General features: G+C 40.6%; 2 protein-coding genes across 3 annotated transcripts in view; one reads left to right on the top strand and one right to left on the bottom strand.

The window, feature by feature from the left end:
• C7 (complement C7) overlaps positions 1–48,372 on the top strand; it is a 56,930-nt gene extending 8,558 nt beyond the window's left edge. Inside the window, exons 4-18 of the mRNA XM_019982965.2 lie at positions 1,911–2,052; positions 6,098–6,245; positions 7,236–7,374; positions 15,347–15,517; positions 16,787–17,030; positions 19,140–19,250; positions 22,833–22,999; positions 24,185–24,413; positions 27,264–27,435; positions 30,317–30,404; positions 32,438–32,570; positions 36,602–36,793; positions 41,682–41,772; positions 45,005–45,189; positions 47,192–48,372. Coding sequence (XP_019838524.2) covers positions 1,911–2,052; positions 6,098–6,245; positions 7,236–7,374; positions 15,347–15,517; positions 16,787–17,030; positions 19,140–19,250; positions 22,833–22,999; positions 24,185–24,413; positions 27,264–27,435; positions 30,317–30,404; positions 32,438–32,570; positions 36,602–36,793; positions 41,682–41,772; positions 45,005–45,189; positions 47,192–47,373 — 2,394 coding nt within the window. The 3' untranslated portion in view covers positions 47,374–48,372. The remainder of the gene's footprint in view (positions 1–1,910; positions 2,053–6,097; positions 6,246–7,235; positions 7,375–15,346; positions 15,518–16,786; positions 17,031–19,139; positions 19,251–22,832; positions 23,000–24,184; positions 24,414–27,263; positions 27,436–30,316; positions 30,405–32,437; positions 32,571–36,601; positions 36,794–41,681; positions 41,773–45,004; positions 45,190–47,191) is intronic.
• Positions 48,373–69,058: 20,686 nt separating this feature from the next.
• Positions 69,059–143,404, bottom strand: MROH2B (maestro heat like repeat family member 2B). Of its 2 annotated transcripts, XM_070774720.1 has the most exons (43): positions 143,228–143,404; positions 142,741–143,057; positions 141,492–141,553; positions 139,312–139,422; positions 137,913–138,072; positions 136,719–136,817; positions 133,181–133,335; positions 128,960–129,100; positions 128,503–128,595; positions 128,345–128,414; positions 126,609–126,722; positions 125,637–125,710; positions 122,414–122,536; positions 121,590–121,703; positions 119,338–119,494; positions 119,153–119,193; positions 118,390–118,531; positions 117,789–117,832; positions 114,033–114,140; positions 110,642–110,758; positions 107,318–107,425; positions 106,614–106,766; positions 102,957–102,983; positions 101,364–101,483; positions 101,061–101,140; positions 95,893–96,028; positions 95,696–95,791; positions 92,446–92,535; positions 91,914–92,034; positions 87,417–87,514; positions 84,791–84,943; positions 82,217–82,374; positions 81,530–81,656; positions 80,979–81,166; positions 78,995–79,135; positions 78,360–78,474; positions 77,364–77,510; positions 76,676–76,858; positions 73,121–73,276; positions 72,655–72,789; positions 71,916–72,018; positions 69,959–70,024; positions 69,059–69,512 (listed from the first exon to the last, which is right to left on the bottom strand). In XM_070774720.1, the coding sequence occupies exons 2-43, from the start codon at positions 142,766–142,768 to the stop codon at positions 69,406–69,408; spliced, it is 4,761 nt and encodes a 1,586-aa protein (XP_070630821.1). In that variant the 5' UTR covers positions 142,769–143,057; positions 143,228–143,404; the 3' UTR covers positions 69,059–69,405. The 2 variants fall into 2 exon arrangements, with proteins under 2 accessions (XP_070630821.1, XP_019838244.1); XM_019982685.2 differs by having other exon boundaries at positions 142,741–143,404.
• Positions 143,405–144,179: the final 775 nt, after the last annotated feature.

Genomic DNA, 144,179 nt, shown 5'->3' with positions numbered 1-144,179 from the left:
GAATGAAACTTTAATGAACATTTTTGTATATAGATATGTCTTTTTTCTGATAATCATCTTAGGATAATTTAAAAAATATAATGCTGTTTCAAAGGTTCTGAACATTTGAATGACTAAATTTTTTTTACTGAGATACAGTGACATGTAACATTAATTTCAGGTATACAACATGATTTGATATTTGTAAAGCATTTTAAAAGTGGTTCAGTTTAGATAAAAATGTGTGTTTAAAAATCATTTAGAAGTACTAAAAGAACCATATTACGGAAGATAATTTATGTTTGGAAGCATCATCATTATCACAATTTTCAAGCATTTATTTAGTATCTACATGATAGGTATTTACAAAATAAATTACACAAGTGTAGAATTTGGCTTCTGGCAAATATAATAGATGACAACTCTGATTACAGGCAAATAGGTACATGAATAACAAGACAAAATTCAAACAAACACCAACCTCAGGAAACACTTTTAGAATTTAAAAACAAGTTAAGAAAGAACATTAAATAGAGGTAGATAGAAGGTACTTTTCATATGAGTAATTGTTTTGAGGGAAGGTCATCATGCTCAGATTATAAAAACAGAATTTTCACCCAGGAGACAAGTGAAAATGAAAATGAGGTCATGAGATCAGAATTTGACAGGTGAGAATGAGACGCTGAGAGCAGGCAGCCATCAAGGTCATGCTGCTGTGTGTGGAGCAGGAAAACATTACTTGCACACCAACACAATCTGTGCTCTGGAACTTCAGAAAAGCACACATTTCTAAGCCACGTATAAGAGATGTCTTCTACTAAATACAGAAACTAAAAACTTAGCTGAGAAACTGTACTGAGCTCCATTCCTCACTCATTCCTCCATGACTTCTCTGCTTAGGTGCAATGAAATGGGCCAGAACCAGGTCCAGGCTGACGCAGACCTGCTCAAAGTTCAAATTACATGTCGTCTCAATTTAGGATGAATGAATAGGTGCAACCTTGGTTTATATACATATAGTCTTCCCTATTGGTCTTTGCTCAAGGTTTAAACTTTCTGGAATCTCAGATTTTGCCCATTTTTATTAATGGGTAAGATTAATAAATGGATAAGAGGCTTAAAAGATGTACCTTTGATTACCTTTGGAGAGGAAAAGGATTTTGTAGATCTATCTTTTTGTTTAAACACTAGATAAATGTCTTCATATTGAGTAAATGAAGTTTAGGATGAATTAGTTTTCACATTTGGCTTAGTGATTTCCCCTAATTTTTTTTTACCCCCACCCCCAGCATGTGCATTTGATATATTTCTAATTTCACAGATCAGTGATTTTGGATTTCCAGTGAAGTTTCATTGTAGATGTACCTTCATCTGTGGACCACTTAGGCTCCTGTTTTGTAAACTTGACTTTCATGGTAGCCTATATCTATCTTTCTCTGGACTGTTTTGCCTTCCTGAAGAAGGCTTAAGGTTCAGCTCAAATCAATTTCCACCACTTTTCTAAAGGTTTCCCTAACGCCACTTCATCTTAGCCCCCCTTTCCAGTACCCTTACTTTTCCTCTAGCCAAACTCACTTCACCTTTTCTAGCTCACCCTTGGTACATTGCTTTGGTGAAAAATGAATCATTCTGTATTGTGATCTATTTGCTTATAGTTCTATCCAGAATTTTTTCTTAAAGATTCACTTTTTTTTTTCCCACTCAACCCTAAGCATAAATATAAACTGGGAGTGCTCTAGAAATAATAACCCATGTCACCAGACTCAAAGACAAGTGGGTTTCTGGATTCATTGATTTTGGACATTTTACTTCTGTAGTACACCAGAAAAATTTTATAAATGTCATTTCTCCAAATTATTAATTTATCTCAGATTTTATTTCTCAGATAAAGGAACCTGGAGATACTGGAAATGTGTTTGTTTTGTATTTAGACTCGCAGGCGGTCAATTGCTGTTTATGGACAATACGGCGGCCATTCCTGTGTGGGAAGTGCTTTTGAAACACAACCATGTCAACCTACTCGAGGATGTCCAACAGAAGACGGATGTGGAGAACGTTTCAGGTGTTTCTCAGGTATTTGCTTCTCATAGGCTGAGCACGCAGAGGGTAAATTCAAATGTTATTTGTTTAACTTGCTCAGTATATACTTGTTGAGTTGTACTGCATTTATATTAGCCTATACCAGTTTTCCCCCGAATCAGTTGGATTTTTATTGGCATATTATTTGCATACTCAACGATCATTCTTTCAAATGCATGGGTGGCATCCAGTAATAAAGATGGGGATACTCTTTGAAAAGAAACATGGCTGTTGACAGACCCAAACAGTTCCTGACATTGCATTTTTGGTTAAGATGTAGAAGGAGACTGGAATAAAGACAAGTCAGGCAAAACACTATTACTGCCCGAATTATTTTTATGTTTACAAGAAAAGCAACTCTAATTAGTTAATTAAGGAGTGATACAGGTCATGTCTATGCATAGGGGACTGAACACAGCTTTGGATTAGATATTATTTGGCCTCTTGTCTTGGGCTTCCTAGGTGACACTAGTGGTAAAGAACCGTCCTGCATCTCCTGCAGGAGATGGAGGAGACATGGGTTCCATCCCTGATTTGGAAAGATTCCCTGGAGGAGGGGGCATGGCAACCCACTCCAGTAGTCTTGCCTGGAGAATCCTGTTGACAGAGGAGCCTGGTGGACTGCGGTCCATAGAGTCACAGAGAGCTGGACACAACTGAAGCAGCTTAGCAGGCATGCATTGTGTTGCACTTGTGCAGACAGGTTAATTCAATAACTTTTAGCAAGCATTTATTATTCTTGTTATGTTCAGATACAGAAATGAGGGTTACGGATGTAGAATGAAACAGCCTCTTCCCTCAAAAGTCTTAGTTTTATGGGCAGAATAGTACATAAAAACTTCCTGTGTTAGAAGTGTTTCTCAACAATACCTCTCTAACTCCTATTTTAATTTCAAAACCCGAGTCAGATGATGCCTCCTTAGGGAAACCTTCCCTAAACACCCAACTAATAAAGCTACTTAACAAACTACTTTCCATGTTTTCCATGTGTGTTGTATCATCTGTAATCTGAAGTATATGTTGCCCTGGGTGTCTCTTGGTAGACTGTGAATTCCTTGAAGATGTGGATTTTATTTCTTTTATTTTTTTTCATCTGGAGTGTGTAGTACATAGTAGACTCTCAACATACGTTTGTTGCATTGGATCAAAAGCATAGTGGGATGGGCTGGCAGGACAGTTTTGTGCCATGCTTGCTATTAGGACACAAATGAAGGCCATACATCATAGTTTGTAGGGGAGGGGTGGTTTTTGAAAGAAGATAATATATGATCTGATTTTTGAAGGACAAGTAGGCGAGAAGTAGAGAAACCCCTTTGAGGTTGAGAAAACTATCTGCAAAGTCAGTGGAGATGGCAAAAAGATTGACCTTTGATTTAGGTAAGTGATCCAGTATGACTAGGGCATAAGCAGCTGGTAAGAGAATGGCTGGAGATGACACTGGGCAGGGAGGCAGGGGCTAGATCATCTGGTACCTCTAGTGCTTCCTCTCTTCTGGTACTCTGGTACTCTCAGCTTGTATCTATCATGACAGTTATACTGCTGAATTGCAATGATCTGTCTTCACACTCTTTCCTATTAGATTGTAAAGTGTATGAAAAGCCTGGTGAATTCCTTTTTAATTGCATCCCAACACCCAGGAGTGTCTAGAACAAAGAAGGTGTTAAATAAATGTTGAATTTTATTTTTTATTATTATTTTTTTAATTTTTAAATTATTATTATTGTTATTTTTACTTTACAATATTTATTGGTTTGGCCATACATCAACATGCATCCGCCACGGGTGTACACGTGTTCCCCATCCTGAACCCTCCTCCCACCTCCCTCCCCATACCATCCCTCTGGGTCATCCCAGTGCACCAGCCCCAAGCTTCCTGTATCCTGCATCGAACCTGGACTGGCGATTCGTTTCTTATATGATATTATACATGTTTTAATGCCATTCTCCCAAATCATCCCCCTCCTCCCTCTCCCACAGAGTCCAAAAGACTGTTTTATACATCTGCGTCTCTTTTGCTGTCTTGCATACAGGGTTGTTGTTACCATCTTTCTAAATTCCATATATATGCATTAGTATACTGTATTGGTGTTTTTCTTTCTGGCTTACTTCACTCTGTATAATAGGCTCCAGGTTCATCCACCTCGTTAAAACTGATTCAAATGTATTCTTTTTAATGGCTGAGTAATACTCCATTGTGTATATGTACCACTGCTTTCTTATCCATTCATCTGCTGATGGACATCTAGGTTGCTTCCATATCCTGGCCATTATAAACAGTGCTGCGATGAACATTGGGGTACACGTGTCTCTTTCCCTTCTGGTTTCCTCAGTGTGTATGCCCAGCAGTGGGATTGCTGCGTCATATGGCAGTTCTATTTCCAGTTTTTAAAGGACTCTCCACACTGTTCTCCATAGTGGCTGTACTAGTTTGCATTCCCACTAACAGTGTAAGAGGGTTCCCTTTTCTCCACACCCTCTCCAGCATTTATTGCTTGTAGACTTTTGGATTGCAGCCATTCTGACTGGCGTGAAATGGTACCTCATTGTGGTTTTGATTTGCATTTCTCTGATAATGAGTGATGTTGAGCATCTTTTCATGTGTTTGTTAGCCATCTGTATGTCTTCTTTGGAGAAATGTCTATTTAGTTCTTCGGCCCATTTTTTGATTGGGTCGTTTATTTTTCTGGAATTGAGCTGTAGGAGTTGCTTATATATTTTTGAGATTAGTTGTTTGTCAGTTGCTTCATTTGCTATTATTTTCTCCCATTCTGAAGGCTGTCTTTTCACCTTGCTTATAACTGGAGGAATCAACCTGCCTGACTTCAGGCTCTACTACAAAGCCACAGTCATCAAGACAGTATGGTACTGGCACAAAGACAGAAATATAGATCAATGGAACAAAATAGAAAGCCCAGAGATAAACCCACGCACCTATGGATACTTTATCTTTGACAAAGGAGGCAAGAATATAGAATGAAGAAAAGACAATCTCTTTAACAAGTGGTGTTGGGAAAACTGATCAACCACTTGTAAAAGAATGAAACTAGAACACTTTCTAACACCATACACAAAAATAAACTCAAAATGGATTAAAGATCTAAACATAAGACCAGAAACTATAAAACTCTTAGAGGAGAACATAGGCAAAACACTCTCCGACATACATCACAGCAGGATCCTCTATGACCCACCTCCCAGAATATTGGAAATAAAAGCAAAAATAAACAAATGGGATCTAATTAAAATTTAAAAGCTTCTGCACAACAAAAGAAAGTATAAGCAAGGTGAAAAGACAGCCTTCAGAATGAATTTTATTTTTTTAATCCAGTCCCCATGCTCTCAAAGCATATATATTTAAAATACCAAGAAAGGCAGGACTTCGGCATCTTCATCAGTGATTTCAGAAAAGAAATCAAAAGTTGAAGAGCAGGATGTCAATCTGTCTTCCCAATGGTTGACCTTGTATGATTTTGGAGACCAAAATGCTTGATGGTTATGGATAAGAGCCTGGAATTTGAATTTGGGTTCTGTTTTCAATTTTATTGTTCATGCAAGGTCACAGGCAATGGCACCCGACTCCAGTACTCTTGCCTGGAAAATCCCATGGGCGGAGGAGCCTGGTAGGCTGCAGTCCATGGGGTTGCTAAGAGTCGGACATGACTGAGTGACTTCACTTTCTCTTTTCACCTTCATGCATTGGAGAAGGAAATGGCAACCCACTCCAGTGTTCTTGTCTGGAGAATCCCAGGGACCGGGGAGCCTGGTGGGCTGCCATCTCTGGGGTCGCACAGAGTCGGACACGACTGAAGCGACTTAGCAGCAGCAGCAGCAGCAGCAGCAAGGTCAGAATCAATTTTGCATGTTGCAAAATGAGGACCAAAATAATCAGCGTTCATTCCTTGGGCAGTGAGGGTTTATCTTAAATTCACACTAGAGTATCAGTACTGTGTTGGGAGCCCAGGCTGAAACCTTTTGAGCCCAGGTAGTGTTTTCCTTTTTTCCTCTAATATTTTTGTGTGGTGGATGGTCTTGTGTTCAGGTCAGTGCATCAGCAAATCTTTAGTTTGCAATGGGGATTCTGACTGTGAAGAGGACGGTGCTGATGAAGACAGATGCGAGGATGCAGAAAGCAGACCTGCCTGTGACAAGGATAAACCTCCTCCAAACATAGAGCTTACCGGACGTGGGTAAGGTGCTGAGTGGCTTCCTGTATACATCTACGAGCTGTAGTTTTCATTTTGTTGTGTTTTAGTCTGTGGTTTGGTAAATCTAAGAGCAAATCAACTAATAGTCAACCTTTACTTAGATCTCTTTGCCACATCCTGAAACATTAAAAAAATGCCTACATATACACCTGTAAGCATATGCGGTAAAGCTTGGAAGGACCAGTTGTCCCTGCAGCGTCCTGGGTTTAGCGCTGAGAATCCTGCATCCAAGGAAACCCTCAGACCTGGGAAAACCTGGCCAGTCAGTCACCCTATGGGAGAGGGAGACGGCAAGGAGAACTAATTCAGTGATGTGGGGCTATTTAAGGGAATTGAGAGACCACAGAACGAGAGCAGTGGAAGAAAAGAGAAATTGTGTTGGGACCTTCGGGATGAAAAGTAATTGTCTCAGCTAGCTGGGAACTTTCAAGTGAAGTTAGAGTGATCCTCTTTGCCTTTTCAAAAAGAATTCTGAAAAACTTTTAAAGGTCAGGCTCAAGTTAAGTTTTCAAGGTTTTAAGATAATCTCTGAGACTGATAGATGTGAAATGTGTTAACAGAAAAGTGGTAAAATTACTCCAAAGAGTATACCAGTTAGCATGCTAAGGGGCCAATTAGTTGAAATTCATTTGTAGAGAGTTCTATCTCCTCAAGAGTAATCTTAATTGTATTGGTTTTATCTAAAGATGCAATTCAAAACCAGCTGTTGCCATAGATACAAAAGAGCTGTTCTTAGGGCTAAAAAGATCTTGGGTTTCCCCATTCATTAGTGTTAGCCATTATACCAATGAGGGGGAGTTGGTAATGTATGGTGTGCTTTAGGAGGATTTTATTTGAGATCGCCCAGAGATGCTTAACTGTAATGTGTTTCAAGAACATCCAGAGTTCACTAATGATGCCTGTTTCAGCAACTGCTATTTCTGGTTTTTAACAGCCTTTTCTTCTTTCATTTTTTTTTTTTTTTTTTAACAGTTACAATGCACTAACGGGCCAGTTTAGAAACCAAGTCCTCAATACCAAAAGTTTTGGTGGTCAATGCAGAAAGGTGTATAGTGGGGATGGGAGAGGTTTCTACAGACTGAGTGGAAATATCCTCTCCTACACATTCCAGGTACTTAATTATGGATTTAATGTCTTTCTAGTCTGTAAACTGTTGCCAGAGATCATTATTTATGATATTGAGCTTTTTGATATTTTGTTGAGTTTACTTGTAGCCTCATGTGCGATCAGTTCTTATAAATGTCTTATATGAGCTTAAAAAGAATACATTTTCTTTTTAAAAATGTTTTATTTATTTGTAAACATTTAAAAATTTTTATTCAGTTTTTAAAGGTTACTTTCCATTTACAGTTGTTAAAAAAATCCTGGCTATATTCCCGGTGTTTTACAATTCATCCTTGAGCCTGTCTTACACCTCCTGCTAGTTAGTGCCTCCTCCTCTCCCCTCCGGTGTTGCCCCCTCTCCCCACCCCCTCCACTGGTAACCCTTTAGTTTGTTTCCCTTATCTGTGAGTCTACTTCTTTTATGTTATATTCTCTAGTTTGTTAAGAACACATATTCTTTAACTCTGGGGTACAGGGCAATAATACTTTTAATTTGTGTCATTCATGCTGAAATATCTATTGTCTCATTTTCAATTCCACGCTCCCAGAACCTAATGGTCTGTCCCTGTGTGGGTGTTAAAACTCAAGACTCTGGTCATAACTGATTGTGATAATTTCCTAACCACTGCCATGGTTAAAAATGCATTTATTTTTAATTTTTTTTTTACACAGATGTTCATAGCAGCTTTATTTGTGATAGCTAAAATCTGACAACAATCCAATTATAGATCAAAAGTGAGTAGATATTACATCCATACAATACAATACTACCCAGCGATGCAAAGGAATGAGCTACTTATACACACTACAACATGGATGAATTACAAGTTATGCTGAATTAAAGTAGCCCACAAGTATATCCTGTATGATACCACTTATATAACATTACTTAAAAATGAAAAATAAGGAATTCTCTGATGGTCCAGTGGTTGGGACTCCATGCTTTCACTGTGGAGGTTGGGGGGAGATCAATCCTTGGTGGGGGAATTATCTTTAGCTGCAGGGAACTATCTTTAGCTCTGATATGGCAGATTCCAAATTACTTCTGTATCTGCAGCCTCCATTTGGCCACCAGGGTAATGATGTCACCCAGTGGATTCTCTTCCACTGTTCAGAGTGCCAGGAGCACGTTCCCTGTAATATTCAGGATATTCCCTCCAAAACAGAGCACACGCTCCAGGATGTCACTAATGTAATAACTCCGGAAGACCAGCGGGTCAGGAAGCAGCACTGCCAAGGGGGCCTCTGCTGGCCACAGAGTCTCCCCCTGGTGGCAGCAATTATGAAATATTTCATATGTACAGAAGCATGTGAATAACATATACTTGCAGTTTGGAGAAAACTAATAAGATCAAACCAGTCAATACTAAAGGAAATCAATCTTGAATATTCATTGGAAGGACTGATACTGAGGCTCCAATACTTTGGCCACCTAATGCGAGGAGCTGACTCATTGGAAAAGAACCTGATACTGGGAAAGATTGAAGGCAGGAGGAGAAGGGGAAAACAGAGGATTAGATGGTTGGATCACCAATTCAACGGACATGAGTTTGAGCAAACTCCAGGAGATAGTGAAGGACAGGGAAGCTTGGCGTGCTGCAGTCCATGGGGTTCCAAAGAGTTGGATAAGATTTAGCAACTGGACAACAAAACAATTACACAAATAGGACTCATGTATGCCTAGCACCCACCTTAAGAAATAGAGTATTGCTGGTGACTTAAAAACTCCCGTCTGCCCCTCTCTGTTGCATCCTCTCCACCTGTACAGCCCGTGTAAACGCTATCTTACATTTTGTGTTGATATTAATCACTTCCTTGTTTTCCTGTATATGTTTATCCCGTATGCTTATTCTTTGCCACTTACACAGATAAATCATCTAGTATGTTTTCTTCTGTGAATCGTTCTTTCACTCAAGGTTAGTTTTGAAATTTATTCATGCTGATATAGATGGCATTTTTACTACTATTTCCTTTTTTTTTTTTCTTATGAAAATGCCTTGAATGTTCTTGTGCATGAGTTGTTCCATGCCAATGAGCTAGAGTTTCTCTAGGGCAAACACCTGGAACTCGAATGGCTGCCTTGTAGGTTATGTATAGGTTATATTTGTCTAAAGTTTCCAAAATGATATATATATATATATGGTTCGTCTATACCCCACCAGCAGTGTGGAAGAGTGACCTGTGCTCCACATCATTGCCAGCATCTGTATTCCAGGCTTTTAAACTTCATTTATGGTCTTGAGGTCTCCTCTGCTTCTTGCGGGCTGTTTCTGTTATACACACTACCTAATCTCATCCTGTTCCTTGATTTCCACACAAAATCTACTCAGACAAAAGCGTAATGGCTTTAGGGTAAATTCCTGAAGATTTAAAGGGAACATAGAGATTGTCTGCTGTAGCAATGCCAACTCATTCAACAAAAACAGTTGAGATCTTCCATCTTAAATTGTCTGTCCTTTCGCAACCTCAACAAAAAGAAGTTTCTGGTCTCATCCTGTTTTAACCTGTTTCTTGCTCTTCTTTTCCAAGGTTTCCTCTCTCATGCCTTTCCTTTCATCTTCCAAGAACTCAAAATTTTCCAGTTCAACCCTCCTTACTGATTACTCCCAAATTTGTAAAGCAAAACTATTAGAATGTTCAGAGGGAAGGGCCTTTAGTTTACCAAAATTAGCCATCTTCAGAAAGCAGTTCTGATTATAAGGAGCAAACCCACAAACCTCCAACTTATAATGGAATTAAGTTACATTTAAAAATTATTGAATCATGAAAATGAAAAGTGAAACATATCTGAAAAATGATCATGGCTACCAAGTTTTGAATATCTCTGGTGGCATCCGCACTATTTTAAGAAATTTGTATAATTTTAATCACAATATCTTCACAATATCTATGGAAGGTAAGTAATATTTTACTGTTTTGTATAAGTAGAAATCAAGGCTCAGAGGACTTCAACTGACTTGCTCTAAGTCACTAAATTAATAAGTAGTAAGGCTTAGGGCTCAGTTCCAGCACGCCCCAGGTGGTGCTAGTGGTAAAGAATCGGCCTGCTAATACAGGAGATCTAAGGGACATGGGTTTGCTCTCTGGGTTGGGAAGATCCCATGGGGGAGGGTATGGCAACCTACTCCAGTATTCTTGCCTGGAGAATCCCTTGGACAGAGGAGACTGTCGGGCTCCAGCCCATAGGGTCGCACAGAGTTGGACATGGCTGAAGTGATTTAGTACACACGCCAGTATGTCAGACTTCACAGCCCTTCATTTTTCTAGTATATTTTACTCTCCCTGTGCTGTGCTTAGTTGCTCTTTGTGACCTCATGCACTGTAGCCCACGAGGCTCCTCTGTCCATGGGGATTCTCCAGGCAAGAATACTGGAGTGGGGTGCCATGCCCTCCTCCAGGGGATCTTTCCAACCAGGGATCGAACACAGGTCTCCCACACTGCAGATTCGTTACCATCTGAGCCACCAGGGAAGCCCAAGAATACTGGAGTGGGTAGCCTATCCATTCTCCAGAGGATCTTCCCAACCCAGGAATTGAACTGGGGTCTCCTGCATTGCAGGTATATTCTTTACCAGCTGATCTACCAGGGAAGCCCAGTTTACTCTCCCAATGTATTGTATTAAATGCTTTTTCAACTCTAGATTCTAACATGGTGAAAAACATGTATTGTAATTTATCCTTTGGCCTAAAGGGAGAATGTGAGTAGGTATATGCAGAGAGATTTTTCTCCTCTTATTCCTAGGGTAATGTGTTGATAATTCTTTCATTATTATAAGGGGGAGAAGTGTGTGTGTGTGTGTGTGTGCGTGTGTGTATACATACACATATAGAACAGAAGAAATAATAAGGGAGAGGACTTTTGACATGGTTGGAAGGAAGACATGTTGGAAGCCTGCCACTTCTGAAGAAGAAAAATAATTTAATAACAGTGTAATCCTGCCATTCATTTTTCACAGTGTGGCTTGGTTTTTGGATTGACATCTGAAATGCCTTTCCAGTCACTGAATTTGAAGGAATGTTTGTCAGAGGTAGAGGGAAATTACAGCCTGTTACTGAGTGAAGAGTAGAGATGTTTTGAGAATCCAGCCCGAGGGAAGTGAGGTGGAAGTAGCAGGCAGTGAGTCAGTCAGGCAAGCGCGAAACCCAGGTGCCAATACAGAGGTGGTCGATGTTCTCCTCAGTTCAGACAGACTGGGGGCCACTGCAGATTCAGCCCTCTTCAGGTAGAACATGACTTTTGGCTTGTTGGAGCATAAACATTAGTAAATAAACAGAAAACAGAATTGGTCAATCTCTCTTCTACTCTCTGTTTTGGAAATCAGCTTGATAGCGTACCCAGGACAAACCCCGTTTCTTACCGAGGAGTCCACTTACTTTGAAGCTATGCTTGTTCTCTGTTTGCTCATGTTTTTCATACTGCAAGGAAGCCTTTGAAATTCAAGCACATTCCTGCTCCATGGTCACTTTGGGAAGGTGCCACCCTGCTTAGTTCAGCTTGGGAGATGCTGAAAGACAGTCTTGTTTATTCTCAGCATGTAATGAGTTGCAGATGGCAGTGAGCAAAGATCAGGGTGGAAAAAACAACTTTCTGGATCCTCCTGCTTTGGTCTTGGATGTACTTCATAATATTAAAATTTTTATTGAAATATAACTGATTTGAAACGTGTTTTTGGTGTATAGCAAAGTGAGTCTTTAAATATATATATATGTATATATATTCTTTTCAGATTCTTTTCCATTATAGTTTATTACAAAGTATTGAATATAGTTCTCTCTGCTATACAGTTGGACTTTGATGTTTATCTATCTTAATATTTAGTAGCTGATATCTGCCAATCCCCAATTAATTTGTCGTTCCTCTCCTTTCCTTTGGTAGCCATAAGTTTTGTTTTCTATGTCTGTGAGTCTGTTTCTGTCTTGTAAACAAGTTCATTTGCGTCATTTTTTTAGATTTCACATAAAGTGATATGTGATATTTGTCTTTGATTTACCTCACTTTGTTATTTAGAGATCAGATATGTCTGTCAAATTAATAGCGAAAACATATTCTAAAGGAAATTTTAATTAATGCTTAATTATCTGATCCTCTGCATCCTCTGAAGGTATGTCTAGTTGTCCAAGATTTCTAAATCTACTTTGTTAACAAAAAAATAATTTGAATAATGATAAAAATAGCTCACATATATTAAGAGCCCTCTGTATACTAAGCACTGTTTCAAGTGCTTTAAATGTACCTTATTTTTTCTTTATAATAACCTAAGTAGGTAGGTTGTATCATCTACTATTTTAGCAGATGACAACTATAGGGTGTGAAGGCCAGGAGTGTGACTTTGGAGTCATTGTAGTGCCTTTTACTTTGGCAGGATTAGAGTGTGTGTGTGTGTGTGCGCACGCTAAGTCACTTCAGTTGTGTCCAATTCTTTGCAACCCCATGGACTGTTGTCTGCCAGGCTCCTCTGTACATGGGATTCTCCAGGCAAGAATACCACAGCGGGTTGCCATGCCTTCCTCCAGGGGCTCTTCCCAACCCAGGGATCTAACTCATGCCTCTTACATCTCCTGTACTGGCAGGCAAGATTTTTACCACTAGCACCACCTGGGAAGCCCCAGAATATGTGTAAGTGTTAATAGAAATGAACCAGTAGAGAAAGAAAACTTGAAGCTGTAAGACAGGGAGTAATCGATTTAATTGGTCCTTTGGAGAGGTGGGAAGAAATGCAGTATAGAAAGAGGTCAGAGAAATTAGCCTTAGATAGGAAGAGGAACACGTGTGCAGAAAGGAAGTGAAGGTGTTCATAAGTTTGTAGATTTGTTAGCCAGAAGTATGAGTAGTCTCTTGTCTGACAGAGGGAATATTTGTAAAGAATGAGATTAAGGTTATCTTCCAAGAGTGAAAGAAATGGCTGTAAGAGTGAGGGGTTGAGATGGATGCAGAACTTTTGAAACTGATACTGTAGGGAATGGGAGAAAGAATTGGCTAGAGATTTAGGATTGCTGGCATGTATTGAGGGTTCCCCTGAAATTAGAAATCATGAATGAACTTATCATATCACCAATGGATAGTTGTGTGATTTTTCTGTAGTAGTGCTAAGCTGCTTGGCTGTGAGGATTGAACTAGAGTTGAGTTTCTGCCTGGCAAATATGGTGGCAGGACATACCTAGACAAGGCTCATTGGCAAGAGTTAGGTTCATTGGCATGAGAATGGTTGAAGTCATGAACCATGAAGCTTACCCACAACAGGAAGGAAGTGAAAAAATGAAGGTGCTGATAGGGAAAGAGAAGGGAAAGTAACTTGCAGAGCTTCTTTCTATGAAGTTGAATAATAAGCTATGGCAAGAGTAGAATGAGAGTTGAAAGAGTAAAAAAGTCGGAGTATAGGATGTTTGCATTGTGATTTCAGAGGAAGACTCAGTCTGGGGGAATTCAAGATCTTAGCCAGAGTGAAGAGGGTATTAATTGAAGCATATTTAAGATCACACTACAGGGAGGGAGGAGGGAGGAGGGTTCAGGATGGGGCACACGTGTATACCTGTGGCGGATTCATGTTGATACATGGCAAAACCAATACAATATTGTAAAGTTAAAAAATAAAATAAAATAAATAAAAAGTTAAAAAAAAGGAAGAGATTGAAGGCTGCATCAATTAATATTAAGAATTGATATAATTGATATTATATAATTCTTATTATATAATTGATATAATTCTTAATATAATCAGATATAAGGTCTGATTTATCCTTGTTTACAAAAAAGGTGTTTTCTATAAAATAAAATTATGTGTAAATTTTAACATATACACAAAATAAAGACAATGAACTAACTTGTAGTAACATACAAGACTGCCTGATGGGTTTGAATGTTTAGACCCTCTTAGATGGGATGTATGCTCACTTCTTCATTACCTTACCTTCCACTGGATGCTTCCAACATTTATATTACTTGACAGGCCTCATTTGACACTTGATCTAGGGCAAAATAAAGGATAAAGAAGTGATAGTCTTCTCCATGAATGCTGGAGCTGTCCCTTCTCAGCCACATGTGACTATCCTGTTGTCTGTTTTAAAATTCTTCTGGGATGGCTTTTTCTTCTACCATCTAGCAAAGGAAAAACAATTCCAACCCTAGCATTTATTTAAGTCTAACAGAATTAGAAATTTAAATCCACTACGGATCATATAGAGTATTTCAAAAACAAAGCCCCAGAGATCTAACTAGTTCATATCACCTGTTTGCATCTCTGTGTCCCTCTATTGGATGAAAAGTCAAGAGCCAGCTGCTTTGTAGGTCTCTGTTAGTGTAACTCTGGTGATTTGCTCACTTCTGGGCTAAATGCTGGCATTAAAGGAAAATGCAAGATGTTTGTACACAAACATATTTTGTGAATCACATGGGATTGCTGTTATTAGTACTATGTCTCCTGGTTGACAAGGAGTAATTCTAATAATGCACTAATTGTTATAATAAGGGACTAAGTAATTATTATAATGAACTCTATTCTTTACAGTCATATAGGCCTGGTCTTAGTGAGAATCACTGTTGTTTTACATTAATGAAGAGCTTTGTCTTTTGGAGAAGATCATGTGAAGAAAGTATCCATGTGAAGGGATCCATGATGAAAGACTCTTGGTTCCATCTAAGGCCTTAATTTGATCATAGCAAAATTTTTCATTTTCTTTATGGTACATATTTAAGGTGTGGTGGTTGTAGTTTAGTCACTAAGTCATGTCTGACTTTTACAACCCCAGGAGTGTAGCCTGCCAAGTTCCTCTGTCCATGAAATTTCCTAGGCCAGAGTACTAGAGTGGATTGTCATTTCCTTCTCCAGGGGATCTTCCCAATCCAGGAATCACACCCAGGTCTCCTGCATTGCAAGAAAATTCTTTACCCTCTGTGCCACCAGGGAAGCCATGACAAATTATTCTTGGTTACATCTAAGACCTTAATTTGCTCACAGCAAAAATTTTCATTTTCTTTATAGGTGAAAATAAATAATGATTTTAATAATGAATTTTATAATAGTACCTGGGCTTATGTAAAAGAGACATCAACAGAACATTCATCATCTAGTAAAGGACGTTTCCTCTTTTTTAGTTCTTCATCTTCTTCACACGGTTACTCTTCAAATACGAATATACTCACTAAGAAAAAGGTTAGTGTGAAATATTCATTAACTTTTCCATATTTTGCTGGTTTAAGTATTTCTAACATTAACAAAAGTGTATTTACCAAAATAATCAGCCATCATTTTTTAATTAGGGCATAGTATCTTCTTCAAAGAGATAATCCAATATACTTCTTTAAAAGGTATAGCTTTTGTCTTGTTAATTCTCTTTCATATTGTATTTATTTACACTTTTTATTTTCTCATTATTTGTTCTTATTTAAAAATCCAAAAAATACTTATAACTTTAAAATCTTCTAGTTAAAACTAGCCTAAATTTCTAATTCATGATTACTGATGGTACTATAGGTGTTATATACTATTTCAAAAATCCAATGAAGATGTGCTTCTGAAACACTAATACTAGAGTTTTTCAAATAAGCTGTATTACAATAAAAGATGTTAAAATACCTTATTACTTTGGAGAGACCAACATTTTCATCTGAGGAGTTAAAAGACTTAACTTTAGATATTCTGTTGTTTTGAGATACTAAGACTTTCATCATGGGCAACCTGAAGAGTTGGGATGAATTATACTAATTGATACATACTTAGTGGTGAAGTATTTTTCAGGCTGATTATCATTCATTATATGCATAATTCATCTCATTCTTAAAGTCAGTAACTTGATAAATAAATCACATAAGTAAGGTATAAAGGAATATAGATATTATTTGTTTTATGACTAACTGGAAATATGAGTGTAAAAACATTTATCATATTCATATTATATTATTCATATAAGTGAGAATTTAGTGTAAGTTAACTCTGTCTTGGATATCATGAAAAGATGCCTAGGAAGGGTTTAAAAGATCTCATTATTAAGTGGCTTACCCTGTAAATACCCCAGTATGAAAGATAAATTAGATCACCCTACTGATAAGTCATTGTCAAGATGTGGACTCTAAGGACATTATATCCCTATTTGTGAGATTATTTAGTAGTTAATGATGCTGATTCCTTTTTGCTAGTTGAGGAGGGCATAACAATTTTGTCTTGGGGTTTTAAAAGTTAGCTATAAAACAAGTTATGAAGTCATCACTCAGATGTTATTCCTGTTTGAGATTCCAAAAATTCCTTAGATTGCTTCAAGTGGGTGGGCTCAGAAGAGACCTCGTTATGCATCAAAAAAAAAAAAAATTCATAAAGTCTGCATTAATGTAGGTGACTGTTGATGGAGACATTGGACCAGAAACTATTTCTGTTGTCTTTTAATCTTCAACCTAAAATGCCTTTTACTCTTTCTTATTCCTATAGAGTTATCAATTGTTGGTTCTTCAGAACACTGTTGAAGTGGCTCAGTTTATCAATAACAATCCGGAATTTTTACAACTGGCTGAGTCATTCTGGAAGGAACTCTCTTACCTTCCCTCTCTGTATGACTACAGTGCCTACCGAAGATTGATTGACCAGTATGGGACGCATTATCTTCAGTCTGGGTCCTTAGGAGGAGAATACAAAGTTATCTTTCATATGGACTCAGAAAAAGTCAAAAAATTTGGTAATTAAAAACATTGCTATATATAAGCATTGCAAGGATTTTAATGGGGGAATAACCTGTAGTTAAACTTTAGAGCTTTAAAATATGACAAATAGAGGTTAATTGCAAAGGAATCCAAAATTGTATGAATCCATTATACTCTACACAAAATCTTCCAGGCCTTAAGAAAAAGCTTGCCTACTCTTTTGGATAGTATCCTGAAATGAAAGTTAAGTCATTAGAGATAACTAGAGGGTGTTGATTAGATTTTTATAATACTTTTTGATCTCCCCATTTCTCAGATTAAGTAATATTCCTTGAGGAAAATGGATGAGGATTTTACTAATATTGCAGAAATCAAAATGTTTCAATGAAGTATTTTTTTTTATTTGCCTCTGTTCTTTACCACTCCCATGCCTTTAAAAACAAATTTGCTCTGAATATCACGTTTGCTCACTACCTAAGACTTGTAACAGTAGCTTAAATTTATTGATTCCTTCTCAACAGGTGAGTTGTCTATGTCAGCAATGATCCTCACTGTTACCCAGTGATATGCCCATTATGGCTCCTGCCCCACAGACTGAGAAATGCAGACTCAGTGCTGTGAAGAGACCCATCTCAAGGCATACAGATTGTAAGGAGGTCTAGCTGGCTCCAGCATCAGCTTAGCTTTATCCTTATGTTATGTTGCTGCTGGAATTGCCTGATTCTTGTTAGAAACTGGGCACGCTACTGAGTTCATGTTGGTTGATTCCACGGTGAGAGGATGTTCCCCACCAGCTACTGCCATGTTGGAGGAGCATGTGAGTCTTAGGATCCACTCTTCCTCTCCAAAGACCTTTCGGCCCTGGCTTATTTATGGGCCAAGTCCAAACTTCTTCCCAGTTTTGTCCTGAAGCTCACGGCCACCCTTGCTTCTCTATCCCAGTTCACCTCTTCAGTCAAGACTTTCTTACCACTTTGGAGGAGAGTAAGACTTTTCAGATGAGATTCAGAGGAGGAATATAGCCTTCTCTTGCGGGTAAACCACAATATTTTCTGTTTCCATTGACTATTTTCCCCCCTTGGGCTTAATATTTTTTTTTTTTTTTTTACCAATTATGGTTCAATTAGAATGTGAACATTTCCAACCTCAATAGGTTGGAAATGAATGCACAAGTATAGGTTTTTGTAGCAACAACAGAGGCAATATTTCTTTGGGAAATTAATCCAGAAAATGGCTTGATCTAAACTCAGTTTCATGATCATGTTTTTTTTCTTTAAATCTTAAAAGAAATGAAGAGGATTTTTAAAAAAGACTTCTGAGTTCGTAAAAATTTTGAGTAAAAATTTTACTTGAGCAGTTTCTGTTCTTCCCCAAAGTTTTAATTGAAATTAATCAAGGCTCCTGGGATATGATACATACAAGTGTTCTTTAAGAAATATTGAGTTTATTATAATATTGTTAGTAAAATTATATTAAAATGTATTTCTACTCTTTATTATTTTCTATCCTCTTTTTTAAAATTACATTGGCAAAATTCCAATTGATAATGAGTAGAAATTATAACCAACTAAGATGTCATTGGAAGAAAATGTAGAAACCAGAGCTGTTAAAGATGGAGACACTGAGGCACTAGAACTAGGGTTTTAGGAATTAATTACTATAGAACCAGAACCCAGTTTTTGGTGTCTCCAGTAGGTGGGCTGGAGGCCATTGCATATTAACTTTTACTTATTTGCCTTGTGCCTGAGAAGCTGACTGTTGTTGGGTGAAAGATATCAAACTTTGGGGTGTTCAATTTTAGTTCCCTCCACTGTTTCATATAGAAATCATCCATGTAACTCCACCCTCTGGTTAAAGATATTAGAAGCCAATATCAGCTGAATCATTTGAAAGTGAGACAGACACTTGATGCTTTATCCCTAAATATATGCATGTATCTTATTTTGTTTATAACAAAGATCAAATATTGCTTTTTCTGACCTTTGATCCTTCTAGAGCACTTGAAAATATACACATCATAACATTTTTGATTATATGGCCACAGTGGTAGGAAACAATCTCTTCTCCCACTCTCACACCTGGCATCTCAAAGAAGATTTTCAGCAAATGTGGAAACTAAGCACGTTTAAAATTTTTCCCTCCAGATTTCCATTCAGAGGACAAGAGGAAATGTGCTTCCTCACATTTCCAGTTTTTGTTTACATCATCAAAACAAAAATGCACAACGATGGAAGAGGTCTTAAAATCGGTTTCAGGTAAATGAGAAGGGGGTAATTTTCATTACAAGTTTATCCCCTTATGGTTAATTCGTGGTCTCCAAGGGACTTTGACATTTCAGCAGGCGTTCTGTTTTGCGTTTTTCAAATACTTGGCTATTTTACCTGTGATCTCTCCGTCGGATGTCATGGACATCCATCTGCATCCATGCATCCATCCATCGTGCAGAGCAGAAGGTTCACTGGGTATGTCCTGTGCTCTGTAACTATGTCCTCCATGTACACCACCACTGTCTCCTGTGAGGATGGTTGGCAAACCAGTCTAGAAAAAGGACACCAAGAGGGGAAGCTTCAGTTTCACTCTCTAACATGGATGCTCAGTGCAGGCAAAGATTTTGGTGCATGGTGGTGGTGGTGATGGTGATGGTAGAGTAGGGGAGGTGGTGTGTTAGTCTTTGAGTGATTGAGAAAGGAACTGGAAGGGTAAGCTGATTTAGACTGTCTAGACACTGTGTCAGGGAGTTTGGGTTTCATCCTGATGGTGAGGGATGCTGTTAAAGGATTCAGTACAGGGAGCGAATAAATGAAAGATGACAAATATAAAGTTGTAGTGAAACAAGAAGGATTGAAAGGGAATAATCTGATAGGATAAAAACCAGAAGAGACGAGTAAAATGGAAGGTAGAGGAGAAGAAGCTGATAGCGAGAAGTGCTAGAGTGAAGTTAAGTAAGAACGTCTGAAGATTCTTTATTGGATTTGGTGATTAAGACTTAATTGCCTAAGATGAAGAGATTTTTAGTGTGTAGGGATGTAAATGAGACTGTGCCGTGAAATGTGTAAGGCCATGGAGTGATACTGGGGCTCAAGTTCTCTTGGGATGATGGCAGAAATTGGGATGAAGGAGAAGACTGATGCAGGTGCTAAGGTCCTCATCAGGGAAGTGAGGATTCTTTAGCGGATAAATGCAAGGAGGAGGGAGACACTGTTAAGCCAGGCTTTAATTCTTCATTTACTTACTGTATTCATCAACTATTTATGGAACCTATAGTGTCTGAAGAAATTGTTCTAGGCACTAGTGAGGTAGCAGTGAACACGCTAGAAAAGAGGCTGTCTTCTTAGAGCTGACGGGACAAAGGAGAAGGACAAGTAGTTGAATAATGTGGAAATCCAATGATCTGGAAATAGAAATGGAAGTGGAGCTTTGAAAAGGTGTTGACATCAGCTATCAGCTGGGTTGGTGATTAGAAGTGGCTCATCAATGTTATTTTGTGTTATTTTTTCTTTCGGGCTTAACAAACAGGTAGCACTTACAATGTGCCCAGCACCATTTTAAGTGATTTACAAGAATTAGCCAATATACTCCCACCTAAGAGCTGGTTATTATTCCATATTTCCATTTTACCGACAAGGCACTGAGCCACAGAGAGCCACAGCCTAAGACTGCAGTTGGTGTCAGGCTTGAGATTCCAATGTCTGGCTTCATAGTCTGGATCCTTCGCTGTTGTCCTGGGCTGTTGTCTAGGGGAAGAGGGCCAGCTGAGCAGAAAGCTTACTGAGGCGTAGAGAGAGAGGCTACAGGCTTAAAAATAAATATGAAAGCTGATTTCTCAGACTCTGTATTTTGTAAACAAGCTTATCAGTTAAGGTGGTAATTCGCAGACTTTGGTGTGCATGAGGATTACCTGGTTAGCCTGTTCAGCTGCTCAGTCCACGGCTTTTCTCCCAGCTATTTCCTTCTAGAAATCCATCTGATATCAGAAATCTGCAGTCGTTCAGGTGATTCTGGGAGTTCAGGGACTGAATTTAGCAATACACTGCTTTAAAAGTGGTTCTATTTGCATATTAAAGATGTAACAAGATGAGGACACACGGGTATTTTTATTAAAATTATGAGACTTAATATTTCTTAATATTCTGATTATAAAAATGTAATTTTTAAATTTGTAAAATTGGATGAAATTATAAAATTTGATTAAAAAAAGGAAATGAAAATCAAGCTCTGATTAGCAAGTTAGGAATTTCCAGTCATGATCAGTGTAGAATCAGCTACACATGGAGATGAAAATATTTCTGAAATTATAAGGCACAGATATGAAAAAAAAGGGATTTGATTAGTATTTGAGTTTTTAAAAACACTTTTTATGTGTTAATGTATGCCTGTTAATTAAAAGCATTTTGTTTACTATAGTAGTCCAGATGCAATGAACTTTCCCTCCTGACATTTTCTTGTGAAAAATTTCTAACATACAGAAATGTTGAAAGAAAATAGTAATAAATACCCATGTACCCATCCCTTATATGTAATAATTATTATTTTGATATATTTACATATATATCTACATATAGTATTTATAATGTTGACTGTTTAGCAATACAAAAATATGTATTTAAAATATTTGTAATATTTGCTGAATCACTTGGAAGTTTCAAACAGCATAATGTTTCATCCCTAAGTATATACATGTATTTTCTAAGAAGCAAGACAGTCGCCTGTATAACAAATATTCTTTTTTAAAAAAATATGCTAATTTATTTATTATTTTTTAGAATTTATTTATTTTAATTAGAGGCTAATTACTTTATAATATTGTATTGGTTTTGCCATACATCAACATGAATCCGCCACGGGTGTACACGTGTTCCCAGTCCTGAACCCCGCTCCCACCTCCCTCTCCATACCATCCCTCTGGGTCATCCCAGTGCACCAGCCCCAAACATCCTGTATCCTGCATCAAACCTGGACTGGCGATTCGTTTCTTATATGATATTATACATGTTTCAATGCCATTCTCCCAAATCATCCCCCACCTCCCTCTCCCAAATATTCTTATTACACTAAGAACATTAAGAATATGAGTAATAATCTCTTAATAATCATCTACTGTTAGGTAATGATTGTGTCTGTTTTATTTTCTCTCTTAATAGATACTGTTTTTAGAGTAGTTTTAGGTTCACTAAGTGATTGAGCAAAAAGTACAGAGAATCCCTATATCCCCAACCACGGGCACAGCCTCCTCCACTATCAAGATCCAGGCCACAGTGGTCCATTTGTTACAATTGATGAACCCATACTGACACAGAATAATCACTCAGAGTCCATAGTTTACATGAGGGTTCTGTGTATTCAGTGGGTTCGGACAAATACATAATGACATGTAAACATTATAGTGGGCTTCCCTGATGACTCAGTGGTAAACAATCTGCCGGCCAATGCAGGAGATATAGGTTCCAACCCTGGATTGGGAAGATCCCCTGGAGTAGGAAATGGCAACCCACTTCAGTATATTTGCCTGGGAAATCCCATGAACAGAGGAGACTGACGGGCTGCAGTCCATGGGATCGAAAGAGTCAGACATGACTTAGCAACTCAACAACAATCCATTATAGTTTCATATACAGCAATTTCACTGCTCTAGAAGTCCCTTAAAGATCTTAAAAATCCACTAAAAATCCCTCCTACTTGGCAACCACAGGTATTTTTACTGTCTCCATAGTTTTTCCTTTCCTAGAACGTCATACAATTAAATGGATTGTGTTAAAATACTTGATAGACTTTCAATTTCATTTTCTCATTCTCATTTCATTTGTACATCTGAACTTATTTGATTTTTCCTTGAGTAGAAAATGAGGGCAATTTGTTGCGAGGGGTCCCATTTGTCAGAGGAGGACATTCTGGCTTCTTGGCTGGCCTTAGTTACCTGGATCTGAACAATCCTGCTGGAAACAAACGGCGATATTCTCAGTGGGCAGGATCTGTACCTGATCTTCCTGAAGTCATAAAACAAAAGGTATGTGATGTTCAGCGCTAGGTGGCGGCCTGGATTGGAGGGGAGTTTGGGGGAGAATGGAAACATGTTTATATATGGCTGAGTCCCTTTGCTGTGCATCTGAAACTGTTACAACATTGTTAATCAGCTGTACTCCAATAAAAAACATTAAAAAAAAAAAAAAAAGGAAGAAGAAAGCACCAGAAAGCAGTCATGTTTATTTGCACTGGGAAAGTGAGATTAAATCAAGGTGCTTAAACAGAGAAGGCTGTAATTAGCGTTTTCTGTATCCCAATTATGGTTTGTATAGTGAAATGAATGCATACATAATAGGAAACAGAAGGTTCATTATCTTGTATGTCCATATTTCAGTTGTAAAGGTTAAATGTCCTGTAAATCCCAAGAGAAATTAATGCTAACATTTGCATTTCTAGCATTTGACCTAAATTGGGTTATGCCTTCCTGGTCCCTGATTCAGAGGAGTTATAGATTCTTTCAATAGGAAGGTACTTAGGCTTGTCCAGTATTACATTTGTCAGATCATTTGTCTTCCTGTGCCCATGGTTTATCGGTTCCTGGAGTCATGCAGGTTAATTCTAAAAAGATAGAATCAATTTGGCTGGCAGAATTTTAGGATGTTTTATTGGTACAGTCAGTTCTTGTATAACACAACATATGTGTTCCTAAAAATCAGAGAGTTAGGCAAAACTGTGCAATAAAGACCACAGGGCTTATGGGGAAAATGGTGTTAGGAACACAACACACAAAAACTTGATCTGTGACACTCATTAAAAAAAAAAAAGACAGGCACCAGTAAAAACAGCTTCAGATTTATACATGTTAACTTGTTAAGAAATGCATAGTCTACAACATATGTGGCACATCGCCTTGAAGAGAACCTGAATCTTGCAAGGGTGGAAATGTGTGGTCTTCAAAATTATCTTTTAATAACTAGAAAATGAAGGTCTTATTGGTTTTAAAAAATTTTATGCATTCACACAAAATGCAAATAATATTCCTAGTTTTCCCTAGATTTGTCTTATAAAGAAAGTGGGTTGCTTTCTTTTTTTATTTGAAAAAGAAATAGTTGGAATGAAGATGAGTGGCTTTTGATTTTATTTTAATGGGGTTGAGCCAAAATGCTGAAAGGAAAATATTCTTACTAGAACTCTGATTACTGACCATGTGATGTCTTTATCTGTGTAGCTAACGCCTTTGTATGAACTGGTCAAGGAAGTACCCTGTGCCTCTGTGAAAAAGCTCTACCTGAAACGGGCCATCGAGGAGTACCTGGATGAATTTGACCCCTGCCATTGCCGGCCTTGTCACAATGGTGGCATGGCCACTGTTCAGGGAAGCCAGTGTCAGTGCTACTGCAAACCGAAAACGTCTGGTGTGGCGTGTGAGCAAGGCGTCCTCTTAGGGGACCAAGCAGGTCAGTGTGCTGCATTTATGGTGGCCCCTTTCCCTCTGGCCTCTGAGACTGTGCTTCTTCATGTATGGATATAGGGCAAAGTCTCATCAGGCTTTGAATCTGACTCTCCCTCTCTACTCCACCTCCAGACTGTAGCTGCGGGGGTCAGGGCCCTTCGCTGTCTCCCTGATTTCCCCATCTGAACTAACAGAAAGTGTCAGTTGCTTCAGTTGTGTCTGATTCTTTGTGATCCCGTGGACTGTAGCCTGCCGGGCTCCTCTGTCCATGGGATTCTCCAGGCAAGAATACTGGAGTGGCTTGCCAATTCCCTTCTCCAGGGGATCTTCCTGACCCAGGGAATGAACCCGGGTCTTCTGCATTGCAGGCAGATTCTTTACCATCTGAGCCACCAGGGAAGCCGCTGAAATAACAGACCTGCCTCCAGTCCTCCACTCTCCATTAGAATAGATTTATTGCCTGAAACATGTTCCATCCTTCCATGGTCATCTCAGTAAAGTTTTGTCTTAACTTAGGTCTACAGAGCTTTCGTCTGCACTGACCAACCTTTCTGGTGGCAAGCCTTTGGAAACACTACTGTTTTTATTTTCCATTATGTCCCATCAATTAATCATTCATTCACAAATATTTGTTGAACAACAGCTGTGTACTCAACAGAGCTTTTGGTGCTTTAAGTATTTAGCACATGAAGTTGACTTTATGAGTAGGCAAAGTATGAGACGATTTGTGTATATTTGTTTTTATATTTATTTATGTGGCTCTTTCATCTCGAAACTCATTTCTTAAGGTCAGAACTGTTTGCTTCCTTTATTCCTGGAGCCTGACATAGGGCTTGATTCATTAAGTGACTTAATAAATAAATGTTTGATAAATGAATGAATAGATGACTAAACCATGGTTGCTTATAGACAAACATCAAGAAAGCATCTTTGCCTCCTAATATCTTCCCAAGTGACCAGTCCTGATAAATTAAAATACCACCTCTGTCATTCATTCCTTTGAAGGGTTGATTTACAGCTGTTTGCTAAACTGGACCACTCCAGTACTCTTGCCTGGAAAATCCCGTGGATGGAGGAGCCTAGAAGGCTGCAGTCCATGGGGTCGCTGAGGGTCGGACACGACTGAGCGACTTCACTTTGACTTTTCACTTTCATGCATTGGAGAAGGAAATGGCAACCCACTCCAGTGTTATTGCCTGGAGAATACCAGGGACGGGGGAGCCTGGTGGGCTGCTGTCCATGGGGTTGCATAGAGTCGGACACGACTGAAGTGACTTAGCAGCAGCAGCAGCTAAACTGGAAGCTCCGCCTGCTGGTGAGGAATGGAGTAGCAATCATAAAACATCAAGCTCTTATTACCTACTATTAATACCGATGGCTCAGATGGTAAACAATCTGCCTGGAATGCGGAAGACTGGGCTCGATCTCTGGGTTGAGAAGATCCCCTGGATGAGGGCATGGCAACCGACTCCAGTATTCTTGCCTGCAGAATCCCCATGGACTGAGGAGACTGGTGGGCTACAGCCCATGGGGTCACAAAGAGTCGGACATGACTGAGTGACTAAGCACACACATACACACAACTCAATTTCTAATTGTGGAAGAAAGAGTAAGGAAGATTGGGTAAAATTATTATACAAATTATTTTAGTTTCGGTGTGCACAATACTGAGGAGTGAGTGTTGGGGAAGAGAGGGGAAGAAGAGGGATGTAGGTCACGCAGCAGAAATAGCTGCTCCTGCTGCTGCTGCACAGTCCAATTCTGTGTGACCCCATAGACGGCAGCCCACCAGGCTCCCCCGTCCCTGGGACTCTCCAGGCAAGAACACTGGAGTGGGTTTCCATCTCCTTCTCCAATGCATGAAAGTGAAAAGTGAAAGTGAAGTCGCTCAGTCGTGTCCGACTCCCAGCGACCCCATGGACTGCAGCCCACCAGGCTCCTCCATCCATGGGATCCTCCAGGCAAAAGAGTTCTGGAGTGGGGTGTCATTGCCTTCTCCAGTAGAAATAGCTAAGGAGCAGTAAACACCCTCTTCTATTAGCAGAAAATAATGCTTTGAGGGAGTGGTTCCTGAGATTAGTTTCTAACTTGGAAAGCAAATTTCTTAGTATATGTTTCAAATTCTCTCTTACCTGCCCCAAGGAACATGATGGGAAAAATACTAAAAACTATGAGACAGGAACCAGCCCTGAGGTGGAAGGTGGCCAGGGTGAGTGAGGAGGTACCTGCAGTTTAAGAAGGATGCTGACAGGAGGTAGACACATTTCTCCTACTTGCATATTTCCTCATGTTATACAGCTCCAACCCTGGATACCCAATAGACTATGTTCTTCTGAGGCCCAATCACTGTTTTAACAATAGGACCTTGTGTGCCTTTATTGAGAGACTGTGAGGTGATAAAAAAAAAAAGAGCCTGGATTCAGCTGTAAGACCGAGTTACAGTCAGGATGTGGCACTCGGCTGACAGTACAGCACTGGACATAGCATTTAACCATTTGGTTTTGGGTTCCATGCCTATCAAATGAAAATTTTAACAGACCTCTTGGCCACCTCCATTAATTCTTGTGAGAAGTAAATGAATGAAAAAATGCATGTGGAAGTGCTTTGAAAATGTAAAATAATACACAAATTTAAGATATTTTTGCAAGAAAGTTGTTAATGCAGTCTTAATATGGACAGTCCTAGTCAGTGTGCAGGGACAGTCTGGCCATTGCGCAAGACCTCAGTGAACAGAGTGAAGGGAGTGCACTCCAGATTGTCCCCTCCCTCAATCACCACTTAGCAGAAAGCTTAGTATTAAGCACAGAAATCTTTCTCTCCAAGTGCTCTCCAAAAAATCTCTCTTTATTTGCAGGAGGGGTGGATGGAGGGTGGAACTGCTGGTCCTCTTGGGGTCCCTGTGTTCAAGGGAAGAAAACAAGAAGCCGACAATGCAATAACCCGCCTCCCAGTGGGGGTGGGAAATCCTGCGTTGGAGAAACCTCAGAAACCAGGCAATGCGAAGACGAGGAGCTGGAGCATTTGCGGTAATGGAGTCCAGACCTCCTGGCAATTACATAAAACTCAATGCCCTCTGCAGACGCATGGAATACATTATGGCTGCTATTGAAACATTTAAACCCTATGTGATGATTTTATCAGGGAGTGCTTGGTTTTTAGCACTGGGGTCAGCTGAATGGGAGAGGCATGTGGCAAGTAAGAATCACTGAGAGTGCCTTGACTCTAGATGACATTCCTCTGTTCTTTGATCTAGACGTGCTAAAGTCGTTCAGTTGTGTCTGACTCTTTGCAACCTTATGGACTGTAGCCCTCTGTCCATGGGGATTCTCCAGGCAAGAATACTGGAGTGGGTTGTGTTTCCTACTCCAGGGGATCATCCAGACCCAGGGACTGAACCTGTATCTCTTGCTTCTCCTGCATTGGTAGTTGGGCTCTTTACCACTAACATCACCTGGGAAGCCCTCGTGTGTGCTTCAGGTTTTCCTGAAGCAGCTGTTACAAAAGGCTGCGGAACTGGGAGGTGGTCTGGCTCAGTGGATGTGAGCAGCAGCTTTGGCATCAAGCAGATCTGCCACCTGCCTGCTCTGAGACCTTGAGCAAGTTAACTGCACACCCCTAAAATTAGGATAAAAATAGTAGATACAGTGGTAACAGAAAGTTGTCAGAATTAAATGAGGTTAAGAACACAAAGTAATGAGTACAGTGCCAGGCACAAAGTAGGCTGTCAATAACAGCTGATTTATTTTCAGATTTACCACCCTCTTCTTTATTTTCTTTGGACAAAGCATCAGGCACGTATTTGAGATGGTTAACATCTTCACTGATTAACCCAGTTGTCTGATACCGACTTCCTATTGGTCAGGATCTCGCAAAAGCTATCTTTAAAAATACTTCATTGCTGAATTGTTCCCCTGGGTTGGAATTCTTTATGGCACACCCCATTCTTTAACACCATCCTTATTAACCTTTTCTGATCAGGGATTAGCAAACATTCTACAAAGATAATTTGAAGGTCACGTGAGTTGACGAAATGTAAGATGCTTGGGTGTGTGGTATTAGCATAGGGAGATGGGATGCCTTATTCCTAGGTCTTGGGTGCCTCCAGCAAGAATACTGGAGTGTGTGGCCATGTCCTCCTCCAGGGGATCTTCCCGACCCAGGGATTGAACCTGCACCTCTTACATCTCCTGCATTGGCAGGCGGGTTCTTTACCACTAGTGCCACCTGGGAAGTCAGCTGGCAAACATGAAATCTGGAAGGAGGAGAAAGCTGCATTCAGGGCACAGATTTCTGGGAAGACGAGGGTCTCTGAGGGAGCCTTGGCCCCAGCGGGTGTATTTCCTCGCCCGCAGACAGAAAGCTGGATGGACAGGAGCCTCCTAAGGAAGCTCTGAGAGAATTCTCTCTTCTTGGTGCTCAGAAGAGAGAAAATATCCTCTTCCTCCTTAGTACAAAAAGGAAAACTATGCTTACTGAGTCACATTTCTGAGTTTCCTCAGTTGTTGCAAGAATATAAGGAACTCAGCTCAGAAGGAGGTGACATTCAGAGGCTATTTGTAAGGCTTCCCTTCAGATTTCATGTTCCTGGAGTGGAGTTAATATTGGTGAAAGAGTGACCTCAGAGGCACCACTGATAATCATTGCCTAATGATGGATGTCACCGTTACCATGATCATGATGCCGAAAGCTTGGCCTCTCTGTGCCAGTGCTGAATTAAATCTTGCAGACAGTGTTTTGGGTGAAGTAGAAAAGGATAGCTTTATTACTGTGCCAGGCAAAGGAGGACATAGCAGGCTCCTGTCTCAAGAAACTATGCGTCCCAAGCCCAGAGGATCTGCTGAGGGGGTTTTATAACAAACCTCCAAGGGTGGGGTCTCTGACAAGATCAGGGTGTGTACTTGGCTTGCACTCTCTTCATCTCAGGTGATGGGTCTCCTTAGTCTTACCTCAGCTGTTTTCTTGGTTGCTTCTCCCTTGATGAGCAACTATTTAAATCTGCCCTTAGGGAAGGTCATGGAGGCTGGAGTCTTGCCTATAAGAATCAGGGGACAAAAATAGGCCTCCCTGCCTGGGATCCCCACAGGGACCAGCTTGAATTCAATTATTTTGAGCCCCGCTAGAGATTGCCTCGTGAGAGGTAGAAAGAGCATAAGTTTAAGGAGCCTACAGAGGCTGAGGGGGGGTGCATGGCATCAATGGGCATGAGTTTGAGCAAACCTCGGGAGATGGTGCAGGACAGGGAAGCCTGGCATGCTACAGTCCGTGGGGTTGCAGAGAGTCTGACATGACTGAGCGATTGAACAACAGCAACTGACTAGATTTGAATCTAGTCCTGGTATTTTTTCCTCTATAACCTTGGACAAGTTACTCAGACTTTCTGAGACTTTTCCCACATATCTCAGGGGGTTACTGTGCATGTGAATTGAGCTGAGGCACATTTGTAGAGCATCTGCCATGGTGCTTAGCATATAGAGAGCCCTCCGTCAAAAGTGGTTATTTTGTGTTATCTCTCTTCCAGGATTACGAACTTGAATTACCTTATTTTCAATAGAGAATTAATTCTGTGTTTAACGTATTTAAGAGACAGACAGTAGGAGAAAAAGTAGTGTTAGATGGTTGTCCTCTAGAAGTCATATAAGGATGTGTGTTGTCCAAACACTTTTACTTCTTTTTCTTTTCTTTATGCTTATTTTCTGCACTACTGACCTGGTTGTTATCTTTTGGAAGCTCAAGTTTGTGTTTGTGTCATGGATGTGATCAGATGTTTGGTTCTGAGAATGGCAAAAACATCACATCACATGATGGAGTCCCTTCAGATGCAAATGAAAAATTCACTGTAGTGTAAAATTTTTATTAACAGTAGCAAATCCATCACATTAATTATGTTTTATTTCCTTTTCTTTTCAGATTGCTCGAACCACATTGTTTTCCCTTGTCTTTGGTTCCAACAAAATTCTGTTCATCACCTCCTGCCTTGAAAGACGGATTTGTTCAAGTTGGTTATGAAAGAGATTTTTTTCTTTACATATCCTCTTTGCTCTGAGTTCTAGCTCTCTACTGATGTTCATAATCTACTTCCTCCTCCTGTGATGAAGCAGTGCTAAAAAGCATTTTATGTGTGCCTTTCAGTTTTTAATCAGGTTTTAGTTTGTGATTTTTCTTCTTTGGCCCAAAGTGATTAGAATTCTGCAGAAGGCAGTGTATCTCCTATGGTAAGGGAAATCAATATCACCACCCAATGAATTAGAAATGTAATCATGCCAGAGGGCTGCTAAACATTTCCATTCTGAACATGAAAGTAGGAATCTATAAGCAAGGTTTTCAATATAGAGAACGTTCCGTATTTTTTCCATTGAAAGGAGTCGCTTAAAGTTTTTCATGACTACCAGGGCTGGGGTGAAGCATTCTATTTATTCTAGGAGCCAGTGAGACATTTAGCCAGTGTGACATTTAGCCAGTGTCTGGCGAGATATGGGTCATGGTACTTTGAGCAATTTTCTTGTTCAGGAAGGAACACGAGTCATCTGCCACTGTCATTCGGGAGAACTTTCTTGCCTTTGGGACCATATTAATTCATGCTCTTCTCACTCCTTGTTATGATGAAACTTTGGCTCCAAACCCCAGTAAGTGTCTCTGTGCTCACAAAGGAGTTGCTGTTCATCAGGATTTTCTCAACGCCACCAGCCATGCTTGGTCCATGGCAGTTTCTGTCTCTCAAATGCCAGGCCCTTGAACATATACTCACTGAGTGTCTGCTGAAATGTCCCCAGACGTAGGTACTATTCAGAGGTGTGTGCTGTCTTCAGCTGCAGTGCATGGGTGACCTGTAAAGAACTGGAGGTTCTAAACACTGTCCTGTGGACTGGCTACCTCACAGGCACCCAGGGAACTGAACAATAGATTATTACTTGACCTTTCTTCTCCCCCCAACACCCCTCATTTTGTAAGTTTGGGGTAGAGCCTGAGAATCTTTTTTCTTTGTTTTAAAATTGCTGCTAGTGATTCTGACAGAGACGGCCAGGTTTAGACACTGTTGAGTTAGACTTTCTCATACAGAGGTCCCTTCTGCAAGAAAGAGGAAGGGGCTAGAACCAAAGCAGATTAAATATCTTTCCGCATTTTCTGCAAATCTCGATGCCAATCTGGGTGCTGTGTTTCCTATCAACTCCCGTAATGGAGCCAGAATGGATCAGGATGAGCAGGACTTTGAGAAGCAGGCTCCATAGAATTTTGTTCTAATGCCCACAGCAGAGCTGTTCCAGCTGCAAGTCCTCTTCCAGGCCGATTTTCTTCACCACCCCCTTGAGTAGCAGAGAACTAAAAGGATAAAGAAAGGCACCAATAGAGAAACCAAACAAGCATGATGACTCCCTCAAGGCTCAGACTTCAGATTCTTCCTTGCTTCACCATGAAATCTTACCTCTTGGCATTATGGGCTAATGACATGTCCTCAAATCTGACCCAGCTCCAGCAACGTGACGGGGCACGGGAGGGTGGTGGGCGAAGAGCAACCTTATGCTTCTCTTAAAAGTCGTCAGTGGGAAATGCAGACTTCCATGAACATGTTGATACGATGTAAACATTTCTCCGTGTTCATAATGGCTTTTGTTGGGTGTGATTGCCAGTGGACAGCCCATAACACCTCACTAGGAAGAGTTGACTGACAAAGACATTTCTGAAAACTGATAACAGACTTTCCTGAAAGTATAAGAGAAGTTACTTGGGCAGTATCCACTCAAATAATTTTGATAAAATGCTTAGTACAGTGCTTCATTTGAGAAGCAGTCAATAAATTATAGTACAGTGGCATTAATATCTTTATTTCAATTAATGATGGTATCAGTGTTGTTAATTAGGACTGTACAGGAAAAAATGATTTTATGGACAGTTTTCAAAGTGAGCTATTTGAATGTAGGTTGCCTAATGATTACAGAAGTCATGGTTTTTAGGCTGAATATATCTAAAGAAACAATTTATTAATGCAAAAGAGATGTATTCTTCCTCTCTCCATCTTTTATTTCTATTTAGGATGAAGGTGCCACATTTCCTGTTGGGAAAAACATAATGTATACTTGCAAAGAAGGATACTCTCTGGTTGGAGACCCTGTTGCCAGATGTGGAGAAGATTTGCAGTGGCTTGTTGGGAATATGCATTGTCAGAGTGAGTGGCCTTGGTCGTGGTATTTCATTTAAGATGAGTGGGAAGGAATAAATCAGAATAAAGAGCTACTCATCATATACTCCTGTCTTGATCTCTTTTTTTTCCTGAAAGGCTCATATGATTCCAATCAGGTTTCAGGAGTACCTTGAAAAAATCCTCAGCTTTCTGTAGTTGATAGTGGTCCTGTTAGACGAGGCACATTTTACTACGTTTTTATTCCTTTTTTTTTTTTAAACTCTTTTTTGGCTGCACCACATGGCCCGTGGGATCTAATCCAGTATCCCTTGCATTGGCAGCATGTGACTAATGGAATTTTAATTACTGGACCACCAGGGAAATCCTAATTGCAATTTTAAAGTTTCTGGGGTAAATCAGAATAGGTCAGGAAGCTCAGTTCTAGCCAAGTTCTAGCCAGTTCTCAGTTCTAGTGAAGACATTCTTCAGAGTTCAGTTAGCAGGGATGTACTACAGTCTACTTCCTCAAGTGCTTTGGAGCCTAGTCTGTTTAGATCCAGGCCTCTGAGTAAGTGCTCCTGTATGTCATATCACCCTATCACTGTTCTCGGGTTTCCCTCTCAGCTGTTCTACAATGTAAGATTCTGTAGCAGATGGATAGACAGCACTACTGGGATGTATTTTTCCTATATTGATTGTTCTGTGCTGTGTGAGGAAAGTCTGCATGCACATACATTTTACTCTCTTGGGTACATACCTATTAGTGAAATATCTGAGTTATCAGGCACACACACGTTTAGATTTGGTATGCTACCGATTTTGGTGAAGAATCCACTTGCAGGGCAGGAGACCACTTGCAATGCAGGCAATGTGGGTTCAATCCCTGGGTCAGAAAGATCCCCTGGAGAAGGAAACAGCAACCCACTCCAGTATTCTTGCCTGGGAAATCCCGTGGATACAGGATCCTGGCGCACTACAGTCCATGGGGTTGCAAGAGTCGGACATTACTTAGGGACTAAACCACCACACCAGTTTTCCAAGTGGTTGTATCAATTTACATCTTGGACAGAATCCAAGAAGTCAAGATTGCTCTGTATCCTCACCTACACTTGATAACATCTATCTTTAAAATATTTTTTTAGCCATAGTGGTGAGTGTGTAGCAGTATCTTGTTTTTTTATTTGTATTTTAAAATTTGTATTTCTTCTGATGACTAATGTTGTTAAGCCTGTTTTCATATAGTTATTGCCATTTGGATACTTTTTTATGATGAAATGGCTGTCTAGTCTTTTGGACATTTTTTTTCTGGTGGTTTTTTAGTCTTTTTATTAATGACTTGGAAATTCTCCTGTTTCCTTTGTCTCTGTCTCTCTGTCTCTCCACCCTTGAGTCTTTCAGAAGAAATACGATATCAATACTACTGAATAGAATGTATTAATAAATATTCCCTAGCTAGGAGTAATGAAGCTAAAAGTCAGTTCTTTGAAAAGATTACTTTGCTTTAAGAGCTTCTTTTTCTTTATTGTGTATCTACTGGTGAGGAATTGTCCCACTCTTTGTTCATCTGCAACATTCTTGTTTTATCTTTACTTTTGAAGGATATTTTTACTGGGTAAGGAATTATTGTCTTTCAGCCCTTTAAAGATTTTTTTACATTGCCTTCTGACTTCATTATTTTCTAGTGAGAAGTCAACTTTTAGGTTTATTGTTTCTCCTTTGGAAATCATATACTGTTTTGATCTAGATGTTTCTAAGATTTTTTTTTTTTTTTTAGAAGCAACTCTACTCTGATGTGCCTAAGCGTGATTTTCTTTGTCCTAGTTGATCTTCAAAGCATTTTTTAACCTATCCTTTAATGTCTTTTGTCAATTTTAAAAAATTATTCACCTTTTTCCTTAAATATTGCTGTCTAATTCTTGCCCACCTCTGCTCATGAGACATCGATGAGACATTTTTTACAAAGTATACACATATACATACGTGTATATATATGTGTGTGTGTGTGTGCTACATTTCTTTCTTTTTATGTTTGTTTTGGGATCTTAGTTACTTGAAAGTGAAAATGTTAGTCACTCAGTTGTGTCTGACTCTTTGCGACCCTATAGACTGTAGCCTGCCAGGCTCCTATGTCCATGGGATTTTCCAGGCAAGAATATTGGAGTGGGTTGCCATTCCCTTCTCCAGGGGATCTTCCTGACCCGTGGATCAAACCTGGATCTCCCGCATTGCAGGCAGATTCTTTACCATCTGAAACATCAGGGAAGCCGAAGCCTCTTAGTTCCTTGACCTGGGATCAAATCCAGGCCCGCGGCAATGAAAGCACTGAGTCTCAACCACTGGACCACGAGGGAATGCCCTATATTTCTTTGCTTTACATCAATTTTTCTCTTTCTGTTTCATTCTAAGTATGTTCTGTTGATCTATATTCTAGTTTTTTAATTCTCGGTACTCTTGTTATAATCTGCTTTCAAGAACTCTACTGAATTCTTAATTTCATTTTCCAATTCCAGATAAACCATTTGTCCACTTTTCTATACTTTCTAATTCTCTGTGGAAACTCTCCCTCTTCTAATTTAATTTTTTCCAACATACTAATCATAGTTATTTCATGGCTTGTGTCTGTTAGCCCCATCGTCTGGATCTGCTGTAGATCTGTTTCTGTTGTATTTTTGAATATTAGATTAGTTTTGATTGAATGCCAGACTTTATTTGTAAAAAAATAAATAATTTGAGACTTTGGATGATGTTATCCTTCTCTAGAAAAAAGATTAGGTTTGTTTCTGGCAAGAACAAAGTTGATTTATGTCCAGTTTACCTTTATCCTAGGTCATAACCATTAAAGGATCATAAGGGAAAGTATTGGATTTCTACTGAGGCTGCTTTTTTGTAACAGGACTGGACTTTAATTTTTGATCTCCTAGCCCTGCGAGACTGCTAAAAACTCTCTGTAGCTATTCAGCTTCAGAGCTGCAGCTTTCTCCTTAGTTTAGCAGCCCTTCAGCACATTAAAAAAAATTTTTTTTTGTTTTAAATTTACAAATAGCCTCAAGGACAAAAACATTATCAAATGTTGTAATCACTGCTTTAGACTTTCCTTTTTCTAGAGTCTTATACCTTGGGATTTCCACTGCTCTGATTGTTCTCTGATGCTCTCTGATTGTTCTCTGATGCTCTCAGAAATAGTTTTTCTTATAACTTGTACAGCTTTCCTATATGTCTTAGTGGGAGCATTAGTGTGAAACCAGCAAATATATCATGGCCAGAAATAAACAGTCCTGATGCTAGATTATTAGCTATTTGAAGGTGGAGTATGTGAGCAATATTTTGTGTCCATAGCAGCATTCAACACACTTGGCCAAGTGTAGGCCCTCAGTAAATGCTGGTTTTGAATGAATGAATGGATTTTCTGATAAAAATGGTGCCAAAATAGAGCAGGACTTTGTAGAATATTGTCCAAAATCCCACTAGAAAGATTTTTTTTAAAGTCATTAATTCTGACTTGCTTTCTACCATTATGCATGTTTTTCTTTTTTTTTTTTTAAGTAGAAGATATGAACTAATGACTGTAATGGAATAGGAAAGATAGAAATGGGAAACCAAGAAAGATTTAGCACTTTTATGGTTGCAAGGTTAAAGGTGGTTCTTTAAAAATTTCAGATAGCAAAATATCTAATTGGACATATGCAATGATATGCAAATGAACACAGCTCTTGGGAAAATTTTGGTGAGACTTCACCAGATGAGAGAGAGAAGTGGCAGCTGTGAAAAGTCCAGTTTTGACAGCAGGCTGGACTTGGGGACCTTATAGTGCTTATTCATTTTAAATTGTCATATGACTGTGAGGGCAGGGGTGAGAGGGTGGGAACTGTCTTGGTTTTCAGTCGTTTACATCACTACATGACAAGCACGGTGGGACATGTCTTTCAGGGCCTTCTAAGAGTGAACTCACCTTTTCTACCTTGTCCTCTAATTTGAAAAAGTAGAACAAGTGTATCAGCACCATTCAGGGCTGTCATTTTTAAAAAGATGGTCTAGGAAAGCAAGGAACCTTGTATTCTGCTCTCTTTTCTCTTTAGAAATTGCCTGCGTTCTGCCTGCACTGATGGATGGCATACAGAGTCATCCCCACAAACCTTTCTACACCATTGGCGAGAAGGTGACCATTTCCTGTTCAGGCGGCAGATCCTTAGAAGGTCCCTCGACATTTCTCTGTAGTTCCAGCCTTAAGTGGAGCCCTGAGGTAAAGGATGTCCAGTGTGTGCAGAGAGGTGAGTGGCTCCTGGGTCTGTCCACGGACACATGGACTCTGGGAGTGAGAGTCCCTGTGGCCGTCCTGAACTGCTGTAACGGAATCATTCCCTCCATCCAGACCCCACTATGAGAAGGAGGTCTAGACTGGGTAACTAGATTTTTTTGCACATAACACATAGACTCGCAGAATTCAAGGAAAGGCAAGAATAGCCCAGGTGATTCTCAGATTTTAACTTAAATCCTTCATATCCAAGATTAGTTTTATATTTGTAGGATACCAAAAAAAACAAAGAATTTCTAAAAGCTGATTTCTGGCTTCCTCCTGATTTTTTAAAAAGGTACTTTTATGAAATACAGAGTTGAGATCACAATTTATGTAAAATCCTGCCTATTTCATTTTTGGGTTTATTAGTACTTATTAGTTTATTAGTATTTATTACTTTATTAGTGTTATTGAAATTGAATATTTAAAAGCATTTACATTTAAGCCTACAAAGCAGAAGTTATGAAAGGAAAAGTATTGTGGTTTGTGAAATTATTCTTAATAGTAAAAATCCAAATATCCAGTATTTTGAACACATGGCAAATTTAAATGGCCTTTAAAATAAAATTTAAATAAAAAAAAATAAAAAATAAATAAATAAATAAAATGTTTTCAATTTTTATTGGAGTATAGTTGATTTACAGTGTTGTGTTAGTTTTAGGTGTACAACGAAGTGAATCAGTTATACGTATACATGTATCCACTCTTTTTTAGATTCTTTGCTCATGTTGGCCTTTATAGAGTATTGAGTGGAGTTTCTGTACTATACAGGAAGTCCTTATTAGTACCTATTTTATATATTGTAATGTGTTTATGTCCATCCCAACCTCCCAATTTAACTCTTCCCCTCTTCCCTTCTGCTCACCATAAGTTTGTTTTCTACAACTGTGATTCCATTTCTGTTTTGTGAATAAGTCCACTTGTATAACATGGTCCAAACTATTTCTGTTCAGAGATACTTAAGATTTGTTTTCAAAATAAACTCTTTCTTTTTTGTTTACATTTTTTAATAAATGGACTTCCCTGGTAGCTCAGCTGGTAAAGAATCCGCTTGTAATGCGGGTGACCTGGATTTGATCTCTAGGTTAGGAAAACCCCCTGGAGAAGGAAACGGCTACCCACTTCAATATTCTGGCCTGGAGAATTCCATGGACTGTATTGTCCATGGGGTTGCAAAGAGTCGGATGTGACTGAGTGACTTTCACTTTAATAAATGGAAAATATTATGCTTGCAACAGTTAAAAACAAGGAAGAAGTCATACTTGCATTCTATTTGATATTCTTATTTCTTGAGTATATGATTTAAAAAAATTTTTAATTGGAGGATAATTGCTTTACAATGTTGTATTGGTTTTTGCCGTACATGAGTATATGATTTTTAATTCAATGTTGAAGTGTGTCTTCTATGGCAAAGATGAAATAGCTGATTCTATAAGTAACAATAATATTCCCTGGTGACTCAAATGATAAAGAATCCACCTGGCAATGCAGGAGTCTCTGTTCAATCCCTGGATTGGGAAAATCCCCTGAAGAAGGGAATGGCAATTCACTCCAGTCTTCTTGCTTGGAGAATCCCATGGACAGAAGAGCCTGGTGGGCTACAGTCCATGGGGTTGCAAACAGTCCGACACGACTGAGCAACTTTCACTTTGAAGTTTGTCATCTACGGTGAAGATGAAGTAGTTGATTCCATGAGTGATAATATTGGGTAGATTAGATGTGCACCACTGAAAAGAGAGTAGGTTGCCTGGAGGGTTCTGTGATGGGAGACCTGGGCTGTGGTATTAAATAGACCATAGAGGACAATGAGAGGGCAGCCTGTTCAATGGAATGGCCTCCGTGCCCACCCCACGTGCTCTGTGGCTGTCAGAGGACCACAGCAGAGATGACAGCTTTGTTTTCCACACGCACCGAAGCATCACTGTGAATTTATTTGGGATAAAGTAAAGGACCTGTACCAATATTGCTAAAATTAAAGAGAACAATGTACAGTTGATGAGGTTTCTCTTTTCCTCTAAATGAAATTATATACTTTTTTTTTTCTGAAATGTTTTTTCAGTCACTTTATAGCACAATTTGGTATGAATTTTCTCCCCCTCAGCAAATTCTATTAAGGCTCTAATTAAGGATATTTTCCAAACCTGTGTATTTTTTGAAAGACATGGATAACAATAATAACTACCCTTAAAATAAGCCTATAACAAACAAAAAAAGGCCAGGTTTGTTAGCCTCCAGAGTTTTACAATACCTGCTGTTTAAGTAGTCTTTTTGTTTTTTAATTGTAGTAAAATACACACAACATTTATCATTTTAACCATTTAAATATGTGCAATTCAATAGCATTAAATACATTCCCATTATTGTTCAACCCTCACTGTCATCCAACATTCCATCTTCCCAAACTGAAACTCTACCCATTAAACACTTGTCTCTCGTTTATCTCCACCCCCAGTGGTATTTAGCCTTGATGTGAAGATATTTGATTTTAAAATAGTGAAGGTACATTCTGTAGGTGGGCTCTAAGAGTGGGTTTACTTGGTTAATTAAGGTATGAAGATGACAAAGCCATGTTCTTTCTACATGCAAGTCTCTTGTCTAGGTAATTCCACAAGTGATTTTTCACAAAGCAATTACGAGAACTTTTAGAAAATATGTAAAATCTAAAGTTCTATCCTTAAGAATCATTAGCAAAAAACTGCTAATAATAATGCAGAATTCATTTATACAGCTTAATCATTGAACTTCAGCTTGGGTGCATTTAGATCAGACTTTCTCAACCCCGACACTATTGGAATTTTGGAACCTGATAATTCTTTGTTGTGGGAGCCTGTCCTATGTATTGTAACATGTTTGGCAGAATCCTTGGCCCCTGCTATCTCACAGGGGTGACAACTGAAAATGTCCTTTGGCATTGCCTAATGTCCCCTGTGGAGCAAAACTGTCCCTGGTTGAGAAGCATTGATCTAAATAATCCCATTAAAGTATTTTATTTTGGAATCATTTAAGATTTCAGAAAAGTTGTCAAGTATAGTTTCCATATACCCTTTACCTATCTTCCAATACTATTAACACCTCACATACCTTGACATAATTTAGTTGGTCAAAACCAAGGCATTAATATTAATTAGTACAACACTGTCAACTAAACTACAGACTCTTCATTCATCACGTTTTTCCACGGATGTCGTGTTCATGGTCTAGGATCCAATTCAGGATACTACATCGCATTTAAGATAATACCATCTTAAAGACAAATGCTTGAAGAATAAATACTTGCTACAGACAATGCTGGACACGACAGACACACTTCACCTTGCCACCATTTTTACAAGTTTATGCCTTCCTTGTTCATGAGATTTTCCTGTCATGTCTAAAGCTCTTAAGTTTTCCAAAAGTAAGGAAGCATTCTACAGTTTGTGCATCCATAAAAACATGACCTTCAGACAAATGACCTTTATAGGTATATCTAACAGGTAACTCAGAGAAGGCAATGGCACCCCACTCCACTACTCTTGCCTGGAATATCTCATGGACGGAGGAGCCTGGTGGGCTGCAGTCCATGGGGTCGCTAAGAGTCGGACACGACTGAGCGACTTCACTTTCACTTTTCACTTTCATGCATTGGAGAAGGAAATGGCAACCCACTCCAGTGTTCTTGCCTGGAGAATCCCAGGGACAGCGGAGCCTGGTGGGCTGCCGTCTATGGGGTCTCACAGAGTTGGACACGACTGAAGCGTCTTAGCAGCAGCAGCAACAGGTAACTAGTTTGATGATGAAAAAGTATATGCCACGGAATTCCATTGTAATGAAGCTGCCAGGAAGTGGAAATGGCAAGGCAAGTAGAAATGGCAAAATGAACACTGTTCACTTTGTAGTCAGGCCCAGCTGTGGCCATGGCAAATTAAGCTCTTTGCAAGTCAGACCAAGGTGTTTCCCTGACAAAACTGGAATGATAATTGGCTTTCTATCAGTTTGTAGAAAACATGAAGGAAAGGATTTTATCTATGTAAATACCTCCAGACATTTACTCACTGTTGAGGGGAGACCACTTGGACATTTACATGTAAGAGATTATTATAGTCATCCTTGAGATACTAAGAGTTCTTCTTCTATAGGTCAGCTTATGGTATGCTTTCTGTCTCGTGATAGGTGTAGTGAGCAAAATGTACCCAAATAACACATGGTTTTTAAACCCCACCTTCTCTTTAAAAATTTTTAATTGGAGGATAATTGCTTTACAATGTGTTGGTTTCTGCCATACAAAAATGTGAATCAGCCATAAGTATGTATGTGTCCCTTCCTCTTGAACCTCCCTCCAACTCCCCACACCATCCCATACCTCTGGGTTGTCGCAGCACACTGGGTTGAGCTCCCTGCATCAATCGTCAGATTCCCACTAGCTATCTCTTTTACATGTGTAATGTTTATGTTTCAGTGCTACTCTCTTAATATGATATTTTAAACTCCACCTTTTTGAAGAAAGGGAGCCTACACCATGGGGCTTCGATTCAGACAAACATAGACTTAAATCCTGGCTTGGACAATTTGTTAACTAGCATGAATTTCTTGACTTTTCTGACTCTTAGTTTCCTCATCTCTTAAATGGCTATTTATTAAGAAGAATTCAATATCATATAAAAAGGGCAGGATCAAGAGTCCATGCTCAAGAAATGGTGGCTATTATGACCAAAGACGTTATTTGTTGGGTCTGTGACGCTGTACCTCTTATAAAATGCTTTATAGCTTTATTAATTTATTGATTATAAGAATTTATTGCCTGGTTCAACAATTGAAATAATCCTTGTTTACTACAAAGAAGCTCTTCTCCTAATGGTCACATCTCCATTATTCTTTTCTTTTAGAAGCACCTTTGACACCGAAAGTGCCTAAATGTCAGCCCTGGGAGAAACTGCAGAATTCAAGATGTGTTTGTAAAATGCCCTATGAATGTGGGTAAGCTCTGTTTTATTCTCTGTTTTATTTTATTCAAAACAGATTGAATGATTTCTTAGATGCTAGTCTCTGTTGGATCAAAGGTGTTACTGACCAAGGATCAAGGTCCTTCACATTTCAATCCAGTCCATCTGCTGCCTGTTTTTGCCTGGATCACCAGGGCTGACCATTGGTGGTGTCGGGCAGTGTTCTAATCTGGCTGGTGAGAAAGGCTGAAGGATTACTTAAGGCTGCTTGTTTTCTGTATAAAATGGGACAAAATAACAAAACCTGAGGATTTAGAGTTTGAGGAGATTAGGGCTGAAATTCCCTTGAGACATAAACTTTTTTTTTTAATTATTTATTTTGGGCTGTGCTGGGTCTTCGTTGCTGCAAGCAGAAGCTACTCTCTAGTCGTGGTGTACGCATTTCTCTTTGCCATGGCTTCTCTTGTCACAGAGCACGACCTTTAGGGCGCGCAGGCTCAGTAGTGTCGGCTCCCAGGCTCTAGAGCACAAGCTCAGTAGTTGTGGCGCATGGGCTTAGTTATGCGTAGCATGTGGGATCTTCCTGGATTGGAGACTGAACCAGTCTCTCTTGCATAGGCAGGCTGATTCTTTACCATTGAGCTACCAGGGAAGCCCCAGAGACATAAACTCTTAAAGCAATACCGACAGAGAAAAAAGCAGCTGCTTTTCTAATTCTTGAAATATGTTTCTAGATTTGCATTCCAAGAACACCATCCCACTTGAAATCACTCCTTTGTAGAAATATAGCTGAAGTAATTACTAAGTGTTGGGTACAGATGGCATGATTAAATTAGGACCAGAGGAGCTTTATTGGTGGGACTATTTACAGAAATGTGGGTCGAGTAAAGAAAACTGCACACGACAGGGCAGTATTCCTGAATTGGTAGAAGCTGAACTGAACTGGTTTACATTTTTTTCCACGCCTAAGTCAGAAGTTGTGAGAGAGGAGCATTTATGAAAACCTGTTGACAGAAGGTTAGTTGAGGAGGAGTTGAGTCTCATTCTAGGGGCTTCAGAGATGCCTAGGAGTGAGCCAGGGGAATAAACACCCCAACTGTACTCTCTTTCCTCCCTCCTTTTCTGCCAGAACCCCACAATGATCAAACACTCCTGAAGCTAGAGGACAAGAAAGTCTATTGATGTGGTCCGTACACTTCAGCTTCCCAGGCAGGGTGAAGAAGAGAGGAGGGTGAATCTGGAGAGGCAAATAGGAAACATCCAGTCCCTAGGACTTACTGACCACCTCTAAGGTTAACAATCAAAACACAAATTTATTGGCCAATTACTTGACTTTCAGTTAGTATGGTCATCAAAACACATATCCAACTCCTTGAATACCTACATTGGGTAGTGATGACTAAGGGGTATCCTATAAGAAGTAAATTTTTGTGTGAAGGAGAATATATAGCTGAATAACATAAATGGAAATTGTAAAAAAAAAAGGGGGGGGGGAAGAAAAGATAAAGGAGAAAAGGAAACAAACACACAAAAAAGTTCAGCCCAGAATCTTCTGACTGTGCTGTTATTCTCTGTTAATCATTGTTTACTTTGATTCACCTTCATCTTTCTTTCAACTTCTTTGCTTCATTGAGCTGATCTGCAGCCTGTTGTTTATACACATGGGAAGAGTTTTAATGTCTGATATGGGCTTCCCAGATGGCCCAAGTGGTAATGAATCCACCTGCCAATGCAGGAGACGCAAGAGACATGGGTTTGATCCCTGGGTGGGGAAGATCGCCTGCAGTAGGAAATGACAATCTGCTCAAGTATTCTTGCCTGGAAAATTCCATGGACAGACGAGCCTGTCCTCTGGGCTCCTCCATGGAGCCACAGTCCATGGGGTTGCAAAGAGTCAGACACAATTGAACGACTGAATGTGCACTGATAACAAGGGAGGTGGCTTGTAAGTTCTTTGCCGTTTAAGCTGTTCTAAGTACTTCTATTTAAAGTTTAAATAAACAGATTAAGAAAAAGATACAAGGATTTGTTTCCATTATGTATTTCTGTATTTCTTTGTCCAAACAAATTTAGCTCTTGGTTAAGAGAAGAAAACATTAGAGCTAAATATATGTCAGTAAATATAGATTCTGTCTGTTATTCAAAAATGCCTTTTGTTGTCTAAGGTTTCACTACGGTAATGGCATCCTTACCCATCAGTATTCAGATAAGTGGTTGTTTTTATTAGTGACATTTCAAATACTGGCATTTTTTTAGCACCAATGCATAAGGAAAAAAATTAACACATTTCATGGAAATATTTCTAAACTATTTTGTAAACATAGATACTCTAAAAATAGCATTGAAAGATAGAGTTCATCTTCCCTTGAGAATTCAGTCATCAGCTGTGGATAATGCTATCATGTGGACATGAACTCTCAGGGCTGCTGGGCTGGGAACAGCTGCTTTCTTCTACAGTTAGTGGTCCCATTTTTTCAAAGTTTATCTATTTTTTAATTGAAGGATAATTGCTTTACAGAATTTAGTTGTTTTCTGTCAAACCTCAACGTGAATCAGCCATAGGTATCAGTTTAGTTCAGTTCAGTCGCTTAGTTGTGTCCGACTCTTTGTGACCCCATGAACCACAGCACGCCAGGCCTACCTGTCCATCACCAACTCCTGGAGTCCACCCAGACCCATGTCCATTGAGTCGGTGATGCCATCCAGCCATCTCATCCTCTGTCGTCCTCTTCTCCTGCCCTCAATCACATGGTCGCATTTGACTTTGGTCCCTCCGAGTGCGTGTGTGTGTGCTAAGTCACTTCAGTTGTGTCTGACTCTTTGCAACCCTATGGACTGCAGCCCGCCAGGTTCCTCTGCCTATGGAATTCTCCAGGCAAGAATACTGGAGTGGGTTGCCATGCCCTTCTCCGGTGATCTTTGCTAATTTTCTGTCTCCTCCTTTGTTATCAATCTACCTGTTGCTAACAGACCATTGCCTTCTCTTTTAATTTGCTGTATCTGATCTGTTCTAAATGAAACTAGATCGACACCAGATATCTAAGATTATAAAACTTGTGAGCAAATAAAGAGCAAAATATGTTCATTTTGAAGACTGGAGGGGATTGGGCCCTAGAAATGTGGGGGATTTGAGTTTCTGTCCCCTCATTTGGCTGTGGGAGACAACATCTGAGGCACTGAGCCCAGAGCTTCACCTTTCACTTTTCATTCTCAGCTTTGAGGAAAGAAAATTTTGTAAAGGAAGTAATTTAAAAATGTTGTTTCAGGTCCTCATTGGGTGTATGTGCTCGAGATGAGAGAAGCAAAAGGATACTGCCTCTGACCGTTTGCAAGATGCACGTTCTCCAGTGCCAGGGTAGAAATTACACCGTGGCTGGTAGGGAGAGCTGCACTCTGCCTGCCTCGGCTGAAAAAGCTTGCGGTGTGTGTCCACTATGGGAAAAATGTGATGGTAAGGGACATTTCATATTTGTGACTATAAAAATACTTCAGTAGTAGGAGTGAAGTTTTCAAACATGTAGTGTGCTATTTTAGCAACAGATGAAAGCACATCCCTAAGTATGTCAAAGACTCAGACTGGTCTGAGTTTGAAGCCTGGCATCAGGCTCAGAACCTGCTTACTCTGGAGTGAAATGCCTCCCTTGCCTGGTCCTGTATACTGGAGCAGGTAGACATTCCTTTCTCCAGCGGATCTTCCTGACCCAGGGATTGAATCCCAGTCTCCTGCTATCCCCACTATCCTCCCCCGCTGCCTTCCCTGGGGAGGCGAAGTGGTGGATGAAGAATCCTCCCTGGTGGTCTGAACTTGTTGGGTCACTCAGTCGTGTCTGACTCTTTGAGACCCAGTCGATAGTAGCCTGCCATGTTTCTCTGTCCATGGAATTCTCCAGGCAAGAATGCTGGAGTGGGTTGCCATTTCCTTCTCCAGGGGATCTTCCTGACCCAGAGATTGGACCCAGGTTGACTGCATTGCAGGTGGATTTGTTACTGTCTGAGCCAGCAGGGAAGATCTGATGGCCTGAATGTCCTCCCAAATATCACATTCCACCTTCACGATTTTTGCTCTGTTCTTGTATTATCCATATTATGTATTCATTAAAAAAGAAACAGCCTCACATAAAAATAACAAATTTTAAAAGAGGAAACTTTATAGCACATCTTTAATAGGAAATATCCCTTACCATAAATATTAGGTAACCATAAAAATGTCTTTCCAGGTGGCTCAGTGGTAAAGAATCTGCCTGCCAAGCAGGAGACAAGGGTTTGATCCCTGGGTTGGGGAGATCCCCCGGAAGAGGGCATGGCAACTCACTCCAGTATTCTTGCCTGGAGAATCCCATGGACAGAGGACCCTGGTGGGTTACGGTCCATGGGGTCACAAAGAGTCAGACACGACCTAGCGACTTAGCAACAACAAAGGGGGCATGTTGGAAGCACACCAGTGCCAGGCTGACACTTTCTCCTAGAAGCAATCAGAAGGATGTGATGGAAAAGGAGGTACTACTTGCTGGTCTCCTGTCCTGGCGTCCTGGTGGCACTTAATAGTGATCTTGACAACCACACCAGGGGCCCCACCTCTGAGGGGGAAGAGCTGAGTTGTCCAAGCCAGGCCTTGGTCCTCAGTTTCCCCATCTATAAATCTGGGAGCCTGATGGTGCTTTCTGGATCTGTAAGGTCTCTACCAGCTCCTCAGGGCCTCCCGCTCCTGGCTGGTACCCCCTGGGCATCTTTCCCCTCACCCCTGTCCCATTTGCAGCAGAGGCAGTGACACATAAAACTCTATGGCCATCCGTGTCTGCGACACTTTCGGTTTGGCAGTCATCACAGTCTGCTGGCTGATCTGGTTACCCTCCTTCAGGGGATGCCTGGCCGGTGTATTCCAGCATCACCCCTTCAGCGCCCACACAGCTTTCCTTCCCACTCGTTTCTGTTTGGTCTTTATGCAGTATGAGGCCTTTTGGGTTTCACGTCCTCTCTCTCAAAGCAAGTTAATTCTCCTTTACTTTGTCTCCCTCTGAGGCTTGCCGCCCGGCTCTTTGCTGAGGTCTCCGCCTTCGGTCTGGGTGTTGAGGGATCACATCATGTTTGGGGCGCCCCTGGGCAGCACCTGAAGGAGAGAACCGCCCCATGGGCGTCCAGTCGACAGGAAGCCTGGCACCAGCCTCAGAACTTGCTTACTCTGAAGCAAAATGCCTCCCTTTACTGGAGCAGGTTGCCATTCCCTGCGCCAGGGGATCTTCCTGACCCAGGGACTGAACCCGGGTCTCCTGCATTACAGGCAGATTATTTACCGTCTGAGCCACCAGGGAAGCCCACACTTGGGGTGGGGCAGGTAATGGTGACAGGAACACCGGTAGCTCTCCAGTCACCACTTGCATAACTTTGGATGGGATGCGCCTGGCCTCCCTCATCTCCACCAGGTGCCGTTAAGCCTCTCTCGTTTCTTTTTCCAGCCGAGGGCAGCGAATGTGTCTGCAGAGCCGCCTCGGAGTGCGAGGAAGCAGGATTTAGCGTCTGCGTAGAGGTGAACGGCAGGGAGCAGACGATGACCGAGTGCGAGGCCGGCGTCCTGAGATGCAGAGGACTGAGCATCTCCGTCACAGGCATCCGGCCCTGCGCCGCCGAGGCCGCGTAGTTGCCGGCGCCTGAGGTCCGGCTCGCCGTCCCGCAGGCGCTGTGGCTGAACTAAAGCTCTGCACAGCCAGCCCTGTAGACGGCTTCCCAGCACGCAGGCCCATTCTTTCTCCTTCCCCTCCGTGTCCCCTTCCCCCAACTCGAACCCCTGCATAATCCCACAGCTCTTTGTCCTCCCAAACCCCAATTCAGATCTTTCTCTTCTCTTTCTAAAAAATGTCAGTCTGAAGGATATTGATGAACCTTTGCAGATGTTTTGTACTTCTCTGGACCTTGCCTTTTTTTTTTTAATCTGCAAATTAGAGGGTTAGACTAGAGAAATTTCAATGCTCTATGATTGTTTTAAGTATGATTGACTCCACTCATGAGCCAGAATACATTCTACAAATTGATTAGGAAAACAGAAAGATTAGAGAGGCTGGCTTCACTCAGTGAAACCGAATACAAGGGGACCTGGAATGGAGGAAGACAGATAAAATTATTCCATTCCAAATGGTAATCCTTCACCCTGTTGACCCAGGCAGGACACCTGGAGATCCCTAATCTTATCAGGAGGTTGAATCACCCGTCATCAAAGTGGAATCCGTTATGTGATGGCTACCTTCTTGTCTGAGAACAAATACAATTCAGGCTTCTCTCTGGAGCTTTTCTTTAGTGTGTGCCAAATTCAAGACCTGTAATTTGCCTTCCTCTTCTCTCTCTCTCTTTTTTTTTTTGGTAGGAAGCATCATTTATGCTTGAGCTATTGAGTGATTGCATATTTGGGTGAAGAGTGTTCTTTAATACGGATACACACCTAGATTTTTCCGGGGACTCTACAGGTAGATCCGTTTGAAGCATTAGCTTTCTATTTATCCCCTATTCATCTTTCATCAAAACAAAATAGCAGCTGTAGGAGGTTAAATGAGTGGGCTTCAATGGGATTTAAAATGTGTGTTTATATATGAATAATATCTGTATTTTCTGATTCATTTTAATAAAACTTTAGTTTAAATCACAATGATTTTAAAACTCATTAAAGATACCATTCTTTGACATTAAAAAAAAATCTGTGTTATGTTTAATTTTAAAGAATCTTGCCATGAAGGATGGCTAATGTGCTTTTTTTTACATTTAATGCATTTTAAATTACTTTGTTGAGATATGATTGACATGTAAAGAGCTGTACATGAGTCTGGGGATAAGTATACATCTGTGAGAAACTTCCCAGGTGGTGCTAGTGGTAAAGAACCAACCTGCCAATGCAGGAGACATAAGAGACGTGGGTTTGATCCCTGGGTAGGGAAGATCCCTGGGAGGAGGGCATGGCAACCCACTCCAGTATTCTTACCTGGAGAATCCCATGGACAGAGGAGCCTGGTGGGCTACAGTCCAAAGAGTCAGACATGACTGAAGTGACCTAGCATGCACACATGCATACATGTGTGAAAATATCACCACCATCAAGACCATAAATGTATCTATCACCTCCCAAAGTTCCCTCCTACCCCCATTGTAATTATTATTATTATCATAAGAACAGAAAGAACACTTAACATAAGATCTTTCCTCTTAGAAAAATTTAAATATACATTACAGCATTGTTAGCTATACACACCGTGTTGTATAGGAGATCTCTAGAACTCCTTTATCTTGTATAACTGAAACTTGATATCCTTTGACCATCACCTCCCCATTTTCCCTGCCCCTAGCCCTAGGCAACCACCATTCTACTCTCTGCTTCCATGAGTTTGACTGTTTTAGATACCTTGTATAAGTGAGATCATGCTGTATTTATATTTTTGTGTCTGGCTTATTTCATTTAGCATAATATCCTCCAGGTTCTATCCTGGATGAGTGAATAATTGGTGGCTAAACAGGGACCAGTGAATGAGATTGGACAGAGATGCTGTCTTGAAATACTAAATTTCATGCCTTTTTTTTTTTTTTCTTTTCTGAACATCCTTATCCTTGGCTTTTTCTCAGCCCACCAGGCTCCCCCGTCCCTGGGATTCTCCAGGCAAGAACACTGGAGTGGGTTGCCATTTCCTTCTCCAGTGCATGAAAGTGAAAAGTGAAAGTGAAGTCGCTCAGTTGTGTCCGACTCTTAGTGACCCCATGTTCGGAATGCAGCCGAACAGGCTCCTCCGTCCACGGGATTTTCCAAGCAAGAGTACTGGAGTGGGGTGCCATTGCCTTCTCTGCTAGTTGGACAGAGACATTCACAATTCTCTATGAGAGAATTAGGATCATGGCAGCAGGGCTACAGGAAGAAAGTAACTTACAACATTAAAAATCTTTTGAGATTTCTAAAATGAGTTCCTGAACATCTAAGGAGAAGGTTTTAGGAAAGCTGGAAGGACTGTTTATGTCATGAAAACTGACACAATGAGAACAGAGGCAATGGGAGAATGCCCTCGTCTGCCCCTCCCTCTGCCTCAGACCAGGTGAAGGGCACCTGGCTGGGATCTAGCCTTGGAGGAGAAGGCAGAAAATGCTGAAGTGAAAGTTGTCTGGACCTACTGGGGGACAGAGGGAAAGGAGGGAATTGGCGCAGGCATTAACTAGCTGCAGGGAGCTCCAGGGGAGCCCAGTCACGTCCTACCAGCCATCACTCACAATTTCAGTGGACCCTGTGAGTCACCTGGGCAGAGAAGCTGCTTTGGAAGTTTTCCTAATTGCACTGGACTGTGTCTTCTTGCGACACTCCACACATTTCCTAACAATTGACCAACAGAAGTGCTGTTTATCAATGCCCTGAGATTTAATGAGCCCCATCCTAACTGCTCTGTTCGGAACTTCCCTCCCAGCAGCAACAGTCCAGGATGGTTGTAATCCCCCTGAAACAGAGGGAAGGTTCTTGGTATTCAGGTGGGGTATGGTGGGGATGTAGAATGGCAAGGGGGATGTCTGACAAATGTCCCCTGGAACTCTGAGTTTCCTAACAACAAGCCAGGTGACTGGCTCATTTGATTGAGGGCACCCCCTCTCAGCTGAGCAGGTCATGGCTAATCTCAGCTTCACATGGGGCTTGCAAGACCACCTGTTGGTGAGTAGCTGTTCAGAGCTGCAGGTGCTAAGCAGCTGGTTTTCTCAGTGTTCCCTGAAACAGCTGCACCATAGGCTGTTAATTACTTTTGCTTTTGCTTAAGGTATGTATATTTATCAATATTTTTGGACCAACCCCACAGTTTATCATTTGCTGTATATTTTTTTCTGTACTACCAATATTTCTTACACCCTCATACCTGCACACATACTGACCTACCACAGGCATCTGGATTATTTGTAAGATGGGTGTAATAGCTAGTGAAGGTGGTCATCATAAACTTGAAGATAAATGAAGGTCCTATATACTTAGGGTGTTCAAGTTATCTATGACTCTTTCTTTGTCTTAGATAGGATAGGAGGAGGAGATACAAGAGGAGAGAAGAGAAATGAAAAGAAGAGAGAGGGAGAGAAAGAGGGAGGGAGAGATGGGGGAGAGAGAGAGAGAAGAAAAAAAAAAGATTGGAGCATCCTTAGCACAGAGTAGCAGAACTGAGCCACAACATTAACCCTGCTACCTACCAGTGTACCAGGACTTTTCTTCCTTGATGGACTAAAGTGGATTCAATACTTTAGCTAGAAACGGAATGACCTGTTCTCTTTCAGAACACTGAGCCAGAAAGCAACTGCAGTAGGAGGCAATTTCCTCCTAATATCTGAGAAACCCGAGGTATATGCATGCTTTTCAATTACCTTGGTCTTTCAGGCAGTTCACACATTTGGGGACAAGAAAGCTGATGGCATGATAGGAATCCCTGCTGTGACAACCAAAGCACTTGCAATTTGTCTTTTTATTTATTCCTGTCATGCAAAGCTCCAGATTGATTCTCAAAACATCAATCACGTAAAAAAAAAATTTGCTTTTTTAGCCAAGGGTTAACAAGACTAGATGAGAAGACTGTTGTTTCAGAGAGGGAGGGCCGAAGGTGAAAGAGTGGGCAGAAGAAAGAACAATAAAGTGCTTTTTGATTTACAGGCTGAGGACAATTTCCTGAGAAAGGACAAACATTAAGTACTTTTCTGTTATCACTATTATTTCTGTGCACCCCTACAAGAGGGGGCTGGTACTGAATCCCAGGGGAGGGGCCTCAGGTACACAACAGATCAATGATGCTCACAACAGAGAAGCACTGACCAAATAAATCAGATGTGCTGTTGAATAACTGTGTGTTATGCAAGAATCTGCTGACCAAGTGGGCTGGGAATACAGACAGGTCAAAGGACTTTTCTATAATGGTGGAGTGGAATTTTCTTATCAAGGGAAAGTTTTACCAGACATTCTCAGGAGAAAGTGATTAAGGTGGAGGTCCCAGGATTGGTGTATTACTAGACCACATGCAACCCAAGTGTGAACCATGATGGTGGTTCATAAAGGGCTCCCATTGAACTCCAGAAACTTCTCTGTACAGACGCTGAGCACCATGGGGCGGGGGGAGGGGGGAGGTGGCGTGAATCTTGAAGTCAGGTGTGGTGTAAACATGGACACGCTCACCAGTGGGATCACTGTGGCCCATAGGATTAAATACTTTGGTAGGAAGATGAGAAGCTTTCCAGAGTATCTCGAGCCTCTTACAAATGCAATGATTGGCTGTTTACCAGGGACATGGTGCACAGATTCATTAGATGTGAGGGGAAGTCACATTTGGAGAGATCTTGTCTCCAAGTCTCCTCTGGACTGGTGAGAGTAGGAACTTGACGATATGGTTCTGTGCCCCCTGTGGCTCAGGACCCTGGCTGTATATGCTCAATAACACTGCCATTTTACAGTTACTTTCCATTGTCACATAGCTAGTCAGCAGACCTAGTCTGGAAGTGGCTCTTATGCTTCCCAGAGTGGTACTCATCCATTTCTATATAGTGCTGGTGCCTTGACTGTCCTGTGAACCCATGTTTGAGTTGGGTCTTGCCAGGCAGGGGAGGTTCATGTGCTATGTGAGAGTGTTCTCTTATGATACCCACAGGGCAGGCATTCTGAATACTTGGATTTAAATAGATACGCTTTGTCTTTTTGTGCTGTGAAAGTGTGGGCCTCCTAATTCTCTCCCTTCTTTTTTTGGAATATTGTTAGGAAATTTTGAATTATGTCCCCTGTTGGAGGACTGACTGAGGGTGAGGATGTTTGCACTTGAGAACGGCGGTACAGAATGAGGCAGAGAATTTAAGGAGGAAGCAGAAATTCCTGAGATCTAAATGATATTGACAGGACCTCTCTGGTGGTCAGTGGTTAAGAGTCCACCTTGCAATGCGAGGGACACGGATTTGATCTCTGGTCGGGGAACTAAAGATGCCACGTGCCCCTTGCACCATGACTGAGCCAGTGTGTGGCAAGGAAAGATCCTGCATGACAAAATGAAGATCCTGCATGCTGTAAGAAAGACCTGACACAGTCAAATAAATGCATATTAAAAAAAAGTTATTGACAAAAAGCCTAAGTTCTGGAAAAGTTGATCTTGGGATGCTGGCTTAGTAGGAGACTGTTGATCCTGCTTCTGAGAGTGGAAGTGGCTGCAGCTGATAGTCCCCTGGGATGCAGACTGGGACTTCTAATCTGTGATGAACAGTCCTTTTTTCCCATTTTAGTGGGTAAAAGAGCTAGATGTCTTAGTTCTGGCTGCTGTAACATACTACCATAGACTGGAAGGCTTAAACAGTCCTGGAGGCTGGACAGTCCAAGATCAAGTTCCCAGCAGATTGGGCCTCCGGTGAGGGCCCTCCTCCTGGTTTGCAGACAACTGCTTTCTTATTGTGTCCTCACATGGTGGACCGGGAGCTCTGGTCTCCTCCTCTTCTTATAAAGTCACCAAGCTCCCATGGGGGTCTGCCCTTATGACTTCTGACCTCATTTAAACCTAATTACTCCCAAAGGTTCCATCTCCAAATACCATCACCTTGGGGATTAAGGCTTCAACATATGGATTTTGATGAGACACATTTAGTCCGTAGAAGAGACCATAAACTGCTGTGATTTATTGGTCAAACCGGTTGCTTCTTCCAGTGGGTTGGTGAGGAATCTTATCTTACGAGCTTGCCCTTTGGCAATCTTGGCAAACAATGTAAATAGCGCAGAGCAAATTTATGGAAACTGACACATCCTCTCTGCATATTCTTGGAGACATTTTTCTCTCACATTATAAAGCCAGTGTTTTGAAAGTCTAATACAGGTCCCAAGGAACTCAGGCTGGGATATACCATCTCTTCTGAAAAGCAACACTGGAACTCAGTCTTGGGCTGTGGAATATAAAAACCTGAATGCAGGAAAGGAGCAACATTAATATTAAAACCTAAACCTGCTGGGAGCACTTTATATATATTAGCTCATTTAATCAGTTTAATGACACTGTGAATAACTACTATTATTATTCTCATTTTACAAATGAGGAAATGGAGGCATAGAGAAACTAAGTGATTTATCCAACTTACACAGATAACAATTAGAGGAAACAGAATTCAAATTCAAGCCCTTTTGTTTGGTAGATTACACTCTTAACCACTATTTTGATATATTGTAGGTAGGCAGTAGTTATCGCAATAGGTAGCAATAGCATGACAATAGCATTTCTTGTTGATTCAAGGGCTTCCCTGTTGGCTCAGTGGTAAAGAATCCACCTGCCAATGCAGAAGACATGGGTTCAATCCCTGTGTTGGGAAGATCCCCTGGAGAAGGAAACGGCAACCCTCTCCTGTATTCTTGCCTGGGAAATTCTATGAACAGAGGAGCCTGGCAGGCTACAGTCTATGGGGTTGCAAAGAGTCAGACATGACTTGGCAACTAAACAACAACAACTGGTTCTAAAATTTTTGTTATACTTGGTCTTATTAAAAAAATAAACCAACATTCAAGATAAGATTTGGTCACTGGAATGAAAACACAGGAATTTCCATAGCGCTTTTAAAAAGATTCAGCTGTGTAAATATGATGACTTCCTCAAACTGATCTTTTAAAATGGATTGAAATAAATGTTTTTCTAATGCTCCATGAATCTGCTGTGTGTGTTTGAATGCGTCTATGGTTATACCTGGCTTCCCAAGTGGTACAGTGGTAAGTAATATGCCTCCCAAATGCAGGAGATGCACGAGACAGGTTCTATGCCTGGGTTGGGAAGATCTCCTGAAATAGGGAATAGGAACCCACTCCAGTATTCTTTCCTGGAAAATTCCATAGACAGAGGAGCCTGGTTGAGTCCATGGGGTTGTTCCAGGAAGGGGGGACCCTTTCCAGGGCCCAAAACTAGGCTCTTATCTAACACTCGGAAATGAATTGTCTGAGGAGACGTGTGCTGTCAAAGCAAGAGATTTTATGGGGAAAGGTCACCCAGGCAGAGAGCAGTAGGGTAAGGAAACCCAGGAGAACTGCTGTGCCACATGGCCACAGTCTTGGGTCTTATGGTGATGGGATTAGTTTCTGGGTTGTCTTTAGCCAATCATTCTGACTCAGAGTCCTTCCTGGTGGTGCACACCTTGTTCAGTCAAGATGCATGCCAGCGAGGATTCTGGGAGGTGGTCAGACATGTGGTGTCTCCTTTTGACCTTTCCCAAACTCTTCCAGTTGGTGGTGGCTTATTAGCTCCGTGTTCCTTACCAGGACCTCCTGTCCCTGCCCCACCCCAAATGAAGCTGTGACTTCAAACCAATACACAGTTCCATTTGATTTCATTTTGAATACGTGTATGCATACATGAAATATTTAAGAGGCAAGTTTTGATTAATGAAAATTTGATATTTCTGAAGGTTTTAGATAAACAGCAATAAAAAATATTGTGCATAGAATGCCAAAAAAAAGGATAAGAACATTCATTCAGTCTCCTGACCTTCCCTGAGTCCCAAAGACCAGATTCAAATGATTTCTATTCAGGGAAGGGAGGGGATACAGAAACAGAGGAGGAACAATCAAATGGTGGTACAGCCTTGAGACAGGGTCCTGGTTCCTACTCAAGAAATATGCATAACAAAGTCTTTGAGTTCTTCTGCAGAACTGGGGTCCCCACCGAGGTGGAGGATGGTAACTTCAGGCTGAACACAAGAGTCTTGGAGCACCACTCTGTTGCCTCACCACCAACCATTCAGAAAAAAGTCACACACCCTGCAGCCCTCTCCCCAGATGTTGCCTTCTGTTTCTGGGGACCAGTAACGACCATCCTGTTAGGTCTCCTGTTTGGCCCCTGTCTATTTCATCTCTGAGAGGAGCCAACAGTTTCAAGCTAAATTGCTGTTATTACAAGGGTGAATGCTATTTTCAGGCAAAGAATACCTTGACTTAGATCAGGTAGAGAGAGACATCTGCTCTGCTAGGCAGGTCTATGCCCATGCACAGCAGGAAGAAGTTAACAGAAGCAAGAGACCTCCGCCTCAATTCCCAAGAAGTATCTGGAGTATGAAGTCTCTCAGAGGGGAGCTGTTAGGGGAAGCACACTGACTGAAACCACCACCCTGGCCAGGCACTATAGTAACCATTTATGTGAGTTGTTTTAAGACAGGAGGTCCCAGTAAGGAACATGGAACTAATATGCCACCACCAACTGGAAGAGTTCGGGAAAGGTCAAAAGGAGACACCACATGTCCGACCACCTCCCAGAATCCTTGCTGGCATCCATCTTGGCTGAACAAGGAAGGACTTGTTCACCAGGAAGGACTCTGAGTCAGAATGATTGGCTAAGGACAACCCGGAAACTAATCCCATCACCATGAAACCTGGGACTGCAAGCCATGTGGCAGAGCAGTTCTCCTGGGTTTCCTTACCCTACTGCTCTCCACCCGGGTGCCCTTTCCCCATAAATTCTCTTGCTTTGTCAGCACATGTGTCTCCTTGGACAATTCACTTCCGAGTGTTAGACAAGAGCCCAGTTTTGGGCCCTGGAAGGGGTCCCCCTTCCTGCAACAGGATCACAAAGAATGGAACACAATTGAGCAACTGAGTACATTTGCACATGTGGGCATATCTACCTAGAAATATGTCTATTGTGATTTTATCCTAAGGATATGAAACTTTAATAAACATTGACTTTTTAATTAAATAACATTAATTTTCTAAATATTTTGGAGATTTCAAAATATCTTTCTGTTATTGATTTCTAGTTCAATTCCACTGTGGTTATAGAACATACTTTGAATGATTTCAATCCTTTTAAATTTATGGAGATTTGTCTTATTTGTCATATTTTGGTTCAAAATATGATCTAGTTTGGTGAATGCTTCATTTGCACTTGAAAGGAAGTTGCCTTCTACTGTGATTCAGTCGAGTGTTCCACAATGTCAATAAGGTCAAGTTGGTAGTGTTGTTCAAGTCTTCTGCATCCTTATTGATCTTCAGCCTGCTTGTTCTATCAGATATTGAGAGTGTTTTGTAGATTTATCTATTTCTTCTTTCAATTACATCAGTTTTGCTTCATGTATTTTGAATTCCCATTATTAGGTGCATAAACTTTTAGGATTATTCTGTCCTCTTGATAAACTGACCCATTTGTTGCCATCAAACGTCTCTTTGTATCTGATATATTCTTTGTTTTGAAGTCTACTTTGTTTGGTATTAACATAGCTACTCCAGTTTCCCTTTGGTTATTGAAGTAGTATGTATAAACTCTGCATATAAGTAGACTTTATTTGTTAGGGTTCTCCAAATAAACATGTATAAATATATACATGTACATATAAAATAAGTTTTATTATTAGGAATTGGCTCATGTGATTATGAAAGCTAAGAAGTCCAATGATCTGCCATTGCATGCTATAGACCCCAAAGCCTCTGGTGTAAATTTCAGTTTGACTCTGAAGGCCTGAGACCCAGGAGTGCCAGTGGTGTAATTCTCATTCCAACGCCAGGAGGACACCAATGTCAGCTCAAGCATTCAAGTAGAGAGAGAAAATTCAACATTTCTCTTTCTATTTGGACCATCGATGGGTTGGGTGATCCTCATCTATATTGAGGAGGCCAATTTGCTTCATTCTATCCACTTTCAAATGGAAATCTCTTCTGGAGAAGCCCTCACAGACACACCCAGAAAAAAATGTTTAACTAGATATTTTGCATCTTGTGGCCCAGTCAAGTTGACACAGAAAATTAACCATCACAAGTCCATCCCTTATTAACTTGGCATCCATGCACATCTCTAAGCTCTACTTAATCTCCAAATGAAGATAATAATAAGGTCATAATTCCACCTAATTATCTTAAATACAATTGAAAACATACTCATCCTTTCCCCAGAAGAGAAGATAGAGAACTTGAGAGATATTTACTTTTCTCCTTGATATCCTGTACTTAAGTACTATGATGCAAAATGAACATAACATAATGTAAAATATGTTGCATGATAGGGAAATAAGGGAGAAAAGAAAAAAATTATATTTGCTTAATATACATGCAGAAATTCGTGACAAAGCAAAGAGGAAATATTCATGACAAGTATAGCTTTCGTCTCTACTATACAGCTGGTCATGTGGTTGTAGCTGGTATTTTAGTTCTCTTCTTGAACTACCAAATCTGTATTCCCTTTGCCTTGAGCAAGCACCTCAGCTAGTTGTGGTTCTTTACCTAATGGAGTGACCCATACCTTTGTTCCTAAATTGGGCCGTTAGTAGCCCTGCCTGGATTAGGTTGTTGACCTTAATCACTGGGCATGGTAGCACCAAGAGAAGACCTAAAGGATCTCCTGTATTCCACACATGCTCTTCTTTCCTTCCATTGTGGAGTAGTAGTCCAGTTTCTCCTTGGTGAACAGGACCAATCACACCAGTCAGACAATTCCTTCCTTCCTTGTCTGTTGATTCAGTGGCATGAACAGCCCAAAGTGTCCAGGTATTCGTCTTAACTTCTTGTTCAATAGAATCATTGTTATGTTCCCTGGTGGAAACATTTACCCTCTGGAACAAAGACTTCTAGGCCTGCAGGTCATAAGATCATGGGAGCAGAAAACAGAATTTACCAATGGATTACTTGGGATAATAATAGTGAGTGACACCAGTGAGTGAGTGATGCCACTCCTGTTTCCATCCCTTGGTTCTTGGATCTCTGAATAGTGGATGGGAGAAATCTTACCATATCCTGGATTTGGATTCAGAGCATATACAACCTTCTGCACATTTTTGACTAGGAGCATGTGCCTGTTGCAGCACTTCTTCTGCTGTGAAGAGAGTTCCTAGATTAGAAGCAATCCTGTGTGGAATACCATGACTGTGGATAAGACATTCTGTTAGTCAACAGATGTTAGTTTTACTAGAAGTATTGGATGAAGAAAAGGCAAATCCATATCCATACTTAGTGTCAATTTCAGTAAGAGCAAAGCACTGCCTCTTCTGTAATAGAAACAGTTCAATGTATTAATGCACCATCAGGCTGACCACCCTGGGGAATGCTGCTATATTGAGGACTCAGGGTTAGTCTCTTCTGCTAGAAGATTAGTCACTCAGTGGTGGCTGTGGCCAGGTCAGCCATGTTGCTGAGTCTATGCATGACCTTACCCTTGTCCCCAGGGCCACTTTGTTCATGAACCCACTGAGTGATGATGGGACTGACTGGGGAAAGAGGCTGACTGGTACTGTGTGCACATGCTAAATCACTTCAGTTATGTCCAGCTCTTTGTGACCCCAGGGACTGTAGTCCACCAGATTCCTCTGTCCCTGGGATTCTCCAGGCAAGAATGCTGGAGTGGGTTGCCATGCCCTCCTCCAGGGGATCTTCCCAACCCAGGGATCGAACTCTTATATCTCCTTCATTGGCAGGCAGATTCTTTACCACTGTGCCACCCGGGAAGCCCAACTTGTACCATAGAACAAGTCATTCTCTCTGCTTGATTATTAAAGCCCTCCACTGCTGAGATATACATTTTGGTGAGCATTTACATGGGACACAAACTTCTTCATATTTTTTTGAAAATTCAGAGAGGTTTATCCATGTTCCTGTTCCCTAAATTTCCTTGGCACCAACTTTCCAGTCATGTCTTTCCATGTTCCTGACCATCTAGAAAATCATGGGACACAGCCTAAGAATCTGAGTATAATGCACACCTGGCCATTGCTCCTTCCAAGCAAAGTGAAAAACCAGATGCCCTGCTCAAAGTTCTGTCCACCAGGAGGGTTTCCCTTCCTGCTGCTTTCAGAGGAAGGGCTGTGGTATTGCAGCCATCGCAGACCCATCTGTAGACCAGATCTGAGTTGTCCCTTCCTCTGTCAGCTGATCACAGCACTCATCATGCACCAAGGGGTCATGGGTGCACACGAGAGAAAGAGGGCAGGATAGCAGGAGGAGGGATTATGGGCATTTGGGTCACATCGTCACATAACTTACTTATGTTCTTTAGCCTGCTCAGTCCCAGTCACATACACATCACTGCTATTTGATGATGGGGTGCTGCGGTGCTCATCAACTTTCTGGCTTGGTGGTCAGATAACACCCACTTCACAAGGTGCAGCTCAGCTCACACAGTAACTTGGTGACCCATAACTAAGCGTTCCATCTCTATTAAGGCCTAGTAACAGGCAAAGAAGAGTAGTTTGTTTCTTGAAAGAAGAGGAATTTGCAGAGGATGGCAGGGCTTTGCTCCAAAATACAAAAGCCTGTTGTAGCACTTCTTTTGCTGTGAAGTGAGAGGCCCACGAGGCGTTGTGCCTTTCTTGGTTGTAGGAGCAGCAGGATGCAATAATTTACTCTTCACCATAGATAGGATATCTCCACATGGTCCCATACCACTGGATCCCTAGAATGTCGCTGAAGGAGATGATCTCAGTTTAGGTAGATTTATTTTCCAACCTTGAACAAATTAAGGTCTTACCAATAAATCTAGAGTAGTTGCTATTTCTTGCTCACTAGATCCAATCAGCAATGCAATTGTGTGATGTGATATTTTGTAAAAGAGAAAGGTGATCTATATTCCTATGAATTGTTATGCCATAAATCCCACTTGAGCATATTGTGGTGTATGATCCTTTTAACACTCTGTTGAACTTAACTTGCTAACATTTTACTGAGGACTTTTGCATCTATATTAATCAGGGATATTGGTGTGTAATTTTCTTGTCTTATGGTACGCTTGTCTGGTTTTGGTATCGGAGTAATGTAGGCCTTGTAAAATGAATTTGGGAGTGTTCCTTCCTCTTCTATTTTTTGGATAAGATTTTTTTTTGAGAAAGATTGATATTGATTTTCCTTTTAATGTTTGGTAGCATTCACTGGTGAAGCTGCCTAGTCCTAGACTTTTGTCTGTTGGAAGAATTTTGATTACTGATTCAATCTCTTTACTAGTAATTGACCCTGTCATTTCTTTCTTCTTTATTTTTTAAAGTTTTTTTTTTTTTTATGTGGACCATTTTTAAAGTCTTTATTGAGTTTGTTACAATATTGTTTTGGTCTTTTGGCTGCACGGCATATAGGACCCTAGCTTCCTGAGTAGGGATTGAACTTGCACCCCCTGCATTAGAAGGTGAAGTCTGAATCACTGGATGGCCAGGGAAGTCTCTGTCTTTTTTAAAAATAATAGGCCTTAGTCCAAAATGCTGTCACCTATGTCTAACTCAGCAGCTTATCTACTCTGTGCATTGCATGCTAAAATACTAGTTTTTTATTTCATTACCTTGATCAAGAACTTCTTTTGATAACTTGGTTTCTTCCAAATACAGTATAACTCAATTTGTCCTCCAACATTTGGCCCTTTGCTATTTAGCTGTCTTTATCTCGTAGTAACACCTTTTTGATACAGTCATGGGGCTCCATTCCACACTCTATGAAATGGTACAGATTGCAAAATGATCCAATAGACCTGTCTACCCCCATCCACAGGCCTGGCACATTCTTACCATCTCTACTCTAAGCAGAGCCATTGAGGGTTAGATGTGAGATAATTATAATTCCACTGGAATGAAAATAAAGATAAATTTCAACTCCCCCATCTTTCTCAGAAAAATTTAAAAAGTCCTGGTGAACCTGTCCTGCAGACTAATAAGCAATTCTCCACGTTTCCCATTTTAAGATAGAATTTCTTTTTGACTGCCGTGCCAATTGAGGCATTGGTCAATTTAATCCTCAAAAGTTACTTCAGAATATGAGGAGGAAGTGGTAGGTAAGGTAGAGGGAAGGATTTCTTATCTTGTGTTTTTCTGTGGCTCTCAAATTGAAAAAGAAACTATGAGTCACATATATTTAGAAAATTGTGTTCTCCAAATTTATCTTTCTTTCAGGATAAGCACCTAATTCTATAAATAAAATCCAGGACAGTGTGTCCAGAAGGAATACAAACAAGTAATACTGTTTTGTTGGATAAATAAAGTTTGGTAAAGCCGAGGGAAGAAGCAAATGCCATTTCTCAGGCCATGTCTTAGGGGTTTCTACATGTACACAAACACACATATTTTTATGATGAGCCCCACTGTCCTTCCCTCACGTTGCTCCTGACTCTTCCCATGTTTTATTCTGTCCTGGTTTTAGGGATACTTAAAGTAAATTAAAAAGAAAGAGAAATTCTGAAGAATGATAATTCTCAGACTATAGCTGTAGAAAATTTTTTGCCAGAGAGTTTCTCTCTGTCAGGATGTAGATCAAAAATTCTGATTAGCTTACAGGTTGCTAACATGTCTGACTGACATGCGTTTACTAGTTTTTACATAGATAATCTGAAGGATAATTATGGGGTTGGGGACTAAGTCAACTGAGAATATAACGCTGTTAGAAGATGTTTGCTATGACCTTGTTGGAGTCTCTTAAGGACTCCAGAATAAGTACCTGGTCTTGGATTTTATGTTTGAAAACTGCGGTGGTAGGGGAAATCTTATTTAAGCGATCCCCCTGGCTTCTTTCTCTGGAAGCGTGTCTCCTCCTTCCCATTTGCGGTTTTTTGTTTTCCTGTTTTCTGGTAAAACTGCCTTCTTAGCAAAGTCAGCCAAGCTAAACGTCTCTGATTTACCAGCAGAACACTGGCTTTCACTGTTGGGTTAAAGGGCAGAGTGCTAAATTGCAAAATAATGTCATTCAGAGGGCTTCAGAGTAGTGCTGGCCCATTAAGCAGTCTGTGAAGATCACCGAATCTCTATCCTAAAGTAAACACAAGTTGAAAAATGATTACATGTGCAAATAATGGTGAGGCAAACAGCAGGAGTAAAACTGGAAAACAAATCTGTAATTTCTTCAAGAGTACTTGAATATATGTTTTCTCTATAACTTTATTTCCCTGAGATCTTCAAGAGGTCTCTCCCCGCTGAGTAACATGCCTGTGTCTCAACCATAGAGGTGAACCACGGAGGCCAGTGGAGGATTAACCAAAAGAGAGGCATCCAGGGGTGTGGGGGTGGGCAACTCTGAGCGGATGGTAGTGTTTGGGAGGGATTCATGGAAATACTTGTTGAGGTGAGAAAATAGATCTAAATTTCTCCTGTCACACAACCTGACTGTGACTTATTCTGTACGTTATGAGAGCAAGCAAGAAGCCTTCAGTGGGAAATTACAGTCTGTAAGAGGCTGCCAGAACAGCTGAACTGGATCCTCTGACTAGAGGGGCCATGCTGTCTCCAGCCTCCCAAGAAGAGCAGCAACATTCACTGAGCTAGGAATGTGCCACTTGGGGTGGGATAATCAGTTGGCTTTATATTGTCAATCATGGAATTTATGTTAAGATTTGTGATTATAATAATAAATTTGTTACTCATTAATATTTATATTGTATAGTTGACATTTAGTTAATAATGATTCTGTGCCAGATTTCTACATTCTTTACATGTACACGAATACATCTAATCTTCACAATAGCACCTTGAGGTAGATAAATATGATCCCAGTTTCAGTTCAGTCACTCAGTCATGTACAATTTTTGTGACCCCATGGACTGCAGTACACCTGGCCTCCCTGTCCATCAACAGCTCCTGGAGTTTAACTCACATCCATTGAGTTGGTGATACCATGCAACCGTCTCATCCTCTGTCCTCTCCTTCTCTTCCCACCTTCAATCTTTCCCAGCATCAGGGTCCTTTCAAAGGAGTCACTTCTTCACATTAGATGGCCAAAGTATTGGAGTTTCAGCCTCAACATCAGTCCTTCCAATGAATATTCAGGACTGATTTCCTTTAGGATGGACTGGTTGGATTTCTTTACAGTCCAAGGGACTCTCAAGAGTCTTCTCCAACACCACAGTTCAAAAGCATCAATTCTTCGACACTCAGCTTTCTTTATAGTCCAATTCTCACATCCATACATGACCACTGGAAAAACCATAGCTTTGACTAGATGAACCTTTGTTGGCAAAGTAATGTCACTGCTTTTCAATATGCTGTCTAGGCTGATCATACCTTTTCTTCCAAGGAGCAAGAGTCTTTTAATTTCATGGCTGCGGTCACCCCCTGCAGTCATTTTGGAGCCCCCAGAATAAAATCTGTCGCTGTTTCTATTGTTGGTCCATCTATTTGCCATGAAGTGATGGCACTAGATGCCATGATGTTAGTTTTCTGAATGTTGAGTTTTAAGTTAACTTTTTCACTCTCCTCTTTCATTTTCATTAAGAGGCTCTTTAGTTCTTCTTTGCTTTCTGCCATAAGGGTGGTGTCATCTGCATATCTGGGGTTTCTGATATTTCTCCCAGCAATCTTGAATCCAGCTTGTGCTTCATCCAGCCCAGCATTTCTCATGATGTACTCTACAAATAAGTTAAATAAGCAGGGTGACAGTATACAGCCTTGACGTACTCCTTTTCCTATTTGGAACCAGTCTGTTGTTTCACGTCCAGTTCTAACTGTTGCTTCCTGACCTGCACACAGATTTCTCAAAAGGCAGGTCAGAGGCTGGTCTGGTATTCCCATCTCTTTGAGAATTTTCCACAGTTTGTCGTGATCCACACAGTCAAAAGCTTTGGCATAGTCAATAAAGCAGAAATAGATGCTTTTCTGGGACTCTCTTGCTTTTTCTATGATCCAACAAATGTCAGCAATTTGATCTCTGGTTCCTCTGCCTTTTCTAAATCCAGCTTGGATTTAGAAAATTTCAACAGTATGTGAAGTTCATGGTTCACATACTGTGGAAGCCTAGCCTGGAGAATTTTGAGCATTATTTTGCCAACATGTGAGATAATCATGCGGTAGTTCAAGCATTCTTTGGCATTGCCTTTCTTTGGGATTGGAATGAAAACTGACATTTTCCAGTCCTGTGGCCACTGCTCAGTTTCCCAAATTTGCTGGCATATTGAGTGCAGCACTTTCACAGCATCATCTTTTAGGATTTGAAATAGCTCAACTGGAATTCCATCACCGCCACTAGCTTTGCTTGTAGTAATGCCTTTTAAGGCCCACTTGACTTCACATTTTAGGATGTCTGGCTCCAGGTGAGTGAGCACACCATCGTGATTATCTGGGTCATGAAGATCTTTTTTGTATAGTTCTTCTGTGTATTCTTGCCACCTCTTCTGGATATCTTCTGCTTCTGTTAAGTCCAGACCATTTCTGTCCTTTATTGTGCCCATCTTTGCATGAAATTTTCCCTTGGTATCTCTAATTTTCTTGAAGAGATCTCTAGTCTTTCCCATTCTATTGTTTTACTCTGTTTCTTTGCATTGATTGCTGAGGAAGGCTTTCTTATTTCTCCTTGCTATTCTTTGGAACTTTGCATTCAAATGGGTATATCTTTCCTTTTCTCCTTTGCCTTTTGCTTCTCTTATATTCACAGATATTTGTAAGGCCTCCTCGGCCAACCATTTTGCCTTTTTGCATTTCTTTTCCTTGGGGATGGTCTTGATCCCTGCTTCCTGTACAATGTCACAAACCTCTGTCCATAGTTCTTCAGCCACTCTATCAGATCTAATCTCTTGAATCTGTTTGTCACTTCCACTGTATAATCATAAGGGATTTGATTTAGGTCGTATCTGAATGATCTAGTGGTTTCCCCTACTTTCTTCAATTTAAGTCTGAATTTGGCAACGATCTGAGCCACAGTCAGCTCCTGGTCTTGTTTTTGCTGACTGTATAGAGCTTCTCCATCTTTGGCTTCAAAGAATATAAGCAATCTGGTTTCAGTATTGACCATCTGGTGATATCCATGTGTAGAGTCTTCTCTTGTGTTGTTGGAAAAGGGTTTTTGCTATGACCAGTGCGTTCTCTTGACAAAACTCTGTTAGCCTTTGCCCTGATTCATGTTATACTCCAAGGCCAAATTTGCCTGTTACTCCAGGTATCTCTTGACTTCATACTTTTGCATTCCAGTCCCCTGTAATGAAAAGGACATCTTTTTTGGGTGTTAGTTCTAGAGGGTCTTATAGGTCTTCATAGAACCATTCAACTTCAGCTTCTTCAGCATTACTGGTCAGGGCATAGACTTGGATTACTGTGGTATTGAACAGTTTGCCTTAGAAACAGAGATCATTCTGTCATTTTTGAGACTGCATCCAAGTATTGCATTTGGACTCTTTTGTTGACTATGATGGCTACTGCATTTCTTCTAAGGGATTCTTTTGCCCAGAGTAGTAGATACAATGGTCATCTGAGTTAAATTCATCCATTCTAGTCCATTTTAGTTCACTGATTCCTAAAATGTCGATGTTCACTCTTGCCATCTCCTGTTTGACCACTTCCAATTTGCCTTGATTCATGGACCTAACATTCCAGGTTCCTGTGCAATATTGTTCTTTACAGCATCGGACTTTACTTCCATCACCAGTCACATCCACAACTGCGTATTGTTTTTGCTTTGGCTCCATCCCTTCATTCTTTCTGGAGTTATTTCTCCACTGATCTCCAGTAACATATTGGGAACCTACTGACCTGGGGAGTTCATCTTTCAGAGTCCTATCTTTTTATGTTTTCATACTGTTCATGGGGTTCTCAAGGCAAGAATACTGAAGTGGTTTGCCATTGCCTTCTCCAGTGGACCACATTCTGTCAGAACTCTCCACCATGATCCGCCCGTCTTGGGTGGCCCTATACCACATGGCTCAGAGTTTCATTGAGTTAGACAAGGCTGTGTTCCTTGTTCCCAGTTTACAATGTCCATGATCCCAGTTTACAGATGTGGAAGTTGAAGTACAGGCAGGTAAAATGATTTTTCCCAAGTCACACAGCTAGTAAAGGGTGAAGCTGGAATGTGATAAAAAGAGTCTTGGAAATTCGTGTCAGGGTGAACCCCTCTAAGATTAGGGTTTGGACAAAAGTCCAGCTGTGGTATGTGTTTCATGTGGCCATTCTACCTAATTTCCACCAATCAATGATAAGGGAGGCTCTTTGCTGGTTGCCAGGGTGGGTGAAGAGTAATAGTGGCGATGGATATGTGAAGAAGTATCAGATAAGATCTTGTGTGAGTGAATTTATACTTGTTGAGAATGTCTTGCAGTTCTGGGTGGCTCAGCCCACATTCTGTTACAACTCTTTGCCCCATATTCTGAAATTGTCTTGTGGGATACTGTAGCTATTAGGTACATATGGTTACTTAAAATTAAAAACTTAATTTCTCTGATAGACTAGTGGCTAGTGGCTAGTGGCTTGTGGCCACTAAGGCTAGTGGCTACCATATTAGCCAGTGCAGATATAGAGCATTTCCATCATTGCAGAAAGTTCTATTGGAACTGTCATTTGACATAAAATAACCTGCCAAAGAGGTCAACTAAACCATATCTCTTGCCTTCTTGCTTTGTTTCATGTGTGTTAATGCTTTGGAATAGTTCCGACTCCATTAAGAATTTAATCAAAGCCATTACTCCAAAATACACCTATGCAATTATACACAGAAACTTGCATATGACTTAGGTGGGATCACAGCCTCTCTGTGTTAGTTACCCATTAGTGCATAGCAAATTACCTTAAAGCTTAGTGGCTTAAAACAACATGGATTTATTATCTCATACAGTTTTGTGGTTCAGGAATCCAGGAGTGGTTTAGCTTAGTGATTCTGACCCAGGACTCTGGTTAGATTGTACTGGAGTGACCAGATTTAGCAAACAAAAATACAAGATGTTCAGTTAATTTGGAATTTTAGAAAAGCAGTAAATAATTCTTTAGTAGAAGTGTGTCCCATGCAATAATCAGGACATGCTTTCACTGAAAAACTACTCATTGCTCACCTGAAATTCAAATTTCATTGGGCATTCTGTATTTTATCTCATAATCCAGTCAATGTGTCAACTTGACTTCAATCATCTGAAGGCTTTGCCCGGGGCTCATGGATTCATTTCCAAGATGGCTCCTTAACAAACCTAGCAAGTTAGCTCTGGTTGTTTGTAGAAGGAATCAGTTCTTGGACACATGGATCTCTTTTTGGGCGGCTTGAGCATCCTTATGTTGGCAGCTGGCTTCCTCCATAGTGGGTGATTCAAGAGAGGGCAGTACCATTTATGACCTTGTCTTGAAAGTCACACACTGTAACTTTCTGAACCTTTGTATTGATTGCACAGGACATTTCTATTCACTGTGGGAAGAGAGTTACAGGAACACCAGGAGACAAGAATCATTTGGAGCCATAGAGTATAAATTTCATGAGGGTAGAATTTTTGTACTTTTTTTCCTCATAGTTGTAGCCCCAGTGGCTATAACAGTGCCTTATACATTTATAGGCACTCAATAAATATTTGTCAATGCATGAATAAATAAGACTCTGGTCTAAAATCTCTGACCTAAAAGACTCCTTTGGTTCCTAAAATGTTTGGTGGAAATGAGAGATATTTTCTCAAGAACTTGAGGATGAAGGGATTAGAATATAGATTAGACTAATTTATAAGGAGACATGTCAATTTAGTAAGTGTTGCCGTTGTTTGTGAAAAGAATCCTAGGACTTGTTGGAAAACTGAGGATTTTTGAAGAAGGCACTGACATTCTGTTTCAAGACTGCTGTGCTAATCTATAGATTGTAGACTTGAACTGCAACACTTCCAGTCTCCAGCCAACCCTGCTTACTTCAGACTGGGCACCACAATCCGAATTGGCAAGAGCCAATTCCTTAATATCCTGTAACTGTTTGTCCTGAGTTCAGTGGTTTTTGTATACTGACAGACTCCTAGTTTTTCTCAAGTCTGGAGTCAAGAGGAGACTCTGCCAGCAACCAAGGACCTCTCTGTCAGTCCCTAACAGGTTTTTCCTCCAATTGCATGGCTTGTCCCTATACTTGTGCTACTAAATATAAAAGGTATGTAGTTATGATACCCCCTAGATTTTCTCAAATTGTTAATGTACAGTGTTAAATACATTGCATCCTTAAAGCTATCAGTTTAACTTTATTTCAGAAATCTGAACAAAGGGCCAGATCATACTTGAGCTCAGTGTTTGAAATTTAAATGTTCACAAGACAAAAATAATAGCAAAAAATAAGGCTGCTAATGAATGGTTGTGATCGTGGTGGTGTTAAATGAGTCCTGGACTCTGTGTTAGAAGTTTCTTTGTCTGAACATGACTTCCTGTACATAGCTTTTCAGGTGTGCATTGTGAAAAAGAGTGAAGAGTTACAATTCAGATGCCATGAAGCAGGTTAACACATATGCACTTGCATATACACAATTCAAAGAGAGGAATGCTCTAGGATAAAAATGGAAAGGAGATAGTGAGATTTAATACAATGTCAGGAAGGGTCTTTTGTAGAGAAGTCCCTGGGGCACAATCTCGACACATAAATTACAAAGGAAGAACAGACAGGTTAAAGTTTGTCATAAGACTGTTTCTTAGAAAGAAAAGAGCCTGAGTAGCAAGTCAAAACTGGCAAAGATATGAAAAGGGGCTATGAGCGGAAAGTAGCAGTAGTCCTCTTCTCAGTGGCAGCAGAATTGTTTGACGTTCTTTCATTTTTTTGGTATCTGTTGGGATGTAAGCTTCCATTGAAGGCTGTCCTGTGCAAAGGCCATGTGGCTGTCACCACTCACATCACAGGTTATTCCTCATGTGAACTGGTGAGTGTGGTTTTTGCCAACAGAAGCCACCAGGGAGTCTGGAGGGTAAGGGATATACCACTACCTCAAGATCCCCACCCTGGGCGCCACCTCTTTCCTCAAGATATTACAAGTTTGTGAGTTGTGAGGATGAAGACAGGACTCAGTTATAGAAAAAGCCTAGCAGTTTATTTCCTGATGGTTTACAGATGGACACTTATCTCTTTACACCTTCTCAGGAGGGTCTGCGTGGCAGCTTCAGCTGCTCTCTGGACACTGATACAGGGGTCCTGTCGAAGTGCTTGGAGCTCTGAAATGGGAAGAAGAGCAATGTCCACTGAGGGAAGAAAGCCAAAGCCCAAGCTCTGCAGTGCAGGGAAGCCTCCACTAAGGATCAGAGCTACATGGGGCTCAGGTCCCTGGGCTCACATTTTGCCCTAATGGTTAGGATTTGGATCCACAAATTTAGAAACTATTTTTACATTGAAATAAGGGAAGAGAAGATGCTGACCTTGGGACCAGTAGGTTTACAAACAATCGAAAACTTGAAGTCTGCTGGGAATGGTGCCTGCAATGGGATGGAGCTGGGGGTCACCTTACACTCTGGAGAAAGTCCAGTATATGGGGAGCATCAGAGACCACTGATGACGGGGTACACTATGATTTTACAGCTGATGTGGAACTTGGAGTGGCTTTAGTTTCTCTTTCTCTAAGAATATAACAGGGCTCTGGACAGAAACTAGGGTTGGTACTCACGTGTGGTCAGTTGTTCTCTGTCTACTAGCTCCACATATTGATAGGTCAAATTGAGAATAATGGCATCTAAAATCAACAGGAAGAAAAGTTACTATTTGCTTTAGAGAAATGGGCCACAACAAGTCAGGGCAGACTCTGCACCTGGTCAGAAATTAAGTGGTCTGAATAGTGAATGAACAAGCTAGGCTCCCCTTGCACCTCCAGGATGATGTGTATGGAGTCTTGAGTGCTGTGACTCGAAGCGGTTGCTTGCCCACCATGTTACTGGGAAAACTCACTATCTCCTCCAGGGGAGCGGCGCGAGTTGTCAGGGTTTTGAACATGTATGGCCCCTGTCTTCCAAAAATTTACAGTGTAGTTAGGGGGCTATGGTTTTTCCAGTAGTCATGTACGAATGTGAGAGTTGGACCATAAAGAAAGCTGAACACCGAAGAATTGATGCTATTGAAATGTGGAGCTGAAGAAGACTCTTGAAAATCTCTTGGATGGCAAGGAGATCAAACCAGTCAATCCTAAAGGAAAACAACCCTGAATATTCATTGGAAGGACTGATGCTGAAGCTGAAGCTCCAATACTTTGGCCACCTGACGTGAACAGCTGACTCATTGGAAAAGACCCTGATGCTGGGAAAGACTGAGGGCAGGAGGAGAAGGGGATGACAGAGGATGAGATGGTCGGGTGGCATCACCAACTCAATGCACATGAGTTTGAGCAAACTGCAGGAGATAGTGAAGGACAGGGAAGTCTGTCATGCTGCAGTTCATGGGCTCACAAAGAGGTGGACACATTTTAGTGACTGAAAAACAACAAAAAGGGGATCCTCTATAGGATCCAATAAGGGATCCTCAGGGTCCTGGCTTCCTTGGTGGCTCAGACAGTAAAGAGTCTGCCTGCAGTGTGGGAGATGCAGGTTCGATCCCTGGGTCGGGAATATCCCCTGGAGAAGGAAATGGCAACCCACTCCAGTATTCTTGCCTGGAAAATCCCACGGATGGAGGAGTCCAGCAGGCTACAGTCCACAGAGTCGCAAAGAGTCAGATATGACTTAGCGACTTCACTTTCTTTCTTTCTTTAAGGTGGCCAACCCAGTGGGCCTATTCATTGTAGGCCTGATTAGATGGAATGGGTTTCATGATAAGACTTAATCCTCAGTGATTCACTTACTTTACTATTTTATAGATCAAACAAAGAGGCGACACAGAGTGAAATTTCACAACAAAGAGTGAAATTAAGTGAATTGTCCAGAATCAGCTAGCAGAGCCGAGGTCCGCTGGCCCCCAAGCACCCGTACACTTTTCACTAGTTATCACGTTGCTGCTAAAGCTCTCAACTTGAACTGAGTTTAGAAGGTTGACTATGGTTTGTGTTAATGGGTGATACAAAGGAAAACAATTTGGCAGGGGCTTCAGGCTTGGATCAAAGACCTGGGGAAAAGAGGGAAGAGTGACTTGGAATCAGAAGAAGCAGGAAGGACCCAAATAGGGAGAATGGTCTGATGGAAAGAGAATGAGTGTTGGGAATTCAGAAGCTGCTACTGTAAGTTTGCAAAGAAAACAGGTTCTTTTGAGGGAAGATGTCGTAATACATAAAATGAATTTTCTGGCTTATTATTATTTTTTTTTTTTGGTCATACCAATCATACTGGTCTTCCCAGGTGGCACTTGTGGTAAAGAACCCACCTGCCAATGCAGGAGACATAAGAGACATGAGTTTGATCCCTGGGTTGGGAAGATCCCCTGGAGGAGGGCGTGGCAACCCACTCCAGTATTCTTGCCTGGAGAAACCTATGGGCAGAGGAGCCTGGCAGGCTACAGACCACAGGGTTGCAAAGAGTCAGATATGACTAAAGCAACAGCACACAATCATACCAGCATTCATGCTGGGGTAGCTTCCAGGCAAAGCAAAACAGGATGGCAAGGAGCGGACCTGTGAGTGGAGAGAGTGGACATGGCCTCACCTGTGAGTTTGATGGCTGCACTCCTGATGGTCTCCCAGCTGCTGCTGAAGAACGTGAATGAGTGTGTGTGGAGGATCCATAGGATTTCTTGGTTTCTCTTCGACTGGAAGAGATTTGTGTTACAAAGAGGGCAACTGAAAGTGGGAGGGACGGGTGGGCAAAGGAAGGACTGGGAGTTTGGGATTAGCAGACGCAAATGAGTATATACAGAATGGATAAACATCAAGGTCCTACTGTATAGCACAGGGAACTATAGTCAATATCCTGTGATAAACCAGAATGGAAAAGAACATGAAAAAGAATAAGTATGTATAACTGAGTTATTTGGCTGTTGAGTGGAAATTAACACAACCCTGTAAATCAACTATACTTCAATAAATTAAAAAAACAAAGAAGGCAACTGAGAAGTGACCCTTTATGAAATTCAGCATCCTATAGTCCCCAAGAACAGACATCAAAAGACCAGTGAGCATGCATACAGCGGCTATTTCATTCTAAATTTAATCAGGGTGGCACTGGAGCTTATAGGACTAATGAACAGATGTTTCAGGAGTCAAGAGCAGATTCCAGCTGGAACTTGGGGACAGAGTAGAGGGTGATGTGGCAGGATATCCAGAATCACTGTTCTTCCCAGATGGTTCTCGCTCTAGCTGGGATTCTTTGCTATGTGCTTTGCCTTCTGGGATTTGCCTGGACTCTTGGCCTGAATTTTTGGAAGCAGCACCTATTGCACACTCACCAGCTTCATGCAGAACTGCCTGTAGAAATCCCTGGCCCTTGGTAGATCCTGAACATCCAGGAGATGGTCTAATACCCCATAGAGTTCCTGGAGACCCAGAAAAGGAATGCAGATGATCAGGACATCACGGCAAGCCTGGAAAACAGAGTTTTCTGCGTCACAGTGCATAATGCTAGTTCCCCTTCCAGAAGGGAAGGCAGGCTTATAGGTATGTTGGGAAAAGAGCAGTAAAGAGTGATGAAAGGGCTGGACAGTCAGTGCTACCACCTTCCCAGTTTCAAAGATGGAAGTGCAAACTCAGGAAGTGATGGCCAAAAAAGAACCCAAGATGGGATAACTGGTTTTCAGGTTCATTTGAGACTGGTGTCTTCAGATATGGCTTCTGGCCCAGCCAGACCAAGATTCCTGGCACCTCTTGGCTACGGGCAGAGGAAGAGGTGCAGCTGTCTCTGCAAGGGCCACTTACAGTTCCAATCTTGGGATTGGGGTCCCAGAGGTGGAGAAGGAATGAAATCATGCTCTTTTTTATTTCTTCAGCAAAAAAAATCTTCCACCTTCTTCCTGTTAGGGATGCCAGATTCTCAAATAAGAGGATGGCAGTCAGCCTCACATCATCCTGCTCCTGTGATGACAGATGCATGTCTTGGGTGAGTCCCCGACATGGCCATTCCCAGCTGGAAACCCCCCAGCCCACTATGCCCCTTCCCATTCAGTAAAGGAGGCTGGAGTCCAGGCACTGGAGCTCGCTTGTCACAGCCCCTGTGTGTTTCAAGAATGCCTTTTCTTTCCCAGTATCTCTCCATCCACACAACCCGAGTTTAGAGCTGGAGACTTGGTTTCTGACTTTGAGGAACTAATGAGAAAATATGACCACAGGAATAATACACAGGGAATGCTAGTGGGAGAAGGCCAGGGAGGGTTCTTGTTTGTTCTGTATTTTATACATATTAGTCTGACTGCATCATTAGCCTGGAGTTATGGGGCCTCTGATCGAAACTGCTCAAGGTCTAGGATGCTTCTCCAAGATCCCATACACTTTCCAAAGGGATTACAGAAAGCTCAGAAATTTGAACTTTGGGTCTCAGAGAGAGAGAGAGAGAGAGAGAGAGGATAAACAAGAAAGTGCTTAGCCTCACTATTTTATATATGAAGTTACGGAGCTCCCTTGCTTACTGTCCAGGATGGTTGGCAATGCTTTACAGGTGGTGGAGAAAGATGGCCTTCTATTATCTAAGACACTTTGTTGATATGGTTTAGAGTTCTAACAAACTCTGATGAATTTTCTGGAGGTTTTCTTTTTTCTTTCTTTTTCTTGAGGGAGTTGGGTATCTAGAAAACTAGTCTAAAATACCTATAGGAAGGCAGAGGGATGAGGGGAAAGGTCATTTCGGGTAACAATATTATTTAGATTAGCAACAAACAAGAACCAATAAAAAAGCATTCCCATGGACATGAGGGGAAGATGACAGAAGAATTAACTTTGATGGCAAAATTAAATGTGTGTGAGAAGTGGGCATATAAACAACAATGTTATGAAAAAGGACGCTGATAAAGATCTACCATAAAAAAATAAACATGGCTTGTTGGGAAAAGGCTAGAAAAGTTAAATACATGAGATGTGACCTTGTAGAATGGAAATGGAAGTAGACATGTTCTTTAAATGTACTAGAAGTAAGGTCAAGGTATATTTTTAAAAGATCTCCTTTTAGAAAGAGAAGCAACCCAATAACAAAGTATCCAAAAGCTAGAGAGTTATTTTCTTAAAAAAAAAGAAACCATTTGAATTTTTAAAAATCAAAGACCTAAAGCTAGGTGGAGGAGGAATTAACCAATTGGGAGGATGAAAAAGCAGAAAAGAGAAGCGTAGAAGTGTCTTGGGTGCTGGGAGAAGTATTAAAGTTTAATTTCCTGTTATAGAGAGTGACGTGAGCGCTTGGGTGCTGGTGTGGGAAATAGTGAGCAGGGCCTGGAGCGTGGGACAGCAGCTGTATTTTATACCATTTTTTCAAAGTGTCACCATATTTTTGGATTTTCAAGAAAGTATTTGAATAGTGAAGAAAAGAAAGAGAGAATTTGGAGATTACAGAATTGTATGTTTTACCTATAGAAAAATATAGGGGCAAAGTATCATAATTTATTTGCAGAAAGAGAGAATTGCGTGCATTTAGTTGCTTTAGTTGTGTCTAACTCTTCACCATCTTATGGACAGTAGCCCACCAGGCTTTTCTGTCTATGGGATTCTCCAGTCAACAATACTGGGGTGGGTTGCCATGCCGTCCTCCAGGGGATTTTCCCAGCCCAGGGATCGAACATGCATCTCTTAAGTCTACTACATTGGCAGGCAGATTCTTTACCACTAGCACCACCTGGCAAGCCCCCAAAAGAGCATTACAGGACTGTAAAGAACATGTCATTATTAAGACTCAATTTTTGTCAAATTTTATGCAAAATTTGATGAGGTTGATACCTACTAGAAAGGAAAAAGTTCTAACCTAACAACCAGAAAGACTTTAGATTTTTTTGCAGTAAAACTGAGAAACATTCTTTTGACCATAAAACTTGTAGACAGACTTGTGACTATTGAAGGCTCAGATCCAAGAGTGTTACTATCACTGAATCAACAACAGTCCAGGAAACCTAACAGGTGGGTCTCTCTGGGGCTGACTTCAGCTCTTTGTTGTTAAAGATTGTTTCAAATCTGTGTAGTGAAGAAAAGAACATCTTTGTTATTTTAAAGAAGATACTGAGTTGAATGAAAGCCCATGAAGTATTTTTTGAGTACAAAATGAGAATGAAAAGTAACACTAACACATTGGAGAAAGTAACACTAATACCAGCAGAAAGCTGCTTTCAAAGGTCAGGTTCAGACTCACACAAAAGAAACGGAAACACAAAACTGGTGGACTGTGGACTGAGGGCACGGATTACAAACTGAAATCTGGAGGTCGGGTGGTTAATAAACCTCTGAAGAGTCAGGAAGAAAGGGTAAGATTAAAAAAAAAAAAAACTGGAGTGAATAAATAGGAAAAAATTGGACTTGAGAGGTGATTTTTCTTCAGATTCTATTCAATACTTCTCAGGCCTCATTTAGAGATACAACACAGTCACTGGCTTGTAAAATATTAAGGAGCTGAAAAATTAGGTTTATGGTGAATAATGAAGGAAATAAAGACTTTTCATTCTGGAGACCATCAGGTGAACAGGTAATTTAATAAGGCCTTAATGTTTAAGAAGGATGTACTTGAGGAGCCAGCCAAGATTTTCCATCTCCTCCAATCACACAACAGGAGCAGACAGGTTTAGATGATAAAAAATAGGTTTATGTTAGATGTGAAATAGATTTCTATATTAATGACAGTGAATAAACCAAGAAGAAATAATAAAATCTAGTTTCCCAGAAGGTATAAAGAAAAATGACCTTCCTTTGCCTAGGATCATTGACTAATCTTTTCTGAAATGAGGGCTGTAAACCAGATCAGGGGTTGACAAAATTTTTCCGTAAAAGACCAAAGGCTGAATAATTTAGACTCTGCAGGCCACATGGTTTCTGTAACAACTAATCAGCTCTGCAGATGAAGTGTGAAGGCTGCCATAGATAATATGTGACCAATGAGCACGGCTGTGTTCCATTAGCACTACATTTGCAAAAAGATGTTCTGGGTCGAATTTGGCCCATGAGCCATGGGGCAGTTTAATGACTCCTGGGTGAAATGAACTACGCAAGCATTTTAAGTCTTTGAAATCTTGCACATGGAAAAGATGGTGTTGGCGGCATCGACGTCTAGCCCTGTAATGAGTACTGTCATCATCTGTGTTCCCCCAACAGCAAACGTTGAGGTAAGGATTTAAGTGTAAGGGAGGTGAGCCCAGGAAGCAAGACGGACAAGAGAGGAAAACTACGAAAGGGAATATAAGCGGGTACGGCAGATGGACACCAAACTGGTCTGCTGCAAGCACCGCCTGAACCTCTTTCTGTTCACTCACTGCTGGGGAAGGAACATTCCTGAACAGGTTCACTTACATCTTCAAAGAAGGTTCTTGTTTGCAGCACTATTTCTTTGAAGTAGAAGCTCACGTCTCTGTCTGTGAGCAGATCCAGGATCTTTTTTAGAGCCTTCAAGCTTTCACAGACGACCTCAGTGCGGGCCAGGTGATAGAGGCCTCTGATGACAGATTCTAACATCATCTGCTTGTGCTTCTTCACCTATTTTGAAATAAGGTCTCTTAATCTCAAAAACTGTTCTATGTGTATCTGGAATAGGGTAGGAGACCCCAGACAAGGGGACTGACATTCTGTTAGGGTCACGGATCCTTCAACACAAGAGCCACTACTTCAGCAACTTATTTGGATTTTCACTTAATTTCTGAAATTAACACACATGGTAACCATGGGGTGTGGGTTACTAAATAATTATTTTAAAACTCTACTTGTGTCCATGCATGCTCAGTTGGGTCCAATTCCTTGCAACCCCATGGACTGTAGCCCACCAGGCTCCTTCTTCTCCATGGGATTTTCCAGGCAAGAATAATGGTGTGGGTTGCCATTTCCTTCTCCAGGGGATCTTCCCAACCCAGGGATAGAACCTGTCTCCTGTGTCTCTTGCATTGGCAGATGGATTCTTCTTTTTCTTTTAACCACTGAGCCACTTGGGAAGCCCCTAACTCTATTTAGAGGAACTACTTTTTGTCCCTCCCCCAACCCCTTTTACCTTGTGAGGGGCTCCAGAAGCTGTATTACCAAGACCCCGGATGGCCATTTGCCTCAGGATGGGGTTGGAGTCCCAAGCACTCTGATCCATCAGGACAAGCACTTCCCGTAGATTCCCATGCTTCCAAAGGACTGGCTCCTTCATGAGCTGAAAATGACACACTTCTCCCCTTTAGTTGAGGGAAGGGCCTCCCTTCAGGAGAGTTCTGAAGGCATCACAGCTATGATGAAAGGATAGGGCCCCAGCTGCTTGTGGAGCAGAGGAAGAAGCCTTGGGTGAATATGCAAATCTGGCAGGAACTAAGCTCTAGCAGTAAGCAACCCACAGGTCAAGGTTATGAGCTGATGAGAACCAAAACACCTAGTTAAGAATATATGTGCACGTGCTTAGTTGCTCAGTTGTGTCTGACTCTTTGCGACCTCATGGAATAAAACCCACCAGGCTCCTCTGTCCATAGAGATCCTCCGGGCAAGAATACTAGAGTGGGTTGCCATGCCCTCCTCCAGGGGATCTTCCTAATCCACGAATCGAACTGGGGTCTCCTGAATTGCAGGCAGATTCTTTACCAGCTGAGCTACCAGGGAAGCCCAGTTAAGAAGATAATTCTAATCTAAATGGGAAAATAGAGCATGGAAAACAGGAGTAACTGATGATGTTATTTCTCTGGACTGGCTGGGCCAGCCTTTATCCCAGGGTGTGGAAGGACTGTAGTATTGATATATTTGTTGGTTATATTTTGTTTTGTCCTTTGCAGGTTAAGTCTCTATCCTTCTCTGCTTTGGAAATTGATGTCTACAGACCAGAGGGGAGGAAGAGGATGAGGCTGGGTTCTTTTTCCTCTCTCTCTCTCTTCTCAGGTACTGTATCTCTGGCAGTCATTGGGCCTCTCCACTCCCACAGCTTCTGGTGAAGGTCCCTCTTCCGTAGCTCTGGTTCCCACTGGACTCCTGAGAGAGATACCCCATGGGACCCAACGAGCCTCCTGGGATGGCTTGCCTCAGAGAAGAAAGCTGTGCCCGTTATCCGGTAGTTCTCTGAGGAGGAGGTCAGGGATGGGAGGAGTTGTTCTGTGATGTCCCGTATGATTCCATGTTGCCACACGGCCATGCTCCTAGAAAACCAAGGCTCCCATTGTAGCGGAGACTTTTTTCTTTCTAAACAATGGAAGACACTTTAGTCTATTTCTCTATCAGGAAAATCAATAATTTTAAAAAGGGATGTTAACAAGGAAAGAGCACCAAGCCTTAAACTTTATAGCACCCTATCTAAGTGCCTGACTACAGTGTTCAGTTCAGTCACTCAGTCGTGTCCAACTCTTTGTGACCCCATGGACTGCAGCCCGCCAGGCCTTCCTCTCCATCACCAACTCCGGGAGTTTACTTAAATTCTAAAGTGTAGTTTGCCTAAAACTGTTAATTTGTATCACTATTTTTTGAGGAATTGCTGAGTTTGGAGCTGATCCTACCATGTCTTCCCAACCCCCTTTGCTCTTTCATCTGTTTTTTTCTTTTTTCTCCTTGACTCTAAGTCCTTGGTGACTCAATGGCTCTCAGTGAAGTTGTCTGCACTGCATTTTCACTTTATTTTCAGTTTTTTCTTTGGTATCTAGTTTTGGAGTATCTGAACATTACCTGGCCAGTGCACAGACTCCTATGTGGTGGGTACTGGGGCTGCTGAGGAGGGTCCACACGTTGTCTCCCTCGTCAGATTCTTTGGTCAGCCCTTCTCTCATGGCCTGGGCCTGCACACACTTCAGCGTTGTAGTCGAGAGCCTGAAAGAGACAGTTGGCATCACAAAAGTAAGTCATCACCATGCAGGGAATTGTGAATCCCCCAAGTCCATAATCCATAATAAATACCATCAAGTTGTCTGTATTCTATATTTTCACATATTATATCTTGGGGCTCTATATTGACATGTATGAATCTGGTTACTTATAATCACTACATTCTACAGAATAAATATAGCACATTTTGTTTGTTTAAAAAAAATGTTCCCCATAATGCTCCCTTACTTCTGGATGAATGGAGGCTGTGCAAAGAAAACACAGGCAGCCTTGATCTCACACTTTGGTTTTGGGGCCAAAGGGGATATTGACATGTCCTGAAGTCAGTCAATAATTCCCCAAAATCTTAACCTCTCCTGAGAAAATCAAGCCCTGAAGATAGAAAGTGTGAAATACTGTATTTTAGTGGTTCAAACACAGCACCTTGGAAACCAGGATGCATCTCTCAATGGATAGTGCATTCCAGTTGTTGGCCAAACAGTAGTTGTGATGCAGTCTCTATTGACTGTGTCTACAATTCGTGTACACAAACAGATTTAAGTGTGGCTCTTTGAGCTGTCACTGGAGGAGGACCTGGCCACCTGCTCCAGTATTCTTGCCTGGAGGATCCCATGGACAGAGGAGCCTGGCAGGCTACAGTCCATTGGATTGCAAAGAGAGGGACACGACTGATGTGAATTAGCATGCACACATGCATGCTTAGAGCTGTAGGTATTTTAGTAAAGTTACATGTATGTATGTACATGTGCTGAGCCTAACTGCTTCCTTGGTGGCTCAGATGGTAAAGAACCTGCCTGCAATACAGGAGACCCATATTCAGTCCCTGAGATGTGAAGATCCCCTAGAGAAGGGAATGGCAACCTACTGTAGTATTCTTGCCTAGAGAATTCCATGTACAGAGGAACCTGGTGGGCTACACAGTCCATGGGGTCACAGAGAGTCAGATGGGACTGTGTGACTGAGTGCCTGGGCCTGCACAGGCAAGCAAGCAGACCCCACCCCCCACCCCACCCCACATGCATGCTCACTGAGTCTAATTGCTCTTTAAAATGCCTTTTAATAGGTTGACTTGACTTTGGAACAAAAAGTTAGGCAAGAGAACAGGGAAGCAAAGCAATGTGTTACAGGATAAAAATCTATACTTAATAATCCTCAAAGAGCTCTATGGAGCAATATAAAATATGAATTTAATAGTTTAAGAAAGCACTAATTTATGACTTAATTGGGACTTTTTTTTTTAACTTTTTCAATGGTTCATGAAGTAATATTGGTTCTTTCAATTGGTGATGTCTTAGATTTGAGGAAATATGATATTTATTTTTATTTTTCTTCTTTCCTTGTACAGTGTATATGTGTATACTCGTGTTGGACTCTTTGTGATCCCATGGACTGGGGTTCCCCAGGACCCTCAGTCCATAGAATTTTCCAAGCAAGAATACTGGAGTGGGTTCCATTTCCTTCTCCAGGGGATCTTCCCGACCTAGGGATTGAACCTGCATCTCTTGCATTGGCAGTCTCCTTTGTTGGGAGACAGATTCTTTACCACTAGTGCCACCTGCCTTGAATATTACAGAATTCCAACTTTCCTTGAAAGGTTTCAAGGAAAGAAGACAAAGGAAGTGGATGGGGCACTCTAGAGAAGAGGATGTTGCTGCTTATAAGACTGTTCTGGACAACAGCGCCTGGGTACCAGTTCTGGGAAGAAGGGCTATGAGGCTCAGGGATGGAGGGCCCTTGTTTCTAAATGGGTACTTGAGGCCATGCCAGGCTCTTTTCTGGAGTCTTGGGTCAGGATGTCTCCAGAAGGCCCTTCTGCCTGGCCGTTTACCTGCAGGGGTCAGCTATCTGCTGCCGCTCCCCCTGTGGCATCACCCGCCGGCGGCGGCTGAGGGCTGAGGTGGGCATCTTCTGACCGAGCGTGCAGCTGACCAGCTTCAGGAGAAGCGCGAACAGCTCCGGGTACAGGCTCGCGACAGGGGTGCCCGTCGACACCACTTCACACACGGCACAGGCCACCTGCGGGGAGGAAGGGTCTCGTGTCAGGTGGGGCTGACCTTCCAGGCTGTTTTCCCTCCACAGGATTGCTTCCCAGGTGGACCACACTTGTGGTAAAAGCACACAGAAAGGGGAGAAAACAGAGGGTTTATTTTTCTGGAAACTTCTCAACTCAGATTGTGTTTTTCTCTCAGGGCTCCCATATGGGGTGACTCCAAAGTCTAGTTGGCACCATCAGGTTAGGCTTAGAGTCTTTTGACAACAATTAGATGTCTTGAAGGATAATTTGGAAACACAGAGGCATAGATTTTCCTTGGGCTGGTAAGAAATCGGCTTCTAAACATGATCAGCCACAAAGTCATTGCCACGGGTTGTCCAACTCACAGATATTGCCTCTATCCTGGCTAGGTCATCTTCTAACTCATTCTCCAGTTTGTCGACTAAGGCTCGCAAGAGTTTGCCACTGGAGGCTGGGTTCTCAGCCAGAGATTTCCACAGTGTCTTTGTGTCCCTAGGGAAGGAAGGCAGGAAGCTGATGAGGCTCAACTCCTTGGCAGATGCGCTTTTCCATTGGATCCACTCTAAAACCACATTATGACTAATCACAATTGCAGGGACGAGTGGACATGCCAGCGTGCCTGGGGATAATAAGGATGCTTTATTTAACAATCTAGCATTTGGGCCTTGGGTTGCTGAGGTTTGTTAACATCCATCAAGACAGAAACCTCTCATATAGATGCATTCTCAGCAACCAGAAAGGGGGGAAATAATCACTTTCTAAAACTCACCTACTCCTATTTTAAATATATATATATATATACACACACACACACATACATACACACACACACACACATACATATACCTAAAATTCTCATTATCCAATGAGGACATATATTTGAAAAATACTTGGAAAACCATTACCTGTGATTCAAGCACTGTTTCTGAAATTAGTCAGGTGAGATGTTTTCAACTTTTTCTTGCTATCTTTCTCCCAAACCAGAGATTTTTTCCCAGTGCCTTACAGAGGGGTCTTCCCTGGGAAAAGGGACCACCTTAGTTTGAATCTACCTGTCAAATGGCAGAGGCTTCTGTAAAAGGTTGGCAACAACTGCGTCCATGTGAAAGCTGGCTATCTGAGAGATGGCTTCTAGCATAAACTGAAAACTTTCCTCCTTTTGTCTGAGGACCGGCATGTGATGGTAAATTACGCCCAAGATCTCCAACAGCTAAAAACAAAAAGCCAATTCAATCACTGAATCACCATTTTTCCTTGACATGGTTGGCTTAGGTCATGTACAATCAGCAAGTTGTGGATGGTGATTGATGAAATAGAAATAATGTTAAGGAGGTGATTGATTCTACACATGGCCTATCTCTTGCTCAGGACAATTATTGATAAATTAGGCATTTATTCTTAAATCAGTTTAGCAAACATTTAGTAAAAGGTGGCATTATGCCAGGTGCTGAGTTAGGCATTGTGGGGAATTTACCAGGGTTGCATAAGATGTAGCCCTTTCTCAAAAGGAATGAGTCATCTCATAAAGGACTTCAACTGTACACCCAAAGGCTTGTGCACAAAATTGTGTATGACAAACGGTGTACAAGAGATTCATGGGACGGATAGGGGAATCCAGAAGTAACTGAGGTCACCGGTCTGGGTCTCAAAGGATATATACCAATTCCAAAAGGCAAGGTGGAGATGGCGAGGAAAGGAATCCTCGTCAGAAGGAACAAGACAGGTAAAAATGCAAATAGAACACAGCAGGTTCAGAGAGCAGTGAAACTGATCTATCCTCCACTTTTGGATACCTGTCATTTTACATCTGTCAACACCAAAACTAAAAGCTCTAATGTGAACTGTGGACTTTGGGTGATTATAGGATGGGTCAATGTAGGTTCATCGATTGTAGCAAATGTAACCTGAGGTGAGGGATGTTGGAAGTGTGGAGATAGGAGGTGTACTGAAACTCTATAACTTCTGCTCAGTTTTGCTGTGAACCTAATGGCTTTATAAAGTACTGCTACTGCTACTGCTAAATCACTTCAGTCGTGTCCGACTCTGTGTGACCCCATAGATGGCAGCCCACCAGGCTCCCATCCCTGGGATTCTCCAGGCAAGAACACTGGAGTGGGTTGCCATTTCCTTCTCCAGTGCATGAAAGTGAAAAGTGAAAGTGAAGTCGCTCAGTCTTGTTCAACCCTCAGCGACCCCATGGACTGCAGCCTTCTATCCTCCTCCATCCATGGGATTTTCCAGGCAAGAGTAATGGAGTAGAGTGCCATTGCCTTCTAAAATCTATATAAAAACTACATGAAAGCCTGGTAGAAGCAGATGTAGAAAAGCTTTATGGAATAGGAGAATGGTTCAGTTTGGAGCACAGAAAGAATGAAGGTGAGAAAAAAGAGGAGGATAACTTGATAGATAAGACAAAGCTGAATCCGAAAGGGCATTGAGGGCCACCTTTCTGAGTTTGGATGTTAGTCTGTGTGCAGTAGGGAATTATATCATGCATTTGGATTTTTGACATGGATTAGGACACGTCTCTATGTGAAAGCAACTTTGTGTCCAGTAGATATTTCTCTTTCTTATTTTGGATAGACATTTTTAGGTTAAATATAACATTTTTCATAGAATTGTGATTCCTTAATCATAAATATCCTGCAAGCCTGATTATCACACAGTCCCATACTAGTGATTCTTGGAAAACATTTAGGTCCCTAGCCTTTACCTAGCATGTGAACAACTTCCCCTTTTATGTTTAACACACAAACACATGGATATTCTAAATTTATTAACCTTTCATTCTCCCATGACTGGCCTAGGGCCTGCCACAGTATATACTCAATAAATGTTTTTGAAAACAAATGAACAGTTGGACAGTAATTAGAACAGAGGTCATTTGTAAAAGTCATGCTTTGGAGAACTCTTTAATTTAGGATGATTAACTCTGGGCTCTGGGGTCCATGACTTCTTCCTCTTGTTACCCTTGGGAAGGAAGCTTTTCGGGGTTAAAAATTCTTTTCCTCATCATTGATCTCTGAATTGCTAATATTTTGATTCTGACTTTAGGAGAGAGAGAAGACAGCATATCCATTTGGAGCTCTTAACCAGACTTCCTGAATTTAAATCCAATCTCTCTGCTTAATTCTCTAGTTGGGAGAAAGGATTGAGGACTTTTCTTTCAGTCAGTTCCTCAAGAATAGCCTTCTTTATCAGAAAATACCTAAAGGATGTTAAAGAGCAGCTCACAGGGTGGCAGTGGAGTTAGAAAGCGCGCCTGGCCCTCAGTGGCCATCTCAAAGGTTCATGAGATCACTCTTATGCTTGTAGGTCTTACAACCCAGTTTTGCACACCCCACATGCTTCTGGTTCAGATATTCTTCCTCTGGCCAGAGAGTGGCAGCTTGGAAAGTGCTCATGATCACAGACTAGAGAGGCAATTGAGTCAGGCGAGACGGGCCCTCCGCCTGAGCCTGGTTGCTCATACACAACTTGGGTCTCTGTTGAGGCCTCCTGTGGCTGTGTATACTCTTGCCTGTGACTCATCAGAGGACCAACTGAGGAGTGATGACCTGCTTCTGGTACTGGCCTTTCAGAAGTGCTAGAATTGTGCTCAGTTGTCAGACTGGCTGTCAGTTCACCTGGTCTTCCAGAGTAGCTCCCTGCTCCTTCAGGGCAGTGATCATCCAGACGCCACAGGCCTTTGTACATGGGGGGTTGAGGCTCTCCAGACCATCCAGGGTTTCCTCTAGGAACACGAGCATTTCTTCACTGGGGATGAGTTTACTGACAATCTGAGAAAGGACCCAGAAAGACTCATGTCACCAACCCCTCCTTCATATCTGGACCCAGAAAGACTCATGTCACCAACCCCTCACATCATATCTGGACCCAGAAAGACTCATGTCACCAACCCCTCACTTCATATCTGGACCCAGAAAGACTCACGTAACCAAGCCCCTCACTTCCTATCTGGACACCCAAAACGTGCTGTCCTTTGTTTTAGGATATTAGAAACCACTGGGCTTTCCAAAGAGTTAGCGTATGATTGAGGCCATAGAAACTAGAGAAAATACTAAAATAGGACATAGACATGGCCTTTCAGTCTAAGTAAAACTTTCTTGAAGTTGCTTTCTAAAAATCATTTCGTATTTATTAAATTCTAGGTCTGCCAAGGCAATTTCCTCTCCAAACCTGAATTTACAACATGCCTCATAATGGAAAAATAATGCATACATGGCAATTTAAATGTTGTCAAGTACTTTCATATACATTTCATCTATCATAGAAATGTCTTGGTCTGCCAAAGAGTAGCTAGGAGCTAGGCTTGAGGATTCAGGAAATCTGTCACATGTACTAAGTGCCTGGCTAAATAGCCTGTGCCTCACAGCATCCAAATGGAGGATGAATTAAGATGAACCCTGTCTTTTGCTTTTGTGTGTTTCAATATTGAGTAGTCAATAAAAAGGTCAAGAAAATAAGACTTTGTAATTTTGGTCTCTCGACAATAATTATATAGAATGTTTGATTGTATATGCCTCTGTGTATGTGCGAATGAAAAGGCAAGCAGGGTAGGTGAAAAGTTAGCAGTCTGAATAAATTCCAGAAGCATTATCTGGGGCTTTAACCAAACAAGAAGGTCATGGTTTTGAGTTTGTGGGTATGAAAACATTCCTATTCACAACTGAATTCCCTCTGTATTAAATGGCCCAGTGATGTGTGGTAGAACAATCTTTGAGAGGACATGAATTCTTTTTCATGAGTAGCTGCCTGTCCTAGCTGGATTCTGAGTTACCGTGGCTCCAAGATCAAGGCCTAGACCCATGTGTCTGTTCTTTGGAGCACCAAATGTCTGCCTGGGTCCAAGCTCAACAGTTATGTGTTTTTTTCTTTCTCATATTGGGATGATATTGGTTTAGGAATAATTGAAGGAAGGGAACTCATGTTTTTGACACTTATCACGCATCAGACACTGTCTTAGGCATCGGACCTGTTTTCCCTCCCTGTGCCCCCATGAGTTTCTCTCCTGTATACTCATCACTTTCTTGTCCCTGCTGCCGCCTCCTTAGTCCAAGCCACCTGAGCTCGCACATGGATTCTTACAGTTTCCTCCAAACTGACCTCACTAGTTTCACTCTTGCCAGCTTATAGTCTAGTTTCAACATGGCAGCCAGGTGACCCTTCAGAAATAGAGTTGTATCACATTCTTCCTCATAGAACCACCGCTACCCCATAAGGAGATTTTGCAAGTTAGGAAAAATGCTTTGTTCTCAAGAAAGTTCCCTTCTCTCTGTTATTGTCATAATGACCAATTTTGTTGTTTACCGCCCTCAGTGGGTAATTACCATAGTACACATATAAATGCATAATGTCTGCATTAGGAACAATATTGTCTCATACAAGTTGTACATTTCACACCTGCCACATTGTATGTAGTGGTTTTGACTCTTCTGTTCAAATCCCTCTGCTGGTTTTTGATTTTTATTGGAGTGAAACCAAGGCTCTTAATAAGGCTTGGAAGGCACTTCAGTCTGCTCTGGGCTATCTCTTGGATCTCAGGACCCACTTCTTTCTCCTTTGCACATACTGTTTCCCCCTTTGCCTGGAATGTTCTTTCCAGATATCTTTGTGGTTCTCTCTTTCAGAGTTGTGATCCCAGGGGATCTGCGCCCACCTTACTCTTTATTCCCCTCCTTGACTTTGTGTTTCTCACTTATCACTACCTGACATCATATTTATTTGGCTGCTCCATCCACTAGGACGTGAACTCAATGAGGGCAGGCATTTCTATCCTAAGACCCTGGAAAATAGTCTGGCATGTGGTAGATGCACAGGGCACATGAGGTGAATGAATAAGTGACTGAATAAATGAATGAATTGATTGACCAATTCTCATAGCAGCTCTGAGAGGGAGGTTATGCATTTTTTTAAGATGAGGAAATGGATCACATAGTGCACGCACTTCAAGGGGTGCACACAGAATACATCTGACGGACTCCAATGCCCTGTTTCTCTCATTTTACCCTACTGTCTCCTTCACCTGGAGAGGACTGCATGGTTCCCTAGGTTTCCCAGAGTTTGAAATGAGATTAGCAGGGGTTGCTTATATACATGGACCCAGATTTAATGAATGGACAAAGTCTTTTATTTTGCTAGAATGGCTAGACTGTTTGCCCTCCTTGGTAGAGGTGCATACACAGCTGACTCATTTGAAAATCAACCCAGAATCATCCTTATGTCCCTTGATCAGTCCTCCATATCTATTACCTTTGCTATTTTGGAGGAAATCTTGATCTGGACCTGCACATCATCACATTGCAGCCCTTCCTGCAAATCCTGTAGTCTTTCCACTTCCAGGTGAACACCTACAATCAACAAAGGGTGACATGGGAGTTCAAAGAGCTGATAGGGGTTGAGAGGCTGTCTATATTTTAATGTGACACTAATTCAGCTGCTGGATGCCTTTCACAAACGCACGAAAGCCTCTCTGATGAGCATAAGAGCAAACACTGACTGAGGAGTTTCGGCATGCTAAAAGCATGCTAAATACTCTGATCTCATTTATTACTCCTAGAGATCATCTGAGGTTATTTGCAGTTGAGAAAACTGACACAGAGAGATGTAAAGTCATTTGGCCAGGTCATGCAGGGGGTGAAAATGGAAGGTTGGAACTTGAACCCTGGTCTGACACCACTGCCCAGGCTCTTACTACTCTACTCTACTGCTGGCTCTGTTGGAGTTCTATTCTGCAGTCAACTTCCGTTGAGGGGAATGGTAAGGTAACCATTGTAATCATTGAAATTGTGTGATTGTTGATAGTGAAAGTGAAGTGAAAGTGAAGTCACTCAGTCGTGTCCGACTCTTAGCAACCCCATGGACTGCAGCCTACCAGGCTCCTCCGTCCATGGGATTTTCCAGGCAAGAGTATCGGAGTGGGTTGCCATTGCCTTCTCCGATAGTGACTTGTAAATGCAGACCTCAATGGTAATGATTTTCTGTTTGCTGTCTGGAGTTAGTAATTGGTGGAAACTCACACCTGAATCACTCTCTGGGAGGTAGCTTAGCCTCCTGGGCAGAGGACCTGGGCTCAAAGTCCAGCTTCACTGCCTTCAATTGTCCAAGCAACTGGTAAATTTCTCAACCTCTGATCTATTATCCTCATTAACAACGGACTGAACAACATCCACAAATATTAAGTGGGCATTTAATTCAGTAAAACACTAGTTACTTGTATCCAGTACATATTTAATTTAATGATCATATTCTTTCTCTCTCTCTCTCTCTACCATGTTTATTTGATCAAACAGGAAAAAGAGTTAATGAAAAATGAAGTATGGGATTACCTGCTAACAAAGAATATTTAAGAACTGGAACTTTGCATGTTTCAAGAAAATAAAAGGACCTAAAGGGAGAAATATAGATCTGATCACCTGAAGAACTATGGACAGAGGTTCCTAACATTGTACAGGAGACAGTGATCAAAACCACCTCCAAGAAAAAGAAATGCAAAAAGGCTAAATGGTTATCTGGGAGGCCTTAAAATAGTTGAGAAAAGAAGAGAAGCAAAAGGCAAATGAGAAAAGGAAAGATATAACTATTTGAATTCAGAGTTCCAAAGAATAGCAAGGAGAGATAAGAAAGTCTTCTTAAGTGAACAATGCAGAGAAATAGAAAACAATAGGATGGGGAAGACTAAAGATCTCTTTAAGGAAATTAGAGATACCAAGGGAACATTTCATGCAAAGATGGGCTCAATAAAGGACAGAAATGGCATGGACCTAACAGAAGCAGAAGATATTACAAGAGGTGGCAAGAATACACAGAAGAACTATACAAAAAAGATCTTCATGACTGAATAACCACGATGGTGTGATCATTCACTTAGAGCCAGACATCTTGGAGTGTGAAGTCAAGTGGGCCTTAGGAAGCATCATTACGAACAAAGCTAGTAGAGATGACAGAATCCCAGTTGACCTATTTCAAATTCCAAAAGATGATGCTGTGAAAGTGCTGCACTCAATGTGCCAGCAAATTTGGAAAACTCAGCAGTGCCCACAGGACTGGAAACGGTCAGTTTTCATTCCAATCTCAAAGAAAAGCAATGCCAAAGAATGTTCAAACTACCACACAATTGCACTCATCTCACATGCTAGCAAAGTAATGCTCAAAATTCTCCAAGCTAGGCTTCAACAGTACACGAATTGAGAAGTTCCAGATGTTCAAGCTGGATTTAGAAAAAAACAGGGGAATCAGAGACAAATTGCCAACATCTGTTGGATCATAGAAAAAGCAAGAGAATTCCAGAAAAACATCTAGTGCTTCATTGACTATGCCAAAGCCTTTGACTGTATGGATCACCACAAACTGTGAAAAATTCTTAAAGAGATGGGAATACCAGACCACTCAACTTGCCTCCTGAGAAGCCTGTGTATGCAGGTCAAGAAGCAACAGTTAGAACTGGACATGGAACAACAGACTGGTTCAAAATTGGGAAATCAATACATCAAGGCTGTATATTGTCACCCTGCTTATTTAGCTTATATGCAGAGTACATCATGGGAAATCCTGGGCTGGATGAAGCACAAGCTGGAATCAAGATTGCTGGGAGAAATATCAATAACATCAGATATGCAGATGACATTATCCTTATGGCAGAAAGCAAAGAGGAACTAAAGAGCCTCTTGATGAAAGTGAAAGAGGAGAATGAAAAAGCTGGCTTAAAACTCAACATTCAAAAAATGAAGATCATGGCATCTGGTCCCCTTACTTCATGGCAAATAGATGGGGAAACAATAGAAACAGTCAGAGACTTTATTTTCTTGGGCTCCAAAATCACTGCAGATGGTGACTGCAGCCATGATAGTAAAAGACACTTGCTCCTTGGAAGAAAAGCTGTGAAAAATCTATATAGCATATTAAAAAATAGACATTACTTTGCCAACAATGGTCCATATAGTGAAAACCATGGTTTTTCCAGTAGTCATGTATGGATATGAGAGTTGGAACATAAAGAAGAGTGATCATTGAAAAAGTGATGCTTTTGAACTGTGGTGTCGGAGAAGACTCTTGAGAATCCCTTGGACTGCAAAGAGATCAAGCCAGTCAATCCTAAAGGAAATCAGTCCTGAATATTCACTGGAAGGACAGATGCTGAAGCTGAAGCTCCAATAATTTGGCCACCTGATGCAAAGAACTGACTCAATGGAAAAGACCCTGGTGCTGGGAAAGATTGAAGGCAGGAGGAGAAGGGGATGACAGAGGACGAGATGGTTGGATGATATCACCAACTCAATAGAGTTTGAGCAAGCTCTAGGAAATGATGAAAGACAGGGAAGCCTGGCATGCTGTAGGCCATGGGGTCGCAAAGAGTTGGACATCAACAACAACAACAACAAATAAAGACCACGCAGAAGAATAATAGAATCCCTTTCTTCCTATGAGGTCCTTTTGTGGTACATTTCTTGTCTTATTAGAATGGTCCTTTAATTCTCACCCCTTTAATTCATTTTTTTTCTTGCTTTGATAAAATCATACACCCTTCATGAATTCTCTTCCCAAATCCCAAGGGACTGTCAGATCTATTCAGGTTCTGCTGAATAGTTTTTCCCTATTGACTGACTCTATCATCTGCCCTCAACCAAATTCCACCTGTCTTTCACACACTTTTAGCATGCAAATTTAGAATTGTTATATCTCTGTGTCCCAGCACCAGAACAGTGTCTGACACACAAAAAGGCACTCAAATACTTCCCTAGGGGCTTCCTTTGTACCTCGTTGGTGAAGAATCTACCTGCAATGCAGGACACCCGGGTTCGATTCCTGGATTGGGAAGATCCCCTGGAGAAGGGTTAGGCTACCCACTCCAGCATTCTTGCCTGGAGACCTCCTTGGACAGAGGAGCCTGGCAGGCTACAGTCCATGGGGTCGAAAGAGTCAGACACAACTTAGTGGCTAAACCACCTCTTTCACCTTCATCAAGAGGCTTAGTTCCTCTTCGCGTTCTGCTATCAGGGTAGTGTCATCTGTATATCTGAGGTTATTAATATTTCTCCCGGCAATCTAGACTCTTAATTCTACATCTAAAAGAATGAAGAGTCTAGTGTAGGCATGAGCAGCAGCAAGCTGGCTGGGGGATCCTGGCTGCACCTGATCTGGAGGGAACTGTACACAAGGCAGGTCCCACCTCGGCAAAACATTTGCTGATTTAACCTGGATTTAATCTAAAGGAAGCCCTGAGTGTTGGTTTCAGCCTGATACTGAGGTTTTAAAATTCCTTCTGTTTCCTGACATTTATAGGCATTTACACATTCTGGCAGAGCAGGCAGAGGTCCTGCTATGCAAGCTACAAAAGTCTCCACAAAGTTCTCTCTCTTAGAGAACTCTGAAATTCACTTAGCACCAGGATAATAGTGATTTCCTCTGAAAGAAAACTGTGTGGTAGAAAAAGCTTTGCTAATATGCCCAATTGGTGTGTGGTTTAAATCAGACACTCTGAAAACATTTCACCTGCTTTAATGGATCTTTATGATGCTTTGGTGCTATTATCTTTATTTAAAAAAAAAAAACAAAAAGCAGAGCTACTGAGGAAAAAGGATCTAAGAGAGAGAGATAAATTGTGTGACATAACTCAGAAATGACTGAACTAGGGGAGGAGAAAGAAGGAGAGAGAGGAAGGAGAGAGACAGAGATATACAAAGAGAAAAGCTGAGAAAAATGAAAACAGGTATCTTCTCTGCATCTGTGGGTTTCTCATCCTTCCCTCACCTTTTATAGAGAACAGACCAATAGCCGAACTAGCAGCCGCCTGGCGGATGGAGGGCAGGGTGTCACAGGAGTGAGGAGCCAGGAGGCCAAGGAGTGAGCCGATCTTAAAATTCTCTGGTGCCTGCAGGGTAAAGGAGGATCCCGAGGTGATGGGGTGGCTTGATGATGTTTCAGGATAGTCCCAACACTGGATATTAAGTCCTTGTTTCCTCCGTGCAGGTCCTTAGAATAAAATGGAATCTCGGACTTTCCAAGCGGACAGGCAAGCAAAGACAAATGAATCGCTTCACTCCCCGCCTCCAAATCTCCCCCTCCCCCTGCGCCCCCCCCCCCCCCCCCCCCCCGCAACCCCTCAGCCAGCTCCTGCTTGTACTCACAGTGCTGAGGGATGGGGCAGACCTCAGGGTGGCTCTCTGAAAAGAACTCCGCCTGGACTGGAGATCCTTCACACGGGAGTTTGGGATTCCAGCGGCCTCCGAAGTCCTTGCTGTTAGCAGGCAATGACATCCACCCATTCCAGGGGCTTACTCACCTCGACATCATTTGTCAGAACTTTTGCGGTGATCTGGAAGGCTCTTTCTCTTTCCCAGTCTTTTTGTGAGACAAGCCACATTCGGAGAAGCTGTTGGTCAAAGAGTAAAAGTGCTTTCCTTCAGTTCAGTTCAGTTCAGTCTCTCAGTCGTGTCCGACTCTTTGCGACCCCATGAACTGCAGCAAGCCAGGTCTCCCTGTCCATCACCAACTCATGGAGTTCACTCAAACTCACATCCATCGAGTCAGTGATGCCATACAGCCATCTCATCCTGTGTCGTTCACTTTTCCTCCTGCCCTCAATCTTTCCCAGCATCAGGGTCTTTTCAAATGAGTCAGCATCAGGCGGCCAAAGTATTGGAGTTTCAGCTTCAACATCAGTCCTTCCAATGAACACTCAGAACTGATCTCCTTTAGGATGGACTGGTTTGATCTCCTTGGAGTCCAAGGGACTCTCAAGAGTCTTCTCCAACACCACAGTTCAAAAGCATCAATTCTTCGGTGTTCAACTTTCTTCACAGTCCAACTCTCACATCCATACATGATCACTGGAAAAACCATAGCCTTGACTAAATGGACCTTTGTTAGCAAAGTAGTGTCTCTGCTTTTTAATGTGCAGTCTAGGTTGGTCATAACTTTTCTTCCAAGGAGCAAGTGTCTTTTAATTTCATGGCTGCAGTCACCATCTACAGTGACTTTGGAGCCCCCCAAAATAAAGTCTGCCACTGTTTCCCCATCTATTTGCCATGAAGTGATGGGACCGGATGCCATGATCTTCGTTTTCTGAATATTGAGCTTTAAGCCAACTTTTTCACTCTCCTCTTTCACTTTCATCAAGAGGCTCTTTAGTTCCTCTTCACTTTCTGCCATAAGGGTGGTGTCATCTGCATATCTGAGGTTATTGATATTTCTCCTGGCAATCTTGATTCCAGCTTGTGCTTCCTCCAGCCCAGTAGAGGAAGTTAAATAAGCAGGGTGACAATATACAGCCTTGACGTACTCCTTTTCCTATTGGAACCAGTCTATCGTTCCACGTCCAGTTCTAACTGTTGCTTCCTGACCTGCATACAGGTTTCTCAAGAGGCAGGTCAGAGGCTGGTCTGGTATTCCCATCTCTTTCAGAATTTTCCACAGTTTCTTGTGATCCACACAGTCAAAGGCTTTGGCATAGTCAATAAAGCAGAAATAGATGTTTTTCTGGAACTCTCCTGCTTTTTCAATGATCCAGCAATGTTGGCAATTTGATCTCTGGTTCCTCTGCCTTTTCTAAAACCAGCTTGAACATCTGGAAGTTCATGGTTCACATATTGCTGAAGCCTGGCTTGGAGAATTTTGAGCATTACTTTACTAGCGTGTGAGATGAGTGCATTTGTGCAGTAGTTTGAGCATTCTTTGGCATTGCCTTTCTTTGGGATTGGAATGAAAACTGACCTTTTCCAGTCCTGTGGCCACTGCTGAGTTTTCCAAATTTGCTGACACATTGAGTGTAGCACTTTCATAGCATCATCTTTTAGGATGTGAAGTAGCTCAACTGGGATTCCATCATCTCCACTAGCTTTGTTTGTAGTGATGCTTCTAAGGCCCACTTGACTTCACATTCCAGGATGTCTGTCTCTAGATGAGTGATCACACCATTGTGATTATCTGGGTCATGAAGATCTTTTTGTACAGTTCTTCTGTGTATTCTTGCCACCTCTTCTTAATATCTTCTGCTTCTGTTAGGTCCATACCATTTCTGTCCTTTATTGAGCCCATCTTTGTATGAAATGTTCCCTTGATATCTCTAATTTTCTTGATGAGATCTCTAGTCTTTCGCATTCTATGTTTTCCTCTATTTCTTAGCATTGATCACTTAGGAAGGCTTTCTTATCTCTCCTTGCTATTCTTTGGAACTCTGCATTCAAGTCTTTCCTTTTCTCCTTTGCTTTTTGCTTCTCTTCTTTTCACAGCTATTTGTAAGGCCTCCCCAGACAGCCATTTTGGTTTTTTTCATTTCTTTTTCTTGGGGATGTTCTTGATCCCTGTCTTCTGTACTATGTCATGAACCTCTGTTCATAGTTCTTCAGGCACTCTGTCTATCTGATCTAGTCTCTTAAATCTATTTCTCACTTCCACTGTATAATCGTAAAGGAGTTGATTTAGGTCATACCTGAACGGTTTAGTGGTTTTCCCTACTTTCTTCAATTTAAGTCTGAATTTGTCAATAAGGAGTTCATGATCTGAGCCACAGTCAGCTCTCAGTCTTATTTTTGCTGACTGTATTGAGCTTCTCCGTCTTTGGCTGCAAAGAATATAATCAATCTGATTTTGGGGTTGGCCATCTGGTGATGCCCATGTGTAGGGTTTTCTCTTGTGTTGTTGGAAGAGGGTGTTTGCTATAACCAATGCATTCTCTTGGCAAAACTCTATTAGCGTTTGCCCTGTTTCATTCTGTACTCCAAGGCCAAATTTTCCTGTTACTCCAGGTGTTTCTTGACTTCCTACTTTTGCATTCCAGTCCCTTATAATGAAAAGGACATCTTTTTTGGGTGTTAGTTCTAAAAGGTCTTGTAGGTCTTCATAGAACCATTCAACTTCAGCTTCTTCAGTGTTACTTGTGAGGGCATAGACTTGGATTACCGTGATATTGAATGGTTTGCCTTGGAAATGAACAGAGATCATTCTTTCATTTTTGATATTGCACCAAAGTACTGCATGTTGGACTCTTTTGTTGACTATGATGGCTACTGCATTTCTTCTAAGGGATTCCTGCCCACAGTAGTAGATATAATGGTCATCTGAGTTAAATTCACCCATTCCAGTCCATTTTAGTTCTCTGATTCCTAGAACATTGATGTTCACTCTTGCCATCTTCTGTTTGACCACTTCCAATTTGCCTTGATTCATGGACCTAACATTCCAGGTTCCCATGCAATATTGCTCTTTACAGCATTGGACCTTGCTTCTATCAACAGTCACATCCAGAAGTGGGTGTTGTTTTTGCTTTGGCTCCATCCCTTCATTCTTTCTGAAGTTATTTCTCCACTGATCTCCAGTAGCATATTCTTTCATATTTATCCATTCTCATTCTCTTGCTCTCACTCTGCCTCTTCTGGAATAGGGTGCTGGCCTCCCCACAAACACTGTGTAAGTGGGCTGGCTCTGTGGTGTTGCTGGGGGGCTACGTGGGTCAGGCTAGATGAGTCCCCAGGAGGAGGCAGAGTTTGGAGGGTGACCTGGAGCACAGGTTAGGGTCCATGGGACCTACTCACATTGAACATTTCTTGGCAGTCCTCTGCTTTCATGTTATCCCACATCATGGTCCTCAGCAGCTTTCCGAGAGCATCCATGGATCGTTCGTAGAGAAACTGAAATGAAGTGAGTGACAGTGAAGCTGAGAGCACGCGTTCATTCAAGTTCATTCATTCTACCCGGTTCTTCACCCTCCTCTGGCCTCGCCCCCACATACTTGGATGTGCTCCTTGTCTTTGTCCGTCTCGCCCTCATTTCTGAGTTTTTCCAAGGGTGGAAGGGGCAGCAGCCTCCGAATATTCTCCTCAAGAATATTAAGATGGTCATTCAGTGAGAGCTGAGGTTTCAATTTACTGAAATGAGAACCACGTGGAGAAGTGGATATTATATCGCCAAACAACACACATCTCAGTTGAGTTCCAGAGAACTGAGGATCTGAAGGGGCTTGAAGGGGTCAGATGCATTTCTGATGGAAATGCAATGTTGAAGGAGATGGTAACAGGAGTAGAGAAAGATTGGGGACATAAAACCAGCCTGTAAGTCTAACTTATTACAGTGATAAACAAACCATCACTTGCTTGGCATTACTTAATCCTTTATTGTATGATCTAACATTTATCTACTTGTTTTCTTCAGCACTCAAGTTATGTGTGTATGTGTGTGTGAGTGACTGAGAGAGAGAAGAGAGATTCTAAGTTTGGAACAGTGAGTTTTATCGATGTCATATGTCCTTTCATGTCATGTGTCATCCCTGATGGCTCAGTCTGGCAAGAATCCGCCTGCAATGCCAGAGACAAAGGGTTCATCCCTGGGTGGGGAAGATCTCCTGGAGAAGGAAAGAGCAACCCACTCCACTATTCTTGCATGGGAAATCCCATGGACAGAGGAGTCTTGTGGGCTACTCCCCATGAAGTTGCAAGAATGGAACACAACTTAGTGACTAAACACCACCTATAAACACAGAGTAAATGACACTGGAACCTTCCTTTTCCTTTCTCACTATCTGACATATAGTATAGACATGAGGATATAAAGAAACCTGGATATAGCTTAGGAACATGTAAGTATTCAGTAAATATGAAAACCTCCATTTGTTATTAGATAAATGTAAGCTAAGACAATACAACACCACTTGTCTGCAACAAAATTAGCAAAAAAATAAAAAATGATGACACTGTCAGAGAAGGGTGAAACTGGTTCTCTTACAGGTCTTCCCTTGTAGCTCAGCTGGTAAAGAATCTGCTTAAGACCTGGGTTTGATCCCTGGTTTGGGAAGATCCCGTGGAGAAGGGAAAGGCTACCCACTCCAGTATTCCAGCCTGGAGAATTCCATGGTCTATAGTCCATGGGGTTGCAAAGAGTCTGACATGACTGATAGATTTTCACTTTCACTTGCACAGAGGAGTAAAAGTCAATAAAGCTGCGACAGCTTTATTGAATGTTAAATGTGTTGATATATAGTGTGCAATCTTCTCATCCTTATTGTCTGGCTGGCTATTTAAAAATATCAACTTATTGAGGCATAATTTATGCACAACAAGCTGCATCCATTTAAAGTGTGCAATCAAATAAATTCCACACTCATGAAACTACCACTATAAGCAATACAGAACATTGCTATCAGCCCCCAGTTTTTCCTGATGCATCTTTGCAATTCATCTATTCCTCCACCTTGGTCCAAGGTAACCACTGATTTGCTTTCTGTCATTAGTCTTCAAGGTCTACAAATGTCCTGTCTATATGAGGGAAGCCGTTAGCTACATGTGGCTATTGAACTCTTGAGTTGTTGCTAGTTTGATTTAAAATACACTGTAATTGTAAAACACACCGGATTTTGAAGATGTGGTATGAAAATCATGTAAGTCATCTTATTAATTCTTTATTTTAAATACATGTTGAAGTAGTATACTGAATATATTAGATTAAAATAATTATTAAAATTAATTTAATGTTTCTTTTTTACATATTTAATAGTGGCTACTAGAAAATTTTAAACAATAAATGTGACCTGTATTATTTCTACTCAACAGTGCTGTTCTGGAACCTGGTTAATTCTTAATTCATCTTCAAGATTTCTTTGCACTTTCTTGAAACCTCTCTTATCTTTATAAATATGGGAACTTGTGCCTTTCCCTTATTTTGCTTCTTACTGAATTTTAGAAAAACTATGTGGATGTGTTTTGAATTCATTTCTCTTTGTTGGCTAAAACTCCTTCAGAGAAAGGTCATATTTTGTTTAACATTGTCCTTTTAGAACCTAGCTCAATGTCTGATACATAGATGCAACTCAATAATATTTATTGAACGAAATTGTCAGCTTTTATAATTAGATGTTCAAAGAACATTTTTTTTTGCATGAGGATGTTCATCAAAGTATTACTTACAGGTTTTAAAACAAGAAATAGTTAAATGTAGCAATAGGAGGTTGATTAATAATTAAAGGTAATAATATGAGGCATATCTATGCATCAAGATATCAGGCAGTGATTAAAATAGTTGTTACCTCAACATAATAAAGGCCATATATGAAAACCGTATAAGCTAACATCATGCTTAATGGTGAAAGACTGAAAACTTACCCTCTAAGATCAGGAACAAGACAAAGATGCTACTTCTATTTAACATAATACTGCAAGTCCCAGCCAGAGCAATAGATAAGAAAAATAAATAAAAGCCATCCAGATTGGAAAAGTAAAGTAAAATTATCTCTGTTTGCAGATGACATGATCTTATATATAGAGAATCCTAAAACATCTACAAAAATATTATAACTAATAAACAAATTCTTCAAAGTTGCAGAATACAAAATCAGCACACAAAAATCACTTCCATTTTTATACACTTAAAACAATGAACCATCAAAAAAGTTAGCAATTCCATTTATAATAGCATCAAAAGAATAAAATACTTAGAAATAAACTTAACCAAGAAAGTGAAAGGCTTGTACACCAAAAAACCACAAAATGATGCTGAAGGAAGTTAAGAAGACACAACTGAAGGGAAAGGTGTTTCATATTTAAATTGCAATACTTATGATTGTTAAGATGTCCCTCTAAAGCAGTCTGCAGATTTAATGCAATCCCTATCAGAATCCCAATGATACTTTTTGCAGAAATAGAAAAATCTATCCTAAAATTCACATGGAATCTCAAGGGACCTCAAATACCCAAAACTATTTTGAAAAAGAACAAAGTTGGGGATCTCACACTTTTTGGTTTCAAAACTTGTTACAAAACCACTGTAATCAAAACAGTATAGTGCTGGCATAAACAAACAGACACACAAACCAGTGGAATACAATAGAGGGGCCAGAAATAAACTCTCGTGCATATGGTGAAATGATTTTCAACAAGTGCCAAGACCGTTCAGAGGGGAATAATGTTGCATTTGGCCATGATTACTTGGATATGACACTAAAAGTACAAACAGTGAAAGTACAAATGGACAAATGGACCTACGTCAAAATTAAAAATTTCTGTTCATGAAGGACACAAAGGATAGAGTAAAAAGACAGCCTATGGAATGAGAGAAAATATTTGCAAATCATATATGTGATAAGGGGTTAATAACCTTATCTAGAGTAGAAAGAATACGAAAAGTATAAAAATATAAAGAACTACAACTCAACAAAAAAAAGAGAAAGAACTGAGAAAAATGGACAAAGGATCGAATATTTTTCTCAAGAAGATATGCAAACAGGCAATAAGCCTATAAAAAGATGCTCAAAGCCATTAATCATTACTGAAAGGCAACTCAATGCTACAGTGGGACACCATCCTACACCCATTAGGATGGCTACAGTAAAAACAAACAAACAAAAATCAGAAAGTGACGGCAAGGATATGGGAAACTTAGGACACTTGTGTGCTGTTGGTGAACATAAAACAGTGCCCTGCTATAAAGATCAGTGTGGTGGCTCCTCAAAAGATCAAAAACAAGCTTGCCATCTGATCCAACAGGCTGACTCATGAGTATATGCCCAAAATAAATAAAAGCAGGGTCTGGAAGAAATATGTATGTACCTATGTTCATAGCAGCATTATTTACAGTAGCCAAAATGTGAAAACCCTCCAACAGATGAGTGTCCAATAGAGGAATGGATTAACCAAGTATGCTATATACATCAAACAGAATATTGCTCTGCCTTCAAAAGGAATGAAATTCTGATACACCCTACAACATGGATGGATCTTGAGGACATTATTCTAAGGAAAATAGGTCAGGCATCAAAAGACAAATACTAGATGGTGCTAGTGACATGAGCTACCTAAAGCATAAAATTCACAGAGACAGAATATAGAGTGGTATCAGCCAGGGCTGATGGAAGGAGGAAATGAAGAGTTGATTAATGGGTATAGTGCTTCCATTTCTGGAGATTGGTTACACAATCATGTAAAAGTACTTAACACTACTGAACTGTACACTTAAAGATGGCTAAGGTGATAAACATGTATATTTTACCACAATAACAAATTTAATGAACAATGAATTATGTTTGTGAAGAATTGGTCATAACATGGGAATATATAAGATGAGGAAAAAAAACAGGATAAAAATTATATGCAGAGCAGAATCTCAGCTCTGTAATCAACATGGACAATTAGGAATAAAGAATTGAAGAAAATATACCAAAATTTTGATAATAGGGTAGGGTTAGGTGTGATTTTTACTATTTTTAAAGACTTTCTGCAGTTTCCAAGTTTTAACAGTGAACTTCTATTTCTTTTACTGCAGGGGAAAAGATTATTTTTAAAATGTGCTTAAAATTATCATTTTCTTCAGGCATAGTGCTGCTAACCAAACCTGAGTGTGATTAAGGCTTTCATAAGTTTTTAATGGGAAGATTAAAATTTGCCTATAGGCCAAGAGAAATTATTTTTGCACAGAAATTTCGGTCCTCATATATCAATAAATCAGACTTTTATAAGCAGCTTGCTAGTCCCTGTCAGTCATCAAATGATCAGGCTTTCAGTCAATTCTGTCACTTTGGAAAAAGAAAAAGCTCCCATTTGAAATAACCTATTGATGAATTGGGTTTCCCAGGTGGCACTAGTGGTAAAAGAACCCACCTGCCAATGCAGGAGACGTAAGAGACATGGGTTTGATCCCTGGGTTGGGAAGATACCTTGAAGGAGGGCATGGTAACCCACTCCAGTGTTCTTGCCTGGAGAATCCCAGGGACGGGGGAGCCTGGTGGGCTGCCGTCTATGGGGTCACACAGAGTCAGACACAACTGAAGCGACTTAGGTAACATGCATGCATTGATGAACGGTGTCCTTTTTGTGATGGTGCACTAGAGTCTGCACTTATCAATGTCAGTTGATCAGAATGAGTATATGTGGAGGAAATTTTTTTTTCAATGAGAAGAAACAAAAAATTCTCTACCTGAGGTATCTGATGGCAATTAAGGCTTTCCACCGAATAGGGCTGGCCAAGGAATCCAGAGGTTCATCCCTGATGAAGTCCTGCAACACAGACAAGGCGGTGAACCGTCTCAGGGAGGACTAGGGGAGTTTCTAGATGCATTGAGGTGGAAGCCTCATTGGACTGTTGGGTGCCCTCAGGCAGAACCATGGCAAAATTCTGTTCTTAGGGATTGGCAAGTTTTACCCACTTAAAAAAAAAAGACAACTTGCTCTCTTGGTAATTAACTTCTCAGGATCTTGCCCATGTCCTTTGCATACTCACCAGCATGTAACCCAGCAGCACCTCCTTGTAGGAGAACTTGAACGTCTCATCCTCAGCATCCTGGACAGCAATACCAATCTCTGTGATACTTCTGGTAAAACTCATCTGCAGATCCATGTCCTAAAGGAAAATGACTCACAGTGCAAGCCAGAGTCTTAGGCACCGAACCTGGTTCTACAAATGTTTGACCTACGGTTGAAATATGTGCCCGGACAGCAGTGGCACCGTGCTTCTTTTGTCATTTTCACCTTAGTCTCAGATACAAGTTGCAGGGTTTCTCAACCCCGGCCTCTGCCATGGACTGAGGATTCTCTAGAACTGTGGTTTTCAAACATTTCTGACCAGAATCAAAATAGGGAACAGTTTACAAATCTATCTGGTACTTATATGAACTATATATATATATATATATATATATATATATATATATAAAATGCATGTATAATGTGGTGTTGGAGAAGACTCTCGAGAGTCCCTCGGACTGCAAGGAGATCCAACCAGTCAATCCTAAAGGAAATCAGTTCTGAATGTTCATTGGAAGGACTGATGCTGAAGCTGAAGCTCCAGTACTTTGGCACCTGATACGAAAAACTGACTCAATGGAAAAAACCCTGGTGCTGGGAAAGATTGAAGGCAGGAGGAGAAGGGGATGACAAAGGATGAGATGGTTGGATGGCATCACCAATGTGATGGACATGAGTTTGAGTAAGCTCCGGGAGTTGGTGATGGACAGGGAAGCCTGGTGTGCTGCAGTCCATGGGGTCGCAAAGAGTTGGACGTGACTGAGTGGCTGAACTGAACATGTATATAATACATGATGTATTATATATAATATATATTATATAATATATAATTATACATATATATATAAAACCATGATTTCTCAACCTGCCTGCAACTTGGATCTGAGACTAAGGTGAAAATGGCAAAAGAATCACAGTGTCATTGCTGTCTGGGCACATATTTCAACCATAGGTCAATATAATATATATTATGTATATAATATATATATATATATATAATACATAACTGAAATAAAAGTTTTGTGATACTTAATGCTATATATAGTCATTTTTCTTTCTTTTTTACATTATGAAAGTATGATAACACATTTATAGGAGACTTGGAAAATACAGAACACAGTTACATACAGTTTCACCATATATTACAATTATTTTTTAAGTAGAAAAATAATGATTTTTAGTTGGAGTTTCAATATCAAACTCTCAAAAATTATCTTTTATTCCTCTTTTATTTTATTACAAAAAATTACTGGTTGTGATTTATTAGATATATTAAATTGATTTCCTAATCTACTGGTGGGTCACAAATCACAGTTCTAAGAACACTGTTCTGGTTTACAGGTAACTTTCAAACCACCTAGAACCAAATGCAGTTCCTTGTTCTGTTTTAAATTAGGCTTGGGAATCCTGACTTCAGAATTGGATTAATTAGTTAAAATTTGGGATTCTTTCCTGTGAAATCAAATCAAGAGAACATTTATGCTTACTGTATTTTCAGGGAGCATAATTTGTATTCAGATATATTTATACTCAAACACAGGTATTCAGGTATATCAAATATATCACCTACCTTGTTCGCCACAGACATGCCCAGAACCTGAAAAAAATCAGAAGGAAAGGCAGATACTAGAGCAGCAGTCAGAGTTCTTTCACCCCAACCAAAGAACCACGCATCAACCTGAAGGACAACAGTGAGGCAGGGTGTTCAGCTTTTCCAAGTGGTGGGGGCTGTTCCCTCCCTCCCTCAGTTTCAAAGGGACACCTGTGTATTGGTGGATTCTTTGCCATGGATGAATCATGACTAAGCTACAAAAGGTAGCACAAAGATTTCAAGCCTTTGGATTTCAGGCTTCTCATTTTAAAAAGGCTCTATCAGACCTTGGTAAGAAAAAGGGCACAAAAGCTCTTGGAAGAAAGAGCAATGAAAACTTATAAAATGAAAGTTAATGTAGCAGCTGATTTTGGAACTGAGATATAGTCAGTTCTCTGACAATGCCTGTGTTGAAAATGCAAATTTGTTACAATGAAATTGATGTATGAGGGGATACTTTTAGCATATTCTGAATTTTGAGTTTGCTTATGTGCAGTTTTGTCTATGAGGGCAAAAAGGTGAACCAGATGAACTGAGCCTGAGAAAGACTTGCACATAACACCACAGACGTCATCAGCTGCCTCTGTTTACTGTGTGTGATGAGCTGCTCTCACCCAAATCCGGCATTACAGCTGTCTGTCGGATTTCAGATATCCCTCCTTCCCACCACCGTTTCATAATAGCTCATAAATTGTGCAGTTGAATTCAGGGGTTTTTTAAGGAAAATTTCCATCATTTTTTAGTAGTATTTATCTACTTACTATTTTTAAAATTACTTTTGAAAATTAAATTCTTGTTGTTTTTTTTTTTAAACTGTATCATTGATGGGGTTGTTGACTATTGTACCACTCATCCCATTTCCCCCATAATCTCTGTGGTTTTTCCTGTATTCTCTTGTGCAAAAGTTGCATTTTAGCAGAGTTGACTTACCTTAAAGTGTAGTGATCCTTATCTAAAACATCTTTATCTCCTTTCTATTTTATTGTTACCAAAACTTTCCTCAGTGATGGACTTAATAGTAATATAAAATACCTTCTTAAACTATGTTTTCAGTTCTCATCATTATTTATCAAATTTCGGGTGTGTAGCATCAGAATCACATTTAGAATCTGTCTAAAATGACAGATTCAGTGATCCATCCCTGAAGACTGATTCATTGTTGTTGTTCAGTCACTAAGTCATGTCCAACTCTTTGCGACCCCATGGACTACAGCACGCCAGGCTTCCTGTCCTACACCATCTCCTGGAGTTTGCTCAAATTCTTGTCCATTGAGTCCATGATGCTCTCTAACCATCTCATCCTCTGCTGCCTCCTCCTTTTGCCTTCATCTTTCCCAACAACAGGGTCCTGGCCAATGAGTTGGCTCTTCGCATCAGGTGACCAAAGTATTGGAGCTTCAGTTTCAGAATCTGTCCTTCTAATGAACATTCAGGACTGATTTCCTTTATGACTGACTGGTTTGATATCCTGCAGTCCAAAGGACTCTCAAGAGTCTTCTCCAATACCATAGTTCAAAAGCATCAATTCTTTGGTGCTCAGCTTTCTTTATGGTCCAACTCTCACATCCATACATGACTACTGGAAAAACCATAGCTTTGACTAGACGTACCTTTGTTGGCAAAGTAATGTCTCTGCTTTTTAATATGCTGTCTAGGTTGGTCATAGCTTTTCTTCCAAGGAGCAAATGTCTTTTAATTTCATGGCTACAGTCACCATCTGCAGTGATTTTGGAGCCCAAGAAAAGAAAGTCTCACTGTTTCCATTGTTTTCCCATCTATTTGCCATGAAGTAATGGGACCAGATGCCATGATCTTGAATGTTGAGTTTTAAGCCAGCTTTTTCATTCTCCTCTTTCATTTTCATCAAGAGGCTCTTTAGTTTTTCTTCACTTTCTGCCATAAGGGTGATGTCATCTGCATATCTGAGGTTATTGATATTTTCTTGGGAATCTTGATTCCAGCTTGTGCTTCATCCAGCCTGGCATTTCAGATGATGTACTCTGTATATAAGTTAAATAAGCAGGGTGACAATATACAGCCTTGATTTACTCCTTTTCAAATTTGGAACCAGTATGTTGTTCCATGTCCAGTTCTAATGGTTTCTTGTTGACCTGCAAACAGATTTCTCAGGAGGCAAGTCAGGTGGTCTGGTATTCCCATGTCTTGAAGAACTTTCCACAATTTGTTGTGATCCACACAGTCAAAGGCTTTGGGATAGTCAATAAAGCAAAAGTAGATGTTTCTCTGGAATTGTCTTGCTTTGTCTATGATCCAACAGATGTGGCAATTTGATCTCTGGTTCCTCTGCCTTTTTGAATCCAGCTTGAACATCTGGAAGTTCTTGGTTCACATACAGTTGATGTCTGGCTTGGAGAATTTTGAGCATTACTTTGCTAGCATGTGAGATGAGTGCAATTGTGTGGTAGTTTGAACATTCTTTGGCATTGCCTTTCTTGGGGATTGGAATGAAAACTGACATTTTCCAGTCCTGTGGCCACTGCTAAGTTTTCCAAATTTGCTGGCATATTGAGTGCAGAACTGTCACAGCATCATCTTTTAGGATTTGAAATAGCTCAACTGGAATCCCATCACCTCCACTAGCTTTGTTCATAGTGATGCTTCCTAAGGCCCACTTGACTTTTCATTCCAGGATGTCTGGCTCTAAGTGAGTGATAACACCATCCTGGTTATCTGGGTCATGAGGATCTTTTTTGTATAGTTCTTCTGTGTATTCTTACCACCTCTTCTTAATATCTTCAGCTTCTGTTAGTTCATACCATTTCTGTCCTTTATTGAGCCCATCTTTGCAAGAAATGTTCCCTTGGTATCTCTAATTTTCTTGAAGACATCTCTAGTCTTTCCCTTTCTATTGTTTTCCTCTATTTCTTTGCATTGATCACTTAGGAAGGCTTTCTTATTTCTCCTTGTTATTCTTTGGAACTCTGCCCAAGATCTTACAAAAGAAACAAATTACTCAACTCCATTTCATAATCAAATTTTCTCTTCCCATATGTTCTCACTTTGCAGACAAAGGTCCATATAGTCAAAGCTATGGTTTTTCTAATAGTCATGTACAGATGTGAGAGTTGGACCATAAAGAAAGCTGAGAGCTGAAGAATTGCTGCTTTGTAACTGTGGTGCTGGAGAAGACTCTTGAGAGTCCCTTGGACCGCAGGATATCACACCAGTCAATCATAAAGAAAATCAGTCCTGAATGTTCATTGGAAGGACTGGTGCTGGAGCTGAAGCCCCAATACTTTGGTCACCTGCTGAGAAGAGCCGACTCATTGGAAAACACCCTGATGCTGGGAAAGACTGAGGGCAAGAGGAGAAGGGGACAACAGAGGATAAGATGGTTGGATAACATCATTGACTCAGTGCATATGAGTTTGAGCAAATTCTGGGAGATGGTGAAGGACAGGGAAGCCTTGCCTGCTGCAGTTCATGGGGTAGCAAAGAGTGGGACATGACTGAGTGATTGAGCAACAACAATATGTTCTCATCTTCCAAATGTACCAGATCCTATCTTCCCTTTGGTCTATATCCTTTGAGGATGAAGATTTTGAAGAGCTGAGCCCCTGTAATGTTTGGGAACCCCAGTCTTGGAAATTGAAGTAGCCCCGTGTTGGCTATTACCCGAGAGCACTGGCCGTAGAGAAATAGGACTTGGGATACAATGTCCTGATCAAGCCTGGTTAGGAGTTGACTCTTGGGTGCATGGAGGGCCACGGCTCCATAGATTACCATGACGTCAGTTTTGCTCAGGCTCTTTTTCCCAGAGAAAATACCCTGAAGAGGAGAAAAGAGAGACATGAAAAATACGGCTGAAGGAGTTTCTTTTCTTCTCATGACTTTTCCTAATCCTATGGGCCACTATGGGAGTTAAGAAATGGGACTGGGATTATTAAAATGAGTCTGAAGCTGATATGCTTGCTGATATAAATTTCAACACCCAGAATGGTGTGGTGGATCTACCAGGCTTTAATAGAGGTACTTGAGAGAGGGCTTGCATTCATTTTACTCATTCTTCCTCTTCTTTAGGGGAAGCAGTATATGCAATGGAAACTGTCCATGAGGCCTGAGGAGCCAGAAGAGGGATAAAACTAGACACCCACAGAGCTCCTCAGGTCCTCCCAGGTCAGTATGAGTGACAGGAAGTGGAGGAGACTTGTTATCTAGCTGGTCATTCTACAGGGCTTGGGCTCAGATGGTTCCAACCTGGAATAAAGACCGAGGATGGGAGCAAGTATGATATGGAGAAAGGATGTCCACGGATGGAGTCAGTGTCACTCGCCTTTGCAATGACCAAGGGGTTTGGAGGAGAAGGATATTCTTTTTACCTTACATCGATTCATGAAAAACTTTTCCCGATCTTGGAATGTTTTAAGAACTTTTAAGACAACTTCAAAGTGTTTCTCAGCACAGTATCCTAAGATAGATGTTATTCCCTAAAATCAGAAAAGACAGGGCATTTTGATGCATCAGGAGCTCTAGGTGCTGGAGGTATAGGAGTCAACAGAACACACCAAACTCCTCATCCTCTTGAGTGTAAAACCAGGGGAAGTCACAAGGAAGTGACATAAAGTGAATACGCAAATCCAGTAAGCCTATAAATATATAGTATGTCAAATGGTGATAAGTGCTGTAAGAAAAGAAGAAAAAAGGGTAGCTTCTATAAGTTCGGGGAGTTGGCAATACAAATAGAGTAGCCAGACAAGTTGTCAATAAAAGGGTGACATGGAGAAGAGCCCCGAAATAAGCAAGAGAGTGAGCTAATGGACTTCCTGGAAATGAGAGTTCCAAACAGAGAGAGTATGTGCTCAGGTCCTGAGGTCCACCAAGGAGGACAGATGGAACAAAGAAGTAAAAGATGAGGTCAGAGAGAAAGTGGGGGTTGGTCTGAGTAAGGTCTTTTAGGCCACACTCAATACTTTGGATTTTTAACCTTAGACCAGTGGGAAGCAAGTGGAGGTTTTCTTGAGCTGGAGTTGACTATCATTTCTACAGGATCACTCTCCTTCTGAAACTTTACCTTGAAAAGTGTAAGTGTTAGTTGCTTAGTCCTGTCTAACTCTGTGACCCCATGGACTATAGCCCTTCAGGTTCCTCTGTCCATGTGATTCCCCAGGCAAGAATACTGGAGTGGGCTTCCATTCCATTCTCCAGGGGATCTTCCTGACCCAGGGATTGGACCCAGCTCTCCTGCATTGCAGGCAGATGTTTTACTGTCTGAGCCACCAGGGAAGCCCAAGGTTAACTTCACCCTTAGGTGATTAAAATGTTGAAAGCTGTTTCACACTCTGTGTTCATATTTCCCCCTTGCCCACATTCTTTCCACCTCATTTGCTTCAGGCTCACTTCACCACTGTACCTTCATGCCAGTTTGTTCATGAGTCCTGATTTGTTTCATTTGGTTGCATAACCCTGCTAGAGCCAGCATGAGAATCCAGGGACTAGACTTCTGTCATCAAGCTCTCAACCAGCACTGTTCTTAGATATCGGGTCTTACACTCTCTACCACCAGGAGATGCTTGGAAGAAATCTTTAAAGGCCGGTGGCCTGGTGTCTCTGTGTTCCTTGGTCATGGTGCCTTGGTTCCTTAGGTTCCTTTACATCCTAAGATGTAAACTTCTGTGACTTTCCATCTCCGGGTCCTCTCACCCCACAGTGCTCTGTGTTTCTCCTCTCCCGACCCATCTTCCTAACTTCTTAACTCCCTCCCCATCTTTCCAGCTCTGACCTATGTCCCACTGTCTTTCTGTCATGTGAGTCTGGAAAACCCCAGGCCCTGGATAAATCTGACTCTCATACTTGTCTATCACCTATCCGTATACCCCATTTGTTGGATGCTACCGGGAAAAAAAATGACACCCCTGAGAAAATTGCTGGAGTAGAAGATGATTTCAACTCCCCAAGGGGCCCTTAAATCTGCACACATATCCTATTTGTTTTCTTTAATCTATTTTCTCTCTCCAATTCCTCACAGTTGTAATTTCAGATCTTCTCTCCTGAAACTCCTTACTAAGCATTTTCTGTGGAAAAAAAAAAAAACTTTGAGGAGTCTATTTTCCTTTATTTTGTTTGGAGGAACTTGAGGGATGCAGGCAATGTGTTGTGGAGACAGGATTTGAATCCAGCTGGTCTGACACCAGAATCAGAGCCTAGGTGTCACCTGAGTGAGAGAGTCACTCTTAGGAGAAGGAAGGCCAGCTGATCAGTGAGACTTAGAGAGTTATGTGTTAACTCCTCACCAACCCAGAGGCCATTTGCTAAGTGATTTGAGTGTGCAGGATACACTGAAGAACTTGAAGCAAAGTTAAGTAAAAGAGGAATTTGAGAAGCTTAAGTGGATGTCACAAAGTTCATCTTCCTTCCAAGGCTTGTGAATTCCTCAGACTTTGAATGATGGCCATATGGTATGCTTGGATCTAAAATAAACTTAATTGTTTTCTAGCCCAGAGCAGAACTAAAAGGGCAACTAGAATGGAAATAATGGTGCTAGGAATAATGTCAATGAGAAATAACTGAAGGCTGAATATCTGAGATGGAAAAAAGAACTAATGACAATATAAAGTCAGTTTTAAAAGTTCAGTAAGTATAATGTTTTCCAGCTATTTACAATGGGGACAGGACGCTAAACACCTGAGAATTTCTGAGACAGGTATATAAAAAGACAGACTATGATCATTTATTTTTTACTAGCTGGTCTGTATTCCTGGGTGGTTTCTTTTCTTAAACAGACATCGTCTTTTTCTTCACATATGCTCTCCAGCTTAGGCTAGGGTAGGGAATAGGCAAAAGCTCTTTGCGAAAGCTCTCCAGGTTATATTTTCTCTAGGAGGAAAACCAATGATACATACCCTTACTTTCGGCTTACACATTTAATGATTTTGGTACTTACAATCATGCCCTTATGTTACAAAGCCAAGGTCAAAATATTTTTAAAATACTCTTGTTGAGTAGGAGTGACTGAAATTCATTTTTCACTATTTTCACAAATCTGATTAGATAATGTAGCACTGATTTTTAAATAGGGAAACCTCAACCTAAATGTCCATCAACAGATGAATGGATAAAGAAGATGTGGTACATATATATGATGGGATATTACTCAGCCATAAAAAGAAATGAAATTGGGTCATTTGTAGTGACATGGACGGACCTAGAGTCTGTCTACAGAGTAAAGTAAGTCAGAAAGAGAAAAACAAATATTGCATATATTTGGAATCTAGAAAAATGGTACAGAGGAACCTATTTGCAGAACAGAAATAGAAAACGCAGATGTAAAGAATATACTACCATGTGTAAAATACATAGTTAGTAGGAAGCTGCTGTGAAACAAACACAGGGAGCTCAGCCCGGGAAGAATGGTGGGTGAGAGGGAGCCTCAAGAAGGAGGGTATATATGTATACATATAGTTGGTTTATGCTGTAGTACAGCAGAAAATAACATATTGTAAAGCAGTTAGACTCTAATAATAATAAAAAATAAGGAAGCCTCATTTTTCTGAAAAATTCTGTTGGACTATTTTGAATGTATGTGTGGATAATTCTGTGTGGATAATTCTGGATAAGTAAGCTATTAATGTAAGAACTGCCAGCGGTTTTCCAGAGGGAATTCACTATCATTGTCATGAGAGGAAATTGAGAGAAAGTGGTCCCACCTGTCGTTGGTCCCCCAGGTGGTGGGGAGCAGCCAGAAATTCCTTAATCTGTGAGCTGACAAAGTCCACATCTTGGCAGGATGCCAAGGTGGTTCCCAAGGCTTTCCAAAGAAATTTCTGGAAAACAAAGGACAAGCAACAGAATGTTAAAAGTTGGAAAGCAAGACTGATAAAAAGTAGAAAGAGTAAAAACAGTCATTCAAAAAAAAAAGACATTGAGTTGACTCAGGACTGCTTCCTTATCAAGCGCTTTCGCGTATTGTCTCTTCTTCACAATGTTCCCTCCCCACAGGCTCTGTCCTCTGCCTGTGCTCTCCTGAGTTCCTCTGTGCTGTGTGCCCTTCCATCATAATAATACCTTTTATTACCTACTGTGATTTTTAATTTTCTTATTGTCTCTATGCTCAGAATTTCAGTTCTTGGTAGCAGAGGTTTTCACTGATTATCTATGTACAAATAAGTGTTAATAAGTTCTTATTGAATAAACATGCTCAATGAAAATTGGGTTATTTTGAAGACAATGTCATCTGATATTTTCAAACTTCACAGTATATTGACTTGGTTTATAGTTTAAGAGATTTAACAGTAGTTTTGAAAGTAATACCTTGGCTTCTCTACCATTATCTCTCTCCAGAAGTGCTGTCAGACTGGTGTTAGGAATGAAGCAGAAAAGTCACATAAGAACTTTCACATACACATGTGTCTTCGGTAATGAACACTGAGTAAATTGGGGAAGGAAAGCACCCAGTGGAGGAATGCTGGTGACAGAGCATGTCAGGAATCATTCTGTGGCTTCCACCCGCTCCAGAGGCGGTGAGAGTGTGGGATCCATTATGCCAGCCATACGCTGGGCACTTCTGTAGTGTCAGGATGGAGAAAGGGCAAGTAGAACAGGCACTGCTTCCTGTCATCTTTCATTGGAGGCCATGCAGAGTTATTGACTAGGGGCAAGGGACAGCCCTGCAGTACCTTGTGTTTGAAAATCACAGCACATGCCTGGCTGTAAATAGGTGTATGAACATGCAGGTATACAAAGCAATTTAATACCAGACTGGCATCTTTTAATTTAGAATGTCCGTCTTGTTACAGAAAGGAGAGAAAAATGGCCAGTTGGAAGTCCACTCCAAATACTCTGCAGAGCTCAAAGGATTGTAGCTCTTGAGTGGTCATTAGTAATCAGAAAGGATCTATGGCACAGGAGGAATGGAAAATCTAGGCTAACAGATAAAGACAAATTAGCACATTCAGGAGAAATTGTACAGATTAATCTGATTTGGGATGGGAGGGGGCCATAAGGCTATAAAACAGGTGGAACAGAGTAAGAGTAGACTTGATCAGAGTAAGATTCTGATGAGGGAGCATCCACTCCATTCTCAGTTGTCTAGGCAAAAGATCCCCTGAGTAGGGCCAAAGCTGCTAGAGTCTATTTAGTTTCATCTTGGGAGAAGGGTAGGAAAGAGGTGGGAAAATCTTGTGCTGCAGGAATATTGATTTGAGGAAGGAGGAAAATATATTATATTATAATATAGCTTCAGTGCCTCCTAGTACTGCTGACCTTTTGCTCATCTGCTGAATTTTGTCAGATTCAATGAATAGTGCATTCACACCTGGGGACTTGGTTAGGAATCCCAGAAATCAGAAAGCCCGAATTGGGGGAAAATTGTGGTTGATCGTAAAATAGCCATAATCTTTCTATCTCATTTCTGTCCATGCTTCCCTGCTATGGGAGTTTGTGATTCCTATCAAGACAAGTCTATTTCTCCATTCTTTGGATCTGGGCTTGCCTTGCAACTTGCTTTTGTCACTGGAATGTGGTAGAAGTGATAGCACACCCCCTTTGAGCTTAGACCTCAAGGATCTTGCATGCATCATTGCCACCACCATGAGAGCAAGCCCCTGATAGCCTGCTACAGGATGAGGGACTGCAAGGAGCAGAAACAAGCTGTCCTAGACAAAATCATCCCAGACCAGCCAATCCCCAGTACACCCCAGTGAGGCTAGTTGAGATCAGAAGACTTCCCAATTGAGTCTAACCCAAACAGTCGACCTGCAAAATCCAAAGCTTTTTAGGTGCCCATTATTTTAAGCCACTAAGGATAGCTTGTCATGCTTTTAAAGCTACTTGGTACACTCCTAGTTTTCTGGTGTCAGGCATAACAGATGAGAGCCATTGAGGCAGCTCGTTGTTTGAATTGTTTTGTCTACTCACACCACCATTATCTTGAACTAATCTTGTGGGTTTGGGAGCCATTGGATGAACGGTATTACATAAGATGCAGAAGGCTGGTTTGTGTATAAGAAGATGAGGCATTGCTCACCAAATCTTCCTGATGGGTGTGTCTGTAGGCTGGGTAGGCCAATTTGGAGAATCAGTACTCTGTACCAAATTAGAGAGTCAATCAATGAGGGGAATTTTGAAAATTACATAGAAGAGTTGCAGGTTGCTAATAAAGAACTTGTGGAAAGAGACACTTAATCCTGGGAACACAATGATTTAGGAAACGTTTTTTTCCAGGGAAAAATTTAGGATTTGAAAATGATGTAAGAGAGTTGTAGGTTGATAATAAAGGATTTGTGGGAAGAAACACTCAATACTGGGAACACTTAATAACTGAGCAAATGTCTTTCCAGGGGGGAATAAATTTTGAAATGATATAACCACAGTGATAACTACAATCTACTTTTTATTGAACACATGCCATGTGCCAGACACTTTACTAGGGTCTTTATATACTTTATCTCATCAAACCCTTATAACAATACAATCCTCAGAGAGAGATTAAAATTTCCATCTTATTGGTGAGTATACTGAGGCTCTGAAAAGGTTAAAAATTTTACCAAAAGCTGCATTAGTAGTTAAGTAGTGGAAGCTGAATTCAAACTCCATTTGGAATGGATAGTTACAGTGTGGAGGGTTTGGTAGAGGTCATGTGTAGAGAGAGGAATGAAAATTGGTAAATTTGTAAAAATGTAAATTTGAGCGTTCTGTTTTCTTTTTTTTCAATTAAAAAAAAAAAGATAGATTATTTCCTGCAGCCAGCCTCACATGAGTGGCCCAGTGGAATGCAAACCAAGACATAAACTGGCATTAAACCAGTGCTATGGTTAAGAGGCTGCTATTTGCTCTCGAGTAATTTTTTTTTTTCCTTCTCTAGAACAGAACCTCCAAATTTTGGTCAGGCATGTATTTATCTTAAAGGCACTATACTCAGCAGTTTTCCTTGCAGATAGGCTGTGGCCCTGTAACTTTGGGTCAAATAAAGGTAAATAGAGGGGAGCATTTTTCTAACCACTTCTTCCTCCTTTGCATTGCAGTGCATTCAAGCTGGAACTTGCACCACAATTTTTGGTCATAAATTAGAAGGTATGGTCTCTGAGCTGAAAAACCAACCTTCTCAACAGAGGTGTTGCTGTAACTGTCCATTTGCTGGTTGAAATCCCGACTCAGTTGAATGGTCCAGGCTACATCACTGATCTTCCATAACGATTCTTTGAGCAACTGTTGTAGGAGGTGAAAATCAGATATGAATGTGACTGTTTAATGTGTTTTCTTGCTACTTTTCTGTTACAATATATTCTAGAAGTATAAAATGTATACTATATGGGATTATTCCTTTTCCCATAAAAACTTGATTACTTTGAAACTTTTCTTCTTATTTTAGAAGACATACTCTGTATTGTTCTGAATTTCCAGTAAGAATCAGATCCACAGGAAGTGGAAGTTAACTTCATGTAAGTGCCTTCTGTTTTCCTTTTAAATAAAAATTGCCAAAAAACTTACAATAGAAACTCATCCAATCTGAAACTTAAATTGAAGTTAACATTTTTCAAGGTTTCAGTAGATTTGGAAAAACTCCACTTGTCAAAGTTAGTTTGCTTTATTATTTACTAAGAAAAAGGGACATTTTTGGAATAGTGAGTTAAAGGCCTTGAAGAACCAATTAGATATACAAGCACAAGTTGCCAACTTCAACTGGAGTAATGAAATATTCCTCATTTCATCAATTATTTTGAGCCAGGGCCACAATCAGTCATCTGAACCCATGTCTTTCTTCATTGAACCATACATGAAGAGGTGTTTTTGTCCTTTTGGAGGACAAAATCCATTGCAATTTCTAAAATCTATGATTTCTGCGTTTTCTCTATCTTAATCTTAGAAAGAACACAGTGTCAAAACCATTGAAAAGGTTTGTGAACATGTTTTCTTAATAAGAATTCATTCAATGGATCTTTTGAAAAGTAAAAATTGTACAACCTTGGCATTATAAGGGAAGAAAGCAAATGTAGACAGTTTTGGAAAAAGAAGCCAAGAAGTATACTCAAGATTGGAGGAAGGGAAAGTAATGTTCTCAAGGCTTCAAGAACTTTCCTTCCTAGTAAGAACAGTTATTTTAAAATGGTAAGTGGGGAAATAAGGTAGAAATTATGATAGAGGGAGGGAGGGAGAGATAGAAGAAGCATGAATATAGGAGGAAGATAGATTCTAGACTTAAGGAACAGGAAGAATAGAGCTGTTGCTTTCAAACCTCATATTGGATAAGACTCATTTGTGAGCGTCATCAAGACCTGTAAGCTGTCAGGTACCCCCTCTTGGAGATTCTGATTCTAGAAGGGGGGTTTTAGGGGTAGAGGTGCTGTGGAGACATCACTGAAATATTACATTTTATAGAAATTATAGTTCACATGAAAAGATGCTCAGCATTGCTAATTATTAGAGGAACACAAATCAACTCTAAATGTCCATAAACAGAGACATGGATAAAAAAGCTATGGTACATATATACTGTGGAATATTACACAGCCATAAAAAGGAATGAAATAATGCCATTTGTAGCAACATGATGGATCTAGAGATTATCATACTAAGTAAGCAGAGAAAGATAAATATCATATGATATCACTCTTATGTAAGATATAATTTTTTTTAAAAGATGCAAATGAATTTATTTATAAAACAGAAGTAAACATAGATATCAAAAACAAACTTATGGTTACCAAAGGGAAACATGAGAAGGGGAGGGATAAATCAGGAGCTTGGGATGAACACAAACATGTCTACTATATAAGATAGATAGCCAACATGGGGGCTTCCTAGTGGTGCTAATGGTAAAGGACCCGCTCACCGATGCAGGAGATGTAAGATATGTGGGTTTGATTCCTGGGCTGGGAAGACCCCCTGGAGGAGGGCATGGCAACCCAATCCAGTATTCTTGCCTAAAAAATCCCATGGACAGAAAAGCCTGGCAGGCTATAGCCCATAGGGTCACAAAGAGTTGGACACTACTGAGGTGACTTAGCACAACTAACAAGGGCCTACAGTATAACACAGGGAACTCTTACCAATATTCTGTGATAACTTATATGAAAAAATAATCTAAAAATGAATGAATATATATATGTATAATTGAGTCATTTTGCTGTATGCCTGAAACTAAGACAATATTGTCAATCAGCTTTACTCCAATAAAACTAAAATACTAAAAAAATCTAGTAAATTTTATAATCAAAATCCTAAAAAGTTATTTGACAGGTCCTTTTTAAAATATAAATTTAAAAATCATTATAAATACCCTTAGCTTACTTTTAAAAATACACCTTTTCTGTAATACATAGTAATAAATACATCCCCTTAAAACTGCCCCCAAACGAAAACAAACTACAATGAGGTACTACCTCATTAGATTAGTATGATTAGAATGGTCATCTTTAAAAAGTCTACAAATAACAAATGCTAGGGAGGGTGTGGAGAAAAGGGAACCTTCTTACATTCTTGGTGAGAATGTAAGTTGGTACGGCCCCTGTGGAAAACAGTATGGAGGGTCCTCAGAAAATAAAAAAATAGAATTGCTATATGATACAGCAAGCCTGCTCCTGAACAAAACTATAATGCCAAAAGATACATGCAGCTCTATGTTCATAGCAGCACCATTCAGAATAGCCAAGACACAGAAGTAATCTAAGTGTCCATAAATACATGAATGGATAAAGAAGATGTGGGACATAAATACAATGAAATACTACTCAGCTATAACAAAGAACAAAATAATGCCATTTACAGCAAGATGGATGCAAGTAGAGACTATCATACTAAGTGAAGTAAATCAGAAAAAGACAAATATCATATGGTATCACTTATATGTGAAATCTAAACTATGACACAAGAGAACCTATTTATGAAATAGATACAGACTCTTGGACATGGAGACCAGACTGGTGGTTGCCAAGGGGGACAGGGAGAGGGAAAGGATGGAGTGGGAGGTTGGGATTAGCAAATGTAAGCTTTTATATAGAGAGTGGATAAACAACAAGGTCCTACTGTATAGCACAGAGAACTATATTTAATATCCTATGATTTACCATAATGAAGAATGTATATGTATATATATAGATATGTAGAACAGAATCACTTTGCTGTACAGCAGTAAATCAATAAATTCAATTAAAAAATAAAGAAGCCATAGTTAATTTCTATATAGGTGGTTTATGCACTGAAACTCTGTTGGATTAAAAGCTTCCTGGCTGTGGGCTCCTTGATCTTCTGTGGACTCCTAAAACCAACGTGCTGTTTGTAACGCTAATGTCCAAGTCCTATGTGCAAGTCCTATCTTATAGTTTTGGGGATTTGACATTATGGCACTGTTGGCTGTCAAAGTCCAAAAAGTTATGGATGAGAGTAAGATTCTTTTCTGGAGAAGGGGTGCAATATGGTCTTTTGGTGTTTAGACATCAAGAAAAAGATAATGAGAAGCAGATATAGGAGGAAATGGAGTTGTATTTAGGAGCAAAGAAGTGGAAATTATGTTAATTTCTATTTCTCTATATGAATGATGAAAGAATGCAATTGGAAGGAGAGGAGAAAACTTGAAAATTAGAGAAGATTTAAGAAAGAGGGAGAAAAATATTAGTACGTGAAATCTTCAAAACTGTCCTAGATTCTGAACCAAATTGAAGACTAAAGATAGTTGTTCAAATTATGGTAATTCAAAGAGTACAGTTGACACGATCACATCTAATAGTCTAACAATTTTCTCAAGAAAAGAAATGCTGTTTTCTGCCCTTGGGAATTTAATTCTTTCTGATCAAGGTGAGTAATTTTAGGTGGTTTCATCACCCCATCATCAACAGTTGGTCTGGGAGCCATCTTTACCTGAAGCAGCATGGTCTCCCACAGCACGATACTACTGTTCTTTCCTAGAAACAGAAATTGGTGCAATAAGGGCAAAAAAAAAAAAAAAAAAAAAAAAAATTCAAGATGTACTTCTCCCTTGCCAGGTTCCCACTGGATGCTAGTGTTCCATTTTCAGTTTTCTCCCTACACAGGATGGTTATTTAAGATTAAAATTACTATGTTAGCAATCTTAAATTGCTAGTTCATGGTAAAAATCCAGGCTTTTTGCCAATTTCAACAGTACTTACTGAATGATAGTATTTTAATATTCTAGCATAGATGAATAGTAACATTTTAGAATACTACCAAAAGAAGACTTCTCTAAATACAAGAAAAAGACCAGATCACAAGTAAAAGTTCTTGCTAAGTATGTAACCCACCTGGCCTTATTACAGTATAAGTATTTGGTAGAGAAATGGAACCTGAGGAGTCTAAGACAAAACAGAGCTGTCCACCTTGCATATCAAGTTCACTGTCCTTATTGTCTAGCATGAACACTCATGGCTTAAGACACAGAAGGGATGCCTTGTTCTTCGTGCTCTTGCCTCCTTGAATAAGACCTGATCCCATGCACTTGTACCTTCCAAAGGCTGTAGGAGTTCAGGTATGCGTGTTTTCCACAGCTCTACTAAATTTGGGTGAATTATCTCAGGCAATATCTTCAAAAGTCCTATTGCACCAGCCCCACGCAATTTCCCCACACTAGCGAGCATAGATATTACCTGGAGGATGGAAGAAAAATTACTGATCAACTCAGGGGTATTTAAAGGGCTCACCGACATTTTCCTTTTAATCATTGTTCTGGATTCCCTAGAATCCTTCATTAGATAATCTTTTAACAGACCATCACAGACTATTCTAGAGTAAAGCTAATACTTAGACATCCATCTGTCCAATTTTTTTCTGCAGATAAAAGTGAAAAAGTGTATGGAAGGCATCAACTGAAAATAAATGAAATGTACTAACAGATCTATCTGTGAATTAAATAAGGGCACGTGGAGATACAACTGGAGTAAATGATGCATATGTGGCCAAAAGGAGAGAGAGAGAAATCTGAACAACAAATATGCAATTTGCTTGAATCATTCTCACGGATCAGATTCAGTTTACGCTTATTAAAAAATCATAAATGAAGTTTTAGGAAACATTTCAGAGTTAGGAGATAATCTTGCCAGGAATAAATTTTCATGAGTGTCATTAATATAGCAGAACATTTATTATGCCGTTTTAGTGTTTCTTTTGGTTTGGAGTATCTTTGTCGCTTTTACTATCATTTATTTGGAACTGGAAATATCTGCATTGGTTTAAATTGATCCCGCCTTGATTTTTCATAACTCACTCACCAGAAGTCTGGCTAGTAGCTGTTGTGGTGAAGGAAGTTTCACTAGAAAGAGAAAGCAATTTTCATTACTGTTATGGGGACTAGAAAAATTCAGATTGGGATTGGGTGTATGAGTGAAGCCCTGTAGCCCTTCAGGAAATGAATCTCATAAGAGAAAAGTTTTGCTTTGTTTTTGAATGTACAAACCAGCTCCTGTAGAGATGACAAGTGCTGTTGATTCTTTGGCATTCTTCTTCTTTCTTTCCTCTGCCATAAACAGAATCCTGATGATATTAAACAGGTATTTCAGCGTTCCTGTATATTCTGCAGGTACCACGAAAGTCAGGATTCTGGGCCATAGCACCTGTGGAAAACGAAGGCAAAATGAAAGTGCTGCTTGTTCTTTTCCATTATTCCTCCCTGGTCCTCACTGTGTGTTTCCCTCTAGTTTAGAAAACTTCCTCTCATTTGTTATTATTTTGCTCTTTGGGCCAAATCAAAATGAAATCATGAAATCCGCCTCTGCTGAGCACATTCATTTTCAGGCGCTACTGGCCATGAGTGTTTCTCCATGGGGTTGCTGCTGGAATCTGGGACAGGACAAATCTTCACTGTGGGTCACTGCAGGAAGCGCCAGGCTCTGCTCACCAAGTGCCCTTAAGCCCCGCGTCAATATGACAACCAAAAATGCCCCATATATTTCTCCAAACTCCAAGACTGGAGTGGAACGCTCCAAAGTGAGACGGATTGGGAATGGATAGCGAATGGACTATGTTTGCCGTCTGTGCTCCAGGTGCTAACTTCTGTAGTCTGTGTGTTTCACATCCCTTGGAAAACTTGAATATGGTTCATGTCCTAATGGAAACCTAGGTATCGACTTGGACTCTGCCTTTTGTCTTGCCATCTGCATTTAATCACCAACATGCTGAGTTGCTTCAGTCATGTCGGACTGTTTTTGACCCCATGGACTGTAGCCTGCCAGGCTCCTCTGTCCATAGGATTCTCCTGGCAAGAATACTGGAGTGGGTTGCCATGCCTTCCTCCAAGAGATCTTCCTGACCCAGGGATAGAATTCAAGTCTCTTATATCTCTTGGATTGGTAGGTGGGTTCTTTACCACTAGTGCCACCTGGGAAACCCCATTGAATCACCAAGCCTAGACCTTTTTTTCATTATAAGATTTTTCATGCCCTTGCGTATTTCCCTTCCTAATTTTATGACCCATATCCAGTGTCTATGAATCTCATCTCATCTTATATATAGTCTCTGTGCTTAGACTACTCATGTCAATTCACCGACTTCTTATAGTTATCAAATGTTTCAGTTCAGTTCAGTCGCTCAGTCGTGTCCGACTCTTTGCGACTCCATGAATCGCAGCACGCCAGGCCTCCCTGTCCATCACCAACTCCCAGAGTTCACTCAGACTCACGTCCATCGAGTCAGTGATGCCATCCAGCCATCTCATCCTCTGTTGTCCCCTTCTCCTCCTAACCCCAATCCCTCCCAGCATCAGAGTCTTTTCCAATGAGTCAACTCTTCACATGAGGTGGCCAAAGTACTGGAGTTTCAGCTTTAGCATCATTCCTTCCAAAGAAATCCCAGGGCTGATCTCCTTCCGAATGGACTGGTTGGATCTCCTTGCAGTCCAAGGGACTCTCAAGAGTCTTCTCCAACACCACAGTTCAAATGTTTGGCCCTTGCTTAAAATTTCCAGTGGCTCATCAAGGACAAGGTAGGAATTTAGCATTTCAGATCCTTTATGATTCTGGCTCTAGACTACTTTTTCATCATTTACTACTAGATCAGAAATTCCCCAAACTTTAATATGCATCAGAAATGTTGGAACTTATTTGCATGCTGATTCATGGGTCCCACGCCCAGATATGCTGACTCATTTAGGTCTGGCATGTGACCTGGAAATCTGCGTTTTAAATAAATATTGCAGGTAATCTACAATCACACCTTAAAATACCATCCTAGATAAAGCCTCCGATTCACTTAAATTGGTCTGTAGATTGTCTTCTGGCTGTGCCATGTATTTCTGGCCATTAAATCCTTTCCCAGGTTGTTTTTCTTAAGCAAAACGCAGATCCCAAAGTTCCTGAGGTTCAGGTTATTTTAAACCTCAAGTGAGGTCTGAGAATGTGTGCTTTTAACACCTTCCCAGGTAAGTGGGGGTAAGTTTAGCATTCACTGCCTTACTACTTGGGAAGAAGAGAAACAATATATTAAGATGCTTATAAACTGCCATTTGCCTCCAGATATAAGAGTATGTAGCTAATTTAACACCTGTTTTTGAGAAACCATTATGTGCTGGCCTTGAATATTCTCACATAATATCTCTGGCCAGAGCGTCAAAAAGCTGATGACAGATGGAGTACCAACTTCTTTACTCCTAAATGGACAGAGCTTTAGAAAGGTGATCAAAGGAACTATGATTGGTGACAGAAGACTCCTTACCTGAGGCATTCCAATGACCAGTGGGTCCAGGGTTTTTAAGACCTCCAGGCTTATTTCTCGGATAGATGTCTCTCCCTTTTCAGTCTCCTGGGAGTTAGGTTTTATTGGTTTCTCCTTTAAGAAAGATGAAGCAGGTGACTTGTTAATAATCCCTGTTGTTGGTCTCCTCTGACCTTGGGTGTGTTCTTAGTCTCTGGGGTGGAGGATAAAGTCACTCAGCTTAAAGAGCTTGAGGAACCCAGTGACCTTGGACTCCAGTATCTAACCCCTGCTTCTAACTGCTCTTTGGAAGAAGGGGGAGACAAAAATGCCTCTGGCTTTTTTCATAGAAAAACAAACACTGTGAACTTCAGTTACCCCCTTTCTCAGGCCTTTCCCCATTTTTCTCTGGGACAAAAATTTCCACTACTTCCTATGGAGTGGACTGCAATTTCACTTGCAGGTTGTAAGATCACTGAGATCTTAGACATGTGTTTTTCAGGCTCTTCATCCAAAGGAACCAGTGTAACAAGTATGGATGTTTCCTGTTTTCTAGAGACAATTCACTTTCTCTGCCTCTCTCCAAACCAGCCCCCAGCCTTGGAGGCCAAGTTGTCTCCTCTCTAGGGAAAACTGTGAGTTAACCTACCTTGCATTTATGATAAGTTAGAAATGGCATCAGTGGAAGGGAACTGAGAACACTAGATGCTGAAAAATTTATTAATAAAAGTGAAAGCTTAAATATGACTTTAGTTACTAAATTGAACTTCAGGTATTTTTAAAAATCCAGTCGAGTCAACTGCACTTGCTGCAGAGCAGCACTCAAGATGGCACCCTCTTCGTACCAGATTCTTGTTGGACATTGAAAACTGGGTGAAGATGTAGTCAATCAGTGGCCAGCCTTCCCGGGCTTCAATGTAGCATTTTTCACACATGGTTTGGATGAGGAGGAGAGTGGAGTTCCTCACCTAGAGTAGGGAAAATACATTAACAATATTTCATTTCTTTGGGCAGAATGGAAATTTAGATACTCCTATTCTGTAACCTTTATGGATTGTTCAGTGGGAATCTTAAAAAAAAAAAAAAACAACCCTATAAATTGAATGATATTACTGTAATAGATGGGGCTTCCCAGGTGGCTCAACGGTAAAGAATCTGCTTGCCAATGAGCAGACCCCAGGTTTTATCCTTGGGTCAGGAAGATCCCCTGGAGAAGGAAATGGCAACCCATTCCAGTATTCTTGCCTGGGAAATCCCATGGATGGAGGAACCTGGTGGGCTACAGTTCCTGGGGTTGCAAAAGAGCTGAACATGACTGACCAACTAAACAACAACAACAATTACGCCCTGTAGGAGCAGGAAGTAATCTATAAGGTTATGATTTAAGTGTCACTAGCAAAGCTCTCTTTAACCAAACTCTTTCTAGTTCCCACGACATATCCTGGCTAAAACTCAGTTCAGTTAAGTTCAGTCAGTCCTGTCTTACTCTTTGCAACTCCATGGACTGCAGCACGCCAGGCTTCCCTGTCTATCACCAACTCCCAGAGCTTACTCAAATTCATGTCCATTGAGTCGGGGATGTCATCCAACAATCTCATCTCTGACATCCCCTTCTCCTCCTGCCTTCAATCTTTCCCAGCATCAGGGTCTTTTCCAAGGAGTCAGTTCTTCATATCAAGTGGCCAAAGTATTGGAGTTTCAGCTTCAGCATCAGTTTTTCCAATGAATATTCAGGACTGATTTCCTCTAGGATTGATGGGTTTGATCTTGCAGTCCAAGGCACTCTCAAGAGTCTTCTCCAACATCACAGTTGAAAAGCATCAGTTCTTTGATGCTCAGACTTCTTTATAGTCCAGCTTTCACATCCATACATGACTGCTGGAAAAACCATGGTTTTGACTAGTTGGACCTTTGTCGGCAAAGTAATGTCTCTTCTTTTTAATATGCTGTCTAGGTTGGTCATAGCTTTTCTTCCAAGGAGCTAGCATCTTTTAATTTCATGGCTGCAATCACCATCTGCAGTGATTTTGGAGCGACCCCCCAACCCCAAAATAAAGCTTTTCCTTTTCTGTTTTAGCCTATGAAAATGCTAAAACACTGCCTCACTTAAAAAATCCTTAGTGAAAGATGGCACATTGAAATAAAGTTCCACAATTTCTTATCCACAAACTCAAACTCTAAATGACACTGAAAACTGGGATTTTGTTTCTTAAATTTGGTTCCTACTTGGTGGAGAAACTCAAACTGAACTGTTTTAAAGCGATTTGTTGGTATTCAGTTGCTCAGTCATGTCCGACTCTTTGCAAGCCTATGGACTCTAGCATGCCAGGCTTCCCTGTCCTTCACCACCTCCTGGAGCTTGCTCAAACTCATGTCCATTGAGCCAGTGATGTCATCCAACATCTCTACCCTTTCTATGTAGTGTGAATATGCATACATTTTCTTGAAGAAATCTTAATAGGTTTGATTGTGGGCTACTATCACAGTAACACTTTTTTCAAATCTGAAAAATTGTAAATTATGAAATATGTCTTGCTCTATGGATTTGAATAAATGGTTATGAACCTGTGTCACAAGTTTTTTAATAATTTGGCTTCAATTCGTCTATTGGATTGTTTCCCTGGAGGATAGAAACCTCAGATCTAATTCCTTAGTGAATGGGTCTTTTAATGGAGGGTAGGAAGAAAATAATTTTTCACAGGGAAGCAGGGTCCCAAGGTTGCACACACAGACTCTGTAATCTCCTTAACTGAGGAGAAAGAGGTAAACCTTCTCTGTATATTTGCCCAAGGAGTGAGCGCTTTCCTGGAAATTTCTGTCCTCTTTTATTCTACCCTAAATCCTAGCAATGCTTCAACTGGCTTGCTCAATTACTGGGTCAGGTTTATATATATAATCAGTTCAGTTCAGTTCAGTCGTTCAGTTGTGTCCAACTCTTTGTGACCCCATGAATTGCAGCACACCAGGCCTCCCTGTCCATCACCAACTCCCAGAGTTCATTCAGACTTATGTCCATCGAGTTGGTGATGCCATCCAGCCATCTTATCCTCTGTTGTCCCCTTCTCCTCCTGCCCCCAATCCCTCCCAGCATCAGACTCTTTTCCAATGAGTCAACTCTTCGCCAAAGGTGGCCAAAGTACTGGAGTTTCAGCTTTAGCATCATTCCTTCCAAAGAAATCCCAGGGCTGATCTCCTTCAGAATGGACTGGTTGGATCTCCTTGCAGTCCAAGGGACTCTCAAGAGTCTTCTCCAACACCACAGTTCAAAAGCATCAATTCTTTGGCGCTCAGCCTTCTTCACAGTCCAACTCTCACATCCATACATGACCACATGAAAAACCATAGCCTTGGCTAGACGGATCTTTGTTGGCAAAGTAATGTCTCTGCTTTTGAATATGCTATCTAGGTTGGACATAATATAATCACTCCATTATTATTTATTGCATAGCTTTGATTATTTTAACCATAGTTATTGGTGACCAAAGCCTCCTGGGGGAATTTTCTTCTCTTCATTGGCTTCTGCATAGGGCTTTGATCCAAATAAAATACAATTTTCATACAAAATAATACAATAATTGCTAATTTTAAAAATTTCTCACATAAAAGTTCTATGTCTTTTTCAACATGGAATACTTTAATCAGATAATCAGGAGATATTGAGAAATCTATTGTGCATGTAAGACTTTCTATAGATGCTCCCTGACTGGAAAATAGGATATCTCTCCTCAAAATAGGGTTCAGGGGTTATTATTTTTGGAAGAAGAAGTATCATCTTTATAATTAACAATTAATTTTAAAACTATTTAACTAGCATAGCAGAATCATGCTCTAGACCAAAATCTTTTTTTTTTTTTTCCTCCTACTGAGAAGCCCTTGAGAATGTGCTTCAGAACTTTACTTTGATAGAGTTTATCTTATTAGGGAAAGATGGAGTTCTTTTAAAAGTAGAATTGGTCACTGAGCTCTTTATAAATCAGTCTCATAAGCACATCCCTAAGGAGTCAAAACTATTTCATTTACTCCTAAAGCTATCATTATCCAAATAAAAGTCCCCATTAATTCTCTTACTTTAATACTGAGGTCACCCATGACGACTTTGACTGCTTTTTCAATTGAAGTGATATGATCCCTCAGCTTGGGCTCTGAAAGACAGAAAGAGAAACTGAGAAGCCTGCTTCAGTAGGAGTACAGTACGTTCTGGAATTGTTGAAAACCGATTAGAGTTATGGCACATAATTTCAAAGTCTCTTGTCCTTAACATTTTATATTGTTCACTTCCTTCCTACCTTCTCCTTTTTCAACTCTTTATAGATGTTGACTGCTTTTTTGGTTCTCTGTTACACTTTGTTTAACCTTGTTTAAATTGTTAGATTCTTAAGTGCAGTCAATACATCACACCTAATGGATTAGCCTTGAATTTTGGAGACCACCTCAGGTTTCTTTTGCCAATTTTTCAGTAAATCACAGGGCAAACTGAATTTTTTTAAAAAAACTATTATTTTGTTGTACAAAAATGAAAGATCATATTTTATTGAATCTAAGGTATCAATTTTATGAGGCATCATTAGTTTATATTGCACCGAGTGAAAACCTATAGTGGCTAATGATAATTAAAGATGCTATCAATTATAAGATGCATTCTGAAATTGCAAAAATTAACAGTTTTTAGAATGAAAAATGAAAATTCATTAAATTCTCTTTTCTAAAAGTACAAATTTTTAGAACATTGTGCATTCTTACACCCACCATCAGTTTATTGGGCCACTTAACCAATACCTCCTTTCAATTCCAGATTCAATTCTCAAATATTCTATTCCTTTACTGATTGCATCCATAAATATCATGAAAGAACAGAGGTAACTGGAAATGCCTATTTAAAAGTAGTAGATTGATTATAGACAACTAAGAAAACCTAGCTTTACTTGAATATGATGTTCTGTAAACTTCCCAAAGACAGAGGATCAAATTAGAGACAGTGCACAGATTTCAATCTGCTTCTTAATACAAAAGAAACAACTCTGGTGTCATCCCTATTCTTACCTTCAGCATTGATAGCTGATCTTAACAAAGTCAAGATTCCCATTCGAATGGCTTCATTATTATTTCTCATTTGTTCATCAAAAAAATCCATCAGGTCTGCAGGGTTTGAATGGGCTGTGGGTTTAAGAAATACTGGAGTCAAAAGAACTCGTTTTCACCTTAGGTAAAATTCTTGTGAATGGGAAGACGATCATTCTATGAGAATTGTCAAAGTCACCCTTTGGTTGGTAATCAGATTTTATTAGGCCCATACTTCTTTAGTATACAGAATTTAACAGTTTGGTCCCTAAGAGAGCTAGGCCCACTTCTGTTCATACCTGTGAATGTAACCTTATTTGGAAATTAGGTTCTTTGTAGAGAAAACAAGTTAAGATGAAGTTGTATTAATTCAATACAGCTGGTGTCTTTATAAGAGATGGATAGAGGACACAGACAGAGACACAGAAGGATGCCTTGTGAACATGGAGGCAGAGACCAAAGTGATGCTTCACCAGCTGTGCAGCTGGTGGGGGTAGGGAGAAAGCAGGTAAAACTGAAGAAAGGTCTGGATAGAGTGCACGGGTTTGGGCTGGAAATGATAAAGCGAAGTAGTTAATTAGGCTGGCACATAGAGAAATGGAAAGTGCAAAAACAGAGGGGCTGATTAGGAGAGAACTAGGCCAGGCTAGAAAGGTATGCAGTGAGGTAGTGGAGATGACACATTTTGGAGAGGGTGCAGGTGTGGGAGGTATAGGGTGTTCTTGTCCCTTGCCCTGAGAAACTATATTAGAACATGGTTTTGTATCCTGACCCTGGGACCTTGGTGTTTCCTCTGCAACTTGTGTCAGGCTGTAGATTCTAACATAGTGATGGGCAGGATTTTGATGTGAAAGAAAAAAGAGAGTGAAGGCTGGAGAAAATGATAAGGGATAAATACCAAGAGTTGACAGGGAAGAAAAAAAGGGTAACATTAGTTTGATAGAGTGTCTAATAATCACAAATACCAAGAAAAAATGTATTTCCTAGCCTTAGGGTTACCAACTCACACTGGTTTGCTTGGAAATAAACCCAAGCATATATGGTCAATTAATTTTCAACAAAAGACCCGGGAATATATACAATGCAGAAAGATTAGTCTCTTCAGTGAATGGTGCTGGGAAAAGAAAGAAATCTGATTGTTACCTCAAAAAATACAAATGCACACAAATTAAATCAAAATAAATTTAAAACTTGAACATAAGACCTGAAACTGTAAAACTTCTAGAAGAAAATATAGAGACTAAGCTTCTTGACACTGGTCTCGGCAATGATTTTTTGCATTTGACTCTAAAAGCAGAGGTAACATAAGCAAAAATAAACAAGTGGGATTCCATCAAACCAAAAAGCTTCTGCTCAGAAAAGGAAACCATCAACAAAATGGAAAGGCAACCTATGAAATGGGAAAAGTAATTGCCAACCACATATCCAGTAAAAAGTTTATATCCAAAATATGTCTGGGACTTTTCTGGTTTTAAAACTGAAAGTTCTAATTTCCCAGAAATCCTTCAGTCCTGGGCAGATCGGGATAATTGGTCACCCCACCTACAGCACTCCTCAGAACAAGTAGGGTATGAAAAAACAGAATAGCGTGAGTCAAAGGAACGTTTTGTGTGTATGTGTGAAAGTGACGAATGTGGCAGTGTGCTCACACTTCGTCCTTGCTGTCATCACCCCTCTGAGACATTTTAATTAAAAGCCCACTGGATGCTGAGTCCTACCTAGAATGAGGAAACAGTTTGAAGCTTCGGTTTCGTTTTCTTTTTCTGGAGGCTCTGGAACTCTGCACACCTGAATGAGAAGAAAAAACATTAAGGGGCTAGACGTGAAACAGAAAACTGGTGACAACAAAACAGACTTGACAGCATGGTCTTCTTACCTGGCGGAGTAAATTGATGAAGATGGCCTTCCTCAAGGCCTTCGGAAGGCTGACATCGTAAAGGACTGCTGCGGTCAGTATCTGTCTTAGACTCTGGAATAAAAGCTCTCCAAGGTTAGCTGGAGCCTGCCTGCGGAGCGACAGCCCAGAATGTGGAAGGCAAATGATCATGGTTGTGAGGAGAACATACCCCTATCCTTCCAGTGGTTACCGTTTTCTTTAGTGATTCTGGCTGCCTTACCGTCTTCAGTGCTCCTGCAGCTTGAACAGGAATTCCTTTCTGGAGTGTCTGCCACCTTAGAGGCCTACTGCTTCTCTACCTTGTATTTCCTGGGAGGTATGTAAATTCAGCTGCCCCAAAACATGTCTGAGTTCCTTAACCCCTCCTGAGAATGAACATCCTTCAGGATGATCTTTGGACAACCTTGGGAATCAGTTTCTCTGATGTGGCTCTCACCTGAGTGACGTGAAAGTCAATCTCTTTGTCTTTGTACTGGTTAAGGAGCCATGGGACCTGGCCCAGGGCATATTCACAGAGGTCTTCCCGATGGAGCAGCAAGCTTACTGTGGGGCCGTGAGCCTTAATGATGGCCAAAATCTGCAGAGGCAGCAAACAGATACTTAGAAAAAGTATAATACTTAATTATACTTTACATAAGTATAATATACTTATGTATATTATATTATATTTATGTATATTATGTATATTATACATATTAAGCACAAGTATAGTAAATTTATGTAAAGTATAATACACAATTATATATTAATAATATAAGATATGTAATAACTACTCATTGGAAAAGACTCTGATGCTGCGAGGGATTGGGGGCCGGAGGAGAAGGGGATGACAGAGGATGAGATGGCTGGATGGCATCACCGACTCGATGGACGTGAGTTTGAGTGAACTCCGGGAGTTGGTGATGGACAGGGAGGCCTGGCGTGCTGTGATTCATGGGGTTGCAAGGAGCTGGACACGACTGAGCGACTGAACTGAACTGAACTGATACTTTACATAAGTACATAATAAAATATTTCACTATGTTTTTGTACATTTCTCAGTATACCAGGAAGAGTTTTAGATACCTCCAAAAACCTTTCCTCACTGCTTTCAACCAAACAAGGTTTTTTCAAAAAATATTGAAGCTAAGATCACTGTATTCATTGTATGAAGAGTTATATTCATATTTGTATCTACATCCATATCCATATCTATGCTTATTTCAATGTTTGCCCCTCTCCTCTATTTCTTTAATCTCATTCTAATTGTCAGTTTATTTTACTATATTAACAGATTTATTAAAAACTTTTTCTCTTTCTTTATTTTTTATGAAAGTATGATAATAGCACAGTTGCAGGAGACTTGGAAAATACAGAACAATGTTACATGTAGTTCCACTATATATTACAATTATTTTTTTAAGTAAGTAAATTAAGATTTTTAATTGGAGTTTCAATATTAAACTCTCAAAAACTAATAGAACATACAGAAAAGTAGAAGGATATAGTAGATCAGAAAAGCACCATGAGCCAATCAACATAATTAAGGTTTAAATAATTTTCACACAATAGTAGGATATAAATTCTATTCAAGTTCCCACAGACTAAATTTTTTTAATTAAAAATTTTTTCATTAAATGTTTAATTTTCTTCAGTATTCCTCTGAGTATTATTATTATTCTGAATAATATTATTAAACATCATGGTGCTTAAAATGTCAATAATCTAGAAAATTTACTTATAAGTTTATTTTGCAAACAACGTGGATTTTTTTCTTTTTAAATGAACTTTCACTGGGGCATAGTTGCTCTACAATATTGTGTTAGTTTCTGCTGTACAGCAAGATGGATCAACCATATGTATATCTCCTTTCTTTTGGACTTCCTTCCCATTCAAGTCACCACAGTGAATTAAGTAGAGCTCCCTGTGCTATACAACTAATGAGAATATACTAACAAATTAAAAATCTCCCTGACATGAAATATTCTTTGATTCCATATCACTTCAACCCCACTGTTATCCTCACCCAATTCTCCTTCTCTTTTCTTGCTTGCATGTCAAAGTTTATTGAAGGAGTGGTCTGCGTTTGCTATCTCCACTCCCTGCTGCTGCTGCTGCTGCTAAGTTGCTTCAGTCGTGTCCGACTCTGTGCGACCCCATAGACGGCAGCCCACCAGGCTCCCCCGTCCCTGGGATTCTCCAGGCAAGAACACTGGAGTGGGTCCCATTTCCTTCTCCAATATCCTTCCATTTATTTCTCAGTCCACAATACTCCGGCTTCCACATGACATGAAAAGCGAACCCGCACAAAATATAAATGTAATGTATATTGATGATAACAATTTAGAAAACACAAAAATTAGGAGGAAGCAGAAAACATAGTGCCCAGAGTACTCATGGATAGGCACTATTTGGTATGTTTTTAATATGTTTTTTCTTTACTTGACTTTTTCTTTTCTCTCTTTTTCTCTATGTATTTTAATTTCTTAGAAACTGACATCATTCTTTAATCTATAGTTCTAAATTCAGCTTTCTCTACCTAATATTATATAATTTTTATCTATTAGCTAATTTTTCCTATAGAGCAAACCATCTCAAAAGTTAGTGGCAGTCACAGAAAGGAATAAAATTGTGTCATTTGTAGTGATGTGGATGAACCTGAGTCTGTCATGCAGAGTGAAGTAAGTCAGAAAGAGCAAAACTCTTTGCATATTGTATATTGTAATATACAATGCAATAATATTGTATATTAACACATATACTTGGAATCTAGAAAAATGGTGCCAATGGACCTATTTGCAGGACAGGAATTGAGATGCAGATGTAGAGAACAGACTTGTGGGCACAATGGGGGAAGGACAGAATTGGATGGATTGAGAGACGAGCATAGACATATAGACACAACCTTGCATAAAACAGATAGCTTTGGAGAAGCTGCTGTATAGCACAGGGAGCTCAGCTCAGGGCTCTGGGATGACCTACAGGGGTGGGATGGGGTGGCAGAGAGGTTCAAGAGGGAGGGGATATATGCATATACATATCTGATTCACGTTATTATACAGCAGAAGCTAACACAACATTGTAAAGCAATTATAAGCCAATTAAAAATTAATAAATTTTAAAAAGCTTAGTGGCTAATAACAATAACCATTGATTTCACTTAAGACTGTATGTCAGCTGAGAGGTGGTTCTACCACATTTCCATGCAGTGGACACGTTTCAAGATTTTCCTTATTTGAGCACCATAACAATGGCCTCTGTAGATCTGCCTTTGCTTTTTGAAAATCACTCCTTAGTTTCTAAGATCTCATTCTTCTTAAGTCCTTCCAAGTTTTCTTATTTCTTAAAAAACATCCTCTGTAGAATTAAAGGCTCTTTATTCTGTTGGCCAAGATCACTATTTGGGTTTCTTTGTTTCTGCCTGTTTATATTTACTTTCCTCACCCTACTTCCCCTCCTCCCACTTAACTCACTCAAGTGCCACGTTATCCCATCTCCAACCTATGCTTCAGTGAGTTTTCCCCTCTTTAGTGACTGCATGTCCCCAGCAGTAAATGAATTCATAGGCTGCAAGCTCAGTTCTAGTGTCACGGCCTTTCTAGTACTCATCGGGTGTTAAGTGTTTCTCTCCCTGTGCTCTCTTATTACTTTGTGCACCTTCTTATTACTTGCCTAACTCTTGTAGTGAGCAAATTTGAATTGCATTTTGCTTTTCAAGTGGCTTCCATAAAAGACCTCTACAGAGTATTTTAAAAATTTCATGTTCGATAATGATTTCACCATCCCAGCATGTTAAAAAAAAATAATAGCTCAAAATATAAAAAAGAAACTAGAGAAGGTAGCTAAATGTTAAATCTTTTATAATATAGCAATAAAGAAATAAAATTTAAGTTAGCTTACTTAAAAAATTATAGCAATTAAGCAAGATTAGGATGGGATGCAGTCCATGGGGTCACTAAGAGTCGGACACGACTTAGCGACTTCACTTTCATTTTTCACTTTCATGCATTGGAGAAGGAAATGGCAACCCACTCCAGTGTTCTTGCCTGGAGAATCCCATGGACGGGGAAGCCTGGTGGGCAGCCATCTATGGGGTCGCACAGAGTTGGACACGACTGAAGCGACTTAGCAGCAGCAGCAGCAGCAGCAGCATGGGATTATATATATGAATGAACTTTGTAATCTATTCTTTATAAGGCATTACACTATTATGAAATGATCAGCCTCATTCTTTAGATGTCATTTTAATTCACTGTGATAGTCACAGACACAGCAAATTTCTGTGGACTGGTGTTTTTCCTAATCAGTGATTCAGTCCAAATATGGGTTATGATATAGCTAACATTCCATATATTTTGCTCATTTTAGATATTTATTGTTCTCTCCACACATAGGTATGTCAGTTCCATGACAGTGGAGATTTGGATCTGTTTAATCTCTGCTGTATCTCCAGTATGTGGAATGATATGACATGTCATGGGGACTCAACAAATATTAGTTGAAATAAACAAGTAAATAGTGATTTGAAACAGGAAAAACAAAAGACTTAATAAACCAGATAAAATACAACCCATCACTTTCCAAAAGAACTAAGATGAATTATCATGTTAAAAAGAGAAGAGGAAGTTCAATCGGGATGCGAGGAGAGCTAGCTGGAGTCATACTGAGCCCCACTCACTTGTGTGGGCGAGGTCGTGGAGGCCCACTTGTCCATGATATACCGGAACAGCATGAAGATCTTGTCAGAGAGGCGGTTGGCATCTAATCTGGGATAGGGGAAATCTCTCCAGTGGTTGACATACTTGTAAATGGCTCTGCTGAACTTCTCTAGGGCTGCATTTAAAAACAACCACAGACTGAGAAAAGTATCAAGAGGGGATGGGCCATAATATAATCTGAGAAGAGCGTACTGATGATTAACAAATGTGTATTAATTTCTATAAAATCTATGACAGTACCAAATTAATTTATAAAAAAGTGCTCCAGCCACTTTAGTGAAATGTAAATTAAAACCATAATAAGATACTGCAACATACCATCCGGAATTGCTATCATTTCAGACAGTCATTGTCAAGTATTGACAAGACTAAGGTACAGCTGGTATTTTGACATTTTGCTAGTGAGAGTATGAACTGCTGCAAACACTTTAGAGAAAGGTTTGACATTATCAACCAAACTTGAACGTGCTTTATCTTGGACTCAGAAATTCTGCTCTGAGGTATACAGCCCTTAGATATGCATACATATAGGCACTAAAAACTTGTACAAGAATGTTTCTATTCACTTTTTGGTAACAGCTTCAAACAAAAAACAATCCAAATTATTTGTCAACAGGCAGGATGGAAAAACTATCATACAGACGTGTAACTGTAAACAGAGGTGAAAATGGACTCCATGGACCCAAAACAACATGCATGAATCTCACAAACAGGTAAAGTTAACCTGTGGTGTTAGAATCCACAATTGTGGTTACTCTTGGAGAGGATGGAGAGGGTGATGATTGGGAAAAAAGATGAAGGGGGCCTCTAAGGAGTTAGTAATGTCCAAAGGTTTAACCTGAGTGGAGGTCAAATGGAAGGCTGACTTTGTGACAACTCAGCTCTTTGTATACTTATGGTAATTATGTTTTTCTCCATGTATATTTTACTTTAATAAAACTTAAAAATCTTGAGCCTGCAATATATCGTATATATTTGCATCAAGTCATTACATAATTGTTTTTTCCTTCAGCTCCGCATGCTATCCCTTGTGTTAGATAGTAAAAAATTATAGTTTACTCTCTCAAGGATATGTCACACAATACTATGGAAAAGACGCCGAGTACCTTAGCTTTAGAACTGGTCATTTATTGGTTTATTCCTCCCCCTCCAGACTCTCTCATGTAATCTCATGTTGCTGCTGCTGCTGCTGCTAAGTCGCTTTAGTCGTGTCTGACTCTGTGCGACCCCATAGACGGCAGCCCATCAGGCTCCTCCGTCCCTGGGATTCTCCAGGCAAGAACATTGGAGTGGGTTGCCATTTCCTTCTCCAATGCATGAAAGTGAAAAGTGATGTTACATTTTCTCAAATCTGCTTGTGGTATACATACCTTGTTTGTTTGTATTCTGAAACAACAAACACAACATCTGTTTCTTTGCTGATTGATTGCACAGCTAGGTGGATGGCTATTAAATTGTATATATTTTCTTTATAGTATAGACATTTAACCTTAACTGGCAGTCAGACAAAAGTTGTTTTAGGACCAAAGAGCAATTAGATAACTTTATAATACACAGATAAGAATTCCCTTATTCATTGCATTGTGATTTCTGATTTTATTTTCTTTTACCTTCTTGGTTATTAATACTGGAGGTAGAAATGCACTTAGAGGCACCAAATGTTGTTTTGCTGGAACACAATGTTAACTGTGATGATAAATAGGGAAAATAAAAAAATATTGAAAACTGCTAATCTAGTATAGTAGTTTGAGTCCTTGACTTAGACTGTCATACTTCACATCTTGTCTCTGTCAAGTATTGGCTATGTGATTGCAGGCAAGCTGTTTAACCTTTCTAAGCCTCAATTTCTCATCTGTAAAATGAACTGAAATTGTTATCCGCTCAATGTAGTAACTGTGAGGGTTAAATGAAAGAATAATCTAAAAATACCCACGGCAGTACCCAGGTAGATAGTAAATTCTCAATATTTATCAGGTACAAATCTTACCTTCACTGAGGACAGACAAGAAGAAACAGGCAAAATAGAACAGAGAAGACTTGGATGATATGTAAAGAAGACATTTCTGACAGCATGGGCCTTAAAATACTATAAAATAATAGTCACAGAGATGTCAGTGGTGGAAGGAATCTCAGCAGTCACTTCATTTGTTGTTTTAAGAGGTGAAATTGAGGTTGAGAGAAGGACAGAATCACCTGATGGCTCAGTGACTCATCAGAGGAGAGAGTTCAGGTCTTCAGACTCATCCAAGAAACCTCTTATTGTTCAAAGAATGCTTTTTCCAGGAACTGAAGGGCATGCCATTCTCTGCAGACTGTTGATTACTATAGATGTCTTTCAGTTTTGGGGTAGAAGGGACTTGTGATCATAGTTTGTATACCCATTTTCCTTGATTTTATGATTGCTTGTGCTTTTATTAGATTATTTACTTATCATTTTCACAATATTTCATTACAAAGAGATACCAAAATTTAGCCCATCTTTTTGGGCTCCAAAATCACTGCAGATGGTGACTGAAGCCATGAAATTAAAAGACGCTTACTCCTTGCAAGAAAAGTTACGACCAACCTAGATAGCATATTGAAAAGCAGAGACATTACTTTGCCAACAAAGGTCCATTTAGTCGAGGCTATGGTTTTTCCATAGCCTTGGTCATGTATGGATGGTCATGTATGGATGTGAGAGTCGGACTGTGAAGAAAGCTGAGCGCTGAAGAATTGGTGCTTTTGAACTGTGATGTTGGAGAAGACTCTTGAGAGCCCTTGGACTGCAAGGAGATCCAACCAGTCCATTCTAAAGGAGATCAGCCCTGGAATTTCTTTGGAAGGAATGATGCTAAAGCTGAAACTCCAGTACTTTGGCCACCTCATGCGAAGAGTTGACTCATTGGAAAAGACTCTGATGCTGGGAGGGATTGGCAGCAGGAGGAAAAGTGGAGGACAGAGGATGAGATGGCTGGATGGCATCACCGACTCAATGGACGTGAGTTTGAGTGAACTCCTGGAGATGGTGATGGACAGGGAGGCCTAGTGTGCTGTGATTCATGGGGTTGCAAAGAGTCGGACACGACTGAGCGACTGAACTGAACTGAACTGAACTGAAGAGCTAGTAAGATCTCATAATCACTAGGGAAAGTGTGGTCCAGTTGAAAAAGGAGACTAGTAGAAACTGATTATGTAGGACAGTGGAAAGAAGATGGACTGGGTGGTCATATAGATCTGAATGCCACCTCTCCATCACATTGACTGTCATGACTTTGAGAGAAAATCACTTAACTCCCTTGACCCTCAGTTTCTCATCTGTAAAATGGGCTAATAGTACTTTGTAGAATTGCAGTGAGGATTGATAGGGGAAACTCCTGGCAGAAGGCCTTCCATGTGGAAGGCCCTCAGTTAATGGTAGATACTACTACTAGAAAGGACACGAGTAAAAGGAAAAATAAGACATTTGCTCCACTTATAGTCTGGTCTTAATAAAGGGGAAACCGCAGGGATACCCACCAACGCAGAAAGCGCCTTTCATCCTCTCCTCCTCGGTCAGCCTGAGCATGGTTTGCATGGTGAGCAGGGTCATCATCATGAAGGGAATACTCTGGGACACTGCAGGAAGGGCACAAGAGGAATTTCTGTCACAGCTCCCCAAACCATCATCAGTTAACAAGCATTTCAAAGCAGATGAGGTGTGGTGGGAAGCCATTCTGCCCCATGCCCACCCCCCAATGCCAGCCTGTACAGTAAGTCTCCTTCATATGAATCTTCAAGTTGCAAACTTTCAAAGATGAGAATGTGCAATTGCCTGTCCAGTCTCATACGTTAGTTCACGTGTCTGGTATACAATGTCATGTGCAAGTAGACATGTTCTTTACCGTCCAGTACTGTAGACAGTACAGAAGTACATAGTCTTTATTCCAAGCCCATCATGTCTGGAAGCAAGCACAAAAGCTGTGGTGATGTAGCTTGGGATTACTGTACTTTTCAAGGTACTGTACAGTAGGATTAAAATATTTTCTCCATATTTTGTGTTCATTTTTAATGTATTATTTGTGTGAAAATTATTATAAACCTATTACAGTACAGTACTATACAGCCGACCATGCTAGGCTAACTTTGTTGGACTGAACGAACAAACTGGACTTACAAACATGCTCTTGGAATGGAACTCAGTCACATCTGGCAGACTTACTGTAGTTAGAGCACCTTAAAATAAGGTGCTTCCTATTAGTTGTCTGTACCTGTTGCTTCTTAGCAATTACTTTGGATAATTATTTTGTTAATGTTCATCCCTCCCACCAGAACTTGCCTGTATCCCCAGGGCCTAGCACAGGTGATATGCTAAATAAATAAATAAATATGTTAAATAAAGAAAAAAGCATCCTAGGAAACCCTTACTTCATGTAAGAGTTGAGTGGTTTGCAGAATATGCCTTGTGGAAAATGTGCTTCTGCAAATACAAGGCCAGATGAAAGGAGAGGTGAAGGTGGGAGAAAGAGTCCAGCCAAATTCAGAGCAGCGTGGACCCATGGCTGGAGGGCAGGCCCATCCAAGCTCACAAACAGCAGCCCAGACGGGTCAGTATTTCTTTAGTACCGAAGGAAGTAGGAGAGACACTCCCCCTCTGCTGTTTGCTCCCACTTGGGTTTAGACAATTACAATGATGGTTTCCCAGGGAAAATGTGGAGGCTATTCCCTCTGTACCGTAGCTGGTTGCCAGTTCAGCCAGGGCAAGCACAACGAACTCGTTTGGTAGCTCCAGAATCCTGAAGTTACTTTGTACTTCATACATTACAGAGTTGAAGTCATGTGCAGCAAGAGACACCAATACCTCCCCAGCTAGCATTCTGATTTCTCTGAGGATCTGAAGAAGAAAAGGAAGATAACAATAACAGCCAGCATGAATCAGCAGAGGGGAAATAGTTGACATAATATTTATAAGTTCTCTACCTTTTCAATTGAGGGAGAACAGGCTGTTACAAACCCTGTGTGGAAGACTCTAGGGTAGATGTCAGCAGCTGGGAAGCGGATGTGATTCAAAAGCTTCTCAAAGCCAGGTTTTCATAGAGTTCTTGTAAACTCGAGGCAATGCATATTTTCTAGCTAATTAATCAGGTACCATGAACTTAAGATTTACGTTTAAGTGATATGAATTACTGAAGGGAATGGAGAAAGAAAAATGGGCTGGGAGTCCAGAGCTTTGAGTTTTAGTATTGTCCTGATCTAATTATCCTTAATGTTGGAGATATTTGGAGGGGCCTTTGCTTTTGGTAATGGTGAATGAAGTCAATTTGATCCACTTTCCTGCTGAGGAAAAGAAAAAGTGCTGGGCAAGATATTAAAAAATATACTCATAGAAACATCAAAGACAGTCACAATATAAGGTGGAATGAATTACTGAATTGAAATCTGGACAAGACTGGAAATCCAGAGATGTGAATTTTGCCTTTGGGACTGCGTTGCAGCTTTTCGGGACAATAGTCAGAATTCAGGGCCAACCAAGAGCGAGACCCTGGTCATCCTATGTTTTAAGAGCTGCGTTCATATGGGAGGTTAAATTGGCTCTCCGGGGACTAGAGTCCAACCTTGAGTTACGGAAGTTGCCCAGAAAAATCCCAAGCCTTGAAATTAGATTGCTTGTGCCTCGGCAGATAAACAAGTGAAAATCCTTTCTGGAAGGAAATAATGTAAGACTCAAACTACTTCTACAAATAATTTTTCAGACACAATGCCTAGTATACATGGACAATTAGGCATATGAAGAGATAGGAATTCACATGGGAATGAAGAAATTTGGGTTCTAGTTTATTCATTCTGTTGATAGATAGCTGTGTTACTTTGCAAACAATCTCTCTAAGCACCAATTTCCTCACCTAAAAGTGAATGGGATATTACTTCTAAAACTTTTCGAAGCTCTACCTTGGTTTCCTCATCTGTGATGGGGTAAATAATATCCAGGTTACCATGAAAAACAAATAGAAGTGATCTATGGTCCTTGTAGTGATGTAAAAAATGTTTATGGATGTCTACATGGGTGCAGTTGCGTCACATAAAGACCTGTTACTGGCCCTGACACTGATGCATCATTAAGGATAAAACTTACATTGTCATCTCTCATGTCCTTAGAAGCATAATAAATCAACCTTTGGACAATTGCATCATCCAAGATGTCGGTATTCTGAATAATGGAAGCGAGATGACCATAAATGTCTTCCTGTGAACATACAAAGTTATACACAGAAATTTGAGTTGCAAAGCTAAAAGAGTCAGAATATATCCAGATGAATAATACCATTAAACTAAGCAAAGTATCTACGAGATTTTATATATCTGATGATACCATTAAACTAAGCAAAGTATCTACGAGATTTTATATATCCTAATTGAGGCTTCCTTAACATAATATAGGCTTCCTAGATGGCACAGTGGTAAAGAATCTGCCTGCCAATGCGGGAGACCCAAGACACGTGGGTTCGGTCCCTGGGTCCAGAAAATTCCCCGGAGTAGGAAATGGCAACCCATTCCAGTATACTTGCTTGGAAAATTCCAAGGTCAGAGGAGCCTGGCAGGCTACAGTCCATGGTGTAGCAAAGAAGTGAACATGACTGAGCACACATGCACTTAACATAATATGCATCTTTAGGAATCAAAGGCTTATAGGTAAAGCGAAGTTCATTCTAAAACCTGTTTTAATATGACCATATTTCTAAGGCAGTATCTAACTGAAGGCAGGAATGGGTCACTTGACATACTAAAGTCTCTCGAAATCCTCTGTTGTAGGGCCCTCAGAGCAATGGAAATGCCCATCACCCTAATTGTTGCTTTTACTACCAAAGAGCACCTATAGCATTAAGGAATATGATGTCATTCCCAAAGAGGCTGAAAGTTATGCAACTTGTTCCTAAAGGGGATTTGTAAGCCCTTATTTCATCTATGCCTTTGTGGAGGAGAAGTTGTGAACTCCTTTCCACAGAGCTGCAGCCTCTGGGAACTACATGGCTTGAGCAGATGTTGTGTGTGAGGGCTCTTCTCAATCTCTTAGATGGCCACAAGGCCTTTGGAAGATGAGAGACTGGTCTTCTTAAATCTCCAAGAGCCTCAGGCATGTTACCTTGAGGTACTATGCCTGTGTTTAAGGTGTGAGATAACTCACTTTGCATACAGGATTCTAATATGGAGTCAGGGTTGAGAACCACTGGCTTAAGAGATAAAGGTGTAGGCACCGCCCTTCACAGGGAGGTTACACTGAATAATGATTAGGAGCATTATTTTGGAATCAAATGGGCTTGTCTACTGTTCTCAAGCATGTTACTTCTCTGGGCCTCACTTTTCTTAGCTGTCAAATGGAAATAACAACACCTATATCACAAAGTTGTGAGGAGTGAGCATAATACAATGCATTATTGTTTGGAAAGAATCAAGTGCCCTAGATAAGTGTTCTATGAAAGATAGCATTGTTATTTTACGAAAGGTTATTGAAGCCAGAAAAACCTTCAAATCTCAGAGAAATTCATCTCTATTTGTGGAATAGCATACAGATGGGTCGTTGCTGTTGTTCGCTGTTCTGTCGCTAAGCGCTGTCCTTCTCTCTGCGACCCCATGGACTGCAGCACACCTGTCCTTCAGTGTCTCCCGGAGTTTGCTCAAACTCATGTCCATTGAGTCCATGATGGACACACCGGTCATCCTTTGTCGCCCCCTTCTCCTGCCTTCAATCTTTCCCAACATCAGGATTTTTTCCAGTGAGTCGGTTCTTCCCAGGAGGTGGCCAAAGTGCTGGCGCCTCAGCTTCAGCCTCATTCCTTCCAGTGAATACTCAGGGTTGATTTCCTTTAGGATTGACTGGTTTGATCTTTGGGAATTTTCTCATAGGAGCCCTCAAATTCCTTGCAGGTCATTTGGTCCTGTCCAAAACATTCATAAAACATTTGGTCCGCACCAAAAAATGTCTGCTAACCCTCAGAATACACAGGAGTAGGCTCTAACCCACGTGGTTGTGACTCTGGCATCCCCCTCTTTCCACATCTATCTGCATAAGGTTATGGAAGGGGACATTCTTTTGCTAGCTTCTACAACCGGATACTCTGAATCCTCAAATGCCAAGTGTCATGGTGGAAACATTAAAATGACTTCTATGAAAGTGCATTTTCTGAAAAACTGAATACCACTTAAGAAGCCAGAAAGAAAAGAAGAAGTTGAAGCAAAGAAGGATGCAGATGAAATGTTGCAATAACTGGACTAGAAAAAGTGAATGGGGAAGAGATTTTTCTCTCTTTTCCTTACCTTGCTAATATTATCTTCCTTGTTCAGCATGCCAAGAGTGAGGTTAATATCTCCCAAAATCTCTAAAAATGGATGGGAAAAGAATTAAATATGGCAAAAACCAATACAACATTGTAAACATTAAAAAAAAACAAAAAACACATGCTGAAATGCCCTCCTGTTAATTACTTTGCAGTGTTCACTTCTCTCTCCTTCTCTTTCTCTTCTCTGTCTCTCTCCTCTCTCTTCTTCTTTCCTTCTCTCTCCCTTTCTTTTCTCTCTCCCTCTCTCCCTTCCTCCTACTTTTCTCCTCTTACCTCTTGACTGCCAGCTCTTTGATGGCAGGAACAGTGTCATGTATATTTCATATACTTGACAATAGAAGATGCTTTGTATTTTTTCTTCAAAACCTAAATTAAACACGTAGGGGAAGACAGAAGATGCTATGTCCCAATTAATCCCTCCAGTCATGTAGGTATCACACTATATCCTCTTCAGCAAGGCTCCCCTCTCAGATTCCATGAACTGAGCCCCTTATGCCTGACTTGAGTAGGGGAAGGCAGGAGTGTGATAGAGCTGGTTATTTTCTACCTCCTTCCTCCGTGCTCCCCTCCATCCTATTTATTCACATCCTCTTTTTCTCTGACTTCCCTTCTGGGCCTGCCAGCTCTTCTGGTATCATGCTCATGCAACCTTGTTCTTTTCTAAAAATGATCCAAATATTTTTGACTTGCACATTCCAGGCATTATTTGAATAAAGCACGTTGGAAAACTGAAAAGACATATTTGAGTCAAGGGAACTGAGAAATTTCACACCACACGGCAAGTTGGTAGGAGGGATCCTTTTGGATGTAATGATTTTCCATAAGCCTCCAAATCAAACAACATCACCCTTTCATATAGTCGTTTTTGGCAAAGCAGAATATTTCCAAAGGACTCTGCCAGCACTGAAGATTAAACAAGAAATTGCCTTTGTGTTGTAGGCACTTTCTCTTCAAATAGACTATACGTTTCTAAAGAGGTAAAACACAATCATCTCTCAGGCTCCCAGTCCTTCACTGGTCCTTTATAATTATAATTTATAATCTGGTGATTTTTATTATTTTGGAATGAAAGGAGAGTGGAGAGAAACAATCTTACTTTAATATAATTTTTCATAAAACCTTTCAGGTATACAGATCTCCCTAAATCATGCTCACTATTCCCCACCATATGTATATGGTCACACAGACACAAAATATCTAACTCCTCAGGGTCCAGTGATGCTTACCTGCAGATTCGTCCATGTCCTCAGCCATGTCTTGGCTGTTTCAGGCTCTCTAAGAGACAGCACCTAAGTATCAGAAACAGTAAGGCTAACAAGTCCAAGAAACAGGTTTGCAATTTTCTCACATAAGGGTCTCTAAATGAAAGTCCGTCCACCACTCGATTGGCACAATGCTCTGGAAACTTCCAGTGATGGGCTGCTGCTGAGGAAGATGATGCTGTATTCTACCACTGGGACATTTTCTTGCTTCTGAGCTCCTGCTGACCAACAAAATGGCTTCATCTCACCAAATAGTGTCCTTTTGGTGGAGACCAGAGTATCTGAGAAGGAAGAAATTAGAGACTGAAACTCAAACCATTTTGGTAGACCAAAGGAGTTCTTCTCCTTAAACATGGGTCCATTGATTACAAATTTGGAAATTGTTTTCAGTGGTCACTTTACTGGCCTGGTGTTGGTCAAAATTTTATGGTGACCTTGTTGATTGTTCTACCTGGTGAAAGTCAGTCACACAAACTAGGCATGGTCAGTGGACTGGAATGCTCACCACGGGCAGTTGAATGGAATGTCCAACTGACAGCAGAAGAGCCCAGACCTTCTCAGCCTCCCTCCCCATCCCCTCTGTCACTGACTTGATCTGGATACTGCCCTCACTCCAGGCTCAGGCTTTTTTCCTCTGACTTCATTCTCTCTTCTTATTTTCAAGTCATTCTTTATCCAGATCTCTTGGCTATAATACTTTCAACTTTACTAGTACTTCAGTCTGTTCTCCACACACCGGCAAACTTAAATCTATTCACAACTTTCAGTGTATGTCCAGATTGTATGTTAAGGTGGTAGATGTCAGAGGAAGTGGGAGTGGGGTACCAGCAGTCTGTAGGTCTGAGTGTGAAAGGGGCTGAGGAGAGGGGCCCAGGACAAGTCTCAGCTTCTGCTGCTTCTCCAGCTATCTTCCCTTCATTAAGGATATTTCAGATTCCAAGGCTGGGTGCTTTGGCCTAAACCTTTGGATTCATTGTCCTTCTTATAGGTATTTTCACTCTGGATCTGTTGTAGAGGTCTTCAGTAGGCTGGTGATTAGAAGCATTTTCAGCTTCCCAAGTCAGCATCACTCTTAAAGTGTGGTCCACAAGTGTGTTATATCAGGAATCACCTGTTGTCCTTATTTAAAAATGTCCATCCTTCAGGGACACCTCATACCTGGTAAATTACAAAGGGGCTTGCAATTTGTATTTTTAATGAGTACCCTGACTGATTCTTAGGTCTACTAAAGTCTGAGAAGCACTTGCCAAGATCTTTGTGCAATCACCCATTAGTGGATAATTGAAAATTTAGCACTTACTTGGAGGCTCTTCATTGTGTTTTGGTGAGAATAGCAGCTGCTCATCTTCAGAACAATGACTCACTCACCCATTGGAGGATAGGCTAAGAATTAGTGGGTCAGA

Source organism: Bos indicus, chromosome 20, assembly GCF_029378745.1.
Source record: "Bos indicus isolate NIAB-ARS_2022 breed Sahiwal x Tharparkar chromosome 20, NIAB-ARS_B.indTharparkar_mat_pri_1.0, whole genome shotgun sequence".
NCBI classification, from domain to species: Eukaryota; Metazoa; Chordata; class Mammalia; order Artiodactyla; family Bovidae; genus Bos; species Bos indicus.
Note: the sequence above shows the minus strand (reverse complement) of the source record. Positions and strands in the feature narration are given on the sequence as shown.

Bases quoted from the DNA above. Each gene is read 5' to 3' on its own strand.
- MROH2B (XM_019982685.2), bottom strand. From the start codon at position 142,768: ATGGCTGAGGACATGGACGAATCTGCAG. The intron at 101,484-102,956 runs GTAGGTGATATA...ATTTTCCTTTAG, and splicing joins GCATGTCTGTGGCGAACAAG to GACATGGATCTGCAGATGAG. The intron at 81,167-81,529 runs GTGAGTTGGACA...TCCTCCCCGCAG, and splicing joins CCAGGATAGAGGCAATATCT to GTGGCCTGTGCCGTGTGTGA.